The following is a 142,820-nucleotide window of genomic DNA, read 5'->3' as shown; positions in this document are numbered from 1 at the left end:
AATTTTGGTAAAATTACAGAATATGTCAAGTAAATGGTATTGTCAATTGTTCAAAAGAAATATGTGTACGAAAAGCCATATAAACAAATACACACTATAGATGAGCCATAAGAATTTCTATATAACTTTGTTCTGGTATGATTTTGTGACAGAGGCCTAAACTGTGTGATTAATTCATTACGGTTTTGTTTTGACTATCAGGTCCCAGTGGTTCTAGACAGGCAGGCAGTAGGGAGGCAGTGTGCGCTGATTGGCCTCCCACTGAATAACAATACCCCGAACGTGGCGGCAGAGCAGGCTGCAGCCACAGGTGACCAGCTGTCCAGCTTTCTTACCCTTGCCTTAGGGACAGCTGGAGCCATCAATCTGGCGTGAGTGTGTGTCTCTTTCCCTGTCTCTCTCTCTCTCTCTCTCTCTCTCACACACACACACACACACACACACTGCACTTTGCACTTCACCCTGACTGACTGGCACCCCAGTCCAGACTGTGTGAGGGTATCATAATGTGAAGACACATTTTTTGGGGGGGACAGAATAACTTTGAATGTCTTACCATGGTATATATTCACAATATGCATATTTTGTACTATCAGTCATACATGTATGTGTGTATGGAAGCATTTATGCCTACATTTGTTTATATATTGCGTGTGTACAAATAGATACATTGTGTGTTTGTATTTCTGTATTGCATGCAGGTATACATGTTTTGTATGTATAAGTGAGAGAGATTCATTTTCACAATAGTGATGATTATAATATTGTAGGTAGCATAAATAAACCCTACAGGCATAAGAAGATGTAACACATCAAACATGTGTGAATAGATGTGTTGTTGAGGTAGTCCACACACAGCACGTGCAGCTGTGGTCTTCTTTTTTTTTTGTTCCGTCCGCAGATGGAAAGTATTGAGGGCCATCATTGTGCTCTTTGTGGGGCCATCTTCCAGTGAAGTCTCTGGCACACTTTTAAAGAGTGAGCCGGTAATGTATTCAAGGCCGATTTGTTGTCGCTGGCAACAAGGTACCCCTCCCCCCTGCTCATTGACTGAGGAGGTGGTGGTGGTGATGGTAGGGGTTCTCTTCTTGGAAGAGAAGACAAACATTTGTGAGTGTCAGTGTTTGCCAAAACTTTTCTTCTTCATTAAATGGCGCTCTCTCTCTTTCTCTTGCTCTCTCTCTCTCTCCCTCTCTTAGTTGTTCAGTTATTAAAATGGATATATATATCAGCATTTGCCAGTCATGCTCTGTCAACATTAGTGCAATTTTGGTTTTTCCATTTCAGCATGCCATCATCATTATTTCATTACATAACAAGGCCATTTAATGTAGCCCTCCAGAAGAATCAAACAGCTTGTTTGTGAACGTGCACCGGCCGATGAACAAAATCCCTGTAATGACACGTTTTAGGTGGACCGTGCTGTTTGCGCCCAGTATAAACCCCCTAAGCACTAGTCAGCCCTTTTGCGGTTTGAGGCGGTGAGGTGGATGTTGATTAGTGTTGTGGTTGTGTTAGTGCCGAGTGCAGAGTTGAGTTGAGCCAATGGGGCTGAATTCCTCATTAATGATGGGGGGGGGCAGTGTCATACGACAGGGCCACTCAGGACTCTCAGACGGGACATTATTTGTGTCTAAATGTGCCGAGGCAACAGCAGCTAATCATAGAGTTGGGGAACGTATGTAAGTCACACTCTAGGCTCTCTCTCTGACACAGGCCAACACATACAGACATACACACAATACACTCACATATACAGACACACTCACTAACATTGACCTACTAATATGATACACAGACAAACATACATACAGAACAAGCATCATAAACTCACACACACACACACACACACACACACACACACACACACACACACACACACACACGCACACACACACACACACACACACACAAAAACACACCCTTAAAAAAAGGCACACTTCAGGTGAAGCTCTACCCATTACAACACTACTTAAGCTAATTACGAGTGTGCCACATTTCCAGAGCTGTCTCTTGCTACGCCGTCAGACATCCGTCTGTTCACCAGAAAATCTAATGTGTCACACAACAATTACAGTGGAACCGGGTGTGGGACCTTATAGTGAACTGGGTGTGGGACCTTATAGTGAACTGGGTGTGTTGCTGGGAATGAAGGCAACAGTGATGGCACATTACAGTACATCTTCACGTTAATTGCTCCATCTCTTTAGCCAGCTGATGTCTACAACTGTGTTGACATGGGCAAGGCACCCTGTTCACTTTCAACTAGCCAATGGCAAAAGAGAGGAGTTTCATCACAAGAAGTGAAAGGTATAGTCTTTGTCAAGCAAATCACTGTTCCCACACAGTGTGATGTCATTATGTGTGGCCCATTCAGGTATCTGTGTGGCCAGGGGTGTAAACACCATGGCAACAGCAGCCTAGATTGTGATTCATTTGTATTAGATAATAGCCTACATAGCATAACAGGCTAAATATAGGCTTATTCCACATCTATGTGTAAAACACTCACGTTCTCATATGGGCGAAGTTTGCTCTTCTAATATAAAATAGAAAAAAATATATAGCCTAACTTTACAACCTGGAGTTTGGATCAAATAAATAACTAATCACTAAATCAAATGGTCTTGAATGCGTAGTGTTGAAACGTTGTTGTGTCGTCACAACTAAAATGGGATTCAAACACTGGCTGTTACAGTAATCTGACTCATCATTTCTAATGAAGCTGACTCAATGGCGTATTTTGACGGTAAATCGTGGTGGACAGAAGAGAACACAGTGAAAATCTTTAACAGGCAAGACTATAAACATATTAGGATATCTGCGTTAATACCATAACATTATCAGCATAATACAGAATTTCTACAGTAGCCTAACTCTGTAGGCTCAATGGGTTACAAACTGAAAGTCTACGTGAATTTCAGAGGTGACAGACCAGGGGGCGGTCACGCTATTATTGTCATTATATAGGCTACGCTACCTTTTTAAGTATTTAGACATAAAATTGCTATGACATCTAAAATGGATATGTAATAAAAGTGATTGCTATCAGGGTGCTTCTGCGGCAGGACTGCCAGTTCAGTCGGAACTGAGGCAGGAAGCAGCGTGGGCAGTCTCTCCCTCTGTCACCGCCTGCGTCAGACGCCAGGAGGGAGTTTTCCACTGACGAAAAAGGTTGCGCTGCCGAGCAGACTGGTTCAGACAAGGGAAACGCTTCAGCTGGTACGGTGTCCATACAATAGCGAGACAAAAACCGAAGGCTCTGTGCACGGATAAAGCAACATAGTGTCGCCTGGATTACTATTATTTCATCTGCTTATTTCTTCTATTGTTACTAATGGTGATCGGATACGTTAGTCCTTGGTAAGTGTCGGGATCCACTACACTTGTAATTATGTCCAATAGGCTCTGGGGTGTAGGGTAGCCAAATAGTTTGAATGCTCCTTTTCCTATGTCACTGGAACAGATACGCTGTCGTGGTAATGATTTTTTTTCTTAGGGAAGTTTGTTTGTCTGTGAGATGTGAGGCATCTGTTTGTCGATGTAACTTTATGCTGTTATTACACTTTTTATGCAATGTATAGCAGATCTGTCGGCGCTAAAAGGGCACTATGTAATTCTTAGCGAGTGGTGCTAAAATATTAAAACCTAACATGTTAATGTTCTCTCTTGTCAGATATTAGGTTAGGTTACTAGACCTATATCGATATATTTGTCATTCAATAATTATAGCCAGTCTTTGACCATGAGCCATGTAATAAGGCTTACATTTTCAACCACTGTAAGGAGCGTGTCGCTTAACATAACAAACTGATAACGTTATGTTGACTCGCAGTTGTCCGCTAGTGTAGCCTGTTACATCTGGGATGACTGTGGACTGTTTCTCGCAGGGGGTGTATTTCCCATCAAATCAGACTTTATTCGCGGTGGATGCGCTCACAATTGCGATAGCCTAGACCTTGTTATCCAATAGTTTGGATTTGGTATGATAACTGCTCCTGTTAGTTGTAGCCTACGAGAGCCAAAGTAAATTGATTCCATGTAGTTCTCTGCGGTGGCGCGTCTCTCGTAACTAGAGCGACTCCTGAAGGTACTACAAGACTTTTCAGGGAGTGAGTGTTGTAATTAGCATTAATCATTGGGATCATCGGGCTTCTATGAGCAATAGTGTGCTTGCCAGTTTGCCACCGGCAGGTTAACCAGACAGACGCGTTGTGACGTGATTGATTGCCAGTGAATTCATCCATCAGCGGTAGCCTATTAGTCGCCTTTGATGAAGACACTGATTGCGTTACAATGTGTCGCCTGTTTAATGAGCAGGTGATTCCACATTAGTTGCGTCGGCCTACCCTAGCCATGTTCATTCAGGTAAGCGTGTGTATCCTGCCTACCGAATAGGCGCTCTGTTACAATATTTATATCAGCCTACCTGTTGGGATTGTTTTGTTTTATTGACGATAGCAGAGCCTTAGGGTAGTATAACAGTGATGCTCAGGAATTCCTGGAAAGTTCAGTTTATTTTTTAATTATCACCAAAATTATTTTCTCTGAGGCTTTATCCCTTACTTATCGCTTGTTGAAAAAATTCTACTGTGCGGGCGATTTTAACACGGAACTCTGATGGTATGCTGTATTGCTGTCTCTAGCGCGACCTCACTCGCTTGTTTGTGGGAATCATGTTCTTTCAGATTATGGTCGCTTGAATGAGTCTTTGTTTAGACTCTGCTCTAATAGGCTGCTGTGTGGCTTGTTGGTTCGTCGTTTGCCTGGCTATTTTTTTTTTCCATGTGAAATGACTTCACTATCGTTCCTCTTAACAAGCCTACTGAGCATGTCCAGGGCTGCAATTAATTGTTTTGCTGTGTGTGCCTGTTAAACCACAACGTCTTTAAAAATGTAACACTAGATCTAAAGAGCTTGATATTTTAGATTTGTAGCCTAAATTTGAACTGATTTTGAGTAAGAGAAAATAAGTAGAGCAAAAAAATTGATTAATTATATGTTGGAAATGCAATGTGATGGAATCCTCTTTATTGAAATAAACCAGTGAGAATACACAGACTGTAGGGCAGACAGGTGTGGCTGCAAGGTTAGGGGATTAAGATACTGTCTCACTGATATCCTGTCCAATGCCACCTCACAGGTCTCACATATAGGCTAAGTCGACACACAGCCTCCTTCCTCAGACAGGCAAGTGGCGGCCAGAATCGCCCTGGTCCTTGAGTCGCTTGTTTTCACCCGAACAGGAAGTAGTAGTGTTTCACTGGAAACCACATGCTTTTGCTGAGCCACTCTGTCTGTTTTCTTTTCCCTTCACATCTCCTCTTGTAAAACAGAGTCGGCGGTGGGGTTAATCAGTGGTTCCTTGCCACTGTCTGCTTGTCTGCTATGCTTGTTCCACCATCCCATGTGTTTGCATGTTCACTGGCTGTGCTGGGGCTTTTGTGTCTTGGGATGGGGGGTAAGCTAGCAGAGGGGTCCCATCTGTTTTGTCATTCTCCAGCATTCCTCACAGCTTGTGAGGTACCAGCGAGTGGCCCAGACAAGGGGTGACCCCTCTAACACACACACACACACACACAGAGGGGGGAAACTTGGAGAGAGACTGACCTCCCTAGGGAGTCTCCAAGCATTAGAGACTATTGTCTGACTCATTTTCTATGAGTGAGCTAGTTAGCCAATCTCTTTGCCATGTCACAAGTCCAAAAATATAATGTCCATGCTGATCTATATGTGATTGCTTTTGTTACTTGTGTGTATAACACACATGCAACATTTTGTGTAATTTAATTTGGTTCAGTTGATGCAGTCTATGCAGGGCCAATTGGGACTTCGTTCATGCAGTTAATGACAAGCTGACAAACTCCCCAGACAGCAGTTTGCACTGGGTCTGATCTGGCCCTGATCTGGTGTGAACCGAGCGAGCCAACTCTTTATGGTGGCGTGCATGTGTGTGCTGAAGGGCTGTCACACACGGAGCTCTTATCAGAGTCTCTGGAAGCTATAAAGCCCAACTCGTGCTGCCACCACTTGAGCTGGATTTGTTATTTCAGTGCTATTCATGGATGCATTCGGGAATCTGGAGGAATTTGGTGTGTTTGGTTCCTCCTCAGTGAAAAGACATTAGCCGTGGTAGTTTTTCATGCCCACCATCAGTAGGGGGGTAGGGCAGGCGGCGTAAGCTGCTTGTGGAATTTACGAACTACGTACTGCCAGCATCACCCACATGTGCTTGTGCAGTATGTGGTGGTCAGGCAAGAATGCAACTAACAGGCCCAAAAGCAATCCTCCAGCATAAGGTCTGCATCAGGCCCTAACAGGTGTGCCCTTAAAAGGCATCTCTGGCTCTTGCGTGTGTCCCGGCAGGGACACTAGTGCACCAGAGAACGGAGGGAGCGCATCTGGGTTCAATCGAGTCCCTTCCATCCCACATTACAGAGGGGCTCGCCCTGCCAGAATGGAATGCCTGTGGCTTGGAGGCATCGAATTATTTGTTTGTTTAAAGTCCCTTGCTGCACCAGCACTACTATCTGGGAAGGATATGCACACAAGGTTTGTGTGTGTGTTTGTGTGTGAGAGAGAGAAACTGAGAGACACAGGAACAGAATGTTTCTCTGGCAAAAGTGGACTTTTTTTCAGATGGGCTCTTGATTGTGGTTGGAAGCAGCCATCTCTGGAGAGAGAGCTGGGGTGTTTGGTGCTGTTGAGCCACCAGGTGGAGTTTTTGTCTCTCTTTATATGCCCCCCAACGTCATCATGCCTGGATTTCTCTGACAGTTGTGAAATTTCATGACTTCCTCATGAGTTGTATCTGGATATTACCCACCCCACCCATTAGATTGCATTCTAAGTGCTGTTACAGTACAGCAGTGCACATAACGAGAGAGAGAGAGGGAGATAAAGTGGTAGAGAACGGGGTGTAATTGCACAAAGGGGTGCTTTGATCTGCCACAGATGACTGCAAGGCGCCCACGCCCCCCCAGGTGTAATAGCTGGCTATCAACACTTTTTGTGAATGGCATGCAAATACGACGTGCAGATCGGGTTAGCGTACGTTCAGTGCTGAAGAGCTCTCTTATCAGCTGTGGACGTGCTGCTGCGTAACCAGCTGCTGGGGCAAAGTCAACTTTCCAGCACCAATTCTGTGTGTCCGAGCGAGTGTGTGCAGAAGCATCAGCTCAGTATAGCTCAAGCAGGCTGCTTGGCTGTGTTCACTCTGGCTTGATCCACCCCGGTGCTGGACCAAAGGGTTGGTGAGTCCAGCGGTTTTAACTGCAATTTATTTCAGGATTTGTATGCGCCTCTGGAGAACTGTTTAGTAATCTGTGTTGAAGCTTATTGTAAAACGATTTCATTTTGGGATATGTAGGTGTGCAACTCCCATAATTTGACTTTCAAACTATCTGGGTTTTTTTTTTTTTTTTTTTTTTTTTTTGATGGCTTGTTTAGAAGATAAAATAAGTGATAATGCTATTAATGAAAATGAGTATCATCCGTTGATCCTTTGAAGAGAGTTAATGCTGTTCAAGAGTGCTTCAACAGAGAACTCCCACCTGTGGGTTTTGATAGGTGTGTGTGTAGGGAGAGAGAAGGGGGATATTTTTATACTCTGGATCACTGCCAAAAGGTTTTCACAGTTCCCCAGTGTTCTTTTGTTGCGCAGAACAGAGAGTTTGTGAAAGCATACCACCAGCCTCTGTTTGTAACATCTAGGCAGAGTCATCTCAACCTACCCTGCTGACCTGATCAGAGGTGTGTGTGTGTGTGTGTGTGTGTGTGTGAGCTCCTCCAGTGGACAACCCTTTTATTTTCATTGCCCCCTGCGTGAGATTTATCTTTCTCAGATGGATGACCGCTGGGAATACCTCATCTTATGGTGTGTGTCTGTGTTGCCTCTGCCTTTTTATTGCTCTGTCTTAGCAGCTTGATGGAATGACAGCGATGCATAATTTATGGAGTAGCGAAATCGCTTGCTGTTCCCCCATCTCGCCTGTCTGATCAGATCCCTCTCATCTCCAGGGCCTGGCGAAAGGTCTCGTCCTCCGCAGCCTCCACATGAGGTCCTCAGTGTCCATGTTTTCTTTTAATTTGTTCATTATGTTGCATCTCTTTCTGCATCCTTCTCAATCCACGTGGTTGTGCTGGAGGGGGTGAGGGACCCCAGACGTGACTCTCTCAGACTGTAAGATTATGTCCTCAACCCCCCTTCCCCTCCTCTCTTCACCTCTCTCTCCCTCGCTCTTTGGGATTAGCTCCTCTTCATTGTTTCTGCCCGTTGAACAAGATTAACAAATCAATGTGTCAGGTAGGCTGCAGTCAAAAGACAATGACCCAGTTCTGACACCATAGATGGCCCCCACTCTCTCCCCTCCTCCTTTCACTCTCCCTTGCCCTCCCTCTATGGCCACTGCCTTTAATTAAAACTCCTCAGCTCTCTCTCTCTCTCTCTCTCTCTCTCTCTCTCTCCCTTCTCTCCCTCCTTCCTCCCTCAGGGGCATCCATCCTTGCAGTTTTGTCTGTCCTCTTTACACAAATGTGTGTGTTGGTGTGTCAATGTTACATTGAATGGAAGGGCTTGTGTCTCTTAACTTTTTGTTTTGGGAGAGGCTTGGTGATCCATACACTCCAGGCTTTGGAGCCCTGATAAAGCTGAATGCAAATGCCTGGAGATTAGTCTGTGGTTGGAAAAAGTATACAGGTACGATTTCATAGTCAAATGAGAAGATTGTGATCAGTCTTTTTTACTTCACAGAGGAAGTCCTTGAGTCTTTGTCACTGCCTCCTTGGCAGCTCACTCAACATATCACTATATATAGTGAGTGTATATAAAGCCTTTGGTTGTCTAAACAAGGGTGCCGTAGTGCTGAATCGGTGCATGCTCAGCGTTATGAGCGAGGCCACCCCATTGGTCTCAGTCCGTGCCCTGCGCGTGTCTTGTGCTGTGGCCATGCGCTGCTGCTGGCCTTGCGTAACGCCTCACATTGACTGTGGCGGCAGATACACCGTGGCGCATGGAGAGGGGGCTTTGAAGTACCAGGCAATTATTATTTTTTTTATTGTTTGCTGTGGGGATGCTTACGTAATACAGGCAGATAAGGCCACTCAGGCGTTGAGTCCCATGCGGATTTACAGTTCCTTGAAAGACACTGGGGCGGGTGAGCAGGCGGTAGGGGGTGTAAGGAAGATTTGGCTGCTGGATGGGAACACCTTGGCCCTGGCACCTCCTGTGTGTGAGAGCTTGGCAGTGCAGCCTGGGGTACAGATGACACTGACAGTGTCTCGCCGTCTGACACATTGGTGACCTCACATGCCTCCCTCTGTGCCCTCCTGCTGTTTCTCTGCTACTTAGCTTCTACTGACTAAAACACATTTAGAAGGAGATTCAACAGAAGGGATCTCTTGTTACAAAGTGTCTGGTTTGTTTATTTATCTCCCTAAATGTTCTCTAGTCTGTACCCACTAGTGAGTCACTTGTCTGAGAATCTTTATTAGTATGCGTCATCTTCAGTAGAGTGTGTTTTCTTGTCTGGGAGGGGTTTGGCATGGAGGGGGTGAGACGTTGTGTACAGACCTTACTGATGACGATCTCATCTTGAAGTCTTGACCGTCTCATTTTTTTTTCCTGGAAGTGTGGTGGAGTAGACAGTCGGCCAGGGAACCAGTCAGTCATGCACTCACTTGACAGACTGGGTCATTTGCAAGCTTTATTTATCACCCAGATTCCAGCCTTTCAGGAACATGCGTTCTTCGGTTGTGGTCCCTGGAAACGAACATGATTTCATTGCCTTGATGGCCTAAGAACAGACGTCACATCTGTTTATGAGGCTGTTGAACACGAGAGGGCTTCAAAGACACGGGGCTGTGCAGTTAATTAGGACACTGGAGGGAGGTGTGTGTATGTGTGTGTGACTGAGAGACAGACTTACAAGCTCTAAAGAGGCAATAACAACAACTTGAGCCCAGGAGACGAGGTCAAAAGGAAACCCTGTGTGTGTCCTTGTTTTTGGACACACAATGCATAATCCTGAGATCTTGCACGTCTTAATAGTCATGATCATCCTAGTATTCTGTATCCGAGCCTCTGTACTCCTGTCTTCTTCAGAGTCCAGACACTGGCTGGGTCAGCAGGTGCAGTCGTAGGGACAAAAAAAGAGGCAGAGTTTGTAAACAAATTGATCTCTGTCTCTGTCTCTGTGTCTGTCTGTATGAAGGAGTGAGCAGACAGCAGTGTAGTGACCTCCGGTGGAAAAATCAACAGATTATTCAGCGGCAGATGCTGATTCTCTCTCTCTCTCTCGCTCACTCGTCAGGAGGCTTTGCTCAGAGAGAGGGGTGACCGCCTAGTGACCGAGCCCTTCTCGTTCCCCTCAAAGGATTGATTGTTTTTACTGCTGAACAAGCGGCTTCTCCTTCTGCAGCTGGAGAGGGGAGGGAAGGAAACTGCGTTCAGTGGAGTTGCATAACAATCATGTTTATTATGCCAGAATCTGTATGCATAGTTACTTCTGAGTGCCTCAACACACAAGCACACGCTCACTTGCTCATACCTGCAAGACTCACAGAATCTTCCAAACATGCCTGGTGTAAAACTGGTGTGTTAAGTGTGAGGTGGGGAGCTGAAGGCTACATCCTTTTGAGGGTGCTTGTGCTAGGCTGCCATCTCTGTGTGTGCACTTCTTCGCTGCTGATCAATGCTTTCGTTTGGCTGATTGGATTTGTAAGCAGGTGAAGGGTCTGGTAATTGTTGACTTGGCCTGATTGATTGCTTCCTGTTCCCCTCGAGGCCTCCAAGGGGCTACTGAGCACGCACTCGGCGGTGCCCAATCAGAAAGGCCAGTGAGCGAGAGAGAACACCCAGTTTGGCTCCTCGGAAGTGCCATTGTTGGAAATGTTTAACAGGCTTGGCGTGCGTGGAGGTCTGCTGGACATGTTTGATTTGATCAGAGGTCGCTGCTGGAGGTTGTTGGCTATATGGGTTGGGTTGGGTTTGGCTTGGCCCTGTTCCCAGCAGCTGTTGTGTTTATTAGCCTTGAAATGTGTTTAAAGTTGAGTCTTTGTGCTTCATGTCCATTTATATAACAAAGTTGATGACAAAGCATATTGGGGAGGGAGAACATGCTATGGTCATACCAATTACACACACACACACACACACACAGTGCCCCTGAGGCATGACATATTTTTGCTGATGATGTCAAATTAGCATGTTTGTATGTAATGAGAAACAAGGTAATTACTATGCTAATGACATTAGCCTCACATAAGATTGATAATTAATGTATTTTCCCCCCCTCCATCTCCATCTCTTCTCTCTGCTGCAGATCATCTACCGCCATGAGTGGGGTTCTGAAGAGGAAGTTTGACGAGGTGGATGATGACCAGTGCTACTCCTCGTCCTCCCCATCGTCCCTTACCTCCTCTGCGGGATGGGACTCGGATGGCGAGAGCTGCTTTTCTGACACGCTGGACTCCCCTAGCTCGCCGGCAACAGCTCCAACCAGTAAGTGTCCCATCCATCCTTTTTTTTCCCCATAGTTAGTTGGCACACACGGCACGCACACACGGCACACACACACACGGCACACACACACACACACGGCCCACACAGAAAGCACACGTCACAAAGCTGGTCCTTATCTCTGTGAATGGGCTCCCAGTGTCCCAACTGATAAGGCCTAGGTTAGATCGGCTGCTGATTGCCATGCAGTAGTTAAACTTACACATTGCAAATGCAACCCACTGCCTCTGTGCTTGCAGCCTAACAAAATAACACACATGTCAGTTACGTTGGTAACAAGGGATTTGAAGGACCCATACATTTTTTAGCAGTAGCATTCCTTTTGGAAAGGCTTGGCAGCAAAAAAGCCAGTGTGGCTTTGTGTAAAGACTGTTGTTCTCTGTGTAGAGTCCATGCCACTTGAGGCCTGCTTTTTCTGCCCCCACTGTGCACACATGCTCTATGGCGTCCTAAGAAATCATGGGAGGAGGGGGGCCGGGGGAGCAAGGGCAAGCAGTTGTGACGTTCCCAGGATTACGGGGCACAGAGCCAGTGAGCGTCAGTGTGGCAAAGAGCCAGTCGGTCCAGCACAGACGGGGCCTTGTCCGAGAGGCCTGTGCATACACTCGGCACAGGTGCTGCAGGAGGTCAAGAGGAGATGGCGGCAGGGGGGGGGGGGTAAGAGATGAGAGTTAATCTGGAGAGGTGTGTGTTTGTTGGTGGCTGAGCATGTGTCAGGAGTCTGATGTGGTCAAGACCCTGCAGAGCTGCTCAGCCTGAGTCATATTCACTAGTAGCGCTAGAGAGAATGTCTGTCTCTGAGAAAGAAAAGTTATTCCTGCTCAATTCTTCTGTCTGTGCGATCAGAGTCAGGTTCAGACATGTCCACCGGTCCGCGTTTATATATTCACACCAGTAGTCTCCAGCTGCAGAAGCCAGCTAATTTTACAGATTTATTACATTTAATTATCACGCTTGTCTCTGGTTGCCTTTGAAGTCGAGCCTTGTGGTCGTCTTTTGGCAGATTTTTAATTAATGTGACAGACTTTTGAGGCACACTTTTTTTCTTACTGAGCTAGACTGAGAGGAAGCCAGTGTTCTTAAGAATACAGTCAAGGATAGAGAGTATGAAGTAGAATTCCCAGTGAGAGATTTGGAGTAAAATGTCAAAAAGCTGAGCTGGAGTCGAATGGAATAATCTGATCTGTCAACAGAAAATCAGTGAGCTGGTGTTCTGGTTCTAGTTCTGCTGGTGCTAGAATTCATAGAGAGAAAGGGACCCAATTTTGCTGCTGTTGCTCAAATGTTGTGTTCCTGCTGTGCTTTGATCTCCATAGAGCTTTTATGTTGACTGTGTCTCGCATGAAAATGGCCTTCCGGTGTCTGATGGGTAAATGCGTCTGTGGGAGAAGTGGTGCTGCCTGGCTGTTGACAATGACTGGTGGTCCTGTTGTGCTGTGAGGGTGGGGGGTTGTTTGTCAGGGTTGTCGAGGCATATAAAGTTGGACAGAGTGGCCTCTTATTCCCAGCCTCTCTCTCTCCCTCTCTGTGTGTGTGCGCTTGCATTTGGCCTTCCCTGCTCTGCTGTGCTCTTACAAACGTTTACACACTGGTTTGAGATTCTGGCGGTTCTGCTTCCGATGCTCCCAACAGTTGCCGCCTGCCAAAGGGAAATTCCTGGCTGGGCTGTTTGTGTGAGGAGAAGCTTAGTGTGCTGGTTATCCCAGATCACCTTTGCGGGTGAATTCTGAGAACGTCACCCTTAAATATCTTTTCATTGTCTTTAGAGGAATGTTTTTACAAGATTTGTGGTCATCATGACCTAATAGGCTTACTAGTGCCTCAGTAGTGCTAGTACTCACTGTGGAATGGTAGTGGTGGTTCATTTTGCTTTGTGTAGTCTGCCATCTAGTGGTCCTCTGAGAAATCGCAATTTTAAACGTCTCATTAGTTGGAGGGCATTTACTTGAGAGATTTACTTGATTCTCTCTCCCCCCTCAGCACTGGTAAACTTCACATCAAATACTTGCCTGCATGATTTCTGGTTGTTAAAGCATGAATATTGTTAAAGCATTAAACATTTATCCCTTTCTCTCTCTTCCAGCAACGTCCATCCTTAAGAAGTCAAAACGGACGAGGAGAGGCAACGTGCAATTTGACCAGGTGGAGGTGTACTTCTTCCCGCGGTGCCAAGGCTTCACCAGCGTGCCCAGCCGTGGCGGCTGCTCCCTGGGCATGATGCAGAGGCACAGCGCCCAGCGCAGCTACACGCTGGCAGAGTTTGCCGTGGAACAGCGCCTCCTGCGGCGTGAGAAGATGAAGCACCGCATGATGGAGGAGAAGCTGGAGGCCCTCAGGCACAAAGTGAGTTTGGGGGCAGCTGCTTGTTCTAGGGATCAAATTCCGATTTCATGGTAGCTTTTTTTGTTTCTTCATACATGTTAAGACCATGTTTTTATTCAGGTGACTTCTAAATGAATAAAGCATCTTTTGTGTCAAACACAATAATTCTGTATCATGGTGTAGTGTTCATTGTTAGTCATTTCATTTTTTTCATTGTCTTACTTTAATAGGAAAACTGTATTAATATAACATTTCATATATTTAAAACATCAGCCTGAGGACTGTTGTAACTTCTCTTGCTGTTAAGCTTAGAGACTCTTGTTAAAGTGTTTCCTCGACTTTCCTTGCCCCCAGCTGACGAAGAACGGTACTCAGGAGTCGGAAGAGGCCGACCAGCTGACGCTGGACGACATTCCTGAAGACGAGATCGACCTGAGCGGCGTGAACGTGGACGACGGCTCTTTCCTGCAGCCATTCCCGTCCAAACGGCGACACGCACTGCTCAAGGCTGCCGGCGTCAAGAAGATCGACAAGGAGGAGAAGCGCCAGCTGCACGAGCTGAGGCTTTCGCGGGAGAACTGCGGCTGCGACTGCCAAGTGTTCTGCGAGCCCGAGACCTGCAGCTGCAGCCTGGCAGGCATCAAGTGCCAGGTGAGGAGTCCACCTGTGCCTTAAATCAGGACAGATAGCACACCTGTAGCTATGAGATCCTGAAGGATTGAACTGTAACCATTTACACTGACCCGAAACAGTACTGGATGGTGCATCAGGGTTTTTTTTCTTTCATTAGGCTATTCATGTTGCAGGTGTGTCTAGAACTCAGTACAACTGTAAAGTAGATGTTGTATATTTCTGGTATTGTAGATATTGTATTTTCTGGTGCAAACATACCGTGTAATAATATATTTAGAGACATTGTTTAATCTTTTTGATTGTTTACCCTAGAAGGGGATATTGGTAGTTAGTATTAATGATATGCACCACTGTTTACATTTCAAAGCTGCTCTCAGAGGGATGTGATGGAACTGAATTATTAAGTCTTTAATGTTTGGGTGGTTGTTGTTTTTTTTCTTTGTCTCAGATGGACCACTCGTCCTTCCCCTGTGGCTGCTCAAAGGACGGCTGTGGGAACACTGAGGGCCGCATCGAGTTCAACTCGAGCCGCGTGCAAACGCACTACATCCACACCATCATGAAGCTGGAGCTGGAGAAGCGCCTGGAGGAGCACTCGGACCAGGGCGACCGGTCCCCGCCCCCTCAGGAGCATCACGCGCAGGAGTCCCACACCCACCAGCAGACGTCAGCACCGGCCATGCCCGATGTGCCCACTTTCCACTTCAGCTCGGAGCTGACATCGGTCGGGGAGAACAGCTGCAGCAGTGACATGACGGACACGTCAAGCTCGTCGGGCCAGAGTGAGGACTCTGAGGAGAGTCCTGCGGTTGGGGAGCACTCACCGCTGGACGTGGACGAGAATGGCCTCACGCGCATCCTCAGCTTCACCGACACCGACAGTGAGGATGCCAACTGTGGAAACGGTGACATCCGACATGACTGCACCAATGATAATGACAACTGCCAGAAGAGAACCAAGTCGTCATCAACAATGACTACAACTGGCTTCAGCATCTTTGGAACATGTTCGGAGGACAATGACAACTTGTGTGCCACATTCTCAGGCAGGCACGCGGACCTAGACGACAACAGGTCCTCCTCCATGTCAGAACTCTTAGACGAGAACGCCAACCAGGGCAATTCATTATTCCACAGCTGCACGGTCCCCAACACACCTTCACCGTCGTTCGACCACTCATCCAGCTACATGGACCTGAGTCTGTCCTCGGAGTCGGACCTGGAGTTTTTCGATGGCTTCCCCTGCCTGGGCCCCAGCTCACTGTACAACTCCCTCAAGGAGTACGAACACATGGACAACTTTTTTCAGTTCCAGTTGCCTAGCTATCCCAACCTGCCCCAGGGCAATGACCCAGGGACCTGCCTCCTGGAGTCTCTGATTGGCCTATCAGAATCGGTTCCAGAGCCCCCGCCTACTTTCACAGACAATCAATTGCTGGAAGAAGCTATGAAGTTGTCTGTGATGGAATCTGTAAAAGTCTAATGTGAACCAAGATTGTGAAATAGACAGTATTGTACATATTTAAAAAAAAAAAACTTTGGGGACTGGATGTACACATGTATTTACTTTGATGTGAAACATTTTGATGGCTTTGATGTCACTTGCCCCCTCCTGGTATTGAGATTTCTCGTTTGCCTTTTGAAACTTCAGCAGAGCAGTATGTTTAAAGTCATGATCCAATCGGTAGCTAATATTTGTATTGATATGGGGGAAGCCAGCAAGGTAAAACAAAACAAAAAAATTGGCTTTTGAAAGCTCTATGCCCACGGATCAGGGCTCTGGGTATCCCAGTTGGTTTCCCCCGAAGCTTAATTGGTCAGCTACATTTAATTTATATTGTCTTCAGAGGGGGCACGGGGGAGGAAGTCTACCAATATCACAGAATGTGAACCTCAGGGAATTGTTCTAGCTTTTGAAAGAAGCGCTTGGAGACCTGTCCTTTAGATGGGAACTCTTGCTTGACTCTTCAATGGGGCTTTTCACCACGGAAACGATGCCAACATTTTCAAGGCCTAATTTTAAGGAACCTTAATTTTTTCAATCACAAAGCTAGAGGTGAACTCCAGATCCCTCATGATGGCAAACTTAAGAATCTGATATATGGTACACAGTTCCCCCAAAGGCTCCTCAATCAGCACTTTATCTTTGAAGATAGTCATGAAATAAACAAAAGTATAAGGCAGAGGAGCGTGTCTTCATCTCCTTTTGTGTCTTTGAAGTCGAGATTGTTGTAAACTGCCTCTGATGATGGGTCAACAGTTCAGAAGTTTACCAGCTAGAATTACTGAGCATTTTTTATTTATTGTCAAACCAAGAATACTACCGCTGTAAATCATTCAAAAAGGATAGTATAACTAATATCTATTATCAATATCGCTTTTTATTTATTCCTTAAGTTTTATTAGTTTTCTTTTTTTAATTTATTTCTCTAAACACCGATTCAAAGATGTGGAGCATTGTATAACCAGCAAATGCAACCATTTCTATTTTGTCCTTTAATGTTTTTTTTTTATTTTTTATCCTTGTACACCTTGTTCTTTTCTGTGAATGGGAAAGATGAGCATACAAGACGTATTTAATAGTCTATACTATTTCACATTTTTAACATTTTTATTAAATTATTCCTCACTTCAGCAGTAATTTAATTTATTACATTTTGGGGGCAATAACAGAGGGATGTGAAAAAGAAAAGTTTACTATTATGTGCCTGTTCATCAAAGGAGCCATGTTTGCCCTTTTCTTGTACACAGTGGTTGTTTTCCAGCAGTTGGATTGGACTAAACCTACCTATCTGAAGAACTGTGGGTCTGCATTATAGCTTATCATGTAGCTAGGAACTTATACTAAGATTTTCTAACTAATTTGTGTAGATGTAAAAAAAAAGAATTCTAATCTGTATCAATGATGATAAATTATTTTATTAAAAAATGAAATCTGCAATTTTCTTCAAATATTGACACATTTGTAATATATTAATATAGAAAAAAGTATATGAAGACCCTTCATTATCGGGTGAAAGGCCTTTTACAAAGCCCCTCTATGGGGGTAGATGGTCTTCTATTAAACTAAAAACTATGTAAATTTGCTAAGCCAAATTTGATTGTACTCAGAATGTTGAGATATAAACAACTGATCAACCTAACTGTGGCTGTAAATTATTTTCTCTTTTTTCTTTTTGGATCAAGCCTGCATATATTATGCAACTTGTACCATATTATGCAAAACTGTTGCCTGTGTTTGTTTTCATGATGACCTTAAGGCAGATGGAAACGCATTGCTATTCGCCCAATAAGGTGTGATTGGAAAATCACTAGACAAATACATATTCCCATTCAAATGTACATATCCCATCAGAAACATGTCCTGTTCCAACCACAAGTTCTGACTTTATTGGGAGAAGATGCATGTGGGACCCATACATATGTTCGTCTGAGTGGCATAATTTCAAAGAGCAAAATGCACAATCTGAAAAGTATTTGCCTTTTGCTTTCCTTTGCTGTTCTTGAATTCTATTTCATGTCCAAGTGGACTTTGTTTTTTTATTATTATTTTTTAAACACTTTCCCATGAAGATATGAAAACGATGGGTATTTCTTGAGCGTGAATTATTGTATGTTTTCAACAACACTGCTTTTTTTGAAGTGTTTCTTATGTTTGCCTTTTTTGTTGTACATATTTCTTCAGCTTCAGTGGTACTACAGAGCAAACAATGCTGCTTTTTATATTTTCACTCTTTAACTGTTAAAGCTGTTCATTTCAAATCATTCAACAGTAGTTTGTCCCTGCAAATAAAAAAGTTCAGCTTTTTTCTTAAATTATCTGACTTCTGACTTTTGTTATAATTTCAGTACATTTTTTAGAATGGCTTACAGTTTACTGAGCATGTTTGGACCAATTCATGTTTTGTAAAATAGTGTTTAACATATAAATTTAATGGAAGTCTACTTCTTTATACACCAGTATCAAACTATCAAACAACTATCTACTGTGGTCATACGCGTAGATTACGGTGGGGACGGGTGGGATATGTCCCCACCACTATTTATAATTTGAATTTTGTCCCCACCACTTCTAAAAATGTGCAAACCAATTGCGACCGAAAAAATCCCCACATACTGAAATCATCGAGTCTAAACCATGCGATAGGCGTGCACAATGGCATCCTCACAGCATGCACAGCTGCCTAGATATGTGTGGATCGAGTGTTGCGTGGTTAAGGTTTTTTAACATCCGCACCCACCCAACCCTCCAGTCATGTAGCCTAATGCCTGCTAGAGTTGACTGTAGCTCGGAATGCAATCGGTTGCCATAGTAGGCTATCCTAAAATCCAGCGATAAAACAAAGCATGAACTCATGGCGCCGGTCTGCCCTAGGCTATATGTATCCTCTGATTGTAATGTTTACAGATAGGCTATCTAGGCGATATTTGTAACATTTATTTTGTATTTGGCCTGTTATAAAATCATATAGGCCTATTGAACAATTTAAACACATTGTGAACCCCAAAGTTGGAGACATGCATATAGACATTGCTGCAAATTTAAAACAGGATTACTCTGGAATGGCTAACTGTACAGGGGAGTGCTTTAAACTTTAATTAAAACTTTAAACTTTAATTACACCTTTGTGTTCGGTAAGGTCTGCTGTTTATTCTGATATATGGTTTGTCATGTGTTGAGGGAAAGTTCAGCGAAGCCAAGATGAATGGTTAGGGGAGACGGGTGCAGAAAATAGGCTATGATTAAATTAAAGTTAGGCTACTTTTCTCAACCGCTTACCACAACAACTAACCACCAACATCGTTTAAAAGCTGAGAAAATAGCGTGCGGTGATACATGTGATGTCTGTGATGAATAGGCTACTTCGCAAGTAGTTCAGCAAATTTGTGTGGGACCGAAATAGGCTACCTTACAGAGCAGCAGATCAGGGCTGGCCATATCGGCTCTGATGTAGGCCTACATTGATTTAAATGCATCGCTTCACTACCCAACACGCGAACAAGAAAGAAAAGAAAAAAGAAACCAATGAGCTTATGTCGCGATTTCCGATAGGCCCAGGCCTAGAGAAAAGACAGCAATGGTAACCTAACAATTAGGATTTGCTTTGCCTACTCTGCTGTTTGGTTGTCCCAAACTTTGAGACGACCCATACTCGCATTAACTGAATCTTATCAACCCGAACTGCGATGTTCCAAACAGAGTGACAGGATGCAATGCCTAATAATCTCACTGCCTACGGCATAACTGATACAGTGCGCCTAGGCCTACTGTTAAACACCTGAAAAATATTAAGCTGCTGTTTTCTTTTCATGACGAGCACTAGGCCTACGTTTGAATGATTTATGACTGAATGGAACGTTGCGTTTTTAAGCGCCAGAACTGTTTATCACGTGACAAAGTTTACACCAACCATCATCTTCTAATGTAGGCCTATCCTTATGTTGAGATGTCCATTCTCTTTGCCCTAGGCTATCATTTGTGTGTGAAGCATGTTTCAATTAAGACAATACACAAGCTATTTTTATTGTTGTATTGAATGATTTCATGAATGAATTGTACGAAAAGTCGCGAGGGCTACAGGATTGGCTGGCGGCGCCACTGACCAAGGCCACAGTAGCCTGTGAACCTCTGATTTTCAAAGGGGAATCATGGCCAACGAGGGGCAACTCTTCTCTTCAATTTCCCTTCCAAATTACTTTTTATTGTCTGAAGACATCTATCGCAAGAATCTAACATTCAGCTACAGCAAAGCAAATGCAAGCTAACCAAAGTGCAGTCGGTTCTCCCGCCATGGTTTTGGAAATCACACACCTGCTGCATCTGAAGGCCCACGCATAATAAGGCCTACGCCTATCACTCTACACGCCCCTGTTTACACCTAACATTAACCCTTAAAGGTGTAGGTTTTGAACGTTCTAAGTTCCGCAACAATTGAAGGTTCTAAAATTCTATGTTGAATTCAATGAACCCAGATATTCTTTAGAACGTTAATTTCTCGACATTCCCGTCACATTCCGACGGTACTCCTTTAAGGGTTATTAGCTGATGCTGCCTCCCCAAAATTCCGCATCATGTGAACAGATCAGCAGGCCTGCAAATTTTTACCTCGTTTTCAGACACACGTTGCGGCAAAAAGACGTCTCATTGTTTTTTTTGTTTTGTTTTTTTTGTCGGGTTGGGTCAGGTTCCGGTAGTTAATCAGTGCATTTTGAGGGTCGAGTGGGTGCAGATTGACTCTCCTGACGGGTCGGGTGGGTGCGGATGTTAAAAAACCTTAACCGGCGCAACACTAGCCTATAGGTTACTGTTGACCATATTGTAATGCAGCGTTGAATGGATGAATAGCTTACATAAGGGTACCCCGCACTTTTCAAAACACACTCAAGCTTATGGTTATTGTCCCCACCACTTCTAAAAACAAACTGACGCCCTTGACTGTGGTATCATATAGCCATAAAAACCTTTTGCCAGATAAGCAACATCCAGCTTTAAAAATACTGGCTTTTTTGCCATTCATCCTCAAGTCTGGAGGTAACTCGGGAGTTAAGTCTGCAGTGTTTCTCAAAGTGTGGTCTGCAAGCTATCCCACGTGGTCCACGAGCAGACGTAAAATATAATATAGATAAGTTGTTTGCAATATTGAACTAACTTGTATGTCAATCCAAACAGTTTGACGGATCTTCAAATCTTGCATAGCTAATCACAAGGTTCAATGCATTATTTGAGTAATCAAGGTTATGGAGTCAAAGATCGAGGTCCTTTGCAGTGTTTGCTCAGTATCTTCCAAGTCTCTTGAAGGATTTTCATCAAACCTACCATAGTTAATAATACACTAGATTGCCTGGTTGGATACTAATGCTCACAGGGTCAAGGTGTGAGGTAGGCCTACTACTTAAAACATGTTTGGGGCATATAGGTGGGTCTTAAAAAATCTGAATATCGTGGAAAGGTTCATTTATCCCCCCTGATGTATCTCAAAAAGTGAATCTTGATGTCAAAAAGTGGATCTCCAGATGAATTAGATATAATTGAAATATTTCAATCCATTTTTTGTTTTGATTTTTTGTTTCTATGGCTTACAGCTCATGAATACAAAAATGAGTATCTCTAAATATCAGAATGATATTGCTGCAGTTCACTGGGTGCTTGACTAGTATAATCATTCTATGTTGTTTTTTTATATGTTTTAATTATTACTTTTTAAACACTTTTAAACTATTGCCATATGTGTTTTAATTATTATTTCTTAAACACTACTATTACCCTTTTATATATATATTGCCCTTTTATACTTTTATGTATTATTACCTTGTGTGTGTTTTCTTTTTTATTCTTTTATTCTTGTGTTTATTGTTTATGTAAAGCACATTGAATGTAGCCTGGCTTCGTCTGTCAAACTAATTTAAAGTAGTTCATTTAAACACTCAATACTTAGTTGGACTGATTTTGCACAAATTACTGCATCATGCAGTGTGTAGTATGGGGTGTTATGTGTTGGTAATTGTCTGGTACCAAAGTTAGCTGGAGACTCAGTCAAGATGAAGGTCAATCAAGAAACAGGTTTATTCTTGTCAATGACGCGCGTCAAGGGAGAATACAGCTTTCAGCTCGGAAGCTTTGACTACAATTCTAAAGACTACAGGAAGAAGTTGGCCTTTTATGCTCAATTTGCAAGGGTGTGGTTCACGTGGTGCGGTCATAGGTACAACGTCCTCTGATTGGCTTTCTCTTCCCGCCGTTTCAGTCAGCCACACCCAGACACACCTACACACACCTACTTGATATTAACATATTAGGCAGGCTCCTCAGGTAGAAATGTTATACAGGATGTTCTAAACATTCTTACACTTAATTCGTTGTACTCCTTGTACTGAGACTATAAAAATGATACCAAACATGAATACATGTACAGTTAATAACACAAACATATAATTCAGCTAAAGTTAACCCTAATAGTACAGCGGGTAACCATGAAAATTGTGCACTTTTTGAAAGAAACATGAAACTTCTACCATAGTTAGGTTATACCATGAGGTTTATTTTCAGATTGGGAGGGAAGTCAAATTTGACCTCTGAGGCCCGGGAGAGGTCAAATCCAAGATGGCCGCCAATAATATTCAAAAGTGCCTCACGTTGGTAAGCCTCCATCTAGTCTGGGGCAGGAAACGGTCATACAAAATTATTTGCATCATTTGGAAGCCCAGGTTGCTTTGTTAGCGACCTTACGGTCATTTGTATTGTTTGGTCTGGTGTCTCTCATACTCCTCTTGGCAATAAATCATAGATTCTCTATGGGGTTCAGGTCAGACGAGTTGTCTGGTCAATCAATCTAGGTAATATCATGGCAGGTAAACCAGCTACTAGCAGTTTTGTCACTGTGGGCAGGTGCCGAGTCCTGGAAAAGCAATTCAGCATCTCTATAAAGGTTGTTAGCAAATGGAAGCATGAAGTGCTCTAAAATCTCCTGGTAGAAGGCTGCATTGACTTTGGTGCATTCAAACACATTGGACCAACACCAGCATATGACACGGCACCCCAAATCATCGCTGACTGTGGAAACATCAAACAGGACTTCAAGCAACTTGGATTCTGTGCCTCTCCACTCTTCCTTCAGACTCTTGGGACCTTGATTGGACCCTGATATCCAAATTGAATGCAACATTTGTTTTTTATGTGAAAAGAGGGGTTTGGACCACTGAGCAATGGTCCAGTTTTGTCTCTTATTAGCCCAGGTAAGACGCTCTAACCTGGTCTCTGATTCAGGAGTGGCTTGACACTAGGAATATGCCACTTGTAGCCTATTACCAGGACACACACGTCTATGCATGATGGCTCATGATGCAGACTCCAGCCTCAGTCCACTCCTTGTGAAGTTCCCCCAAGTTTTTGAATCGGCGTTGCTTGACAATTCTCTTAAGGCTGCTGTCATCCTTGTTGCTTGCACACCTTTTCCTACCACACTTTTCCATTCCAGTCAACTTTCCATGAATGTGCTTTCATACAGCACTCAGTGAACACCCTGCCCACCTTCTGTGGCTACCCTCTTTGTGGAGGGTTTCAATGAGTGCCTTCTGGAAAACTATCAAGTCTGCAGTCTTTCCCATGATTGCGGTTGTGTTTACTGAATCAGACTAAGAGTTTAAAGGCTCAGGAAAACAACATTTCTTTATTATAACCTCTAATTTTTCTAATATTTTGAGATACTAATTTTTGGTTTTAATGACCTGTAAGCCATAACCATCAAGATTACAACAAAAATTGTCTTGAAATATTTCACTTTATATCTAATGAATCTAGAATATATGAAACCCAATTAGCGGGGAAAATGAACTTTTCTACGATATTCACATTTTTTGAAACCCAAAGACCAGGTCTGAGTTTCTATTTTATATCTATTCAAGTTCCATGTGCATACCGTAATTCACATCTCAGACTGAAGTGTGGGATGGGCCCTAGTGGGGAATAGATGACAAGTGGGCCACTTACATTTTTCCAATCATCCTCGATATTTGCAAAACAGTAAGTGCATTTCTCAAAACAATTCGTACAAATAGCAAAACACCATGGATTACCTGCAAAAGCCAGTCTCTTGCTCAACATCCTTAGTTAATTTCTCAAAAGTAAATATCTGTGTCAATGAACATGTCAGTGCTATCAGAATGACAAATCCTTGTGTCATTGTGTACGCCAAAGACAGTCAAATTGCTTAGTCATGTTGTCAATATAACAGTGTACTCTGGAGGGATGTTCTGATGTAAACTATGGCTATGGTTTTGATGATACAGTTTTTCTCAGTCGCTTTGGTGCTTTTCTCACATCACTATTAACATTTGCACAGCAGTTACTCCATTTCTCAAAACAATTTAGTGCAAACTGCAAAACCTAGTGGATAACCTGCAAAAGCATGTCACTTCCTCAAAAAAGCAAGTATTCATGTCAATGAAACTATGAGTGATGATGAGTGTCATCAAAATGAGAAGTCTTGACACCATCGCTTATGAACAAGATAGTCAAATGGCTTTGTCATGTTTTCATCATGACAGTTTAGTCTCTCAGTGTTTTCCAATGCTCACTGGAGGAATGCGACACTGGTGGAATGCGACACAACAAAATGAAGGGAAGTGCTAGTGGAGTGCTCTAGCACTTCACTTCATTTTGTCGTGTATGCGTATGTCGTGTCGTGCAAGTGGATCGGTACCGGCTCCTACACACAGCTGCTTGCATTGCATTGCTGGAGACGCATCCCATTCACTTTACATGGGCTCACGTCATCTGTTGCCGAACTGAATTGTGGGTTCGTCGCGTCGCATTTCTCCCGTAGCTCGCATTGAGAAGTTCAGCCAGAAGACATTCTCTGGTTCAGCCAAAGATCCAGGGGTTACAGTAAGTCATTGAGAGACCTCAGACCCATACAGACCAGCCTCAGACGAGTCCAGGAAGTGACGTCAATTCCGGAAATAAGTACATAATTTACTTTACTCTTTATCCGTACTATGGAAGCGCATTAGGGCCACATGAAGAGAAAATATTTTTGAAAATTCCGAGATAAAAGTCAAAATTTTCGAGATAAAAATCAAAATTTTCGAGAATCAAATTCAAAATTTTCGAATACAAAATCAGAAATAATTTCTGAGATTAAAGTCAGAATTTCTGAGTAAAAAAGTCAAAATATTCGAGATAAAAGTAAAAAATTTTGAGATAAAAGTCAAAATTTTCAAGAAACAATGTCAGAAATCATTTCTGAGATTAAATTCAAAATTTCTGACTTTAATCTCAGAAATAATTATTGAGTGGAAATGCATGGATTCATTTGCTGCTACTGGAAGAAACTGGAATCCATGCATTTCCACTGAATTATTTTGGAATCTGATTCATTATCATACCTGTTCATTCTTACTTTCGTTTAACGACTTATCGTGACTAAATTCAAGATGATGGCTGCAAAGCGTAAACTTCGATGAAGATACTGTCTGTATAAAATGCGTCTTGTAAGTAAACTACCAGTGCTTTTCAAAGTTCTCAATGTCTCGTTTAAATGTCAGGGCCCTCAGTCTACCAATGAAGTGTGGAGATACATTGAGCCTAAAGTAAATGGGTGTAAAAACAGTGATTTATTTGCATGGCTGCCCGATGCGAAAGCACCACTACTGAAAAAGCTGGTGGTAGCATCATTATCTAGCGCCAGATTTTTGGAGTGCAGGGGACAGTCGGGAATGGGCTATAAGACATCGTTCACACTTAAATTATCATGTTTCAATACACTTCGGTCAATATGAATTCTCCTTAAAAAATTTCTGACTTTAATCTCAGAAATTATTTCTGACTTTGTTTCTCGAAAATTTTGACTTTTCTTCTCAGAAATTCTGACTTTTATCTCAGAAATTATTTCTGACTTTGTTTCTCAAAGATTTTGACTTTTATCTCTAAAATTTTGACTTTTTTTCTCAGAAATTCTGACTTTAATCTCAGAAAATATTTCTGACTTTGTTTCTCGAAAATTTTGACTTTTATCTGGAAAATTTTGACTTTTTATCTCAGAATTTTCAAAAATATTTTCTCTTCATGTGGCCCTAATACGCTTCCGTATTACGGAGAATACAGCGGGATGTATGCAAATAGGGTAGCAGTAGTAGGCCTACACTAATTGATTGCGTAAAGCGACGTCGTTCACATTTTTTGTATACTTTGCAATTCTACAAAATTGAGACAATTTGATAACTAGTTCAGAAATTTTGTATGTGGAAATGACTCAAGTAATGAAAAGACTATTAGGTCTAGTTTTTGACTATTCAACATCCAAGTAGTTCATTTTGACTGACATGACATCAAATAAAATGTTGAGAATTGTATGAAATCAAATGATACATGTCAAAAAGCATTTGCAATTCATTTTAATCTCAGAAAATTGCTATGATGTGCACAAATGACTTTGTGAAGGTTGAACTAATAGTTATGAAATTTTTTCATTCTGATTGAGAAAAGCACCAAAGTGACTGAGAAAAACTGTAATTTTCAAAACCTTTTTATGTGGGAGTTTGATTGCAAGAGACTGGACAAGATTCACATTTATGCTACAGTTTGTACTGTCATTTTTGACAGACCATGTCATTGCGATACAGAAAGGAAAAGACAGCACTGCATAGCACAAAGCAAAAAACAACAAAAGTAGAAATGTGAACATACAGTCTCCTTAGGGAAAACTGTACATGCAGTGCTAGAAAGTGCTGTCTTACATCTATAGCGTTCCTGTCTGTTGGCCCACAAATTTTCATCCACATCACAAAGAACATCTTCTCTTGACATATCATGACAACTTGTTCAGCCATTTTGCATGTAAAGACCTATGCTATGAACTAATGCCTAATGTTGTGGGGGAGACTATTCAACAGACCCCTTATAATACATTTTAATCAACATGACATAAGCAATTGATAATGTAGAAAACAGCAGATAATTGTACATAATCATTTGCATGGATGTACCAAAGCATTTGCATCTTGTTCAAAGAAATGAGAAACTGATTTTTTGATGTGCACAAGTGACACAATGAGAATTTCAATTCTGATCTGAGAAATGTACCAAGCGACTGAGAAAAACTGTAATGCCATTCTTTATTGAGGATAAAGATCATACACTAATAGGCCTACATAGCCTATACATTAAACACTCCACCACAAATCTGTGGGAGAGGTTGAGGTCTATTTGCTCTATTTGCATTAATGCAGAAAATGCTATTTAGGTTAGGCTACATCATTCGTCTCATTCGGAATATTGTGTGTGTGTGGGGTAAAAAGTGCAGTAGAAGGGGTTTAGTAGATTAAGTGGCAGGGCTGCATAAGAAAGGTGGGGGAGGATTGGGATTGCGCGGGGGCACCAACAAGGAGCAAACCCATTGTTAGAATTATAAACTGGTTGATGTAACTAGAATCTGAATAAGTCACAGCATATAAAATATATTGACATTAGAAAGGCGAAGGGCCCATGTCCCATGACACTTTCCGTAGTTAACACTTCCGGTCACGAAATCAAAATGGCGGCGTCCCAGGATGGCAACGTGAGTATCAGGCAATTGCAAATTATAAACGATTTTAAGTTCTCTTTCGTTGGTTTGGTATATAACTGTTACCAGAGTAGTAGTATAGGCCTACAATACATTTAATCCTGTAGTCTAAAAGAATAGCGTAACACAATTCCATGATAAGAAGTGATAGGACATGAACTTTAGCGTGTTAGCCGGTGTAAGCTTATGTTTATTTACCCTCCACATATTTGCCGGTTAATGTTATGCATGTATTTAAGTAAGTATAAGTAGATATACTCTTTTGATCCCGTGAGGGAAATTTGGTCTCTGCATTTATCCCAATCCGTGAATTAGTGAAACACACACAGCACACAGTGTTCACACAGTGAGGTGAAGCACACACTAATCCCGGCGCAGTGAGCTCGGGGAGCAGTGAGGGGTTAGGCGCCTTGCTGATTACACTTCAGCCGTGCCTACTGGTTACAGGTCCGAAGTGCTAACCAGTAGTTCATGGCTGCCCTTAAATTTGGCTTGACTTGGGAAGAAACTTCATGCAACATAATTTTGTTTGTGCCAGGATTTGGTCGACGGTGATTTGCCCGCTGCTGTTAAACTATTGAACACTCTCACAGAACAAGTAAGTTTCTACAATAACATTTGTCAGTCAGAGTATAACGTTACCGGACACGTACGTAAGACATCCTACTAGAATTTGTTTTGTATGTTTGTGCATTATTTTCTTTATTTTTAATCATTTTTGAAGGTAGTGTCAGTCACAAGTCACGTCCAGAACTTGATCAAGAAAGTAAAGGATAAAGCATATCAAACGTCCAAGGTAACGACACAGTCCTTCCTAAATCGTTCATATTCGACAATACCACTTACTATTTTATGAGTTTAATATGTATTTCTGTAATAAAAAAATATTCTGTTTTAGGGATTGTCCTACCTCGATCTGAGGTACCAGTTGCTGTTGTTCTACCTCCAAGATGTAACACACCTGATCAGTGTCAAATCGGAGGGGAAGAGCTTGAAAGACAACGATGCCATCCACAGACTTGTCACTGTCAGAACTGTGTGTACTGAAGCCTGTTTGCATACAACTAAGTGTCTCCTTGCCTGTGTGTTGTACCCATTATATGTAATGTAATTTGTTCATTTCCTCTAGATTTTAGAGAAGATGCGCCCACTGGACCAGAAGTTGAAATATCAGATTGATAAATTGGTCCGCACAGCAGTAACAGGAAGTCTTGGTAAGATACTAATACAACAGGTGTGGTTGTTATGGGTATAGTGTATATAGTATTGGCACACAGTGACCTTTTTTTTTTTTTCCCTCATTGTTTTCAGCTAGAAATGATCCGCTGCATTTTCGTCCTAATCCTGACAATCTTGTCAGCAAAGTAAGTAATCTCTCCATTCCTATTGACAGTAGTGTGCATTATTCATTATTATAATATTTTATTCTTGATTATTCAGCTGGATGAGTCTGAGGGTTCTGATGAGGATGACGACATGAATGTTGGAGATTCTGAGAAGAAGGACGGCTCCTCCGCAAAGAAATATGTGCCTCCCCGAATTGCCCCAATGCATTATGGTATAGAATAACTTATACCTCTTAACCTAGCATCTTAACAAAAATGTATCAAGTGAAATGGCTGCTGGTGATGGCATTAGGTTTTTATAATGTAAAATATCTTAAATGTTTATGTATTTAGACACAAATTAATAATATACTTGTCTGTTAGATTGTTGTATCTTTACTTTTGTCTTGTGACCTTCCCTTTAGATGGCGATCTGACAGAGGCCGACAGGAAGAAGGAGCTGACCGACAAGCACAGACGCGCCGCCCTACGTAGTTCTGTGATTCAGGAGCTGCGACAGCAGTACAGTGACGCGCCAGAGGAGATCCGGGATCGGCAGGATTTCCAGACTGAACGCGAGAGTCGGGAAGAACAGCATAGGTTAGTGAGCTTGGAGCTTTAGTGACCCCAAATCCCTAATTTGAAAGACGGGCAAAGTCACAAGTGTCAAACACTGAGACCAAACATTCTCTTTGCTGGGCAAATATACTTTTTTCAAGTTGCCCAGGAATAAAGTTTGATCCATACATTTGACTTTAAGACCCAAGACTTTGGCTATCTTTCAGACTGGGATCCCTGGACTTATGAACGTTTATGTCTGCTGAATGTATATGAAAGTATTTGAAGTATATTTGCATTTATCTTAAATGAGACATAACTGAAATTCTGTTGTCGGGATCCTAGTATGAAACTCCAGTGGGTTGGAAATGGGAATAAATCCCTTAAAACCTTTTATTTGAAACGTTTAAATTCTTAAAGGTTGTATCAGCGATAGCGGGGATGCGTCACTTCGGTTGATGTTCAAACAAAACAAAGAGCTAGTTCGCTCCTCCCTCCTTAAGCAATTAAAACTCTCCTAAACGCGCATCTCGTCGGTTATTGGTTGAAACTAGGGATGTAACGGTTATAGTGACTAAAATTTTCACGGTTTTCGGTATTATCACGGTATTTCTAAAAGTGTGTTCAATAAGTTCAGAAAGCACTGATAGGCCTACACAATCTGAAATAGTTTCAAAAAGTGTCCCGTTCACTTTTTTCTTCATGTTTAATTGGCTATGTGCTTATAGCTTAACTTACCTTACCATAACTTGGAGTTTGCTATTTCTGTTATTGGGATCCAATGAGGGAGACCAAAGTAAGTGTTCAAAATAAAACTTTAGGCTACTGTATTCTCCTGATAACATGAGTGGAATGGATTTAATGTGGACGTGAACATAAAAAGAAGCAGAGTGGCTACAGTAGTGCACATTTTGCGGTGAAAAAGTTCCGCCTTTTAAAATCAGGTGTAGCCTAATCCGAAGCGTACTAAAACCATCAATTAGACAACAGAATCAGTAGGGTACCAGTTTTGTTCCATTGTACCAGGCCTACTGTATGTCAACAGCAGGCTCGGATGAAGCTTGGAGGGATTAAAACACAGTTTCCACACCGCGGTAATCAACAGTGATAATCATGATGTTTGAAATGAAAACGGTAATTATTATCGTCAACATTTTTATCACGGTTTACCATTATACCAGTAATCGTTACATCCCTAGTTGAAACACTTTATTTTGCCTTTGAGTGGGTTGCCAACCCTTGTTGGTAACAATTGTTTTTGTGTACAGATCTCGGAGCCTAGGCTGCCTACAGAGACGCGTTTTTTTGACGGCCTGCTTATGGGGCAGACAGCTAGCGGATTGTTTAGATTAGATGAATATGACCATTTATGTTTCGGCCTTTTTTGGGCCTGAAATCGCTGATAAAACCTTTTAAAGTGTGTGTGGAGTTCTCCATCCCATACTGTCATTGCACTTTGTGAGTGAAGAGATTTGTGGTCCACAGGAAGAACTATGAGGAGACCATGATGGTTCGTCTTGGTATGACCCGGGACCAGAAGGTCAGGAAGAGAGGGCTGGTAGGAATGACCTCCCAGCTGAACAACATCACACGTTTTGGTGACATCACAGGACTGATTGGTGGGGAAGGACAGGTATGTTTGCCACTTCCTCTGTACACTGCTAGTTTGTTGGTCTATTTATAACTGCTTCGTTACATTACAATTTCTAATGAAGATATTGCTGTCTGTTCTTCAATGTAGGAGATGGAAAAACCACGAACCAAAAAGAAGAAACTGATGAAGAAGAACACAAAAAGAAAGGGTATGTTTGATCATTTAAACTTGATTTAAATGGGCTTGAGCAGCTTATTTTAGTGTGTAAATTAAAATGAACAAAAACAAATGACATTAGCGCAGATCAGTTAGCTGCCTGGAAAGGGCCAGGATACTGGGAAATCCCCTGTTCTTTGCAATGAGATTTTTTGGTGTAACATCTTATTGTCTCATTAGCCACGTTTACATTAACTTTAATCTTAATGAAAGAGGTGGTGTAGTCCGTTCATATTTAAATTGAACAGCCATGTATACAGTCAATCGGACTGCCTGCTGCATCTTCTCAAGGAAAAGTAGGCAACAACGGCTATTCCACAATCAAAGATTGTAAAGCGCTTGAGGGCACCTGATCGGAATAGAACATACCCCGTGTAAACAGACAGCACACTTTTTTCAATCAGAATGAAAAAAAAAAAAAAACTGTCCATGTAAACGTGGCTAGTGTACCCATTGCTGCATTGGTATCGTTTTGTGACCAGAGAGAGGACTACCCTCTACTAGCCCACCAACTTACTCTAATTTACCCAGGTCTCCCACATAGTACTAACCAAACCCACACCTGTTATTCAGCAGACAGGATATCCATTGGTTTGGCTGCTGGCAAACATACTATACACTATTATAGACCTAGGTTTAGGTATGAATGGTATGGTATTATGAAATACTGTTTTCCAAACAGATTAAGATGTCCACACTTTTAAGTCATATTTTTGGTGTTCTTTCAACAGCTTTCAAGAAACGTCGTTAGAGCAAGCTGGTACAAGCCCAACGGCTGAAATTCCACTACATACCAGCTCACTTTCAACTTGGTGCATAAATATATTCAGCTTTTGCTGTTGTCATTTGGTTTAATAAATGTGTATGCTGCAAATTAATCTCACTTCTTGGGTTTTTTAATTTTTAAGGAAATAAACCTGTCAAAAGGGTTACTGAATTGGCCTCTTTCTTTAATCAGACATACATGTACCGTCAGATATTTTAGATTTGTGTAAAATGTATTTGCTATGAAATTAATTTTATGAGTTATGTGATTCATTTTACCCACTGTCATCCTTTGACCTAACTGGAACTCAGGGTTCCTACTCAAATGAACTAAATGATTTCAGAGTAGCTGCGTAGCGTTCAAGAATCTTGTGTCAAATAAATGGGCACTGAAATAAACAAGGTTAGGCTAACCACAACCACTTAAGCAAGCAGTAAAGCTAATAATGAGCTATATACATGAATTCTGCATGAAAATATGTATTTTGGCAAGTAGAACTTTAAACTGCTACAACAAAATTCCCTGATATTTCATGACTTTGCCCCAAAAATTATTTTTTTTCTTGACTTATTCCAGACACTTTCCATGTCTGGAATAACTTGGATCAAATTTCCATATTCCAGAAATTCCAGGACCTGTGGGAAGTTATTTAACTATCAGTCAAAACAATCACAAGATAAAACATTTTTATGGATAGAAAACACTGACAACCTTCATTTATTTTTACACAATGTTCTTTTTATTTTATTTTTTTTTCTAATTACAGACTCATGGGTTAAAAATAAAATAAAAAAAGCAAAACATCTTTTCTCTTTTTGTGTTCAAACCCGCTCCCCCGTCTCAAAAAAACCAAACCTTTCCACACAAACCCCACCCCGACCCACCCCAATCCCCAAGGAAATAAAAGCCCTGTCCTGCTCTCCACCATTAAATAAATTGATGCCTACAGCCCCAAACCCCCTCACTAAGATCTCCTGCCATGCCATGGACTGCCCTGCGCACTGAAAGAGAAAAGTGAGAGAGATAGACAGAAACAGAGAGAGACAGGGGCCCGGGCCCTGGAACCCTCCCCAACTCTCCGCTCCCCTTGCTGGGTCTTCCTCACTCATCCAAACTCCGCCTCTGCCGCTAGTGGGGCTTAGCTCTCTTAGCCTGGCTCATCCTCTCTCTCTAGATTTATATATATTAATATATGTGGTGGGATGTATGCCGTGCTGTTGGCCTAGTGTTTGTGTACGTATGTGTGTGTGCGCATGTACCTGTGTGTTTGTGTGCACGTGTAATATGTCTGGGTTTTTTTTCGTGTGTGTTTGCTTGCTTGTTTGTTTTGTGTGAGAGCTCAACGCTTGTTGTTGTAGTAAATACCAGCAGCAGTGGGCCTGTGGTCGCCCTGCCCCCACCCCCCCCCCACACGGACAGAATGGGGTGAGTGTGCATAGCAGGAGCGGAGAGAGAGAGAGACGCCGCCGAGACAGTGGGGGGCGCCGCCGCCACTTGAGGAGGAGTGGTCAGCCTCCACTGGTCCTGAAACCTGAAACGACAAGAAGTGGTCTAATATACAGAGAAAGATAGAGATAAAGGATAGAATGAGAGTGAAGGATAGAGAGGTTGAGAAGACAGGGTTTTGGGTGACAGTAAGAGATTCATGGGGAGAGTGGTTTAGACACAGGAAGCGGGACTCCATGAGGGGAAGATAAAAAAGGGAGGGTTACTATGCAGGGCAGGAAAAAAGAAAAAAAAAAAAGAAAAATCCAAAACAGTGAAGATGGCAAACATGTTTCTGGCCATGCTTTTCTGCAGAAAGAATGATGAACACTACGCAGGCGCTGCCCGAGAGAGAGACGAACAACAGATGAGTGTGGAAATAACCAAACAAGCATGATCCACTGAACACTGAAAGGGCCACCATGTGACCACTGGGGGGGGGGGACTGAACGCAGGCAAGCGAGGGATGAACCAGTGGGAAGAAAGGAACGCAAACCAAAAACAGCGATGGGAGGGAAAGGGAGACAGAGGATGAGCGGTAACTGCTTCTTAGAGTACAAAAAAGGAAGGAGGAAGGGAGGAGAAAGAAAAGCAAAAGAAAGTAATATATGATACTCCAATATCATAACTTAAAAAATTAAACAACATTCTTTGCTATTCGTTCGAAGTTCACATATTCAATACAGTAATCTTTTTCTTAAGGTTTTCTTTCAACTTTGCATTTTTTGATGTACTGAACACAAAACAGGAGAAAGCCTGTACTTGGTGTGAAAGAAAGAAAGAAGTGGGGGTGAGGGAGGTTCACAACCAGACCAAGGAGACATCTGCAGCCTGAGATAACAGCTTTTTTTTTCTTTCTTTTTTTTTTTTCCAAAAAACAAAAACAAAAAACAAAAAAATAAATCAACAGATCAAGAAAGAAAATGCCACCCAAGCTCCCCCAAAACGGCCACTTGATACCTTACCAGGATGACCGCACCACGTCCGCACACGCACGCGCACACACAATCGCACACTGCATCCAGCCAGCCAGTCAGTCTGTCTGTCCAGGAGAGGGTCTTTTTTTTTCTCCTCTTTTTTTTGTCTTTTTTTTCTTCTGAGATTTTTTTTCTTCCTTTATTGGGGGTACTTTTTTTTTTTTTTTTTTTTTTTTTTTGTTAAGGGAATAGGGGGAGATGATAGTAAAGAAGAGTGTGGGGGTTATTAGTAAGGGGAATACCACGATGTTGATCGCCCTCGGCCCCTGGAAAAGAGAGAGAAAAAGAGGGTGAGTTTTTTTCTTAATTATTTCTTTAAAATATTTGGTTTGTTTGATTTGAGAGTTATAAAAAAAAAAAAAAAAAAAAACACCAATTTTCATGTATGGTGCAGTTGTGCGTGGTAGTGTTTGGGTAATGTCTATGGTTCAGAGAGGTTGGTCATCAATACTTGAAAAAAAAAGGGGGGAAAGGATCAAATACAGTATAAATAGTGCATAATTTCATCTGTAAATTTCTCATCTGTAATATGTATACCATTGTTGTGATTAAGGCCCCTACAGGCATAAACAATAATCACAATGATCAACTGTGTGCAAAGTAATTCAAGTGGCTGGAGACACTGAAAGAGTTTCTCCCAACATTAAATCACTATGTGATGTGTGTGTGTGTGTATGTGCGCGCAGCTACAACTGATTAGTGTGCGCCTGTGTTAGGGGACAGGGAGGGGGGTGGGGCAGTGAAGGCACTCTCTCTCCCTCTTTCTCTCTCTCTCTGTGTAAGGGCGGCTCCTGTGGTCTCTGTAGGGAGAAATCCCTGGAACAGACATCAACTGCCCCACAAGTACAGACACACACGCAAGCGCGCATGCACACCCACACAGTCGCACGCAACACATCCAAGACTTTTGGGCAAAAACTGCAAACACAAACTACACGAGAAGCCTTAACAAACCTTAACATAAAGCACTCATGTTCCACATGTCCATACACAAATGCTACTTAATGCAAATCACATCACTGCCCAATTTGTAAACACACACACACGCACGCACAGACACACGGCATGGGCCAGACTCTTGACAGATCAATACAGCTAAGACCCAAGCACATCTCGTTTTTTAACATACACACATATCTGCATGCATTCAACTAGTCTGAAATCTTCAAACAACTTGCTGGCTCCACAAACACACAGATACACACATATAATACAACACTACATGGACATCCATTCCAACAGCCATACATAACACAAAACCAACACAGCTTGCTTGGCATTCACAACCCCCCCCCTCAACTGTTCAAGTATAATACTCCAGCACTCCCTAAAATGTCAGGGCTCAAAGCTGGAGCTGACACCAGAGGTCAGATAGGCCAAATAGATCAGTGTCAGAGGTCAACATCAGGCTGCAGGAATGAACCCTCCATTCTGTTTGTGATTGGTCAGGAGAAAGTCACATGGACTTTAGTGGACTTCGCGTGCCCTCTGGTGAGCCCCTGCGTGCCCAAGGCTGCAGCTTGCAGCATAAACTCTGGGCACTGAATTGCATGTTCAGTGTGTGTCTTTATGGCTATAACTCAAATTAAGAAATAAAATAATAAATTAACTAAAAAAGCAGGGTTGTGTGAGCGGTCGTTGTGGGCCGATGAATGCTGGTCACCATCCAGAGTGCTTTGTTTCAAAAGGTCTAAGAATTGATCGTTCCAGACTTTTGATGCCAACAGTGCAACCAGGCACTGATATGTGACTGACACTGAGCTTGAATCAATTTGTGATGACAAGGGGTTTTTTTTCCCTTCCATTCATTAAATGCAGTTAATGAACACTGGATCTTTAACCACCCAGTATAATCAATAACAGCTGGGCGAAAACAACATTTTAGCTCAGCAAAGCTTACTTGATGTCCAAGCTTAGAGTTTTTCTGTTAAAAGGCCAGATTGCTGTGGGTTTTTCAAGAAATGTTCCCACTCACTCCAGGCAAAAACAGACTCGACGGCCTGCTCGGTACCTCTCACACCCGTGCCAGGGTTCAGAACATATGAGGCGATGACTAGGAGATGATCTGTATGGTGATGGTGTTTGCAACGTATGCTGTGTATGTGTGTTGCATGCATGCAAACACCTACGTTGAAGTATTTCTCTCAACCAAACTAAATGAATTGATAAACAAACAAAAGCAGCAATAAATAAAAACAAGAGAGCACGCATGGGTGGGGGTAGGGGAAGGCAGGAGGTTACAGATCGTGTGTATATATACGTACACGTTTGTTTTGTGTATCTGTATTGTGAGCATGTCTTCCTCACTTAGCACTAACAGTTAGGGGGCGGTTAAGTGATTAAGTCTCAGCCACATTTTTGTCCAAACAACCTCTGTAAGAAGAACACTTTTGTACAGACTGATACATGATCATAACAGCACAGGGTCTGATCTTTCTCTTACTTAGGCGAAACAACTACCACAGACCGACACAGAATTTACAAAATCTCCAACTCCATTTTCATCAAATGATGTTTTAACTCAGTTAAACGTTAAAAGGCAACCAGAGAAGACCAACAAACAAGGCATGCACTCAGCTCCTTTTGCCAATCCCATCAATGGCCCAGTCAATCACACAAGGACTCAACAGGGCCAGGACAACCAATAAGCATCAGCAAGAGTGAAGGGCCTCGCCCCCCCCATCACTAGGGATGCACCGATTGTGAAATTCTGGGCCGATGTCAATAACAGATACTGATTTTTTTTTTTTTTAACATTCATTAAAAAAAGCTGAACCATTTTCAAATCGTTCAGGCCTTCATAGCACAAGATTTTCCAAATGCAGCATTGATGCAACCTAACAGATAAACACGGCCATCAGTAAATCTTATAAATTTGTAATGCCAATATCAGTCAACAAGGCCGATATATCGGTGCATTCCTTCTCATGACCAGTCAATGCTTCAGGTGAAACAGGCTGCAGAACTAAACAGTATACACCACTGCACTACTGTGGATCCCAACCTGGCCGAGTGGATTCAACGGCAGTAATGACCTGGGCATTCAGCTTAGCCAATATAGTGATTGTTCTCCAGCCATGTCTAAGCTTCCATTTTCGCAATGCTTTGTTTGCCCCTGATATTTCAGTTGGAGAAAACACTTGCACAAGAATGAGGGCACTCTACAGATTTACATGCAAGCGACTGACTTCACTACTGTGCACAAACATAACTATTGAAGGTCGCCCACCCCCCTGCAGGCTCCTCTCTCAACTACCTGACTACAGCTGCCACTAGTATCATTCACAGGCCCACACCAGCTCAGAGAACAAGGGCAGCTCAAATCACAGCAGAGTACAATATCCTAGAACTACATCAACGTTAACAACTCATTTACCAGCAATAACAATGAGACAACAAGACCTGCCGTGTACAGCCAAACACATCCATCATATCACCATTACAGGCCATCCTTTGCAGTCTCCAATGCCATTCGACTTCAGCCTATTGGTTTGACCAAAGAGTAGCAGACTTACTGTTCAGCAAAAACAGTCCTTCATAACATTTTGTTTGGAGAGTGCAATTGGTCAGCAGTTAGCTGGAAGAGAATAGAACTGCCCTGCTCTATAATAGTCCTGAATGACCAGACTTTAACACAGCCATCACATGCAAGCCCCTATATAAAGCAAGCACCTGCCAGGCTGGAGTAAAAATCTAGAGCAGGTCCTGCTGTGTGTACACTACACTCTACCCTAGTTACAGAGTTTAACACACGTCTTCAAAATTACTACCAGCCAAGAGAGTTTAGCCAAAACCACAACCAGACACAGTTGCTTCTACCTTCCCTGGAGAAGTCGTGAACTCTGGTTTAAACCCATCTTATCTGTCTGGAGTCTGACTGAAGATCAGGACCTGCTGCAGTAACAATGCCTACTCCAGACACACCATCCCCTTAAAATACTCTCTTCCTGGTGTGTCATTAATGCTTCTCTCACTCAAAGACCCAATCGCCATCCTTAGGGTTCATCCGACCTGAATCATCTTTTACTCTTTTCTTAAGCAATGCTCAGACTTAATTCAATCTTCATCTCACTACACCTCCTCTCTTTCCTTGTGTGTGTGTGTGTGTGTGTGTGTGTGTGTGTGTGTGTGTGACAGAGAGAAAGTGGAACTGGCCGTCCGCTCTCACCTGAAGGCCCGTCCTCTGCCTCTGGGTGGCGTGTAGCCGCTGTAGTAGCGTGACCTGGATGAGAAGTTGACCCGCGAGCGGAACCGAGCACGGGGGAACCCGCGGTCTGTGGTGCTGATTCCTGGTCGGTTTGTTCTCTTGGCGCCGACCTGCCCAAAGGAAGAAAAACTGTGAGCTACTCTTAAAATAAGCTCTTCAAAGGAAGTACCTAAAAATATTCTTGACACTACCATGTATACAGCAAGATGGGAGCAGAACTAGACTCATTGGGACACAATATGCATTCTGTACATTGAGCAAGGTATTGCCATTGGGGCCGACTGAATGCAAATGGAGCCGACTGAAATTAATTTAGTTTTTGCGTTACATCTCAAGAATGATTGATTGCAAATTCAATAGCGGAGGATTTATAATGGCCCAAACAAATTCCACAACTGGCTTTAATGTGCAGGCCTGTTTTTTATTTCCATAAGAATTTCAATGAAACCAACCTTGTATCCAAAGTAGTCATAATGATCCTGGGCAGTGTACATACAAGCATGGGGTCATTGAAAAGGTAGTCATCCTTCAGGCAGTCCGATAATATGATTGCGTACGAAGATAATCTACTTGATGTTTGAGTAGGAGAAATCACTTCCAAGAGGGAGACAGAGCGCTCAACACTCACCTTAATCTGTCGTCCTCTGAAGAGGGATTCGTCTAGTGCCATGGCTGTCCTCACAGACTCCTTATCTGCAAACTCGATGTACGCAAACCTGTAACCAGACCGCACGCACAAAAATCAATACTCATTGAAAGACTCTTTTTAAAGTCAATATCTCAGGTAATGAAATGGATGCCTAATGTATGATCATATCAACAGTTTTTCCACCACATTTATTGGAAGGATGGAAGAGCACAATTGACTACTTCATTGTTGCTGGGGTATTGTTCTTTAAACCTACAGTTGCATATTACTGTTGTACTCCCCATACTAAATGCAATCCTTTTAAAAGTATATTTTGTCCCCCCCCCCCCTTTATTCAGATAGGACAGCGAAGACTGACAAGGAAGCAAGCGGAAGAGAGATGGGACAAGAGCAGGAAACGACCATGGGTCAGACCCGAACCTTGTCCCCCACAGGACCCAAATAGGGTCCTCCTGTGCCACAGCTTCCTCATCTCATGTGCATTTCTGCCACCGTCAGATAGGCTCCCCAAACTCACTGAACTGTAATAAAGAGAGATGTCCAAAGGCCATTAGGCCCAGTGCTGACCTACATAGCTACTCCTCCTGCTTTTTAGGACAACTCCAGGGGACAACTAGCCTTCCTGACACCGTCTGTCTGCTTTAGACAAAAACTGTTACAATTAGATGCCAAACTAGCCCAAAGGAGGAAGCTTTGCATTATTCAAGTAGGACAAGAGAACAGCTATACCACATGACTAACTACCACACAACCTTATTGAAGAAAGGTCAGCCCACTCAGCGGTCTTAAACCAGTCATTTGTGAAATGTAAATCTACATAAATAGATTTATATTAATCCACTGTAAAGCTACATGCTGGGACGAACCTGCTAAACTAGATTTAAAAAAAAAATGCTGTGTGGCAAAGTCAATCAATATGATGTCCTTGCATGTCCACATGTGATTATAGCTCAAATAGATTTTAGATTATCATTTTTTAATTAAATGCATGCGTCTGATTAGCCACTCCCTTCCTGATGTAGGACCAGTCACATTCTCTTGCAGCTGACAACATTGATATCTACATAAAGACAGGCTTTACACATAACAAATGTAGCAAACATGTAGCAAGTTCCTTTGTAACTTTGTGAACATATAGGGCTTGGTGAATAACATTCTGATTTACACTTGGATCTCAAACATTCCTACATCCTTAGTGAGAAAATAGCAGAGAAACCACAACAGTGGCGTAATACCCTTTGGGGTGGCCTGTGTACTTGTCACACAGGATAGTGACTCTGTTTACGGAGCCGCAGCCATGGAAGTGAGCCTCAAGCTCCTCTGCAGTGGCACCATAGTCCACCTGGTGGACAGAGGGAGGAAGTGAGGTCACTCAAACCAAAACCGCACAGGAAGTAGAATAATTTTAATGCATTTTTTTAGTCATTTCATATTTGACTGTACTGGTACATAAAAGACAACAAAGAATACACACTGTCTTTCAAATGCAATGAATGACTATTTACTTATATTAATGGACCCAAACAAATCAGTTGGCATCACCTGCGTGGGTTGGTAATTCATTTATTAGTTATTGGTTATTAATACCCTGCATAAACTGAAGATGGAGAACCAATCAAACGATTCCCATGTGTCCTGAACAGTACTGAAAGCACAAAATACACACTTACGTTTCCGACGTAGATTGACCTCCCATCTGCCTCCATCTTCTCTTCAATGGACATGATGACAGGACCAGCTGGAGAAAGGACCACATCGTTATTTAGCCGTTGGGACCACATCGTTATTTAGAGATGTATGCTCATACACAGCATACATCTTCTTTTAACACATGGCATCTGAACACAAGCTGGAGAATACTTGTGTGAGAATTCTACAATAGATGCAATTCAAGACAAACACCATCCACAAGATACGATACACTAATTTGGGCTCGACCGTGATTGCAAAGGTACTAGGACAATAAAATTATGTTCAGCATCGAACAACATACTGTAAAAAAGGTAAGCGCCCGACAGCCAATTACTTGTAAAGTTGAGGAGGTACTCATATTTCAGATTTGTGGAACATAAGGAGAGCTGAAAAATGCAAAGGTTCATATTTTAAACACAAATACCTGGTAAGTGACTACAAGCCTGTTTGACATAAGAGCTTATAAGGCTGAACGGATGCCTCATCTGAACAGATACCCGGGATGCCAAACAGGACCATAGTGGTTTCTGTCTCCCTCTGCTAGATGCAACTGGTACATGATACCGTCTTTGATGCAAGTGCAGTGAATTGACTGCAGTGCTCTCCTTGAGCTGCACGACACTTGCTGTTCTCCTGCTCGTTTCTTGTCATCTCACCCCCCCCCCCCCCCACACACACACTCACTGGGTGGAGGGCTCAGGTTCATCTGTTTCTCCACCTCGTTCTGTAGCTCCTTCAACTTCTCCGCTTCCTCCTCCATCTCTCGCACCCGGGCTTTGATCGCCTCCAGTTCCTACAGTCCATAGTGGGGTAGACAGAAAAGAAGATGGGACAGAAGCAAAAACAAATTAACACACACACACACACACACACACACACACACACAGAATACACTACACACCAATGTTAACCACTGATGAATTCCTCAATTTCCTCTTAATCAACACCCTATCCAAATTACATAAATTCAAATTGTATTTTGTGTATAATTTCTAAATCATAAAAGTGCATAAAACTAACACATCACATCGACAAATAAGCTAGACGATTCTCCATAGTGGAGATGGGAAGACTAGCTGGATGCTGGCACATTCATCTCAGTAACGTCGGGGCATTACGCCACAAGCGGCTGCAGCCCCGTTTGACCCCGTTCCAGCAGCTACCACGGGCAAACTGAAGGCATGCACGTACAGACACGATGGGCCGAGGTCTTTCAGAGGCATGTCCATTAACCATTCAACTTCAGACTGTCCACTCAGCAAAGACGCCCCCGTCGCTGCTGCAGTGCCACTGTCGTGGACACTACCGACATGCCTGTCTGCATGCACGGTGGCATCCTCTCACACGAACACATACAGTTTCTCTCTCTCGCACACACGCACACGCCCGCGCGCGCACACACACACACACACACACACACACACACACACACGAGCCTGCCCTCCCATCTCTGCTGCATTGCAGGGCAACGAGAGCCGCTCCAGCTCCATCCTAAATCGACTCGCATGTGATGCCCTCTCTTATCACAATTGAATCCAGTCCAGGTCTTCACGATGCCACATAAAGGAGTTACTAATTCAATTCACAGCTGATTTTTAAGGGACATAGCATAACACCTATATCACTAAAATGAATGTAAATCGTCTGCCTTTGTCAGCACCTGAAACACGACGAAATCATACTAAATTTGTTTAACAAACACCTTCCGAAGAAAGACAACGTTCTGCAAGGGAAAGAGATGCATCCTCTGGAGTACCGCACCCCATGTCTTGTGAGCACAGATCTTGAGCTAGCTACACCATACACACGCCAAACACATTCGTGGATTAAAACAAATCTTCAAATGATATTACCTTGCAGGCTAAGTAAATGCATGTTAAGATGCATCAAAAGCATTCTATAAAAATAAGAAACACATATATATACACACACACATACATATATATATATATATATATATATATATATATATATATATATATATATATATATATATATATATATATATATATATATATATATATATATATATATATATATACACACACACACATACACATTTAATTGCATTATCTAGTGGTCTAACGTCAGGGTAATAAGAGTTTCTATGACTTACCCGTTGCTGGAAACAACTAACGTTACATTAAGTAGCAGCTTGTCTCGCTATCCAGCATCACAATTATTTAATAGGTTTAAATCTGCCATTCCACCTCCGAGATTAAGCCACTTTATCCAACTTGCCGGCCATCTCACAATGTCCCTTAGCAGCTAACAAGAAGGCCATTTGTGGCTAACGTTAACGTTACCAGTGATAGTCGCATCACCATAACTATTAACCCGCTTGCAAAGCTCAACATTAACTCTATTCACTGATGTCAGTGCCGCATACCGTTTACATTCGCTTTGCGAAACATGTTAGCTACCTTGCTAACGACTGACAATGGCCATATCTTTCCAAAAAGTTGACAATGTAAGAACAAGTCTTTCCTAGCACCACACTGAAAAGCTGCTGAAAACAGACCCAATTCGAATAAGAAAGGAGGCGTGTTTACCGTCAACTCTTTCCTTCTCGGCGGATAGACTCACACTGCTGCTAATGGCGGCCTGTCCTATCCTCGCCCCTGTCTCTTACATCTCCGTCTCGCATTTTTGCGACGAAGATTTTTTTCCCCACTAGGTCGACAGCTCTGGCGCAGGGAACCACAACCAACGCTGCGCCAACATGGCCGCCAACACCACGCATGTCACCATCCGATTCTGCTGCACTGCGTGAGCCACAATGGCGGATAACGCAACCCGGCGGTAGCAGTTACATGGTGTGTAGCACGAGTTTAATTGTGTGTAGGCTTTAGCATTTAGTCACCTTGGGAAAAATCCAAATGTTGTGTTCAATTATGATACACTGACTTCCAACAACACGCACGCCATACAGCTAGCAGCTAGGCGTATTTAACGTTAACGTTATGTGCCCTTCACTCACCGGGTCCTCAATAGCGGCCTCTCCCTCTTCTAATCCTGGCTCTTCGTCGCCGACACCTGGGTCTTCAAGTTCTGGGTGTCCTGGATCTGAGTCCAGCAGAGATTCCTCCGCCAATCCGTTACCAAACTCCGCCATCGCCCGATTCCCGCTGGTCCAACACGCCTCGTGGCTACACTACAGGCCCCTACTCACACGGAGGGGATAGTGAGTGGGGCTAGCGAAAAAAAAACGGCGGAAAACGCCGCTCAGGAAAGTTAAAATGGGGAATAAAGGCCCGCCTCGATTGAAAAGCCTGTACGATTTCTCAGACAGAAAAATGTGACGACTCAGACCGGCTGGTTTTTCTTAATAATGTTCGTAAGACAGAGTCCAGATTGTAGGAGAATTACATTAAAATAAAATTTAAAAGCAACGATTTTCTTCGCGAGCACCGTGTCTTCCAGAACAGAAATGGATGCCGGGGGTGGGGTTTCAGATCACTGCGGGCGACACATTGATTGCTTATTCGTCACTTGCACATTGAAGACACGCCTCCACCATGATTTGAGGGTAGCGATTGGTTCTATGGCAGGGCATTTCTGTCCTCTGGCTAATGTGGTTTTACAATTCAAACTACAATTCGACGACGGTAGCGTCATTCAGATGAGGGCAGAGTGGAAGCCTGTCTACGTGTATGTCGTAAATTTGGCCTAATGTGGATGGGAGAGTGTCAGCACTTCATCTCTACTCCCAGACACTACAGTTAAAAACTGGTATCGATTCGAATATATAAGCTGATTAATTCTTAAAGATTAATAGACCAGACACAAACATATATATATTTATATGTGACTAGTATAGTGAAGTGATGTGAAACTGAAATGTTAATCTGAATGCTGTTGAATAGCCTCAAAAACAGCCTCTACATGAGTAGAAAATATATAATAGGACATTTTTTAATTATTTGGGAAAAAAACAAACTGGACACACCATGACTAAGACCCACTCACATTTTTATTTGCTGTAATTTTAAAAAAGCACTCGTTTAAACATTGTTGATACATTGAGAAGTGTAACCTACATGTACATCTTTAGGTGTTCTGGGGATGGATTTCAATGGCTTGAACTTCATAGGCTGTAAAACCTGACATTCCCTATTGAAGCCAGTATTATACACTAATATTGCCATGTTGGGAAGAAGGCTGCCATGAAGACATTTAGTCTGTTGTGAGGTTAAAACAGGGGTGTCAAAGCTTTATGTCTTGTTTGCTCTTAAGTAGGCGTAGTAAACAAGTATATCACCAGACAACAATCTGATACCCATGCAGGAAAATGGAACGAAAGACTAACCAATATAGCATATAGGTTTCAGCATTTCATGCATAATGGCGCAATGTGCTATATAGTAAGCATCTTATGTTTCTGGGCATGCAGTGAAAAAAAGCCCCATCAGTTCTTTGCATGGTTGCTGGGTTGCAGAGCATCTGTATCCATGGAGTAATGTGGTAAGCATGTGTTAAAACTCATATTATATGGTAGAAAATTATAATAATGTCCTTAATGTCACTGAGCACATTCTTTATAGTAATTTGAAGATTGTCATAACTTCCACCAGAAACTACTACTAGCCCCCCAACATGTCAGACAAGTGAGGTTCCCCATATCCTTAAATGTCCCCTCTATGGGCAGGAAGGGAAAATAAAAAACAATGTCCTTAAATGTAACCCTCTATAAAGATACACAAAAAAATAACCATTTAATGTGCATCTCCTTACATACCCAAGGAACACATGTTTGCTATGCGATATCCTCCTACAACATAGCACCAGACCCTGCTGCTGAAATGGGGCAGGGCAGGTCACTGAGACGCTACTGTATCAGGTGTCCGAGGTGACGCCGGCATAGACAGACTGTGCCAGACAGACAGATGGGCAGGCATCAGCAGAGACGATGTCAGAGACAGCAGGACCCCGGGATCATGATATCAGTGCATACTTTGGTTGCAGTAGAGCCAGCACATGCATGGGGACATCAGCTGACAGATCATTTTTAGACAAGAAGGTGCACAAACATGTGGTAAAACTAAATTACCAGTACTGTGGTTTATGCATCACCAGTGGTAAACTACTGCATAGTAACTACTGCTCTATTGTAATAGGAGGTAAGGGCAATGGAGTGGTCAGAAGAATTGCTCAATTGTGGTGGTAGAGAGGCCCCAGTGTGATATTGGTGGTTCAGATGAGCAGGCATCTTAAACACATTTTGGGTTCGGGCTTAATCATCTCAAACAGCTCTAATGATAAAAGTCAAGTACATGTTACACATTTTTCTGAAGTGAAAACCATTACTGGTATAACTAACTTAAACTAAGTGATCAAACATTTATTTATGACAAATGAGAAAATGTAAATATGTGGACATTACTGTAAATTAACATTAGTCATTTTTTTTTTATCTAAAGTAACACAAAGTTACTCTCAGTTTCTGTCTGTACCCATTTCTGTCAATTTTTCAATGTACTGTCTACAACTGTTATGTAGTGCAATACCAGGCATTCCAGGAACACATTGGCGTTGTCAGAAATTCCAGTATCAGCGTAGCAAAATGAGTTTGAAGCCATTTTTTAAAGGTAAAAGAGCTACACTGTGTTACTTTAACCCTAAGTATTTGTGTAACTTGGGTAATTCTGGAAGAAGAAATGTGGTTACTTAACAAAATGGAAAATTCTACAAAAAAGGTCCACCTGTCAATTTAACAGATACCAAACATTAAGTTCAATTGTTTTTTTTTTTATTTCACTTCTGTGTAAGAAAACAGAATGGGAATCAACACAAAATGAAGGTACAAGAGTGAGGAAAGAAAAGAAAACAAGCTTAATCAAAAAATCTAATAAGTTTAAACAACACTGCCACCATTATTGTTCAATATTCATACCAATGCCATCTCACAGGTTAAGAGATGCAATTAAAACCGTCATGAATCAATAGTAATCAAAACAGTGATGAATAAATGGCAATAGTAGTACAGTTAACAAGTGATAATCAAGTGATGAAAAATGATTAGAATAAAAAAGAAACAAACCACCTATCTACTTTGAACAGTGCAACACTGCGTGTTCCCATTTCTGTAGCGTATAGCACTGCAACCCAGTCCATGTTTTGTGTGCATGAGCTACAGCTCAACACAACGTGTTACAAAAGTATAAGCAATTAACAAGAGTATATTAAAAGCATCTAGTCGTTGAATACACAATCAAGTGCCCCATGTTGTGTTGGCTGAAATGCATTCATCATCTGTAGCTCATGCGTAAAATCTTGGACTAGCTCAAAGTGTCAAGGTTTTGAGAGTTCCTGTACAGTTTGCATTAAGAGTGTCTCTTCCGCTCTCTGTCAACCTCAAGATTGCTTTTTGGTTTTTTAATGACAGACAGCAAAGGAAGAATAACTTTGGAATATCTTTTTTTTTTTCATAATAGAATTCTTTAAAAAAGTTTTAATTTTTTAACTTTGCATTTTGTTAAACTATTAATAGCATTATTAATAATAACAATATACAACTTAAAAAGAAAAAAACATCTTTAGTATTTTATGTCCTTCAAACGGCACTTCCTTTTTGCTCCATCCATCCAAATAACAATATACTGATTTGTGAAAGTCCATAACAGTAAAGGGACACCTTAACATTAACACCATACCCTCTTCTTGCTGGTTATCCAGAACTGCATGACTGCAGAAAACAGAAAACTTTGCAAGAGCATACAATGCATCAAGACAATGAATGAAAAATATATACCTACGCAAATGACAGACCCTGTACTTTCTTGTCAATACCAACTGATTTCTGAGAGTGATCTCATTTGGGATACATTATTGTACATCAACTCAATTTCTGTATATTAACTTAATTAAAAACATTTTTTTACTTATCTTAAGAGCAAATAAAAAACTGGATGACTGTTATACCGTATATAGTCTTTTTAGCTGATCTTAAAAATGTGTTCCTGTTTATTACTGGTGATTTAGGTCAGTAGGAGGACCACAAAGCAGGTATAGTATCTGATTACAGTAAAATATTTGTTATGCAACATGTATTTTGCGCAGCAATTTCATTTTAAAAGCTTAGTCTCTCTCACTTAAACAACCAAAGTGCTATATGAAAAGTATCTGATTTTATTAGTCTATATCTATTCTCTCTCTCTCTCTCTCAGATTGTCATTGTGACTCCGATTCAAAATGTCTGCTTCCTGATGGAAGCCATTGTAACAGCACTTCCAGATTTCCAAGCAGTCTCTCTAATTTCTCCTGAAATTCCAAATGAACCTTCATATCAGTCAACCAGTGTTTCATCCATTCTGGCCAAAGGCTTTCCTTCCCCACCCTACCACTAAAATGGAAACACCTGTCCAACACATACCTCATCACAGGTTTCTGATCATTTGACTGGGGGGAAAAATCCTCATCTAACCACCTACTTATGGGAAAACCACTGTAGACATTGACAGGAAAACATACATACGAAGGGACATATGGAGGCATACTTTGACAAAAGTAAAAGTTGTAATAAGTTTTGAGGATGCCATCTCAAAAGATGATAGTACCAAGTTCATATTTCAACTCTTTGAAATGAGAACATATCCCATTAAGAGGCACACCTGCCTAAATATATGGTCCATGAACACACGTTACAACTGTGAAATTCAGAATCAACACATCTCTAAACACGATGGGTAATGACCACAACCACAAAATCCTGAGCTAAGGTCAAGATGATGTGGTCATGTAATTACTTTAGGTAAAGTCATGTGGGGTAAAACGTAACCGAATGAGCCCTGTTGGATTAAAATCATCTTGAGTTCACACCCAGCAGAAGACCAGAAAGAGAGAGGGAAAAGGATGGTGAGCAATTTGGGGGCCCCTTCGGTATTGGAGACACAAAGAAGGTTTGCTTGAAAGACCAGCACCCATTTCAAGTCTATTAAAAGCTCAAGGTCTTAATGCGTCCAATGTCTTTTTGCTTAGACTAGGTCTAGACCTTAGCTGGTGGTGCTGCTGGCTGGCGATGGGGTCGAAGACACGGCTGCAACACTCGCATTAGAACCCGCTCCCCCGGTGCTAGAGCCATTGTTGAGAAGCGCTGCTGGTTGGCCAAAGTTAGTGGTTCTAAGTGTGGCGAGATGGCGTGGGGAGAAAACGTGTGCGCGTGCAGCCGCTCTGGACTCGAACGTCGCGTTGCAGGCTTCGCAGCGGCCCCGAAGGGTCTCACGGCCTGCTGGCTGTCCCACGCCTGGCGGCTGTGAGGGCTCCACGACTGTCAGCTGAACCGGTTTGGGGAGGATGGGACGGTTGGCTCTTAGAGCATTATACTGCAGGTAGCTGGCTGCGCTGATTTCGACCTTCTTAGAGGGGTCTGAACTTGGAGACTAGAAGTAGTAGGATACATAAAACAATTTAGGTGATTATAAACAATGTGGTTATATTTTTTTTACAGTTATACACAGTAAGCAACTTTATAAACAACTATACAGTGACAGTTACACATATGAATCAGAGATCACATCTGCAAATTGTGCCCACAGGACTTACCAGCTTTTCCTGCTGAAGCCTCCATCTCTTTTCCTTGGCCCGCGTATTTTGGAACCAGATTTGCACAACTTTGAGGGGCAACCCCAGCTCAGTTCCGACAGCCTCACATTCGAGTGCGTTGGGATGAGCGCACGTCTCGTAGCACGACTGCAGAATGGACAGCTGGAGACAAGTAAGGTGTGTGCGTGGTCGCCTTGGTGTGGAGTGTGTCAGAAATCCAACATCCCTTTGGCTGGACTTTGCAACGGTGGGCGTGGAGGTGGAAGTGACAATTGCTGTGGTAGACGGGGGAATCCGCGCTGGGGTAGAGGGGGGGTTTCGTTGTGGTGTGGTAGTGGTGGGGTTCCGTGGTGCTGGGGTGGGTGTGGGGTTCCGTGACGTGGTGGGGTTAAGATTGCGAGTACAAAATGTAGAGAGTCCCAACTGCTCGCGTGACAAAGTGTTGATCTTGAAGGGGCTTTTGGGGGTCCAATAATTGAGCCCATTGTGTTGCTGGGACTCACCTATGGCTTTCTCAGACCCAGTGCTGGCAGGTGCTGTGGATGACTTGGGTGCTGCCGCGCGGTTAGCGGCTCCTGGCCTGGGTCCGGGGCTGTCCCGATCTGTTTCCGCCCCCTGTTCTGGATTGTCATGTTCCTCTTCAGGGTTAGGTTTCTGAGATGGAGAGGATGAAGTAGGAGTGCTATCCTTGGCTGACATTTGGATTGCAGGATGAATGGCTTTGGGGGCAATTTTGACCATTGTAACAGGCGTTTGTGGGTCAGTTTTAGTCTTGGGCACTACTAATGTTCCTCCGCCACTAGTAACGGCTGAAGCAGATGCACCTTCTTTTGGTCTGTTAGCCCCCTGGTTCACAGACACCTTATCCTCTTTACCTGGTATTGCTTTAGGGTGAATATTTACAGATGTGGCTCCAGCAGTGGAGTTGGAGTTGGTGCTATTTTTAGGGGAGCTCGAGAAGATGGGCTGCGTCAGGGGCCATGTGAACTTAATGAGTGGCTTGCCCACGGCTGCCAGAGTGCCATCGCTAATGAAACGCACCTCCCCTTTCCTTTCTCTGGCTCGCATGTTCTGAAACCAGATCTGTACCACTTTCTTTGGAAGATGTACCCACTCGGAGATTTGTTCAAATTCGTGCTTTCCTGGGTTTGGGTCTTTGAAGTAACAGCCGTAAAGCACATCGAGCTGTTCGCCTGAATAATGGTTCTGGATCTCCTCATGTCTTTGAACCGTCTCGCCTTGGGCCTCCTCTGCTCTTTCTCCTTCTCTCTTTCTTTGTCTTTCTCTCGGTCAATTGTGGACGTCGGCTCTCTCTGGGCAGCCCTCATTAGCACAGTGTTGGTCTTCGCCAAGTTATTGTGGTTGATGAAGTTGCTGTTGTTGGCAGCCGGAATAGCGATAGCAGAGTCTGGCTTCACTTGGAGAACAATAAGACCGCCTTCGCTTGGAACCCCAACCGCTGCCGGCCTGAGCCCGAGTCCGTCCAACAAGCGTCCTTTTTGTGCCGCGGTCTTATCAGCCACACTGACAGATGTGGAAGCCTTTGTGGAGCTATGGTTCTTTCCCATGCTGAGGTCCAATGCGGTCTCACAGTCCCCGCCATTAGACATATACTGAGCATGCTGTGAGTGGGAGGACAAAGAATGTGAATTGAGAGCTTCTGAGAATGCAGCTGAGCAGTGAGCGATGGTCTGGGCATTTGGAAAGGCCGCCACCTTGCCACCGTCGCCCTCTGCCACTCCAACCCCGACCACGGACGAGGGCAGCGAGAGAACATATGGACTGAACAACTGCGTGGAGAATGGGGCGAGAGAGAGGGAGAGAGGCAGCGAATGGAGAATACTACTGGGGAGGCCTCTCTGGTCAATGGAAACCGAGAGGGGAGTGGGGGGATCAGCCTGAGCTTCCAACTCCAGATCCAGGTCGGGATCCAGTCGATCCCTCTTGGCCTCCACGTCCTCTCCATCAGGATCTCTTTTCCTCCTTTTCCTTTTCCCCACGTGGCTCCCACCCTCTTCCTCCTCGTCGTCATCTTCAGCATCAGAAAGGAAAACCGTAGTGGACCGGAGTACCTTTCCCCCACCTGAGCTCTTCTCCCCAACTTGCTCTCTCTGTGGTGCTTCTTTAGCGGGACTGCTTGGCTCCTCTCTCATGGAGCTAGCCTGGCTTTCCTCGTCTGTCACAATGACAGAGGTGTAAACCTCCTCGTTCTCAGAATCAGAGGTCAAGCAGGAGTCACCCTGACTTTCCCGCTCCTTCTCCCTCCGTCTGTCTCCCCCACTGGACAAGTCGATGGCGTGGGCTGCAGACCTGACTGGACTCTCATCAATTGTAAGTGCGCTTTCTTCATCATCGTCCTGGTCATAATCTCTCCCATCCGTTCTCCTAAGTTCTCCAGCTTTCTGCCTCTCTTTGGCTTGATGGGCGTCTTCTAACCATTTGCGGACCTCCTCTTCTGTGAGCCCGACCTCCCTCCCAAGTGCTTCACAGTCCTCTCGTGGGGGGCTTGCAGCATCTGCCTCGCTTCTAGACTCCAGAAAGGCCAACAAAACCTGGTACTGGAACTCAGAAAGCACAGGGGCTCCTGGAGAAAAGGGAGGCCTAGACTTGGAGCAACCGAGGCCTGACCGGCCTAAGGCAAGGGAGGCATTTAAGGGGCGTGACTTGATCCCAGTGCTGTTTACTGTCTGTCTGTGTTTAGGAGTATAGCACTGGGCCTGCTCAAGGTCAGACAATGTGCCATCACTAAGGAGAGACTGGCTGGGAGCTGCCAGAGAATTTGTTACATTTGTGCAAGGCAACTTCTTTGTATCAGACTCTGCACTCTCCCGTTCCATTGTGCTCTCTTCATCAGTGTCACTCTCCTGACCTTTCTCCATGTGCTCCACACCATCCTCGACCCTGTTGTCCTCGGTTTTTAAGGCGCTGCTCAGTTCAGTGGCGCTCACTTTACCCTGCTCCTCCTCTTTACACTCTTTTTTCAGACCCTCACTTTCCACTACCCTTTCTGACTTAACCTCACATTTAATGTCCAGCTTTAGTGGCAACGACTCCTCTTTTGGCTCGATTTTTATCTGCTCACAGGGTCTTTGTAAGCCACTTGTTTTCTCTGCTCCCTCTGAATCCTCTGCATCAGGCTGTACGGAGGCCTGAAGTCCAACAGATGACCACTGACTTTGTAAACCACTGAGTCTTTGGGCAAGAAGAGCTTGCTGTGCGGCCGAGAGACCCAGCACAGGGAGAGACTGGGACAGTTCGGGGCTTGGACTCTGCGGGTTCTGGGTCTGCAGCCCATTCAGAATCAGCGGCATAAGCACCTGTGCCTGGGGGACGAGCTGGGGGCCTGCCGCCGTCCCGGGTGTGGCGCCCGCTCCGGTGGCAAACAGAGAGGGGAGGATGGAATGCGGGATGGAGTTGGGACTGGAGGTCAGGAGAGTGAGGAAGGCAGAGACTGCCTGAGCCGAGGCCACGGGAGAGGTGAGGAGCGAAGGTGCTGGCTGAATTTGCTCTCCATCTTTGGTTGTGGCTGCAGATGCAGTCAGGCTGGGCTGGGTGATGCAATTGCTGGTGGTAGTGTTTACTAACTGTGTGGCATTGCCCGTGGTGGCAACAACTAAATTGGGCACTATGCTGCTGCTGCTGTTGTTGCTGCTGCTGCTGCTTGAACTGCTAGCAGTCTTGTTGGCTGAATTGTTAGCATTTCTGCTTCGCGTTTGGTGCAACACAGATTTCAAATGACTCTCAAGCGTGATGGCGTGATTGTATGAGACTCGACACACAGCACACTGGTAGGGCTTGTTGGAGACGTAAGGGCGGGAGGGATATGGTCCTGAAGCATCATTTTCCCCAGCCTGCTTAGAAGACCCAGTTCTCATCCTCTGAATGTGGGTGGTGGAGTTGTAATGTACACTAAGTGCTGTTTTAGTGGCAAACGACTCCAAACATGCGTTGCACTTGAATGGACGGTTGCTGTTGCTTTCAGTTCCAGCTTCGTTTTTACCCGTGGACTTGTCGTTGCTGACAGCACCTCCAGAGACTTTTGAGGACTGAGCAGCACTCTCCTGATCCGACTCCAAACCACCCACGTCTGCCTCTGGGTCTTGCATCCCCTCCACTTCATCATCCATGTCCTTTTCCAGGGTGGCAGCGTCTTTGTCTCCTGCGCTCATTTGAGAACCGTCAGCAATTTTTTTGGAATACTCTTCATCCAGGGTGGGTTCCAAACAGGCATCTAAAAACAGAGATATAAACAATTACTTTCAGTGTTCCATCACTGTGTATTTTCTGTGTTTAACAGCTATATGCAGGGTGTTGGAAGTTCCATGGCAGAGAAAGGGTTAAAGTCACCTGCAGCTCCTGTCTGGACTGTGGCTTTAGCATCCTCACCCGAGGAATGCGTCTGGACAGCCTTATCAAAGGTTGCAGAAAGGGGACACATGTTAGTCTGACTTAACAAACTTACTCCACAAACACAGTAGACAAGTAGAGAGTAGTCTGATAAGAACAAACTCGAGCTGAAGGATTTACATTAAACTGCTCGGAAATACAAACCGAATTACATTCTGTGCTATAATAAGATTATAGAAAAAAGATTGTGTTCCAAATAGGCCTATTTATAGATAGCATTCATTTATTTATACTTTATTTATTCACTCTTTTTGTTATACAATCTTGTTACACAAGACAAAAATATGAAACATTTCATGATGTGACTCACAATATCCAGTAATTTGTCCAGGCAGGCAGGAAGTACACTGTGTTTGCCTGTCAGATGGAGAGAAAGTCTGTCTCTGTCGGGCTGCCCTTGCTGACAAAGTGGACACAACCACATTGACACCCCGTTACTGTCACTGCTTACAGTCTCACCTGCCTCCTCCTGCAATAAGAAAGTGCAGTTACTGAAATGACATATGCATCATACATTTTATATTGTTGGTAATAACCACAAAGTTACCATAAACCCCACATTTATTAGAACTTTGGAATATAATGATAAATCATGTATCGTCATGGATATCATGTAATTAACTAATCTCACACAGATCATTGTTACTGCTTATCTAAATGCATGCATGCATGTATAGATCACACATTTAATTTAGATCAACCTAAACCTCAATAAATTACTATACAAGTAATTTATACATGTCAACTAAATATTTCAGTGGGTTATATTTTTGTAAAATCATGTTATGTTAGAACAACCGCCTTTACTTCATGTATGAATGTAGTGGACACTTTTATTATGATGATAAATGCAACACATCCCAAACATCCCGTACAGCAAAGGGGGGAATTCAATGTAGGCTACAGTGATTACAAAGACATTATAAACCCATAGAATATCTGAACAAAATGCAAATAAATATATTTCTCAAATAGATCAACTCAATTAATACGGTTTAAAGTGGTTACCCAGTTGTTAGTGTAGTTTCTATGTTTAGCTTGCAGCAGTTACTAATTAACATATTAAACGTTAGAACATGGTTCCTTCAATTAATGAGTTATCAGACAAAACTTAAAATTGCACAATAACAAGTGGAAAACATATGGCCTAAATATTGACCTTGAAGGATTTTTTTCAAAGTGTGCTGACTTCAGTTGGATCATGCAATAGATAATGCTGATCTTTAAATATAGAAATGCATGCTTCTTGTCAAAGAAAGGGGAAAAAAATGGCCAACACGTTGCAACCCCCCACGAGAAATCTCATTGCAGTGTTGACGATTTACAATAATAAATAAATAAGTCGTCGACTGCACTGTAATTTAGGGCACGTATAATAAACAGCATAATTGACCAATGCTATTGACATAACACAATCACAACTTCATACAAAGTATATATGATAACAGACGAATGTTGACTTTTATCATGTAACTGTCCACGAACATTCCAACACCAAATACCAACACTGTCCACTTATCTGCTAACGTTAGCTGCGTTGGCGAGTCAATTAGCTTGACTGCTACAAATATCGTCTAAATTCTAGCTTGTTAATATGGTAACATATGCCGTTTATGTAGAGGGCATATAATCATTGTAGAAATCCATCATACATAATTATCCGAGAGAAAACGATCGTGTGCCCTACCAACAGTCTTGATTATTCAGCTAATTAACGTCAGTCTAATTAGCAAAACCCACCGGTGGTGGATCAATTAGCAGGCTAGCTTGCTAACCTCAATAGCGACGTCTTTAATAGTTGTGTGTGGTTCGCATAACAAAAAGCATTTGCTATGTTAAAACACAGCTGGCAAAGTACTTCACTAGGCAAGTCTAGAGAAATAACAGCCCATTTATAACTCACATCGACGACAATCCGAAATGGCTTGCTGTTCATTGACGTTATACCATTAAACAAAAGATCCAAATAACATTCGTGGCACTTAACTTAGCTAACGTTACACTTGGAGCGCTAACAACACTGAACAGATTGGCTAGCTAACATTGAGTGATCATACATCACGTTTTAATCTTCATTCGGCTGTCAATCTAAACTGCAGCGGGCGTGCTAGTTGCTTCCCAGACACTGCACCCGGATAACGTTTCAATACGAATGTACTGTGCAATAAAATTGTTCCTGAAATAGGTTTAGTAATCTACCACAAAACCTCGGCCTTGAGTACGTCCCTTATCCCAAAGCTTGCGTACTGTTGAACGGGTATCCAGTTTTACGCCGATCGCTGCCTGCATAGTAGCGGAAATTGAGGCCTACAACGACTAAGCTATTTAATTAATGAATTTGGATGCCTTTTACAGATGTGTAAAAAACACGTCCACCCCTCCTCCCGGGTTACTTAACAGACCTAATTAATGTATTTTACCGTCAAACTTCATACCAACAACCAGTTGTAATCTATTAATGGCACTCTTAACAATCATTTTACATAGCATCGCATAACAATTAACGACAGTATTAATAGCTAGGCTACTTGAAATGCGCTACGTGCACAATACTGGTAAAGGGGTGGTGGGGTGAAGAGAAAGGGAGACGGAGGCAGAAAAGTTTGGAATTTAAGATCAGAATTCGAACTAAAACGAACATTCCAATTAAGTTCACTTCGAAAACAATCGTCTGGATCAATCTATCAACTCCGCATCGTAATTACGATCACAACAAGAAGACAAGAACAGCACCGAAATCGTTTAATTAAGATCAGTGCAATTAGCTAATGCGTTTACCTGCATGGTCGCCACTCCAGCGCACGCTTCCTCTCGCTCTTTAAAACTGAAAAGTTTTCTCTCTCTCCCCTGCTCGCCCTCTCCCTCCCTCCCTCGTTCGTTCGTTCTCTTCCCTCTAGTAAACACACGACGGCTCCCCCGTAAGCTGACTGCTGACACGCTGCAGAATCCACTCGTTAACAGTCAATTAAGCCACCAAACCGTATCTAAAAAAATATGAAGAAAAATACTAATAATGTATGCCATACATCTTGGCCTACTCCGTTCTTCATGGGTTTACTCAAAACAAATAGTTTTGTGTAGTGTATTCACTCGGATTGGGCTGTATTAGGAGCCATTCAGAATATTAAAAAGGACACATGGGCCATCATAAAGCTAGAGTAGATAAGGAAACAAGAGCAATTCACAACGTGTCATTTCGATGCTTATATCATGATCTAAAAATATTTTCCTATAGCTAACTAATCTTGATTGCAATGTAATTCGTTTCGCTACCCTTTAACGGCACACATACAGTGGTAATTGTTATCACCAATCGCGTGACATAGCGACTTTAATTAATTGTATAGGCTAACAGAGTATTTATATCCGCCCTTAGAAAAGCACATGCGAACAAGGTCGGACATTAACTATCAAATATAATAGGGAACTCATACCCTATCAAGCTACAAGTTTTAACCGTGTTCATGCTGGGTAAAACAAATGCAGAATTACAATAGGCTACTGATTTCATCAGAACGTTGTAACAGTGTTCTAAGTACAAAGACATCCGCACTGACACAAGCCATTAATGGGCTAACGTTTTCGCGAAGAGCTTAATTACAATCTGCGCAATTTGCTGCGCATACAGTAAGCGTAAAATACAGACACTAAGCTGTCTAGAGCTGTGCCTGAGTAAAACAGACTGCAGAGTTGGGAAAACGGTTTGTGTTTACATTCCACTATCATTCTAGTTTCTATCGCGTGCTAAATGTCAGTCTCACCCAGTCCTTTTCCAGAGGCAAGTACATCTCAGAAATTATACTTTGATTGAGGAGACAGAGCGCATGTCATGTCATGGATTCCTCTTGTGGCTATCACCCACATCGATGGATATTGAATACATTGTAGCTATCGCTGGCATAGAACCAAGTCCAGCTGGCATATAACTTTTTCCTCTCGATATTCTGTTGAAGTAGAACCGATCCTATTGTTCAACAAGCCTGTTGGGTAGGCAATATGCAGCCTAACTTCTCCTTTCAAAGCTTATGTATTTCATGCTATTAAATGTCTCATTGTGCTGACTGTCTCACTGTAAACATTAACCTTAAATTCCAGGTAACTATGAACGTGGAAGTGGAACGGAAATTTGTGTGTGATCCAGACATTCAGAAAAAGCTAAAGGATATTGGAGGTGTGGTGACGTTATTGAACTTATAATTCTTTACCACTAAATAAAAGTGACATACTTTCATATATTAATGAATGAACTAGGCCTACTGAGTATAGTGGCTATAGCCTATACTTTTGCAATCAGAATTCAAGATGCTTAGAGCATGCATTAGATCAATTTCTGAAACCTGACATGTCAAGCACTTCCTCCTTAAACCTAATTTATTGTCTTACAGCTGTGTGCATTGGCCAACGGCAATTTCAAGACCAATATTTTGATACTGCAGACTTTGACCTCACCTTAAAAGACTTTTGGTTGCGAAGCAGGGAAGGTTGCTGGGAACTCAAATGTCCTGTGCCCAAGAAAACCACAAACATTCAGAAAGACACTAAGGCAGAAGGACTGTGTTCTCGCTATAGGGAGATAACTAGTTTACCTCAAATAAAGGCTGAACTGATAAAGGTTATGACAGAGAGACTGGCCCAAGCCAATGAAAACACAGAGAATGATACAGGAATGGCTGTGTGTGACCCATGGGAGGATTGGCTGAAGGGGATGAGTTTGGGTTGCTTTGCCAAGTACACCACTGAGAGATGTTCATTTTCGCTGGAGGAGGAGGGAGAGGAGGGGGCAGTATGCATTGATCTCGACCAGGCTGACTTTGGATACTGTGTAGGCGAGATTGAGATACTAGTGCCAGACGGAGTTGATATCCAGGCTGCTCTACAGAGAATCGAAAGAACTGTTGACAAACTTGGTGAGGATTCTCTTGAGTTATATGAGTTATTGTTATGGGGGAATATAGTGTGTGGTCTCAGTATTTATAACTTTGCTTGATTTACATGTTTGACATGGTTCTTTATGTATATAATGTGTTGTCTGTAACCATAATGTGTTTTGTGTTTGTGTTTGTATTGTGTCTCTCTGCAGGACTCAGTGGTGACCAGAGAGTTCAAGGGAAAATGGATGTCTTTCTCCAGAGATACAGCCCCGATCATTACACTAAACTACTTGCTGCCCATATATTGTAGAACTGGGAATTTTCAAGGATTACATTGTGACTGTTCTGCCACTGACTGTCAAACCATTTGGTTTGTAGAGATGTAAAACATGCAGACACATTGTTTGAACATTTATTTACAACTCTGTTGAACTGTACAACTTTGCAAGTCATTGCTATGAACACAATACTGTGAGTACACTATTAGAAGTCCTGGTGAGCACTTTCTCCAGATATAGAAAAACTGTTTTAAATCAATAAGGTAGGCCTACCAATTTAGTCCAGAAAGGGATAGGCTATAAATTGCACTTGTGAGAAATGTAAATGAAACTGTAATATATGACATCCAACATCAAATGGATAGGGTTTAATACGTCACAGATTTTACTTTACAATTTTCATTTGTGCTATTGTGCTAATAAAGCAAAATCTGAGTCGAAAATCTTGAATTTACAGTTTACAAAGCTGTGTCCCTTTGATGCAGGCCTGGTCTAGAGTGGGCTCTCTCGAGGTATTACACTGAAGTAACTTTGTACAAGTTATTTGCCAGTTAGTATAATCGGAACACTGTAGGCTACATCATTCATAGAATATGATAAAAACAAGTCGAGTCTACTGCAAAACAACAACTAGGCCTAGGCTATTAATTACATGACCAGGCACTACCCAACTCTGCCCCCAAATATCGACCGTTCTCGCGGGAATGGATCATGTGATAACGAAAGAGGGGTCCAGAATAGTAAACAACATGGCGCACTACCATCACAGAACGGACTAGGGGCATATCGAAAATACAGCTGTGACAAGCACCCTAAACACATAGTAAATATTTTCATAGTTTTCGCTGTAGTGATAACGTACCAGGGTAGAGCATTTACTTGGAGACGAGAAAGACTGTCACAACGAACAAGCTGTCAACAACTCTATCCACTGGAACAGGATAGGTACGTTGACGCTAGCTCTCCTGCTAGCTATATGAATTGTTATTAGTACAGTAATCTTGCTTGCTTACACCTGATTAATCTATCCTAGCACAATAACGTGCACACTTGCCAAGCATATGGCATCCATGAAATGTTCCATTGTGGCAGTGGTAGATAAACAAGCGCCGTTTCATTATTCTAAACAACCCGAATGTTGAAATAGTCGACTCGTCGACAGATCTCCATGCCACATGAAACTAGGATTTACCACTGAGATGTTCATTCTGCCACTGTCCATTAACATTGTCATATTATTACCATTGCTTGAAAGCGTTGTATTTCACCATTAGTTAATGAAATTGCATCTGTCTGATTTGTCTGAAATCATGCACTTATGAAACGACACGCGGAGGCGTGGTTGTAGTTGACTTTCACACGCAACACACCTCACTAGTACTTGCAAAAGTCATGTTATATGCTCAGTTTATCCATCAAACTGTCACCTATGATAATTATGAAGGCGGTTACTTTTTACAAAACAAGACATTGCATTGTCTTGCGTCAAAACATTGTAACCTATTCATGTTTCATACCATTTCTCAGGCTATCGGCCTATGGGCTCGCAGTCCAGTTCTGGGATGTCCGGTCGGGGTTCAAGCGGAAACCCAGACCAGTCTGAACCAGAACCAGAATCCAACCAGAACTCTAATCAAAGGAATCGCAGACCAGCTGAGAGGCAGACAGAAAGACAGTCAGCCGCTGAGGAGGACGTCGACTTAGCTCAAGTGCTGGCTTACTTACTGAGAAGGTATAGCCTGCACAAATGCACAAACTCAGGTTTTACATGCAAAGACGCAAGCATATGTATAGAGAGACCCTTGTAATGTTTAACATTTAAGGAAATACATACTAAATGTTTGCTTGAATTTACTATCTACTGATTTACTTTGTAATCTTAAAAAAAAAATAGCCTATTGTATCAAAAACAAAAATCAATGTATTTTCCTTAAGGATGTAATTAACACTTTGTCACCTGAGACTGATGTTGACCACCGTTTTCACTCATCAGGGGCCAGGTCAGACTGGTCCATGGAAGTGGAGCAACAGGCCTGCAGCTTGTCCAGTCCTATTCTGACTCGGATGAGGACAGCGACGGGGCCTGGGAAGGTCGCCTCGGAGACCGCTACAATCCCCCTGGTAATAAGCTACTAACGTCAATACTGCATAGTAGTGACAGAGAAGGGGTTTTGAAGGGTATTTTATACAGTGATACTCTTTATTTATTGCATAATGTTTCTTTCTTCTTTTTTTACAAAGAAATTCTGGGTCTGATAAATTGTGGATACATTTTTTGTTAACCCGATTTAGAACATTTTAGTTGATTTATAACTAGTCACTGGTTCGGTTATAACTGATCTTTGTTGGTTGAGTGGAATCCAAACATAGTAGAGCAACTGTGTTCAACCAACAAACAAATACATGACCTGCTGTGCTCTGATGTCCCACACATATTTTATATATACCAGTATATACTGTATGACTGCTAATTTGCCAACTGAACAAAACTTCTCTTCCTGATCAGTGGACTCCCAACCTGACACTCAGGATGTGGATCGAAGTGAGATTCGCACTCAGATTCTGCTGGCCACTGCCTCGTCCGGCCTTAAAGGGAGACACAGCTTCACTCACATGCTGACACAGGTGAGAACCAAGGAGTGCCCAAACATGATGGACAGTATGACTTCAATTATTTTACAGTAAGATTTTTAAATGTAATTTTAAAATGTAATGTTTCTTCGGGTGTACATTCAAACTCAGTCTAATGTTGACAAATTGACAATGGTGTTTAAAGTTGTATATGTTTGAGGGCCCCTATGCATCCTGGAAACCACCTGGAATTTGGAGAACTCAAAAGTGCCAGGACCACAAAATTGAAACTCGGATGACAATGATGCTTAAAGTTGTATATGTTGGTCACATATAGTTGTTATAATGGGCATGCTTCAAAGGCCAGACTAATGAAAAGATCTGGTCCACTGGAGTCCACTTAAAGTCAACAAGCAGTCTTTGATTGGGTCCAAGTCCGCATTAAAGGAAATTCATTAACAGAAAAGCCACCACTTGGGGACTCGCCGTTTTTAGAAACCTATTCTGGGTGCCAATTTCTCATTATGTATGTGCATAAGGGCACATTCTGGAACTCCACCGTTTTTAGAAAGGTCTTGACTTGTTATTTTGTTTTTTTGTATTATTGTGGTGGTTTCTAAACATGACTCAAAGCTGACAGGTTGGCCACTGCATTTCTTGGCGATGGCATTTCCTAGAGCTCAACAGTGAGGAACGGTTTCAGTATGAACTGCCCTTTTACAGTAAACTATACCATTGCCTGCTTATTCTATTTACTGGTTGTGAACTTTCTCGTTGGTCTTCGACTGCTCTCCCGTCTGACTGTGTGTTGTCTGGTTACAGAGGGAACAGGGCAGGTGTCGAGGTTCCAGTTTCTCTCACGGGGAGTGCAGTCACATTCGATCACAGTGAGTGTACCAATTACCGGCCTGCAACTGACCTGCTTTATCTGTTAAATAATTATTAGGTCCTTCACCGATAAGGAAATTATCTGATCAGTCATTTCTATTGAAGCTAGATAATGCAGTTCATAGAAGCCATTAATAAACAATATGTCAATACACTGTCAGAGAGTAATCACTGAAAAGTCAGTAAAGTTGCTAAAGTGCACTGTATGGCGAGGGCCAGACATAACATTGTCTGTTTTATTTTCCAGTTTCCTGCCGAATCATGTTGCCTTCAAGGACACATATCAGCAGAAAGCCTTCTGTGGGCTATACAGCAACGATGGACACATGTTTCTCTCTGCTTGTCAAGGTAATATGTCCATTTGCAACAAAAACTGGATTTATCAGGGAGCCAGGGCTCTCAACAACCACACCTGTATATGCTTCACTGACCGTCACTCATTTCCGGGAATTAATTATGAAACAGAAACAATTTCTTTGACTTCCTGTTGGACTTGTGTTAGCAGCATAGCTGATAGCAATATCATTTGAACCTGTTTGTCAACACAAACCCCACCTTTTATGACTGGGTGTATTGTTAATCTTAATCAAGCCATTAGGCCCTTACACACTGCCAAAATTATGTACCAAATTCTCGGAACGCCTGTCCTTTTCACATATACCGAGAATACCACAATAGGCTATCCTAAAATCCAGTCATAAAACAAAGCATGGACTCATGAGCGTCTGTCTGCCCTATATGTATATCCTCTGATTGTAATGTTTACAGATATCTAGGCGATATTTGTAACATTTATTTTGTATTTGGCCTGTTATAAAATCATTTAGGCCTATTAAACAATTTAAACACATTGTGAACCCCAAAGTTGGAGACATGCATATAGACATTGCTGCAAAATTAAAACCGGATTACTCTGGAATGGCTAACTGTACAGGGGAATGCTTTACATCTTTATGTTTGGTAAGGTCTGCTGTTTATTCTAATATATGGTTTGTCATGTGTTGAGGGAAAGTTTGTGAAGTATTCCACCAAGATGAATGGGTAGGGAGACGGGCGCAGAAAATATGATTAAATAAAATTTACTTTTCTCGGGAACCGTTTACCACAACAACTAACCACTAACATCGTTTAAAAGCTGAGAAAAAGCTCTTTCGTGTGATACATGTGATGTCTGTGATGAATAGGCTACTTAGCAAGTAGTTCAGCAAATTTGGGTGGGACAGAAATACCCTGAGCAGCAGCTCTACCCAACACGCGAACAAGAAAGAAATGAAAAAAGAAACCAATGAGCTTATGTCGCGATTTCCGATAGGCCCAGGCCTAGAGAAAAGACAGCTATGGTAACCTTACAATTAGGATTTGCTTTGCCCACACTGCTGTTTGGTTGTCCCAAACTTTGAGACGATCCATACTCGCATTAACTGAATATTATCAACCCGAACTGCAATGTTCCAACCAGGGTGACAGGATGCAATGCCTAATAATCTCACTGCCTTCGGCATAACTGCTAACAGTGCACCTAGGCCTAGGCCTACTGTTAAACACCTGAAAAAATATTAAGCTGCTGTTTTCTTTTCATGACGAAAGCACTAGGCCTACGCTTGAATGATTTATGACTGAATGGAACGCTATGCTTTTAAGCGCCAGAACTGCTTATCACATCGCGGTGACAAAGTTTACACCAATCATCATCTTCTAATGTATCCTTATGTTGAGATGTCCATTCTCTTGGCCCTAGGCTATCATTTTGTCTTGTGAAGCATGTTTCAATTAAGACAGTACACAAGCTATTTTATTATTTGTAATATTGAATGATTTCATGAATAAATTGTATGCACAGTGCGCATACAGGATTACGGGCTGGCGGCCACTGACCAAGGCCACAGTAGCCTGTGAACCTCTGATTTTCAAAGGGGAATCACGGCCAACGCAGGGGGCAACTCTTCTCTTCAATTTCTCTTCCAAATTACTTTTTATTGTCTGAAGACATCTATCGCAAAAATCTAACATTCTAAGCAACAGCAAAGCAAATGCAAGCTAACCAAAGTGCAGTCGGTTCTCCCGCCATGGTTTTGGAAATCACACACCTGCTGCATCTGAAGGCCCACGCATAATAAGGCCTACGACTATCACTCTACACGCCCCCTGTTGCACGTCACATTTTAATTTGCTAGCTGATCCTGCCTCCTGGCTCCCCAAAATGCATCATGTGAACAGATCAGCAGGCCGGCAAATTTTCACCTAGTTTTCAGACACAAAAAGACGTCTCCTCTTCCCGCAAATTTAGCGTGATCATTGTGTGAAAAGGCCTATTATCTCCCCTCCTTTTGATAAATGAAATGAATCAGCTGCTGGACGTCCTCGTGTTTATGACCTCTGACCTCTCTGACCTTTGCCCCCTGCTGCCACAGATCAGAACATCCGTCTGTACGACACCAGCAGGGGACGTTTTTCTCTGAAGAGGACGGTCAAGGCGCGGGACGTGGGTTGGAGCGTGCTGGACGTCTGCTTCACCCCCGACTCCCGCAGCGTGCTCTACTCCAGCTGGTCTGACTACAGTAAGAAAGGGCGCGTGCGTGTGTGTGTGTGTGCGTGCGTGCGTGTGTGTGTGTATGCGTATGTGTGCATGTGTATCTGTGAATTTGTGTGTGTGCACTGCGCTCTACTCCAGTGGTCTGACTTCAGTATGGAAGGGCATTACTACAGTGTGTAGGTGAATGTGTATGCCTGTGTATGTCTGTGTCTGCGTGTGTTCGTGTAGTCTACTGGTCTGACTACAGTAAGACAGGTGCTCTGTGTGTGTGTGTGTGTGTGTGTGAGTGTGTGTACAAGTGCATGCCTCAACTTCATATGTTTGGGTTTGAGCCTCACCTCAATACCATGTGTACGCAGGTGTGGAAATTTTCAGGCGTCAAGGTTGCATTGAGACACAACCAGAATCCCAACCCATATGTTGTGTGTGTGTGTGTGTGTGTGTGTGTTTTATTCTATCACTGCTGTTTCGACTACATTGCAGCAACCCCAGATTAACCACAAACAGCTGACTGGTGTCTCTACCAACTGTTCAACTCCAGTCCATCTGTCTTGAATCTACAGTTCTACTGGCTACCATTTGATGCGCTTCCTGTGGTTTCACAGTGCTGCCAACAAAAAAAAACTATCTCTGACTGTGCATGCTGAACCTGACTGAAATGCCTTGTGTTTCTCTCGTCTCTATCTCCTTCAGTCCATGTGTGCAGAATAGATGGCGACAGCGAATCTCACACCGCCCTGGACCTCAAGTTAGTGTTACCCCCCTCATAGTACATTTTAGCATTGCGGATCAGGTAAAGACCCCCAACACTGCCAACTCAGCTGCCTTTCTGGTTTCCACTGTGCGTGTGGTTCTGTGATAGCTTAGAGCCGTCTCCATACCCATCATAACCTCCATCTGTATCCATAAGTGGTATGTCTGATTGACACACGCGCATGTTTTAGTGATGACAAGCCTTTCAAAGCCATTTATTGTATCTGTAGCTGTCAGTTTTCTTGGCACCTCATGCATTCTATGCTCTTGAATATCAAGACACTATCTGTGTGCCGTTGTTTAAGCACAGCAGACAGACAGGCTTTGTGTGTGTACTGTGTAGTGCTAGTCCTCTGTGTCGGCAGTCATGGAAGGATTTTATTTTACCCTCCAAAGTCTCTGTTTTTAATTTGGCAGTTGGATCAATTCCATGCCGACCACACCCCTGCTGAGGCGCCAAGAAAAGAATCTGAGTCGCAGATCATTTGTGTGTTTGTTTTTTCTGCACCAGTTCCAGAGGAAACTGTTGTAGGTGGAGAAGATATCAATCTGAGTTGGCTTAATGCTCTTATTTCTCTCTCTTTCTTTCTTTCTTTCTTTCTTTCTTTCTCTTTCTCTCTCTCTCTCTCTCTCTCTTTTTGTCCCCTCAGTCCAGACGAAAGGAGGTTCTGTGTCTTTTCTCTCACCGCATCTGTAGATGGGAAGGAGATTCTCGGAGGGTGAGCAGATAAACCTCAGCTCCTGCTGATCTCTGTTGAAATGTGAATGACTGCTCCGCACAAATGCGAACCTAGAAAAGCCCCACCCCAGCCCAAGTATAATGTTTGCCGCCACAAATAGATTTATGTGGCTTTAATAGTCGCCAGTCCCTGTCCTCTTTGGGTAGATATTGCATAATGACTCCTTGCCCCACCAAGAATACCCTGGGGTGTAAAAAAGTGCAGACAAACCAGGGTTTAGTCCTCCAGGCAAGAATTACAGGAGTTAAATGAAAACTGTAGGGTGAAAAGGCTAAAAGCATTATCAAATCATGCAGATGCTATCTATTCGAATTACTGTTTTAAAAGACTCATGGAGCTATGTCAATGATCTATATTCATATGTCTATCTTTCTTTCTCTCTCTTTCTCTATCTATCTATCTCTTTCTCTCTCTCTCTCCCCCTTGTCCCCCCTTCTCTGTGGGTATTCCTCTTCTTCTTCAGGGCAAATGATGGGTGCTTGTATGTTTTTGACCGTGAACAGAACAAACGGACGCTGAAGGTCAGTGTGTGCATGCATTTGTTTGTTGTGTTATGTGTATATATCGGCTGTTTCCACAGGGCACAGACACTTCGGATTGTGTGTGTGTGTGTTCATTGTCACTTCCACACTACTCTACTGTGTCCCATTTCCTCTTTCCCATGACAGTGTAATGTAGGGGAAGGGGACCTTTTTAGCTGGGAGAGCCATAAATACCAAATAGTTATAGATTGTTTTCATGAAGAGGCATATAATAGTTAATTTGATTGGCAAGACAGCAATCTCGATGTGTCACCTATAGCAGTGTTTCACAAACTGTGGTCCGCAAGCTATCCCAAATGGTCCGCGAGCAGACGTGGTAAAATATAATATAGATGAGTTGTTTGCAATATTTAACCAACTTGTATGTAAATCCAAACAGTTCTGCAACACTGCCTATGTAAGTTACGCCACTTTAAATGAATCCTCTGACACAGTAAAAAGACAATAAGCAAGGTGGTTCAGGGAGTAGGCCTATTGTGTAATACTGTTAGAGTAGGACTACTGTTTTTTTTTAGCTAGGTGGTCCGTGTTTTTTTTTTTATTGGTTAAGTGGTCCTTGGTCTGAAAAAGTTTGAGAAACACTGACCTATAGCATACCAAGTGACTTAATTGACTAGTTGTACAAAAGGCTCTCGGTGAGCTCATTTACCATTCTCTCCCCACCTACTTGTCATAGATCGACGCTCACGAGGACGATGTGAACGCAGTAGCATTTGCCGACAGCTCGTCGCAACTGCTCTTCTCGGGGAGTGACGACGCACTCTGCAAGGTGTGGGACAGGCGCACGCTCCGCGAGGACCGTCCTCAGCCCGTGGGTCACCTGGCTGGACACCGCGACGGGATCACCTTCATCCATAGCAAGGTGAAGCCACATGCACGCAAACAGGGCTTAAAGTTCTCAGGCACTGTGCTGGAATTCAGGCGTGGGCCAGGCCATTTAAGATTTAGAAACCAATAATGACTGTATTTGATCATATTTTCTCAAGTATAAAGAAACTTGTCAGATAAGCTAATCAAGATCCACAATGCCCAAGAATGTAAGGAAACGTTATCTTTTCACTTTCCCAATATCATTCATACAGCCCTTAACATTTCTCCACACAACATCTAATGCGATTTTCTCTTTTACCATATAGATTAGAGCTAATCACACAATGAGGAATGAGCTGTATAGACATTCCCAGCTTTGACCCCCTCACAGTTTGAGTATACTCACTTGTTCAATACAGCTCATGTACTCAGTATTAAGGTCTCTGTGGCCCGTGATAAATCATTGACTGACTAACCGACCCCCACTGATTCAATCTCAGTGTGCCCAGCCGGCTGGTCACAGACCTCCAATCACTCTTGCATGCAGCACAGGTGACTCAGCATGAAAGCAGGGTATGCTGGGATTACCCAGACTGAAGAGTGGGACTGTGTGGGAGCTGTTGTGGGGGGGCACAACATGCCATATCTGAACTCCTATTGTCCAGATATTAAGACCTATTATTAAGACCTTCACCCAAAGCAAATTCCATGACAAATGATAAAAGCTAAGGTGTAATTTATAATAAATAATAATAATAACACTTATAGCACTGTTCAAGCACAGAGCACAAAGTGCTTTACAGACAAACTAGAAACCTAATAATAATAATAATAATAATAATAATAATAATAATAAATAATAATAAAATAGTAATAAATAAAAGGACAAACTACCAAACACAAACTTAACTCAATATAAGAAACAAAAGGAAAACTCAGGTTCAGTCTAAAAAACTCAGGAAAACTCAGGTCAGCCTGTAGTTATTAAATTGATGTAGTCAGTGCTCAGCCCTCTGTTAAATCTCTCTTCAAACACTAAAAGCTATTGACTGGCTCATAGCCTGGTGCTCCGATTCCCACATGGGACAGGGACAGCCCTTCAGGGTCCTTTTTTCCCATGTAGGGTCAGATCCTCCCTGTGTTCAAAACATCCACTCATTCACTATGTAGTGCACTATATCATCCGAATGTTATTACTATTATTTTTAACTAATAATGTAGTGTGTAAATATTTGAAGGCACTACTATATAGTGCACTTTGTAGTTAATGAGTGGATATATAATAGTCACTCCCAGATTGAGCTGACTAGAGAGGCTGTGTGCCCAGATAAAAAGGCACACACACAAAGACAAAATGAGGTGTAAAGTCCACACCTATTAGCGTCGGGCTAATGAGCAACCCTTGTCATCATCATATCACTCGTATTGAATTTCAAAACCCTAACGAGTCGGCAAAGTGGCTTTATGTAACCGACACCCTGCCCTCAACTCCAGGCACTTACATTACATAACATTGCACTTAATTAAATGAATGTGTGAAATTAAGGGATCGTGTGTGTACGGCCTCTGGCTAGCTTGCTGCGACTTGCCGTGGCATTTCTCAATGAGTGTGTGTGTGTGTGTGTGTGTGTGTGTGTGTGTGTGTGTGTGTGTGTGTGTGTGTGTAGCTACAGGCAGATCCCATATTATCCATTCAGCTGAGTTAATGTATGCCATTAATAAAGTACAACTAATTAGCCTGTTATGACATTGTGTCCTTTTGACAAGCATGCTGTCTGGTATGTCAGTTAAATTAATGGTCCGTTTCCTCCTGGGGGCTGATCAAGTGTCTAGCAGCGTTTTCTATTCATTCCCTATCTCTGCTAAATTAACAGAGGCTCTTGTGTTTTCAGTGGATGTGTTCATAAATGTGATCAGTCACTCTAGGGACCAGCCTGACCTTACAAGGCTATTAATGTTGACCTTTTTGGAGTGTTATGATGGTGTATTATCTTGAGTAAATGGTAGGTGATATGCATGACCCTAGATCAGTTTATGACATGACAGTGTTCTTATGTGTGTTTATAGGTGGGCTGCATATTACATAATCAGTAACTCTAAGGACAAGTCTTTCATATCTACATGTGTCAGTCTCTGTCTGTCTGTCTGTCTTCATTAGTCTAATCTGTGAAATGATAATGTTCTCGGATGTGTTAGCGGGGCGATGTTATCCGACACAATATGGCTATTTCCATGTATCAATCTTGCTAATGAAATGTACATATCCTTGTGTGTGTGTGTGTTCAGGGCGATGCACGCTACCTGATCAGTAACTCTAAAGACCAATCCATCAAGCTGTGGGACGTGAGGAAGTTCTCCCCTAAAGAGGGTCTGGCTGCTTCTCGGCTGGCCGTCACACAGCAGAACTGGGACTACCGCTGGCAGCAGGTCCCCCAAAAAGGTAACATCTACGGGAGTGTGTGTGTGTGTGTGCGTGTGCGCGCGTGTGTGTGTGTGTGTGTGTGTGTGTGTGTGTGTGTGTGTGTGTGTTTTTGTGTGTGTGTAGAACATGTAAGCAGCTAGCAGCTCTGAGGATGTAATTATGTTGGTTTAAAACAAGGGTCTGTGTGTGACAATTGAGCATTGTGGCACAATCAAAGGAGAGAATACGGCACAGTTCAGGGCCAAGTGGGAACTTAAGTCACTGCACAGAATCCTATTAAAGATTAAACAAAACACCTCGGCTTGCCAGTTTGAAGCACACATAAACAACCCCCTAGCACCATAGCAGAGGCCGGTTCCAGATCCGTTCTCTCACACACACACTCTCTTTCTTACCCTGTCTCTGTTCCGAATTGAAAATCCCCCAGGAATTGAAATTATCCTCACCTGGGCCTCAATAGGTTGCCAAGGAAACATAATTACTTTGGAGGCCCAGGTGCATCTTGTTTTTGGTTAACTGACTGTGGCTTACCACCCCCCTTTTTAATAATGTACTATCCACGATATTCCTTACCCAACAATGGGCGTCGCCATGACACCTCAGTATTCAGAAATCTGTTTTTCTATTTCCGGCAGAAGCTGCGTTGTATTAATTTTAATGTGCCGTTAGACAGTATCCTAAGCCATGTAAAAGCAAACTTTTTTCTATTTTTTTCTGTCAGTCATATATTATATAGAATATCCATATTGAGTGCAGAATTTACAACATTTCGAAAAAATATAAGTTGAAGCATATTCTAGTTAGCCTGCTGAGCCTGCATTAAGTTATAATGTAAACAGAATGGACGGAAGATGAAAACCGGACGGATTTCCGGTTTAATGAATAAGGAGGATATAATACATTTATTTTGTGTGTCTGTCCATATGGTATGATCATAGGTAATTACCTGTATTTATGTGTTGCTCATATGAAATTGTTCAGTGTTTGGGTGTAGGAGTATTCAACATGTCAAATGAATCCAACAGTGCTTTTGTATGACTGACTTGATGTTCCTCTCTCTTTCCTTTGTCTCCTCCTCTTCTCTCTTCACCCTCCTCTCTATTCTTTCTTTTCTTCTTTTTTCACTTCACTTTTCTTCTTTATTCCCTCTCTCCTCCCCTCTTCCTCTCGCTCTGCCTGCCTGCCTGGCTCCTGCCGCAGCCCTGAAGAGGCACAAGCTGACGGGCGATACATCGGTGATGACGTACCGGGGCCACGGCGTGCTGCACACACTCATCCGGTGCCGCTTCTCGCCCGAGTTCAGCACCGGACAGAAGTACATCTACACCGGCTGCTCCACCGGCAAGATCATCAGTGAGTGTCTCTTTCTCTCTTTCTCTCTCTCTCTCTCTCTTGCACATGCTCTCTCTCTCTCTCTCTCAATTCAATTCAATAAGCCCATTTCACAGAGTCCAGGTGTCCGGCCTCGTTGATGTTAATGATGCCTTAATTGGCAGGGTAAAACATCTTCCTGTTCCTGTCCTTCCTGTGGACTGTGCTGTTATATGAGTTTACATCTTCTAACCTAAACCTCAGTGAACTTGACAAAGACTTTTTGACGAAGCGCTGCATTTTTAATTAGTCTGTTTGTTGACAGCAGACAGCTGGCAAGTAGAAATAGCTTTGAAATTCCAGTGGAAGTTGGTTTACACGATGGCAATATCTTGTGAAATGGGCTAATTCAATTCAATAGAGCTTTATTTGCACAACATAAATACACTTTGTATTGTCAAAGCATTTCTAATTATACAGGTAGGTAGTGTTTTATAAGGGAAAGACTATATGCATGTCTGTGTGTGTAAGTGTGTTTTGTGGGTATGTGTGCATGTAAGCATGTGTGTGAGTATCACTCTGTGTCCTGTGTCAGTGTTCGTCTGTATGTTCTTGTGAGTGTGGTTTATATACAGCTGCTTTACTGGCAATATTTTGTGTGTGTGTGTGTGTGTGTGTGTGTGTATAAATGTAAATCAGGTTTCTAGGCCAAGTATACTTGCGTATACAAGGAATTTGGTCTCTGCATTTATCCCATCTGTGAATTAGTGAACACACAGAGCACACAGTGAACACACAGTGAGGTGAAGCACACACTATCCCGGAACAGTGAGCTGTCTTGCTACAGTGACGCTCAGGGAGCAGTGAGGGGTTAGGTGCCTTGCTCAAGGGCACTTCAGCCGTTCCCACTGGTCGGGCAACCCTTCGGTTACAAGCCCGAAGCCCTAACCACTAGGCCACGACTGCCCAGTAGGCCACTGTGTGTGTGTGTGTGTCTGTGTATGTGAGTGTGTTGGTAGGTATATCTTTGTACTTGTATGTGTGTGGGTTTGTATATATTTGTACTTGTGTGTGTGTGTAAAGGGGGTTGTTTATACGTTGGTATATCTGTGTGTGTGTGTGTGTGTGTGTGTACAGCTGCTCCACAAGCAAGGTCATCTGCTTGTACAAATCCATCAAAGAGTGTGTGTGTGCTCTGTACAAGATGGTCTGTGATCAAATGCAGCTGTGTTAAGACATTAATTCAGTGGTCCCCAAACTACGGATACCCGGATACGGCCCGCCACCTCATTTTGGGTGGCCCCTCAAAACATGTCCGTAGTATATATCATCCGGCCCGCACGGGAGTACAACATCGTCAAACTAAAACCTCCGCAATTTCCCCTATTCATTCTCTATGGGGAGTCTTAACAGTGCACATGTAATACTCTTTTTGTCCACTGGTGGTTGTTTTGGCGCTGTTTTGCGTTTGCCATCGAAAACAGAATGAAATGTAGGCCTACCTGCAAACAATGTAAGAGGCCTATGCTGACTGCATCAGTGCTCAAAGTATTTTAAAAGTTTATCAATTAATTGTTAATAACTAGCTAACTTCTATTCAAGTCATATTTCTGGGACTTTCTTGGATAATTATTTCTATTTTTTATTCACTCGTTCAAATATTCATACAAAGATTTCATAAAGTTCTCATCAGGTGACTGAAAGTTAGAATGGTGGTCATTTCAGACCACTTAAGCACTTCATAAAATTCTCATAGTTTGAGAACTTTAAATTACTTGTAGGATATTCATAACTTGAGCTGTGTATGCAAAGACACAGAATTCAGAGTTCACACATTTTTAATAAAATATACTCTTGGGACTCCCTGCTAATACTTTTGGGAATGCAAACGTTTTTTTTATTAGTATTTTTTAATTTTACACTGATATGGCATGATGACAATATACACAGCTAACAATGGTATTAAATTGCAATAGCCTATGATTAAATGTAATAGAATATTCAACTAAGGTAGACTGCTGTTGTTCACAGCACCAAGCTATTTATGGTTACTGATATAGAACTACTCCGAGTCTCTGGCCCTCTCTTGTAGCCAGGCATAGTGAGCTGGCCCTCGGAAGAAAAATTTTGGGGACCACTGCATTAATTCATTCAGCAGTTTACTTCTACATGCTTGCTTGATGGCCCTTGGTTAAATAAAGCTTGACTCATTGACTAAGCTTGAGCATTGGTAGAAATAGCATTGACCAAAATACAATATCTTATACTTTCAACTTTTTAAATAAGTATTTATCTTTTCAACTGCTATGTTTTAAATGTAGAGGCCATGGGCAACACAAAAATGGTGTGTTTGTTTCTGGTTATTCCAAGCCTTAGAACATAGCGTGTGCAGCTTCAGGGGCCAAAGACAGCCAGGGGGAATTTAACGACTAACCCAACAGAAAGCAGAAACACACACTAATGCCCTAACCGCACGGACGCACGCACATGCACACACACAACGCGCACACACACAACGTGCACGCATGCACGCAGATATACTCACACACACAGATACACACACACATATACACACACGGATACACACATACTCACACGCAGACTTGCACACACACACACACACACACATAGCTGCTGGTGATTATGCTATTAGGCAGTGCTCCTGATTCGTCCTAAAGATTAATGAGGCCCAGGTGCAGCTAATTAGGGGGCCTCCGTCCTTCTCTCATCACATTGTTCATGACAGAACACCAGGGGCAGTGCACTCCAGTAGCTAGTATTGCAAAGGCCTTTGTAAGGGTCCCTATACGATTAAAATGAATAAATGAACAGCATGAACGTGTGAATGAATGGCTGAAGAAAGCAATACATGAATGAATGAAGAGATAAACTTAAGCATGAACGCTGATGCCACTTCACAATCCTCTGTTGTCCCTGTGTCCTTTTCCCCAGTCTATGATGTCCTGACCGGCACCATCGTGTCCAAACTCTCAGGCCATGACGCATGTGTGAGAGATGTGAGCTGGCATCCCTACCAGGAGAACATCGTCAGCAGCTCAGTAAGTCTCCGTTTCTCCCAACCTCCACCTGTCTGTAGGAATGTCTCTGTCTGGTTTTATGCGGTTTGTGTGCCTTTATTCATATGTCTGTTTGTTATTTTCTTTCTTTACAGTTGTTTTGTCTCTGTTGATCTTTGTATTGTTTATTTGTCTGTACCTCTATATCTCTTTCTAGCTGTATAAAGGACCATTCACACTAAGAATGATAACTATAAGTATAACGAGAATGGCAACAGCAAAAAATATATCGCTCTAACTAATAGGAATGACAATGTCCACACATAAACTATAATAACGACATGAAGAACGATATTGTCAGGGACAGCCAATCAGAATCCAACAAATTTTAGACATCATGTATGGCCACTCATATCGTTACAGACACATAGTTATCTTTATAGTGAATGTTCCTGGTGTGAACGGCCCTTAATTGATTTTTGTTTGTCATGCTAGTATTACCTCTTTGTATGTCTTTTTCATTTAACCTTGTTTGTGTTTTTATGACTCTTTCCCCTCAATCTCTCCCTCTCTCTTTTCCTTTACCCCCCTACCTCTCTCGCTTTCTTCCTCTGCAGTGGGACGGAGCAGTTCGGTTGTGGGAACACAGGCAGACACACCCTCTGGACGAGGAGAGAGAAAGGGAGCGGGAACGAGAGTGAGAGAGAGAAAGGAAAAAAAAGAGGGGAGGTGCAGAGGAGTTTTAGGACAAAGCTTTTGTTTGCGTCTGAGCTGATAAGCTCCAACACATTACAGGATGCTACTTGTTGCTGTTTGTTTCTGGCAAGTGTTAGATCCATAAGTTCAACTCTTCAATGTTATTTCTTACAAGAACATCACTTCAAAATCAATAACAGCCATGCTGTGGACGGACCACAGAGTAGTTTATCAGGAGGAGATGAGGAGTGATGTGTTTTCAGTTGTCTTTTAGTAGATCTTCTCAGTCAGTGCGACTGAGTGTTTAGTTAATGCAATGGTTGTTTTTTAATGGCCGAAGTCTGTTGGCTGTTCAGGTTTCCTTTTCCTTTGAGAAGGGTGTGGTCATAGGGTGGGCTCTAGAGTTCCAACAAGGTGTTTTTTAAAGAAAGGCATTAACAGCTAAAAAACAGAGTAAGGTGTTTTTTAAAAGGTAGAAAAAAACATGATCACATGGCAGGGGGTTGGGGTGGGAGGGTCAATTCTATGATCATGTAAAATATTTTATTGGAATTAATGTCGAAATGTTGATAAATTTGTAATCTAGTGTTCACATTCTCAGCCAAAAGATTTGATTGTCTTTTTTTTTTTGTGTGAGGAGATAAGCTGGTCACAGGGAAAAGTGTGTGTGTGTGTGTGTGTGTGTGTGTTGTTTGTTTGTGAGAGAGAGAACATATGTATGTGCATATACAATAATTAGTGTATATGGTGAGCCTGTCTGTCTGTCTATGTGTTTTGAGTCATTTTCACTAAATTCTTCTTTTTTTTCCCAGTAATTATTAAAATCCCACATAAACTCGTTGTCTATTCTATTTTATTAAAATGTTTGTTAACAGCCATCAGTTAATTTGTTTAATGGCATTACTTCAGTGTAACTAGTTCAAATGCATGCTCCATGGTTCTGATGACTGTAAAGGGCCGTTCACACCAGGAATGATAACTATAACCATAACCATAACGATAAAAGTGTCCACACTGACCAACTAAGCAAATAAAGTCTCTTTGTGTCACAACTAATGTGATGGCTAAAATGTGATGAGTTGTGATTGGCTGTTAGCTTTTTATAGTTTAAAATCACTATGAAAGTGATCCCAAATGATATTGTTCTTCATGTCGTTATCGTTAGTTTATGTGTGAATGTAGTCATTCATATTAACATGAAAAATATATATATTTGTATAGTTATTGTTATAGTTATCATTCTTGGTGTGAGGGGCCCTTAATACTGATATATTCTGAAGCTGATATTTATCAGAATTCTCCTTTACACTTTCCTTTAATGGTCAATTTCCCAAACATGGATTACTCTTAGTCCTAGACTATAAATTGTTTTCAATGGAGATTTTCATTTAAGTTTGTTTGTAGTCTAGGACCAGGTTCAGACCTTTCTTTTACTGTCTATGGCAGCGTTTCTGTGGGTCGCGGAGACATGCCAGGTGGGGCGCGAACTGACGTGAAAAACAGGAGTTTTTTTTTATTTATTTTTTTATCTGTAGCCTGGGCCCAGGTAGCACCCGATGCGCAATGGACGCACTGTGTTATTCACAGGGAAGCGCTCGTGTCAAGGCAGCTTTAGTCCCGACCTACATGAGGTTTTGAACGCTGTTGTGAGAGTGGTGAATTTCACCAAAACCCGGCCCTTAAAAGCGCGTCTATTCTCCGCACTTTGCCAAAGAGATGGTAGCTGACCAAAAGGCTGTACTGTTTCACAGCAAGGCAAGGTGGCTTCCCGAGGTAAAGTGCTGTGTTTGAGCTCCGAGTCGCCTCTTCTTGGAGGAAGAGCGCATGTTTGAATATGCAAGCACGTTCACTAATGAACATTTCTTGACGAAGCTGGCCTATCTTAGCGATATATTTGATATATCTTAGCGATACATTTGAGTTAAATGTCCAGTTACAAGGCAAAGACAAGCACCTACCTCACCTAGCAAATAAGATTACTGCATTCACCAAAAAAACTTGAGTATGGGACAGGCGCCTCGATCGCGACAGTATGCCTTTGAGATTTCTGAGCGAAATCGCTGAAACGTCTGATTGGGAGGCACTCTTGTGATCCCATGTATTAAACAGTAGGCCTCACATCCCTACAAAGTTTATTTCAAAAATATTTCCCAACCAGCAGTGCTCAGTATGACTGGATTATGGATCCATTTAATGCAGCATGTTGGTATTTAATTTGAATATATTGTACAATGCTGTAAAATGGCCTATGCTTCCTAATATGTTGCTGGAAAACAAAAATATGTGTGTTATGTATTTATTTATTACTATATCTGCAGCACCAGCTGATTTTAACTCTGTTGAAGAGGATATATTTAGAACTTGTCATTATTTCAATAAATTTGACCATTTTAAGCTTGACCTACCACTTTCTTAGAGCGATGAGGGACAGTTGGGGCTCGAGAATGCCCCCTTGATCAAAGTGGGGAATGAAAGAAAAAGTTTGAGAACCACTGATCTAGTTTGCTAACTACCACAGTCACGAGTTGGGTCGCGATAGTCTGTCCTTTTTAAAAAGTGGGTCCCCAGAAAAAAAGTTTGAGAAACACTGGTCTATGGTAACTATAGACCTGGGGTTTAATCCATCCATATCCATTGAAACTGGCAAAGGAAGGTAGACATATTCTCCTAGCACTCCTTGGCCATTGTATTAGGCCTACCTGTGCAATCCGGGGCCTGTACTACGAAGGGAGCTTAACCTACCCACATGTAACCCAGGGTTACTTTGTTAAACCAGGGTTGACAAAACCTGGTTATCTTAAGTGGTGTTAATCGGTACTACGATGCTGATTATGAAGTTGATTTGTTGAGCCGGGGTTAACCTGTGCGCGTTCACATAAAAGGGGCGGGTTGCAGCGCAAGTCACCACTTTCAATGATGACGCGATCACCTTATTTTACGGATGACGAATGCACAATTATTATGACAAGTTATGAGGAATTAAAACCCACTCTACGACAAAAATCAAATACGTCGGCAGTGAGCAAAGCAAGGCTGTTTGCAACGTATTACAGATCGGGTAGCCTAAATGCCTAAAAGTAAAGTTTTATTCCCACATGTTCTTCAAATATGTGTTACGGAGGATTAGTAGCTTGCGGAATGTCTGAAATGAGTTGAAATAATTAAATAGCCTAATTTGAGTTCATAGAAAGGCCTATAGATGCAACCCAATTCAGAAGTGGGCATATAGATTACAGTAATAAGGATAATTGAATGTTTAAGTAGCCCCCATTGACTGATTTAGTGTATGTCTAATCCTGTGAACATTTCAGATGCAACACCATTGCCAAACGCACATGGCAGCAGGTGAAAATGAAACACAAAAACATTATTCAGAATAGTAGGTTTATATAGTTATAGCTTGCATTAATATTTCTTAATTATGAAAACATGTAGGCCTAGCTTATAGCCTTCACTTGGCCTCTGTTTTACAGCTAACAAGAAACAGGTGTACTGTTGGATGTAGGATGAAAGGCACTACTGTAGGATGAAAGGCACCAGCGTGTTTTACAGTAGCAGAGGAGTTGGCCATTGCAAATAATAGTGGAAGGCCGATTATGGAGGGGGTTGAGGGAGGCATTCGGTCGGATTCTGGTGCTGTGGAAATGTGTGGCCTTTATGTGCAGGGTACAGTAATATGACATTCAATTCCACAAGTTTGTTAAAATGGTGATTTTTATTTATTAGGCCTACTGTAGGCTTTGTCCGATTTATTTTAGGCTATTCTTGCTCAGATGTTCAGCATACTGTAGGCCTATGTCCGATTTATTTTCGGACATACAGTATTCTTGCATCACCGATTGAATACATGAATGTCCACGTACGGGCATTGAGACGTCTTCCTAGATCATCTGACAAAGATAACGAATTCCCTCGGCTGACAATCTATAACTTCATAGAGAATATCGTCCGGGTAGGCTATATATATTTTCTGGCGGTCTCTAAAACCCCTCGCCCTGCGAAGAGAGTCCCTCACGATTTGCGCTCCAATGTCGTATGGATCATCCAGGTACGCCGACATGTCTCGGGAGAAATTGTTAGTGGAGGGGTGGTACTTATAAAGGGTGTGGTTAACGGAAACCTCGGGTTAACCAAGAACATAACCAGAGGGGTATTCCAGAAAGGAGGTTTAACCAACACCGGTTACCAGTTAGTTTAATCAACCCTGTGTTAGATAACCTAGAGTTGTGCGCGTTCACGGCGAACTTATAAAGACATCATCTATTGAGAGTCGAAACCATGAGTGAAACCGGCGAAAGGAAGAGCACCGTATTTTTCAGAGGTGTAGTCGAGGCTTACGAGGAGGAGAGAACTGTAATAACAAAAAAGAGCAATACTTAAGCGCCTGCGTCCGAGACCTTGCTTGGCAGAGAATAGCCTAACTGACCGTGTAAATGCGTATGTTTAAGATAGCCTATTTAATGTCAAAAGCACAATTAAATAATTCACTGGACATCACGTATTGTATTGACTGCTTTCAATGATGCTTTCTTAAACTAGCCTACCTTGTCACAGATTGAGTGGGCCATATAATTCTTTGAGAATCCCAAATGCCATTTTCTATTTTAACGCGGGTTCTGCAGCTGTGGGCCAAGTTAAACTTTTGCGCTCCATCATCGGAAGGATGAATGTCGGAAGGCATGGGTAGCCTATTGGACACATTTCGGTGCACATTTGGAAAATTTAATAAATGATGCTGACCTGCCTGTTGGTGAAACTAGACTTTAATGATCATCGTGGGTTTGTGTCCAGGAAAACGAATGAAGTTGCGCAGGAACTGCTTTAGCGCAAGGCAAACTTTACGCACCAACCTGGCTTGCCGATATGCTCTGCGTCTCCAACACTACAAAAACTCCCAGTCGGAGAGCGTGTGTAGCCTATTAAAAAAATGTTTTATCCCAAATGCCATCAGCATTCTTAACCAAACTTAGTGACAACATGCATACCCGGCTGAGCTGTACAGCTATTTAAACTTATTTATTAATTTTCTATAGGCTATGTTTCCCCTTTTTTGTACTGTACTTGTTTTAATTATATCTTCAATGTGTCTGCGATGTTGTTTGTCCATCTGTCTGGTGAGCCAAACACAAATGTTCACTATGGTGTAGCTTAGGCTAGCTAGCCTACATTAAAGATTTATTTTATTCTATTCTAATCCACCATGCTTAATGTAGGGATGGAGAATGCTTTTCAAGTAGGATATATTTAGGATTCAGCAGGAAAAGAATGGATAGGCTAGTCCTATCATGTGATGTCGTGGTCTTATCGCCCTCACACGGTGAATTGCACGGATGAATATTACATGATTTTGTGCTTCTTTGTCAAATGAAACGCCATTGTAACGCCAAGTGTAAAAATAGCGGCCTGATTGAACATGCACTGAAATAACCGAACATAATTGAACATAACCTGAACAAAACCTACCCCCTACCAGGTTAAGTTCAGAGCCTATGTTACCATAGTTACTTACATAGCCTGATAATTTTTGAGCTTTCTGGAACTGAAATCCCAGGTTTACCGCTAACTCTGGGTTAACATACCCAGTTAAGCCAGTAAACCTGATTTCTGGAATACCCTCCTGGTCGGAGCAGGTTTGAGATGCAGCGTAAATTGCCATGGCAGCATACCTCGGTTAAAACCTATCCACCTTTTGTAGTACGGGTTAATCGGGAAGTTACGCCACACGTGATGAAGTTACTCTCGAAGTTACCCAGATAAGCCAGAAAGCCCGCTTCGTAGTACAGGCCCCAGGTCAGGGAAATATATCCATAACAGCAGTAGCAGCAGTTGCTCCCTTTCTAAGATGCAGGGCGGATCATGTTGTGGTGTTGTTCGTGGGCAAAGCTGAGGGATTGGAGGCGGGATGGGACAGAACTTTTAGGCCAAGTTAAAAATCACCTCAAAAATAAATAATATGACCTCATCACACACTTTCCATGATAGGTTGTGATACTCTGATGGTACAAGTCTCAAACGAATATGAGAGTAACTTCCTGATTGGTTGCCATCTGCTCAGGCATGGACTCTAGCCAATCATTTCATTAGGCAGGACAGTGCTACCCTGCCTCTGCCCCCAACACCCCATCCGCCCCTGAACAGCCAGGCTGAGAGTGACCACATGAGGACAAAAGGGCAAGGCGGTGAGAGGAATGTGGTTAGCGCTCTAAAATTAGCCACTGATAGTGCCGCCTGCCTGCCGCTGCTCAGGGTAGGGAGAGACCACCAGGGACAAAGCTGGAGGATTAGGGGGTGAGGCCAACCTCTCTCTGACTCATTGTCATTTGACTGGATCCTGCAGAGTTCGAGCAACCAGTCCTCTTTTGAAGCGGCTGAATAGAGATGTGCTGCTTTTGTTTATTTGTTTGTTTGTGTGGCCTCTGGGTGTTTTACTTGGCTCCCTAGTGAGTAAAATATGAATTACAGGATTTTTTACTGGCAGAAATGTCTGGCCTGTTGTGTGTCTGGCACAATTTGAACAAGTAAATTCCCCTGACACAAAACATTAGGTGAACTAAACAGTGTTGATAGTTACGGCACTCTAACTCCAGTGGGAAAGATAAGATGCTATTCTAATTTAAGATGCCACTGTGTTTATTTAAGAGTGCTTGGAGTAACAGCTCTCAACCAACTGTAACAACAGAACTGTAGCCATAAAAATGTTGCAAAAGAGTGCCAAATCAACCCTCAGCACTTTTTGACTCCAATCAACTAAAAACTAGATGTGTGAGCACCAAAAACATCCCAGAGACCAGACTTAAAAAGGACATTGGAGTGTTAATTCAGTATTCTGTCACCCCCTATTCATTTCATTGAAGTGCTGACTGCAGAGGCATTCACAAAGCTCTCAAAACATGACATCATGTAAACTGCTGTGTAGAGCGGTTAACCTAGTTTGTTAACTGACATCCACAGAAAACCTCAAAACTGGTTTGGGATGTTTTTCCTGAAGCCTGCATTCCGGTCAACTGAGAGCTGGAACAATGCAGTGCTTGTTGCCTGTGGACATCACTCTTATGCAAGAATAAAATTATCTTTTAATGCATAAGACGTTCGGCCTGCCTTGATTGTTGATGTTGAGAAACTGGCATAGCTGATCAGTATCACATATCATCAGTAAAGTTGCTTACCTTAAAATAAAACTAAAGAAAATATTCTAAAAAAGGGACGTGGGGTAATCTGAGTTATATAAAACAGCATGTTTTGTCTTTGACCTAGTTTTGCTCAGTGACTGTGATGAAATACACATCTGCTGGTACCCTAATTGAAAAAAAAAAAAAAAAAACATACCAATCCAGATTAGAATGTTTTCAGAAATGGGAGACTTAACAGTGAGTACGAGATGTTAAAAAAAAATCTGATATGCTATTGAAACAAAATTCGAAGCATCTTCATAGACAGGTGGAAGAAAACAAAAACAGTGCAACAGTTTCCCGTGAGGTTTCATGCCTGAGGCACAGTGAAGGGTGTGGCTTTGGTGGCTTTGCAAAAACGTGGGGATGGGTGTCACTACATGAGACCACACTCACTCACTGCTGACTGTTGAAGTTGAACAGAGAAGAGGGGAAGCGCGAGAGAGAACAGAGCAGGAAAAACAGGGAGCACAGCAGTACCAGCCAGTCGCTTTGGAACAAGCCATTTGATTTCACACCTCACAGCTTTACTATTAAGACCCTGTAGAGGAGTTATTTTGAGAGGACCTCTAGATGGACCACATCAACCCAAACTGTTTGTGACTTGGGGAGTGTGGATTCTCTCATTGGACACTGGCTCTGGATCATTGACCTCTGAGAAGAGAGGACCTGAGGGGGAACATCGGCAAGATGTCTCTCAGTTGGCTCAGGAAGGCTGCGGATGTCCTCCAGAACCACCCAGCCATCTTGTTCGCCCTCTCCACCCTGGTGGTGGTGAGCGACCTCACAGCCGCATTCCTTAGCCACAGCTCCTTCAGACACCACTTCCACCTGGTACTCTCCTTCCTGCTGCTGTCTGGGCCTGCCCTGAAAATGTGGGTCTCCAAGTACAGTGTGTTCGCTAACAAGAACCACTACCTCTACAGGTGAGATGTGGATGTTGAGTGTGTGTGTTAGGAGGACGGTGATGTGTAAAGATTGTTTTATAGGTGTGATCTTTTTTTAACGAAAAGAGATGCTTTTTTTAATTCCACATGATTGCAATTATCTGTGTCCCTGTCTGTCTATTCTTTTCACCATGTTAATACCTCATATTTTGTGAGTGAGAGCGAGTCCCTTATCTTCACTTGACTCCTTGTTGCTTCCAATTAGAATGTTCCTGAGTTCTGGTTGGGGCTGGACCTGCGTGCTCGCTGGATCCTTCATGTTCCTGCTCTCCTTCTCCATCCGCCGCTCCCTGTTTCTCTCCCTCCGTCACCTCAGTCGGCTGGCTGCAGCCAGTGCTGTGTGGCTGGGCCTCCGCTGGCTCTTAACCTCCCTGGAAGACGCCTCTGGCAGCTGTTTCGAGCCTCTCAGCACCGCTCTGAAAGCCTGCATGGAGGCCACATCTCCTGGGGAAGGCTCAAGATTGCTGCTCCGGGACGGGGAGAGTAAGATGAGCTGCCTGCGCGCCGGGTTCCAGTGGCGCGGCTGCGAGGTATCCCAGGAGGCTCTCCTGCTGTGCCTGTGCAGCCTGTTGCTATTGGAAGAGGTGTCTGTGTTTGGCCGGTGCGTGCACACCCCGGGAGCCCCCCTCCGACTGCTCTTCCTGCTCTGCGTCTCCCTGCTTGGACTGTGGGTCTTTCAGCTCCTCTGCCTACTGGCTCACTTCTCGCAGTTCCACTCCCAGCTAATTGGGGGCGCTCTAGGTTGCCTGGCCTGGAGAGTGCTCTACCGGGGTTGGTTTAGATTGGACCCAAGCTGGTGCAGTCCGGGAAGGCCCACCAGTGGACTAGTAGCTCCCACAGAACGGAAAGGAGAGGTGAAGAATGGACATGGAGAGATGTTTTTCTAATGCGAGTTGTTTAAGTCAGGTTTTTAAAATGGTTACTACAGCTGACAGACTTTTAGAATTGCAGGGAGACTGAGAAAAATCTCCAGAATGTACATGGGTGGGAAACATCAGTCTTTACAGGGAACATTGTGGAGATTCCAAACAGTAATAAAACTGAACTGAGTAATATAAAGAGTAATATAAAGAGTAATATAATAATTGTTTTATTTTGTAAATGGCATTAAAGCATTCTAATACAGCACAGTGGTTTCTGAAACTGAAAATGACTATGAGCACTTTCTCACTGCTAAAGGGATCAAATGGCATCTCAAAACGACACATAAGAAGGTATGTTTCACTTCCAATGTAAAAAGGTGTGTGTGTGGTTTGTTCTCCTGTCCTCAGTAGATGAGAGCCTTGCAGTCTCCCCTGGGTTTCTTGATTTTGTCGTAGTTCTTGTTGATAATGTCATACAACACAGCCTGAGTTCAGAAAACAACTCAATCAGAACCAGCACTCATTACAGAACCAATCCAAATATATAGGAATCTAATCTTAGGCTACAAAAACAGCCATCCCATCTGAACTCACGTATGTGTTGCGGATCTCCAGAACAACAATGCGAAGCTCGCCATACTGATACTGGTCCAGGTCATGAACAAGCTGCCTGTAATCTCCCTGTCAGGGCAGATGCAACAAAAAGAGGTTGAGTTATGCAACAACACTCATTGGCACGGCTATGGCATTCAACAGTGCTGGTTATGTGGTTTCAGTAGGCTCCTTTACATGCACACATTTTGTCGGATCGAAGTTCTTCTGATTATGGCATGAATCAGGTTCTAATCAGGTTAAATGTGTCCATGTAAACCCACCTAGTTGCTTTCTATCCTCTATTCTCCAGCAGTGATAGCATTACAACTCATTACTTATACTATACTTATTAACTTAGCCACTGTGCTTGTTTATAAGCCCTCATGTGTGGCGTCCATGTAACTAACATGGTGTTGACATACCGTGAACAATTCCAAGATTTCCTTATTGGTTACCTGAGCCAGAATTTCTGGGAAAATTTATTCACTGATTTGAGACCATTGGGGAATCCCACAGATACTTTCATATGTTTATGGTTATGTTTATAATATTTAGCAGACGCTTTTGTGCAAAGTGACTTAGAATAACATCGAGGAACATTACATTAACATTTAAATGAACCGTTTATTGTAAAATCAAACAAGCTGAACAATATTACTAATAGACTAAATATAATTGAACCATAAACATATACAAACCAAGACGAAAAAATAATTAGTTAGAAACAAGAATTTCTCAGGCCATACATTTTTTGTAATGGAACAACTCACCACATGTGCTTGTTTGGAGGCTTTGGCCACCGCATCACCCCTCTCACTGTAGTACCTATAGGGAACAAAACATTATATTACATACATTCAAACATGATGTCCATATATGCTGTCTATGGTGGCCGAGTTGTTTTTAGATTTAGATCAATTTCAGATGTCAGATTCAGATTGATATCAGATTTCAGACTTTTCTACATTAGGGGTAATGGGTGGCTTTGTCAGACTTACTTTGAAATTTGTGTCTGGAATCCCTCAATCTTGGTTCGAGTGTTGGTCAGCAGCTCAAACACTTTCTCCTGAAATCATCACACATATGAAACATTCTATGAAATAGACCTCATAAAAAGGGAGAATACAGTAGATATTTGAAGTGAAAATGATTAACTATAATGTATCTGTGCCACTTATCATATATGTGTCTTTATACAAAAGAACATTTAGACACCGGTTAGGGATGACAAGAACCATAAGTTAATGCAATTTTAATTTCATTTCCAACTATGAAAGTTTCAGTTTCCTTCAAGCAAAACTAAATTGAATTGAAACACAATAAATGTATCATGTTTGCCTCTACACACAGACTATGATCAAAGCAATGTTCTGTATCAGTTCTATATCTGAATTATTCTGCCATCTGCTAACCTGAACTGCCACGCCAAAGTTATTCCCATCCTCAATTCTGGGGATCTGAAGTTGCACCCACATCGACACCTACAAGAGAAAAAGAGAAGAATGCTGGCATGATCACTGAGGTAAAATGTTCAGCCACAAACATTATGTGCATAGTAAGTGGGAATGACAGAATTGTGTGAATATGAGGCTGTGAGTGTGTGTGTGTGTGTGCGTGTGTGTGTTCATTGCATCCCTCTAATACTGATAAGAGCACTTGAGGCAGAGCCATGTTGTGACGTTACCGTGTTCAATTTCTCCTTCAGGGTCTGGATGTGAGGCTTAATCTCCTTCAGCAGAGCTTCCAGCCTCTCATTGCAGCCAATGGGACCACAGGGAGGACCAGCTTAACCACAGATAGGTCAGAGGTCATGTACAGTGCCATGAGGGTCAAAGAAACATTTGCTAATGATATCAATGATAATGATGAACAATACTTGAAATCAGATGTTGTTTCTATTACATGACAACCATCTTCAAGTCACTTTAAGGATTAGTTATAAAAAGCAAATCTAGGAATTATTCATTTATGCCAGCTAAAATCTGTATCTGTATGGGCCCATCAGTATTTCACTATTTTAAATACCATCTTCATCTTCTTTATCACTGTCCTTGTCTTTCTTTCCTTCCTTGGCCTCTTTCTGTTGAAAAAGAGATAACAAATAAACATGTTAATAAATAACCTATGCAATAGAACCTGTTGAATGGAGTTTGTGACAAATAGAGACTGGGAAACATGCTAAAGCAAGCTTATACTGTATATGTTTAGAAAGTCTGGACTTGGGATCTGAATGAGATTGAGTTTCAGTGACCTCCTCTTTCTTCTTCCTCTTGAGTTCTTCCTTGGCTGGGTCTGGGATTGGGATGTCAAGGGGAGCCTTCAGTGCAGTCATGTCTTCCAGACTGAGAGAAGACTGAAGAGAACCAACAGTTGAAATCATTGGGAGATGTGCTTTGACTCCACTCTTTATTTAATCAGTTGGGGTTATTAATCCCTTAATGTTCCCAGCACTTTACCTCCAGAGAGGATTCACAAAAATGTGTCATCAGATAGTTCAAGTATTAGTGTACAAATACATGTATGCTACTTTTGAAAAAATACTGCTCAGTGGCATGGGTCTTTCATTTTACCTTCAACAGGGCATCCATCTCTGCAATTTTTTGAGGGAAGAATGTTGAGATCAGCTGTTCTGCCTAGAATAGATATATAATACAAATTAATACAGCAGACTGACGTCAACATGGAGCCAGAACATTTGGGCAACTAGCTACACAGGCTGATAGATTGACTTACCTCTGAGGTGAGCTTCTTGCAAAAGCCATCAACCTGATATGAGACAGAATGTTTAGCATTTCCTTTTGATGCCACAATGCTTTGATACTAGGTCTATCAGTCAAGTTCAGAGTCAGTCAGGGTCAGGTTTCTGCATGCAAACACGCTATCCCCACTCAGTTTATACAAAGTTCTCTATAGCTTGTTACATTATATCATAGATCTGTTAAAATATAGACCCATGTTCCTCAAAATGTCTTCGCTTACCTGTTTCTTTGACGCGGGGCTCATGTCCATGGACGTCATTGTAACAATGCGAAAGTATAGGCAATTTGGTTACACAAGAAATATTTTGTAGATAAATTATGTAAACCGTTGATCATTAATAGACGTGCAATATGCAATGGACCTTTCTTGCCACTTATATCACAACGTTATTCGTATAGCCTACGAAATACGCAGCCGTTACTCAGCAAAAGAAGTGAAAATGAAAGTAAACTAAACGATTATGGGACTTCCCGATTGTCTGTCTTTGTTTTAATTCCGGCTGTTGCACACTGGGAATTGTAGGATAGCCTACTGTTTATCATTTCAAATATCATTCGACAGTAAAACCCTGCTTGTCAAAATACTTCGCATCCGACTTACTTTCAGTCATCATTAAAACATATAGGCTACGATTTTGCCCACTGGTCTGATGTTCAGACGTGTTTAGGTTCTGAAAACAAACGCACTATAGGCTATAAAAAAAGAAAAGAGCAACCTTAAGCATTTCGCACCAGAGGAATTTTTGCAGTTCCTAGAACATAACGTGGAACCCCCTTTTTTTGCATTCACAACAGACTAATTTCGGGATCTAGCTCCTCTGCCAGCAGCTCCTGTAACTCTTTCAGCTCCTACCACAGGGCAGGGTATTTTCCCTTCACATAGGAACCCTAGGTCTACGTTGATTGGTCCAACTCATAAGCCAAACCCACTGTCAAATCTGTATTCAGAGCCGCACCATCTTTAAAATTTGTGCTACCTGCATAAGCAAAGTATATGGAAATAATGTTTTTCTCAAAGTCAAGGATTCGTGTTTGGTAGAACGAGTCCTGTCGAGTCGAATCCTTCAAAGACGAGGCAAGACTTCTTCTTATAGCCTACGGAAACAATGGAACAGACTAGCTAGTGTGCAGGAAGCTGCAGGTGCATTATTAAAAATCATGTGCGCTCAGAATTGTGGGTGTTCCAAGCATCTCAGAATGAAGGACTCAGTAGGCTATAGAATTTTAAAGCACCCTTGACATTGGAACAGTGCTTGGCGAGATTCGATGACGTAACATCCTTGAAAGAGCGGCTTTGAAGGACCCATCCTTGACTTTGAGAGGTCTATATAGCCTACTGTCAGAGACTTTATTGACTCTGCTCCGTAGCGGACCCAAATGGATGGTGACCAGACTTGTGCAATGGCATAACGTCTGCTACACAAACAATAGGCCTACATCACACAATTAAAACCTTATATTTAGGCTGGGTATTGAAATGGTCCTTTTGACTAAATGGCGCCCTCTTTGGTAACCACAATTGAATTATAATTGCTTTGTGATATTTGACATCACATGTAGGTTTTTTTCTAATTCGTTTTGTTGTTTTGTTTTAGTGGCTATTTTTAAGTTCAAGATTTTCATATGAAGGACACAACCATGCCTCATGTTCATGATGGCTCTTTGGTTATGCACAACCTCTAAAATTCATCAAAACCAGGGCAAAAGTGGTTTCCATTCTATGTCTCCTTTAAAGTCAGCAAACCAGTTTCCTGTTCGTTGACACTGCTGTTAACAAGCTGAAGGGGAGTGCTGCAGTTGTACCAAAATGTGAGCTCACCGAAAATCCAAATGAGCAATTCCGACTGAATATGCTTCCTCATAGGATGCTCTTGTGCTTCCTCGTTCTCACCTCCATGGTTGCAATTAGATGAATGAGACATCCTCAATGACTTTAAGCTTTGAGCGATTTTTGGGGGACAAGCTGAAGGACCAAGGACTGAGGAGAGAGGCCGCATGCAAATGGAGCTTTGGGATGCACCTCTTGTCTTCTGTTCTTGTCACTTCCTGTTGTACTTTGGTTACTTCCTGTCCCCTGTATGTGCTCATTTGTTTACCCCTGTCATGTGCTTTTGTTCCTTGTCTCTGCCCCTCATCTAAACAGTGTTCCCTGATATTTGCCTTGATTGCTTTCCATCTGTGCCTTGTTAATCTTGTTAAGTGTTAATTATTATTATTATTAATAATAATAGCGCCTTCATGCCACTTCAGATATTCGGAAATGCTGACCCCCGACAGAAGAAAAATGACTTGAACACAAAGTCGGGTCAGAGTTTTTGCTCTGTGACTCGTGCAGAAGTCTTGTGTCCCAAGGTACCAGACTTGATGCCACTATCATATTCTCCAACCATGGTGGCCTTCCTTGCAACAACACAAGAGAGGAATCTCACTCTCAAATAGGCAAGGTAAAGTATCACTATATTAACACTACAGATAGAAACACTCGCCGGAGCCATTTTCCTTCTTGCTCAACCATTAATTATTAAGTCTCCACAATTTCAGTTCTAAAACTGATCCTGCTTCGGTCGGCAGGTATGATACACTGAACTTGCAAGTGGGATATTCTTCCTACAGGCAGTAGGGGCGGGCGAGAGAGTCTTCATTCGCCCTGTAATGAGTCATTTAACTTAACTTGCAAAGATGAGTAATTAACACGAAAACATTGCCTGGTGTCCCTTTAAAGACAAACATGCAGGGCATTACCCAATCCATATACCACATACTACCTGCATGAAAACATTTACTGGTATGGGACCTGCACATCACCATGGATTATCCATGAATAAACCTGCCTATCAGATTTTGTGTTGGTTTTTCTCAGAAATGCCAACACCCAAGGCCACCTGTAAGTGTGTGTGTGTGTGTGTGTGTGTGTGTGTGTGTGTCTGTTAGTTATGCCAGAAACAATGTCATCCCATTCATGCCACAGAGTTCTTGGACAGAACAAAATCTGTTTTACCACACTTTCTACAACCTTGTGTGTGCCCATACTCACAAAGCTTGTTATGTTACTGAGCACTCCTAGTCACACTTAAAGTTTTTACTAAACATTTTCTCTTAAAAGCTTTTCAAAAATCTGCTAAGACTAACTTTTAGAAAGGAAAAATTGACAGCTCAAATGATAAGAGAAAGACTCCATTCCTATGGTCAACATTGATTTTCAAAGCACAAATTTGCTTGCAGTGACCGCCGTGATTGGCTGATGAGCAACATGTCTGTGCTGATGAATAGGCATGCTGCGCTAAATGACGCAAAGGACAAGAGACAAACACATAAATAAAGTAGACAGGCTACAAACAAATGCCTTACCTAATGACAAAGTATGTTTGCAAAAAAACTAAATGCATCTTTATGATGACACCTTAGCATTGACAGGAAAGTTAATTTACAATAAAATGTTGCATAGCAGTTAACATTGATTAAATTTTGCTTGTTGGTGTTATTGTATCCCTTTCAAGCTACACAATTATTGCCTTGCATATGTATGTGTGTGTGTGTGTGTGTGTGTGGATGTTATTTTGGTGTGTTTAATTGTGTCTGTATCTCCTTGGTAACTAGGAGAGTTTCTAGAGTATGATTGACTCATGAACATGACAGAGATGATGAGTCAGCAAGTTTGAGAATCAATTATTGTGTTTTTATTTCTTCAGAAATGGACCTACCTAAAGCTAACTGTAAGTGTGTGTGTATGAGAGGGTAGTTATAACCCTTTACAGAACAAAACCTGTTTTTACTAGTTTTGTAACCATGGATGTTGTTCTTATATTCAACCACGTCCTTGCCAAACATGGCTCTCAAGTCTCATGCATTGGCTGTGAGAAATGTGCAATTGACAGACCTCACATGACACTACTCTTTTGTTTTCTCAAATGTAATGTTATAATTTGATTATGAAATAAGAGATTAACTGACAATGGAATATATTCAGTTTGTACATTTAGTTTGCATAGACCATAAGCATTAGTGTTGGTATGGTGTTACAACTAGGGCTGTCAAAATAACTGATTAAGTCAGTAACCATTAGACTGTAAAATGAAGGAGAGAGAAGAAAATGTGCTGCCTAGATCATTGATTGGAACATTTACTTTTAAAAACAGCCTGATGTTGATAAAAATAAAGTGTTGATTAAAATAAAGCCCTCTGTAATGTCTGCAGCAAGGAATTTGCATATCACCGGAGTTCGTCAACTCTAAAGTCGCACATCAATGCAAAGAAATAATGTTGACATTCAGGGGAGTGTTAATTTATTTTCATTGTGTCCCCTAGGTTATATCTGTGGCCTGAAATGCCTTGTATGTGAAAAAAAAACTTCTTCCACTTTTGAATTGATTTCCTCAGCATATTACAGTAGGTCATATCATAGATTATTATGGCCATTATTTGAACAGTGAAAATAATAATAAAAGAGTTTTTGAACTTTAATGTCACTAATGCTGATTATTCAATGATTCATTTGAATTTAAATATTTAAAATACTTTCACAGCAAAAAATATATATGCGATTAATTTAGATTATGTAGTATGTAGAGTAATTAGAGTATGTAATTAATTTGATTATTTTTTTTTAATCGATTGACAGCCCTAGTTACAACATTAAATGTCCCATTTAAGTGTAGTTACGTAGGCCTATAGAATTTATTCTAGTTAACAATTTGTGATAGGCTACAGCAGCAAGTGACTATTTTGGACAGCATGAGTGACAGGCTATTATTTACATATCCCCCTCAAAGGTATATTCTGATTACGGGGGCAAAATGATCCAATTCTCTTTCTCAGACCACACCACCATCGTTCAAGTGCAATGTCCAATGTAACCAGTGGGTGGTAGAAGAGCTTTCGTTGGGTAAAATAAACATTTCCATTGAGAGATAACATGACAAGCTTCATCTTCATCTTCATCTTCATCTTCTCCTTAGTTGTTGTTGCTGTGCTGCCATGAGTTTTGCAAGCAGTTCAAAGCTGCAGACAGATATCATTGAACTTTCAATCAACCCATTGGGTACAAGTTCCACCAAAGGCAAACAGGGACACAAAGAACAATACCAAGCAAAGGAACCTCCTAAAGCTGTCAACAAACAAAAGACAGCATATCAGTAGATTAGATCAGCAGTATCGGCAAAGCAGCAATGAAAGAACTTTCCATGCATTGCTTCAGACTAAACATCCAGATGGGGCTTTTATTGTCACTGGGGACTTCAACCATTGCAACCTTAAAACTGTTCAACCTAAATTTCACCAAAATGTCTCATGCTCCACAAGAGCCAGTATAACATTGGTCCCTTTCCCACCGTAACGTTCATATAACCAATTTGGGGATTATTAAGTTCCTCTGACCACAGTTCCTGTAATTCTTTCAGCTCCTACTTCAGGGCAGGGTCTTTTTCCTTTTCTGCATAGGAACCCTTAGGGACCTAGGTCTATGTTGATTGGTCCAACTTATAAGTCACATCCACTGTCAACCCAAATTGAATGGGCAATGGGGCAGTAGGCCACGACTGGGGCAGTAGGCCCCAGGGCCTACTGGTTAGGGCTTCGGGCTTGGAACCGAAGGATTGCCGGTTTGATCCCCGACCAGTAGGAACGGCTGAAGTGCCCTTGAGCAAGGCACCTAACCTCACTGCTTCCCGAGCGCCGCTGTAGCAAGGCAGCTCACTGTTGCGGGTTAGTGTGTGCTTCACCTCACTGTGTGTTCACTGTGTGCTCTGTGTGTTCACTAATTCACAGATGGGATAAATGCAGAGACCAAATTCCTTGTATGCAAGTATACTTGGCCTTGAAACCTGATTTACATTGACATTTTACAACCAGTTTCTATGGCCACTTGGCCAGTGCGAATCCAAATGGCAATGGCAGTTAGTAGAACTGTCACAGTCCTCCCCCACCTTGGTCATTCTGACCACCTCTCTTTTGTTTCTCATGCTTAAGTACACCTAGCCTGGCTCCGCCCTCCTACGTACTTCCGCTTAATTTTCATTTTTTTTCAGTACGTCGCCTGGGATTTCGGTATATTCGCGGGTTTTCTCAGGCCAAATGTTACCTGTCCAATCAGCGAACAGAGGGGGTGGCTGAGAACGATGATGTTGAGGTTGTGCGTTAGTTTGAGCATGACATACGTCACAACCAAATGTTAGCGATTGGTTAAGGCAGATCCAGAGTGGCTCTGGGCAGATCCAATAGTTTTAAACTTCAACAGAGTACTCGCCTTCAAGGACATTAATGCTAGGCAATGGAAAGTGGCCAGACTCTCTGTACATTATGAAATGTACGAGAGTCTGGTAAAGTACACCCCGGTCATCAAATGTGTAAAACCAACAACAAAAGCTGTTAAGATCTGGATGGAGGACTCTACTCTACAACACCAGTTCCAGCACACTGACTGGAATGTGTTTGCTGCTAACACCACCACAGACTCCCAAACCAACATTGACACATACACCAACTCTGTCCTGGATTATATCTACAAGTGTGTAGAGGGAGTGACTACACATAAAACAGTGAAATTATTGCCTAACCAAAAACCCTGGATGAACAAAGAAGTTCACCTCCTCCTCAAGGCTTGGGATGCAGCCTTCAGGTCGGGAGACCAGGAGGCCTACAGCTCAGCCAGATTCAACCTGAGGAAAGGAATATCCAGACACTTTAAGAAAAGGATTGAAGAGCACTTGAAAAGCATGTTTCCAAAACAAGCTATATCTCCATTTTTAAAAACATTAAAAAGTCATGTTATTTAATTGTGTATTTCAGGTAATATCAAATTGCTGTTTTGTTGTTTTGATTGAGTAAAGATAAATTAAATAACAATACCCAATTACAGTTCCACTGAAATTACTTGCAAAACAAAATGTAAAAAAATGATTGATGAAAATTCATTAAAATGGTGGATATAGCATTTTGGAACCAAACTCTTCATGCTCCTCCAACCCCTGGTGTATGTGGTAAGGCCTACATACAATCACCAACAAATTCCCATGCAACTCTTCCCTACCCTCTTCTATTTTCCTCCCAGATGAGCTGAACCAATGTTTGATTTGACCTGGAGAACAAGGAGGCAGCCTTCAAATCAGCTGTTTCCCCAGACGAGGGTACACTACAATTTTCCACCTCAGGTGACATCCTGGGCAGGGTGAATGCCCAGAAAGCTGCTGGCCCTGATTAAGGGTCCTGGGCGTGTATTGCAAGCCTGCGCAGAGCAGTTGGCTGGCATCTTCACCAACATCTTCAACATGTCTCTTGCTAATGTCATCATTGCGAAATGTTTTGAGGCGGGTCCTCTCACAACTGAAAACATGTCTGCTCGCTGCACTGGACCCGTACCAATTTGCCGCAACAGATCAACAGAGGATGCCATCTCCATAGCACTCCATCAGGCACTCACCCACCTGAACAGTCCCAATACATATGTTAGAATGCCGTTCATTGACTTCAGTTCAGCATTCAACACTGTGATCCCCTCTGATCACAGTGACCCAGTCAGAGCCCCAGTCAGACCAATAGTATGAAAAATCAGGAACAGAGTTTATTTACAATGATGCGCATCAAGGAAGAGACAGCATGACTTCACCTAAAGATCCATCAGCTGCACTAACTAGACAAGGAAATAGTTAGGGTTTAAGTATCCTTCCAGGCTGACGGGAGATGACGTTGGTCATCCCATCTCATGTGGACTACACTGAATCAGACTCTGATTAGTGGCAACCTGGCAATCCGGAGCAGATAGCTACTGACGCAGCCATGCAGAACAGTGAAACATTGCAAAGTCATAATATTCCTGCTTATCTCTAAATACAGGCACACACAGATATACACAGGGACAGTACAGATATCATACTGTCATTACATAGAATCATACTTTTAGTATCAAAGTGACCCACTAATGAGAAATGCAGAACATTAAACCACATATTGGAATATTGGACATAATGCAGAACATTAAACCACATATTGGAATATTGGACATAATGTTCTATTACACTTTCTCTCACCTCCAAGCTCGGCCAGCTTGGCATCAGCAACTCATTCTGCAACTGGATTATGGACTTCCTTACTAACAGACCCCAGACTGTTAAATTAGGGAGTCTCTCCTCCTCCGCTATCACCCTGAACACTGGCGTGCTGCAGGGCTGTGTGTTGAACCCCCTGCTCTATACTCCCTCTTCACCCACGACTGCGACCCTGTTTATGGCTCCAATGCCATAATCAAGTTGACACCACAGTGGTGGGCCCGATCAGAGAGGAGGATGAAACAGCATAATAGGGATGAAGTTCAGCACCTAGCTATGTGGTGTAAAAACAATAAACTGGCACTCAACAACCAGAAGACCAATGAGATCATTGTGGACTTCAGGAAAACTAAAAGCAAGGCACAAAACTACCCTCCATATCAGCGATGCTGAGGTGGAACGTGTGTCTAGCTTCAAGTTCCTTGGGATCCGCATCACAGAAAATCTTTCTTGGTCTCAACTCAAGTCTGGTGAAGAACTACGGACCCTTAAGAGGGCACACCTATGCCCTAAGATTCTATCAGACTTCTACCGTTGTACCATTAAGAGCATACTCATAAACTGCATCTCTGTATGGTACGGCAACTGCAACGCTGCTGATCACAAGGCACTACAAAGAGTAGTGAAATGGAAAAGGACCATATAGGCCCAAAGGACCATTGGCTCCCAACTCCCCTCCATCTACAACACATATCATAAACACTGTACAAACAGCGCAAATCCATTGTCAAGGATGCCATGGTCTTTTCAGCCTACTCCCATCTGGCAGGCAATACAGGTGCCTGCCCTCCCACACCAGCAGGCTCAGGTACAGCTTCTTTCCAGAGGCTATAACACGGATGAACAAAACTACACCTCCTGTCTAGCATTTGCACTTTAGGTGTTTACTTGTTTACCTGTTTACTTTTTACTTCTGCACAGTTTACCTGTTTAGATTGACTGCACTGCACTATTTACCTGTTTACATTTACTCCTGTACTGTTTCATCAATGCCTTTGTACTGCTAACACCCAAAACTACACAATATATTTATTTTTTTATATTCCATAACCTGACCATAAACCTGTGCAGTTTACACATATATATTATTCATATAGAATGTACATGTATGCTCTCTGTACATAACCCTCTATACTCCTTATCTGTCACTGTAGACATGTCATTTGGAAATCTAACTATACTGTTGTACATAATTAATATCCATCATACACAGAATACTATACTCCACCTGCACTTTGGTATTTAATGCTTCTTTGTACATCTGGTTGGATGTGAACTGCATTTCATTGGCTCTGTATCTATACTCTGCTAAATGACAATAACATTGAATCTAATCTAATCTAATCTAAAGATTTATTTATCTGCTATTTGGACATTAGTGATGTAGCCTATAAATGCATCACCCTGTTGACTGGACCATTGTGTTTTCTGATCAAGTCAGTCAAGTGGAAAAGACAAGCCATGTCCCACTAAAGTGGCATCATCTTATCACACAGCAGATTCAGCTTATTTTAGTGCAATGACTTTATTCACCAGTTAATACTTCCAGCATTGTTTAGACTGTCAACTGAAAGGGCTTGACATACTTGCTCCTAAGTTTGAATGTATGCAGGGTCCTTCACTCTCTGTGTGTCAGACACAGAAATAATCTTTATTGCACGTCTGTATATTAAAGCCTATCATTTGGCTGACAATTTAGGGGTTAGACTAATTGTCTCAAAGTATTGCAGAGCCATAACATTGGGAACATGAGCTGAAATAGGATCATATTTCTTACTTGAACACTTTGCAAGACAGAAGGAGGTTGAGGTGTAGGCCAATTAGACAGTTGGACAAGCTCTTTGATAAGAAGTGACATTTTGCACTGCTCAGAGGAATTCACTGACACGTTCTGAACCTCCTAAGTGGAGAGCGTGGACAATTACCCATGTAGCTCTAACACTGACTGGAATATTTGGATGAAAAACAGTCTGCCAATCTGTGCTTGTGCACTACTTGTTTATCACTGGGGTGCTTTTACAGTATTGCTTTTCTTTGTACCGAAAGTTCAAAAGTCAACCTGAAGTTCTTGGACCATCAGTTATTTATTGATTTGATAATGTATTCCTGGCGATTACATTGTGACTCTGATACTAGAGCTTTAGTCTCCCAACAAAGTCCATGGGGCAAAGGCTGCTCTGCAAAAGTAAAGCTGTGCAGAATGAAAAACAAGTGAGGGGATGCAAGGGGGTTCTAACAAATATCAAAATATGAAACATTTCTTTGTACAGAAAACCTTAAAATTACACATGCAAAAGTAATTGAATGTGTTTTTTTTTAAACATGCAATTTTGAACAATAGGTCTGAACACTGAACCATAGGTCTGAACACTGTGCAAATATTCAACAATATACACAAGTCGCCAAACAAGGAAGTGGCAAAGTGATGGGACATTTTATTTCAACCTAAATGCACCAATGTCTAGTGAAGAATATAATCAGAGCCAAGTATTACTTGGAATACTTCATGCAGCCAGCCCCAATTAAGGGCTGTTTTATACGGCCTACAGTAGATCTATTATGGCCATTTCTGCAGAACGTCATAAAAACAGAAATGTATACAGTATTTTTTATATACAGAAAAGAGATGTTTGCCAGCATAACACACATAAAGGAGTATTTAAAATGTTTTCAGATCTGGAATCAAGTAACTATGTAAACTATACAGCTTGTTTTTAGAAAAAGTTTGTGCCAACACGTGGCTGGATTACATGCTTTCAGGCCATGGTTTATCATCTTCAACAGGCTGAAGTTTAACCATGTGTGATGTACTTTAGTCTTATCTTTCAATGTCCTTGTTTATTTGTGTCCCCCCCACACACACACACAGAGAGCATACATGGTCCTCCTACACAAACAGTCTTTGTTATGGAAGTAAGTTTACAATAAAAATATTGAATGGTCCCAAACCCTTGCAGGTCCCATTGAATGGTCCCAATAGGCATAGGCCTATTGGTTTTACTGTTGAAAATACAGTTGTTCCAAACTCCAAATAAATATGACTAGCTGGTAAATATTGTATGGATTACCCACCACTGCCTTGAAATGACACGTGAAGCATTTAGTTGTGTAAGACAATGAAACATGTATGTTAACCGTAAAAAAACATTAAATAAGATGTTAGATAGGCTTTACGTTCGTTAAAAGTAACGACGTAGGCTACATCGTTTAATTTAGGCTATAGCCTACGTAAGTACATAGCAACATGTAATTTGGCTCAGCGGTATTGAGGAGTGCCCCCATGGTCATAACGTCACTGGGAGCTTCCTTGACTTCCTGGCAAAACTTCTAGCTTTTCACCACAACATCTGCTGACTTGGCACTGCGTCGTCGTCATACTCCATACAACTTAGGGGATGCCATCCTAACCTTTAAACCATCCTATCTTGGACTTTATCAGGACCTCATTTATTTCTGAAGCAGGACCATCAGCTGCAACTGCAACCAATGTAGCGACAATGTTACAGAGTATTCTACCGTGAACAGGACTTGCATCATCAGCCGGTGGCAAGCCAATATTGTTAGTTGCAGGAGAGCGAAAGTGTAAGATGTTGAACTGATCGAAATTTAGAATGTTGCCCGCATAAGGTTAATGTTTGTTCTCATTCGTCGACTTGGATGTATTCGTGAGGTTGTCTTAGCTTTGTTTTTGGATAGGTTTCTGCAGACCTGTTGAGCCTAAACGGATGTTCCGACTGTGACTGTGTGAATGTAACCATAGACAGCAATCCATCAATGAGCAAATCTCGTTAAAATTAACAAATAGTGGAATTATTTATTTTGCGTAAATATCAATATAGCTGGCACTGTTGGTTTGGAATCTTAATTTGTGCTGACGGAAGAGGGAAGAGGGTCGCTTATTGTTGTCTAGAAATTAAGCTAAGACACGAGGTGTGTGTAGTCCTACACTAGATAAGTTACACGTGTTGCTGCTACGAAAGTGCAAGGTTCTCTTTACGCGTACATCAGTTACCTCAACTTAAGGCCTCCGTCCACGAGACCAATCAGATGTGAGAAGTGATTGGCTCTGGACGCACTCCATAATATATTGCAGCATCCGTTTTTTATAACCACTGAATACTTTTGGATTTTTTGGGATCTACTACCACGTCGTCGAAGATGTCGTGCCTTCTGTTTGGAGTACTGAGAAGGTATGTATTAAAATAAAAATGTGCTACTTAATTTTTCCCCCAGATCTTTTCCGGATTGTAGGCTGTGGAACGAGATGTACAGGCAGAGCGTGGAATAAATTGTACATCGCCTAATGCACATGGCGTACCCAGGTGCCTCAGTAATGTTAAGGATGTAAACTTATAACTCTTATGAGAGGTTTGCAGTGTAGACACTATCTTTCAGATATTGCACTTGGCATCTGGCCTAGTAAAACATCCTTCTCCCTGTTTACTTTTTGAATGACATATTGTGGGTCTATGTGTTCATTGGCGCTATAACATTATTTTGTACACTTTGCGCAGGTTGACCAGCTATGGGTTCATGTCATATGCTTTTATCACGTTATTATTCCATGTGAATCTGATTGTGTTTCTTCAAAACCGGTCTTATTGGTAACCAATCCAATTGTGTTGGGTGCTAACAGCAGTGTGTCGCTATACTGACTGAATACCTACCTCAGGGTTGAACATTGCTCCTTTGAATGTTTGCATTGGAGAGGGTGGGAAGAAGCCTGGAAACCAATAGTGGAATCTGAGTTAGTTTTCCACACACTGTATACTGTATTTACCATAAACTCTAGTATGACATTGGTATTAAAGATGGCTCTATAACGGGTGATAAATTCCTGACAGTAAGACACAGATGCAGCACAAACAACCATGAAATGAATACTGTGTTGTATAGCATATCATTTTGCAACCTGATACCTTGTGGTAATCCAATAGCGAAAATATAGCAAGTTGTCAGTAGATCTAGATCTAGTATCACTCTATCTAACTGAGGCATCCATAAGACTCGGAATAAAGTCTGAATAATTTAATCTATGCACTTACATTCCCTTGTCAGGCTGTGTAGCAAAACAACCTATGGGTTAATGTTATCAAAGTCTATCTGTAAAGTAAAGTAAATCTGACTATGTTCTGACTGCGTTCTGCTATTATTTTTGTTGTATGATTTGTGTGTGTGTGCGCGCGATAGTGAGTCTGTTTGCATATGGGTGACGTCTGTGGGGTGAGCACAGAAACTCTATACTCTATAATGTGGATGTAATGTCCCGTATAATAGGGAAGAACATAGAAGAAATCAAAATCAAATTTGAAGTACAAAAGCATAAGATATGTACATTATGTGAAATGAAAAGCAAGTTCAAATTCCTCCTCTTTTTACTTGACTTTTGCACACAACCTCCACGTGTGTGCATTTTTGTTTTTGTGTTTGTATTTGTTTTTTTGTGCATTCTTGCGAAATGATTGTCTAACCGCTCTCATTACACACTGGTTAAACTGCGGTACACACATAATTTGTGAAGGCCTTGTCAAGACCTGTGTGCGTTAAAGTGTTGCACACATCTGTGCAATATGCCCACAGAGACTGTGAACTTTTGCAATTTTGGGAACAACAAAAAGTGGGTGTGCTTGTGCTTCGTACCTCGCGATTGGTCAGCCTATCTGGAGGTGTGTTTAGACACTGAAGAGAAATGAGAGAGAGAGAGAAAGAAAGAATGATACATTTACAGACTTATCTCTGCTCTCACACTTTGTGCTTCTGTCTGCCACATTCTGTTACTGCATCTCCATACTGTTTCCCAAAATCCCATGTAGCCACAAGAAGATTGCAAACTATATAGGGCTATAGGCACAGATCTCCTGAAATGTGAGCATGCATGTGCAAGTAGATACCGATTTGTGCTATCAGTTTTTTGGCCAAGGTGCTTGGATCAGAGGGTATTTTAGTGATATGCAGGGGAAAAAACATTCTTCAGGGTATGGAGTTGTTCAACAGATTGCATACAAGTCCATGCTTAGGGGAGGGGATGGACGAGACAAGAATGATGAGATAGAAGGATGGTAAAAGAGAACAGGTCAAAGGTCAGGGATTAAAGCAGTGAGACACCATAACCAATAGCAGAGTTAAAAAAAAAACCATCTCTCCACGTAATTTTACTCACAAGCCACTGTGGATACGAGTCACATTTTGTGCAATTGAAGACATTCTTGGTCAAGTCAAATGACTGACCACCTAACCAATAATGCTGTGCTGTGCTGGGCTATTTAGCAGAGATTCAGAGACCAATTTATGACCCTGTCTGCACTTTTGGAGCTCTGGACTGATTGTTCAGTACCCAAACAAAAAGGACAAGCTACTCTTTAGTGTGAACTTTGTCCTGTTTTATTTTGTAGGATACTTTCAGGAAAGTTGGTCACAGTATAGAGCCAACCTATGGTCACAGTATAGAGCCAACCTTTCTTTCCCAACCATTTAATGAACATCTTGCTGCCTTATATTACTGGAGTAGGCATACTGGTGGTCACACATTTGACACTACCAGCTGAACAGGAAAGCAGGAAAACGTGATTTCAATTTTTTACTTTATTTTTCTTTGTGGAATTTTTATATGAATAAACCCTTTGATTTAGAATGCAGCCATCACACTGACACCGATCAAACCAGTTTTCTAAATGCAGCCGTTGATAGTGTTAGTGTTAGGTTGTGTTGGACATGTTTGTTATAGTTGGCAAGTCAAATCCTGGTAGCTTGTATTGGCTGCAGGACAAAACAAACAGGATATAATTTATAGCTGCTATAGGATATCAGGCCACACTGGACAACTTTGGACAATAGACAATAGAGGCAACTTACATGTGAGTGTCTTTCAATGTAATTTTTAAAAGATCAAATACTGCCCTGATCCTTTTGGCCCTCATGCTTTAGTGTTGGCACTCTGGGCTGATTGCTTGTTAATGTTTAACATAATAACATAAAATCAATTATCTTAAGTGGAGCTTAACTGATTTCTTCTTCCAAAGTTCTTAACATCTTAAGTCTTTTGTAGCCTTAAGAAAACCATGTCAATTCAAGGGGCAGCATCCTATTGCAACGAATCCTGGAATGACTTGTTGATTCAATGCCTGGTTAAGCCCTCCAGAGTATAGCTCAGGGTCCAGAGTGTAGAATGTAGTTCACCGAGTTCAAAGTCCCAGGTGTGCCATTAGTATAATACATATACAACATTTCAACAGGAACCAGTTTAGCCTATTTGGCTAGCTTTGCTTTAGGCCTTTTAGGGGCCAATTTAGGACAGTGGTCTCAGGAAAATGGTATATTATGACTCCAGACCTCTCCTGTTCTGTCACAGTGAGAGCTTCAAGTCATTGTCTGAATAACACCTGTCCTCAAATGATGTTTCCTTTGAAAAGCCTCATTTTGGAGACTGGACATTATAAATTCAAAGCATTGCTTATGAGTCTTCATTCAAGAGATTTTCAAAAATATGGATACATTTTTCTGGTCTGTATCACACAAACCTTCCCATAGGATGTATTTTACACTCCTATTAAATCATCCTTTCTCACTGATTACTGACTATATTTGCTCGACATTTCAAATATTCTCTAATATCCTCTTCAGCAGTGATACACACACTGTCTTTGTTATTTACTGTAGGTATAGGCTTAAGTTTAAGGTTAGTAACACTGTTGTTACTTGAGAAAAGACATTATGTTAAAGTGGGTAATCATTCAATGCATTCAATAATAACAATGGCATTGTTATGATATTATTCACTCATTCATTCCTTCCTTCATTCACTCACTCATTAATTCATTTGTTTGTTTGTCAGACCGGGGACAGCCATGGGGCTGCGTTCCCTGGCCTCTATCCCTTCCCTCCCACCTGCGGTGGCTGAGTTTGTGAAGGGGGCAGTGGATGAGTGCAAGCCCTCCAAGGTCCATGTGGTGACTGGGTCGCCTGAGGAGCTTCAGGACATTTACGCAGACATGCAAAAAGAGGGCATGGTCAAGAAACTGCCTAAGTATGAGAACTGGTGAGTAATGACATGATCCGTATTTCAACACAAGGGGGTGCTCCATGTCAGCTGCACTTTTGTATATGGCATTCCATTTTGATCAAATAATGGTCATCCATGTAAATACTGTGTGTGTGTGTGTGTGTGTGTGTGTCTGTGTGTGTGTCTGTGTGTAGCTGGCTGGCACGCACAGACCCCCGCGACGTGGCTCGTGTGGAGAGTAAGACGGTGATCGTAACAAAGCAGGAGCGCGACACCATCCCCATCCCCAGTGGCGGGGCCAAGAGCCAGCTGGGCAGCTGGATGAGCGAGAGCGACTTCCAGAAGGCCAGAAAGGACCGCTTCCCTGGCTGCATGGCTGGTGGGTGCGAATGAGATGCTCACACGCGCACACACACACACACACACACAGACATACACTCTACAGTCAGCCTCACACACATTCATTCAGGTAGGTGTAAGTAACACTCTCTCACACAAGCACACAAAAGCATACACACATACACAGTACAGTCAGACTCATTGCATGCGTGCACGCACACACACACACACACACACACACACACACACACACACACACAAACACACAATGCTACAGTTAAATACACATACACAGATCCTAACCTTCCTCTGATACTTCTCTGCCTTGCTGTGGTTCTAACCTGTCTTTTTTACTTTCTTGCTTTGTTTTTTGTCTGTCTGTGTGCAGGGAGGACCATGTACGTGATCCCCTTCAGCATGGGTCCAGTGAACTCCTCGCTGTCCAAGTTTGGCGTCCAGGTCACAGATTCCCCATATGTGGTAGCTAGCATGGGTGTCATGACCCGCATGGGCAGTCCTGTCATGCAGAAGCTGGCACAGGGGGCAGAGTTTGTGCGGTGCCAACACTCGCTGGGCAGACCCCTCCCTCTGAAAGGTACTGAAGTCAGTGTGGTTTGTTTTTGTGTCTTCTGGGAATTAGATGCCAGTCAGTAGGTTGCAACATGCTGTTACAACATTCTTGCTCTGCACTGAAAAAAAAGCCAATACTTTATAATGGCCATAATTTACACAATGATTTTTAGGTCTACCTATTATAATTATATAATTATAATTTATAACTATTATAATTTTAGCTACAGTGCTAGAATCATATAATATGCAAGCAGAAGAGTATGGGATGTGAATGACTGTGATTGAGTGTTTTCATTTCATATGCATATATAAACAATCTCTGTCTCTCTCTCTCTCTCTCTCTCTCTCTCTCTCTCTCTCTCTCTCTCTTATTCTCTCTGTCTGTCTCAGCTCCGTTGGTGAACTCGTGGCCTTGTAACCCAGAGAAGGTGCTGATCTCCCACCTCCCAGACACCAGGCAGATCCTGTCCTTTGGAAGTGGCTACGGAGGAAATTCACTGCTGGGGAAGAAGTGCTTCGATTGCGCCCGCCAAAGACGAGGGGCTGGCTTGCCCGAACACATTGCCTCACACACACACACAAAGACACGCAGGGCTGGCTTGCACACAACACATGCTGGTGAATACACACACACACACACGTACACGTACACACACACAAAAATGGCAAAAAAAACGTTGGCTCAAAGAACACATATTTTGCATTTTACTCATACACAGCCATAGAGCAAAGAGCAGTTGAGCACATGCCAGTGAGAACACACGCTTAAACACGTACGCACTCACACAGACACACACACTTTGTTCTCTACATCATCTCTCTCGTCATGAAAGACATCAAAGATAAGGGATTGCTTGCTGAAGATATGCTGGTCATACATACACCTCCCTCTTCATGTTGCCTTTTGAAAGCTGAAAACAAAGGTTGAATTGCAGTTCTGTCAATAAACCACTAGAGGGAGAGCATGCTTGGAAAATGCCGTTGCAGTTGAATGTTGGGCAAGATCAATGAGGACATTCAATTAAGGTTACTGGAAATGCAAGATTGTGAAGTTGCCTATTCCTGTTACATCAGTATCCAGAATTGCCATGTCTTACATACCTTACAGTATTATGCTCTTGATGTTTTATGTTGTGTCCTTATATTTGGTTAGAAACTTGTTCTGATGATTAGATCAGCAGTTTGGTATCTCTAAGAGAATGTGTACATAGACTTTGCACATTAGACTTGAATGTTGTGCACAGAGTGACAGTTAACACAGGAGACTTGTTTCTGTCTGTGGAAGTGAAAATGCCTTGCACTCTGTCTTGAGAAACGCCTTTGGAAACAGAATAGATGAAACACTATTGTTTCTATTTCACTTCGTGGAAATATACCAGCTGTCCAAAGGGATCCAGTTCATATCTGTTTTGTGCCAAGTATACTGAGCTTGCTAAATAGCACAGACAAAAACACAAGCTAAAATAGCACATCCTCCCAGACATTTACAGAGATTTTAGTGCAAGCAATTGAGACTAACAAAAACAAGAGACATGAATGCCTCCGTGCAGCTAGTCAACAATCATGGCTTCCCAAAAAAAATAGCTTAGCCGATTTCAACTTTCTCCTCCAAAAACTAGCTCACTAGTCAAGGCCTTATTTAATAAACCTGATGACATCTAATCAGATACGTTCACTGTTGTTTACAAAGCTTTGCTAAGGACAGTTAAAATGCCCTTGTTGCCCAAATGTTACATTGAAGTGCTGCTGATGAGGTCTCATTTAGCCATCCCCTCTGACACAAATTACAGGACAGAGTCTAGGTCATGACATTTTGAACTGTTTGCTTGTCCTACTCTTAGAAAAACTTTCCAGTGCCCCATGACTCATTGGGACTTTGACTGTGACCTTGTGATTGGGAGCTCATGTCCCCGTCTTCTCTCTGCTGTTCCCCTGCGTGTTCCCCTGTGTGTCCCTGTAGATCCTGGGCATCACCAGCCCTCAGGGAGTGAAGCGCTACGTGGCGGCGGCATTCCCGAGCGCTTGTGGGAAGACCAATCTGGCCATGATGAAGCCGGCGCTGCCAGGTTGGACCGTGGAATGTGTTGGGGACGACATCGCCTGGATGAAGTTCGACAGCCAAGGTGAGCAGAAGAACGAGAAACCTATAGATCTTGATATTTGACCTTTGAACTATGAACTGCTCTAGCCAGCCCAATGTCAGAAATAGAAGCACTGCCAGCCTGCTTTCTTTACTTTTTAGTTAATGCAAACAATTAAATATACTGACTATCCAGTAAATAATCATTTTCAGTTTTTCTATTTAGTATTTTTTTTGGGGGTGGGGGTGGGGGGGTTACAATAGGCTAAAAAAGACAGGACATTGGGGTTATCAGACATATTGATTTACTTTTATATTTCCGTTTATAATTTCTATTTACATTTCTCTCTCTCCCCCATGCACTTTTATTTTTCCCTCTATCTCACGCAGGAAAACTCAGAGCCATTAACCCAGAGAACGGTTTCTTTGGAGTAGCTCCAGGCACCTCCATGAAGACTAACCCCCACGCCATGGCAACCATTGCCAAAAACACGGTCTTCACCAACGTGGGTGAGACCAGTGACGGAGGGGTCTGGTGGGAAGGCCTGGAAGCCCCTGCCCCTGGTGTCGGCCTTACTGACTGGCACAGGAAGTCGTGGAAGATCGGTAAGACATCGCCACCATTAACCAGCAATCAGTGCCCAAGAGATAGGGGACCAACATTTTGCATTTATACTTTTGTTTGGTGAAGTTTGCATACCAAAAAACTTCCCTGTCTGTCACCCTTCTCTGCCTCTAAAGCTTTCTATGGCTTCTTCCTTCCTTTGCTTGGGTTCTGTGGCTTCTTATTAGCCTTTAGCCTTCTAAAGAATCTATTCTAAAAGAATCTACATTGAATTTGAGTGCTAGATTTGACCTTTTTTTTACATAGATTACATTTACATGAGTTACACAGATTGGCTTTAAACTTCAATATGTGGGCTATCCATAGTGGTAATCATCAATATGTGTCTTAATTCACATATAGTCACATCACATACAGTAAATGCATACATAAACCGGGTATTGAAACTCTCCAAAAAATCCAGTGTGATGTCATAACATTAATCTGTTTGTTCATGTCTCCAAAGAAAAGAATATATAGCTTTTGCAGAAGTGAGACAATGGACTGTTATGTTATGAAATCATTGCACCACAGAACGCTTGCTGTGATCAGAACTGTAACTTCAGTATTTTAAATTGTAGAACATTTAGTTATTTTTCATTCAGTTTATTTAAAACGTGTCAGCCATGTTTGATTCTACACATCTATGTGTCCCAGCCCTGTAGTACTCGTTACTCTCTGTGTAGTTCTCCTTTCCTCTGATCACCCTACCATCTCTCACGCGTCCACAGGAGATGGCACTCCCTGCGCTCACCCCAACTCACGGTTCTGTGCCCCCGCTGGCCAGTGCCCCATCATCGACCCCCTGTGGGAGAGCGCCGAGGGTGTGCCCATCGATGCCATCATCTTTGGAGGCCGCAGACCAGAAGGTGAGCATTAGGGACCATGGAAGCGCTGAATAAAATAAATGTGAAAAGGGATGGCAGGTTGGAAATTCGTGTCAAAATCCTTTCCCTTTAATAGACAGTAAAAAAACATATAATTGCATTTCTTTTGCATTCACTGTTTGGGTCAGAGGATGAAAAAGTGGATTGACTGGGGGGTGGCTGGTGTCATATGACTAGACTTTATCCCGCATAGTGGACAGTCTTGGTGTTTTCTGTTCTCTGCTGTATTCACTCACTTTCTCCAGGTGCCAATATTGTTCCTTTCATTTTGTGCACCTTACTAGTACCATGTTGTAGCTAAACACACCTGTTTTATACTGCCAAAAGCATAGTAATTATGCTGATGGAAATCATTTTATTTAGAGCAAGTATACATAATTAGTGGTAGTCAGTAAGCAAACTTGCTACAGAGTAGAAAACCTGTTATCCATCGTACCTACCAAATGTAGGGGAATGACAGGCGTCACATACTGTATATGAAGACAGGAAGCACCAAGCAGGGATGGGAAAACCCTAACACTTAATATGGAGGTGTTTGGTGTTAAATAGAAAGAAAATGTCATGGGAAGGTATATAAATATATCTATTGTTTAACCATGGTCCAAGGTTTAACCATGGACTCAACAGAGACACCCAAAATATAACTTGAAAGTGTTTTTTTTTAATGATAAAGCAGTACCACAAATGTTATGTGACCTCTGATGGCATTAGATAGAATGGGGAAACAGACATGAGAGACATGAGATGAGAAATTTTCCCGTCATCGTCCTGAACTTCCTCTTGTGAATGAATGTTTGACTCTCTTCTATCGTATCCCTTTCAACACACACACAGACACACACACACACATGCTCCTTATGTTTTATTTATTTATTAATTGTTGCTGCCACCTCTCCCTCTCCGTAGGTGTGCCCCTGGTCTATGAGTCCTTCAACTGGCGTCATGGCGTGTTCGTAGGAGCAGCTATGAGGTCAGAGGCAACAGCTGCAGCAGAGCATAAAGGTTTGTGTACTTTTTGTTGTCATGGTAGCTTTGTGAGGGTGGTAGAATGTGCTAGAACTGTTGCTGTTTACAGTCTTTTACCATATATACTGTACAGATAGCACAGTAAGAGATAGAAATGCTAGTGTAGGTGTTTCCTATGAAATAATTCTATATATTCACCATGCCAGTATGCTTGGTTAACGGTCCTATATACAAACATAATTAAACTGAAATTAATTGCAATGTCATTTCTTACTTGTCCTGTAGGAAAGGTCATCATGCACGACCCCTTCGCCATGCGCCCCTTCTTCGGCTACAACTTCGGCGACTACCTGGCCCACTGGCTGAGCATGGAGTCACGCAAGGCCCCCACGCAGCTGCCCAAGATCTTCCACGTCAACTGGTTCCGCAAGGACCCAGCCAGCGGAGCCTTCCTGTGGCCCGGATTCGGCGAGAACGCCCGCGTGCTGGAGTGGATCTTCCGCCGCTGCGGCCGCCAGAGCGACGACGAGGCGGCCAAGCAGAGCATGGTGGGCTGGGTGCCCCAAGACGGTGCCATTAGCATGGAGGGGCTCGGCGAGAAGGTGGACATGGGCGCACTGTTCGACCTGCCTAAGCCCTTCTGGCAACGAGAGGTGCATGAGCTGCGGGCGTACTTCACCCAGCAGGTCGGCGCCGACCTGCCCGCACAGGTGGGCGAGGAGCTCAACGCACTGGAGGAGAGGGTGAGGGATTGAGCAGAGGAGAGAGGGATAGATAAAGTAGATAGATAGATAGACATGGACAGGAGGAGGAGAAGGAGGGATGAGATGGTTTAACTGGGTGGGGGGTGGGCTAATGCCAACACAATGGACACTAAAGTTAATGAAAAAGCTACTGCATGATCATTTTTTGGGGTCGGGGGGAGGAGTTAACGGGAAGACAATGGATAATAAAGTTGATGAAGGGTGGGTGGGTGGGTGGGGCGGGGCCTGTTTAGAGCATTAATGTAAGCAACATGTGAGGCTGTGAATTTGACATTCCATGACCAAGGCGAAAAATGTAAATTGTGCGTGTGAGTAACGGTGTCATGGAGTGGCAGAAAAAAAATAATGTAACGTCCTGTGATCCTGACCAAAGAAGCTAAGCCACCCCTTTGTTCTGAGAGCTGAAGGGTCGTTGTTCCTTCAAAGAGGATATCATCCAACAGAGCCAATGCAATTTAGTGCCTTACTGACACCTCACAATAGCTTAACAGAGAAGAGACATCAGGTGTTTACAAACACAGCCCCACAACTGGGGGAAAGCACAGTGTTTCATGGAACTACAACCTTGCAGTCTTTTAATTAATTACTCGTGTCATTTTTCATCAGTGGATTCTCTTGAAATCCTCAAATAGGTCATAACCACAGTGTTTGTGAAGTGGTTTTTTTGGCTTTGGTAGATGAGGTAACGAGGTTGTACTGAAGCACATACGACTTGGAGGGTTTAGCTGAAGGTTATGGGCTGTTAGACTGTCTGTCCTTGTCTGCTGGGTTGCCAGCCAGCAAAGGAAACACATTGTGATAGCTCAGGGAGCAAATCAGTCACTTTATAAAGAAACACACATGGAATGAAATTATTTTTAGTTGAAGTTTTAAATGTTATTAAAAATCAAGAAACTAAAACTATTTTAAACCAAAGCTATTTTTCAATGAATTGGTAATGCATGGCAAGTTTACACATATTCTACACTGACGTGTCTGGACCAAAGAAAATGCTGAACTGTTTTTATCAAAACTGATTTAATAAAAACAAACATAAATATGTTTCTGAGTGTGTCTTTCCCAGATTGCAAATATTTCTCATATTTCTCTTGGTGAGTTTACAAGGTGCTACTTTTAGTTAAAAGTTACAATTCTTAATTGAAATCACAATTTGGACTAATGCAATTAGCTAATGGTTAATGTAACAGGTATGATTTTCTATATTCATGTCATCCTCTTTGAGTGACAGACAGTGAAGCTCACCTAACAGGAATGCTGAGCTTGTCACGCACTAGGCAAGCTCACCAATCAGAAGTGGTCCAACTTAAATTCTGTGAATTCTGACTTTCAAAAATTATATTGCAAATCAAATTGAAATATATCCAGTCAGAAAAATTGCAATTAGATATTTTCCCCAACATATGCAGCCTTAGTAGTAAGGTCTACTAACATTCCAAAAAGTGTTATCTTTTCAATCTTCTTTGAACACTTTAAGCAGCTCTACAATGGCATGAAACCCAAATTACCAGTAACATTTTATGTGGTGAAATCCTTGGTTTGGTTACCTATAGCTGTGTGGCCACACATACTGCACATAATAGGCTCTTTGTAAAGTAATTGGCAATAGCACTTGACAGCATACGAAGCAGAACTGTGAGTGCTAAAACAATGAAAGGAACACCGAGTCCATTCTAGCCATGGTCCCACGCAGGTCTGTTCTCTTGCGCCAGTGAGACTGTGGGGTGCCACAGCATGCTCACAGTAGGATGCATTTCATGTTCTGTTCACTGAAGAATGGACAGCCACCTCTTCATTTCACTATGAGTCGTATACGTGTGGACTCGTGTGCAAGTGTTCATGGTGGTATCTCTTTCAGGGTTTTATTTGTTCCTTTGCCTAAAAGCATTATGCCTTGAGCTGTGTGACTGGTTGTTTGATCAGGAGGCTGAAAGCTGTTCCATGGTAACACATGTTTTGGGGTGGATTATCTGAATCCTGCTGGATATTTGTACTTGTGTGTGTATGTGGATTGGAGAAATATATACAGTACATATACACAATTTTCACACAGCTACTAATACATATAAATATCAAATTCATGGTATTATTTTATAAAATATATTTTTAATATATTTATCTTACATAACAGAGATAGAAAAGGTGCATAATTTAAAACATAAATATAGTCTGTCTGGAGTCTGATGGCAGAGGACAAAAGGCTGCACACATGGCATTTTCTCAAAATAGTTTCAGTTTAAATTGAATTTGAAAATACAGTTACTTCTGTACAGTGGCATAAAGCTCTTCTTTGTCTGGACCTGTCTGATCACTAGCCGGGACGTCTCTGCCTGACAAACGGACCTCTGCGTACTCCGTCTCCTGCCCTGGTGCCTGCTCCTGCCCCTCGTGGGTGTCTCTGAGAGGCACTTTGGAGAAGTCAATCTCCCCATAGTGGAGCTCCACTTGTTCTTCTGAGGGTTTGAGTCCACTAGTGGGTGCAGGCTCTTCCTTTTCGCATGTAGCTGAGGTCTAAGAGAGACCAATAATCACGTTATGTAGCACCATTTAGTGACCATTTCTCATTGTAATACTGACGCTGCTCATTTGAGTTTCATTTGTATTTGTACACAAACTAAAGGACAATGACAAAAGAAAGTCCTTTAGGGAGGCAAAGTAATGTTCTCATATCAAATTGTAACCATATTAACAACTACTTGACCATTGTTATTCATTTATATGGGAAATATAAACATAGCCAACTGTACCTCACTCTCAGAAGTCTGCTCTTTAGTTGATGTGGATTTGTTATGTCTGAAAACATACACAAGCACAATGTTTTATTTGATTATCATCAGTAATAATGAAGTTATCAGTTAAATTAAAAGTGCATCTTAGTCATTGTAACTGTGACCAGGGGTGGGCAGTATTTATGATGATACAATATCTAAAATATGTATTTCAAATACAAAATATTTTGTCATTTGTATTTTATTGGGCTGAAGAAAATGGCTTCATATTTTGTATCAAAATACTTTATAGGTGTAGTTGACAAATACATTTGGTAAAACCAATACTTTTGGTGATGTGATGACATCATAAAAGTACAAAACAATGAATGTAGTCTCTGACTGGTGCTGACTTAGTCATTTGCATAGACATGTGATCAGAATATTGAGTTTCAGGAAGATGATCCAGTGCAGGATGAGTAACGTGTAGGTTGCTTGACTCACACACAATACACTCCCTCACACCAACATCAAATTTCTTGAGAACTTTAATCATCAGTTTCTTGAGAACTTAATCAATCGGAACGCAAGGAACTAATTATGTGATAGCCCGGCAATAATGCTCAAAAAGTTGGCTCATGTCTCGCCTGCCCTAAAGCAACATGATGAAAAGTTCATAGTTATCCCCCTTGGCTTCAATAAAACACTATTTAGCACTTACACACCCAACTAAGAGGGTTCTGATCCTTTCTGATCAAAAGCGTTACACAGTGCAATATCAAACAATCTGGTTGCATGCATTGACAATGTCAGGGACTTGTCTCCACTTTGTACCAAGTGACAAGTTCAATTGTGACTTTTTGAGTGCATCTCTGATACAGTATACAGTATAAAGCTGTTGCTCTCAAACACTGTCAACAGTCAGTGTCCTGATAAACAATACATTAAATAGATACAGTATGAAGGGTGGCAAAGTGATTTTAAGCTCCCTTTAAATAATATTTTTAGTATTTTCTAAATACAAAAATACATTATTTTGATGGCGTGGCTACTGTATGCTGTAGTTTATTTTGATACACTTAAAATCAGTGTATTTGATATTTTATTTTAAAATACATTTTGCTGTATTTTTGCCCATCCTTGACAGTGACCTGAATGTGAACAGAATTCCCCAATCACAAAAACAACAATAAAGATCTGTACTATATTAATTATTGTGTCCCATAAACACACATGCAACACAATAACAATATACTTTGACAAAGGGAGGTTAACATCTTACTGCATGGAGGCACTTTGAACAAGAGCAACAGAAATGTGATGGAAAAGATCTACCTCTTAGCACAAATGATCAGTACAGCCATCAGGACTACTATTGCCAGAGATCCTCCAGATACCCCGATGGTTAGGAAAAATTCCTTTTATCCTCTAAAATGAAGAGAATTTATTGGTTCTGAGCATAGACTAATAATGGTTTGAACATACAGTTTGTTTACATTGTCCATATCAATACACGCACTGGGCATTTGAGAGTGGGCTAATGGTTGTTTTTGCTGCTTCAAACTTTGTTATATTTTCATGTAAAACACTCTCCGGTTTCCGGGATGATTCTTAATAGTTTTTTTGTTTGGTTTGTGTGTTTTTAGAATACCTGTAATCATCAGATTAACTGCAGCAGACTCCTTTCCCCCCTGTGGATGTTCTGCCCTGCAGTAGTACTGTCCTTCATCACTGGAGCTGAGATTGAAGGTGAGGGTTTGTCCAGATCCTATAGGTGTGTGCTGGCCCCTTCTAAACCAGGTGTAGTTCTGCACTGGAGGGTTGGCCACACTGCTACTACAGGTCAGAGTCACACTACAGCCCTCTGCTGCTGGACCTGAAGTGCTCACAGAGGCCACCACATTCACAGGAGAGACTGGGGGAGAGATCATAAAATATATTAGAAATTAGAAACACTTGAAGGGTCTGTATGAAAGAGAGGTAACTTTTAACATCCGAACATTCGAGACATCTTACTGAACCATTAACCATACTGAGCCAGTGACAAAACAAATTCTTACACAAGACTCTGAGTATCTGCACAGTGCTGTTGGCTTCCACAGAGCTGCCGTTCTGTCTGGGGTAAGAAGCCGTACAGTAGATTTTTCTCCCATGGTGACTATGGGAAGCAGTGAAGGTCAAAAAAGACACAAGGGATCTGTTGCCATCCTTCTCATCCTGTATGTGAGTGTGTGTGTTCCCAGTGGGAGGAGACCAGGTGATGGTAGGAGACTGAGAGGGACAGGGAGCAGCAGCAGTGCAGGTCAGATTCACTGATGTCCCCTCTGACACCTCAGACATCTCTGATACCCGTGGACTCAATGGAGAATCTGTTGGGGAGGGGGGCTTTAAATCTAGATTTCATTTTGGCATTAAAACTAGTCAGATTGCACAACTGGCTCAACACAAGAGGTTTCTTACATTGAACACTATTCTTATCAACAAGGAATGTTACTCTAAAGTTATGATAGTGCAGCAATAATTCAGAAAACCCAAGAGGTGAACCTCCTACCTTCAACAATCAGACAAAATGACTCCTTGAACGTATATAGTTCATTGGTCATCTCAGTTCTGAAGTGGTATTTATCTGCATGGCTTTGATTCACGTTGTAGAAGATAGTTGTGCAATCTCTCTGATGTAGATTTCCAGTGATCTCTATTCTCTCAAACAACTTGGTTATGTTAGTAGTGCCATTGAAAACCACTGGGAGATTATCAAATTTTTTTCCGCCTTTAATCCACAATCCATTAATTGACTTAGAGATGTTCAGTTTGGTTTCAAAATCAGGGATATCAAATGAACAGGGAATCACCACACAGAATCCCCCTAAGGCATAGAGTCTCTCTGGCAGTGATACCGAGTATGACCGTTCCCCTGAAAAACACATCAAGTACAATAATTTTACTATAATGTTAAGTCTCTGTTCACCTTCTTTACAAATAGTAGGCCTATATATTTAAGTGTGCTACAAAAAAGAATTTCCATGGACTTCTGTAGGTATAAGACATTCATAGCTGTACATGGCCTCTTATAGAAATTACTTAATATTTCCCCCAAAGTGATCCATGATGACCACTTGCATATTGCCATAGATTTTTAAAACAATTTAACTATTCAAAGATCAATCACAAACATTTGAGGAAAATGTAAAAAATAAACTGACCTATTGCGAAGAACAGGAGATGAAAGAAAAAGAAGGTGTTGAGGAAGATCATCACTTCGTCTTTAAATTCAGCACACTAACAGGAAACCCATGTAAAAATGTATACAGTAGTATCACAGACAAAGACAAAATGCTAAAAGTCATGAATATATTATTACTGTAAGAGCATGAAGCTTATGTACATAGTCCTTTTATTCTAACACACTAAAGTAATTTTGTTAACTATGCACAACTTGCAGAACAATGGGGCAAAAACAGACCGTTGTCTGAACATTTCAGCATCTCCTCAGACAAGCAGATTGGTTTCAACACTGATCTACCACTTCCTGCTTCAAACATGGCATGTACTCTGTACCGCACAAGATGTATACAAGTGGGGGAAAATGGAACACAAATCCATTGAAAAGTCCCCTGAAAAAAGTACTGAATCGAAAAAAAAAAGGGAAGCAATGTCTTCAACACTTTGGAATATTCTTAAGAATCCAAATGAAAAAGTATATAGTAGATTTCTGCTCATCATGTTTCACATCCCCTTTCTAAGTTCATTTGCCTTTATTGCATGATTAGAGTTACAGTGGCAAGAAAAAGTATAAAATAAAAGTATGAGCTCAATGCAAATCAAACCAGCTAATAGGCTAACTGAAATAACATTTATTTATTTATGATACATTATTCATTCACTAAGAAAATTGGTGTCCTTAAAGGTTAGATATTTCCTCATTTTTCACTTAAGGCATTAAGATCAATTTCCAAAAGATGATTTTATATTCCTCTTTTCAGTCAACTTTAGCATGGGTGCCAATACTTTTGGCCATCACTGTACTTATGCCCCCTGTATTTTAAGGAAGAACATTTAGTTATTTATGATACATTATTCGTTCACAAAGAAAATTGGTGTCCTTAAAGGTTGGATTTTTCCTCATATTTTAATTAAGACGTTAAGATCAATTTCCAAAATATGATTTTTTATTCCTCTTTTTAGTCAACTTTAGCATAGGTTCACTTTTTCTTGCCCCTGTATATTTAAATAATTTTAATTTAAATAATCTGTTCCTAAAAGACAATTGAATAGACTTCATTGTGGAAGTACAGACAGATTTTAAAAGATGGTTGAGCAAAGTAGCCTTGTTCTGTTGCTTGAGAGTATCAATGTGCAAAATTTGAGCTCTTACCTTCCTAGAGTCCAAAAAGAGGAAGCTGCTCCTAGCTAGGCTGGAATGTAAATGAGCTCTCTTGTTTTCACGCCTTGCACTTATTTATATTGAAAAAAAAGAAGTTAGAAGAACTCTTTCCCTACTAGTGGTATATTCTGTTGTGCGTGTGAATGTAGAATATGACAGGGCACTAAAGCCGCCAGTGATGTGTGGCCCAAGCCCTGATCAGACATGGGAGGACAAGCAGATATGAGATTATAAAAGTGTGAAAACTTTGAGAAGTGCTGAATCTGATGGTGAGTGCGGTGGTGAACAGGAGGAGTACAGCTCTGCAGCACAACCCAAGGGTTTGGTTGAGTTAGCTGATCCCCCCTCTACCTACATATGAGGAATGCATGTGTTGGGTAATATATACAGCATGACCAACAAAGGATTTTAACACAAATGTTTAGCAACCTTTAGTCTTTAATTTGTATATAAAATACATAATTTCTAACATATTACAGAACATTTCTCACATGCTACAGAGCAACAAATAGAAAAGATTTCTGATTTCCTTATACCTACTAAATCTGAGTGTTGCCTGATATAGCACCTGCACAGCAGCAGGAGATTAATGACTAAAGATATTAATCAATAAAAGCCCAGTTGTCTCAGTCTACCTTCCACCTATGGCATCGTTTCCCGACCTTGGGGTCAGGACCCCATGTGGGGTTGCCTGAAATCCAAATGGGGTCGGCTGAGATATTGGGTATCTTACAATTGCACTGTAAAAAAAATATCTGCCTAGTTTACTCAAAAAAGTAATGCAACCTATTACAAGGGCTTTTTTGAGTAAACACAACTAGAAATAAGGCAACTTATTGTAAATGTTTTTGTGAGTATACTCAAAGAGAGGGCATAACTTACATAATCAATTTGAAATAAAAACATCTTTCAACTATAAAAAGCTTTTTCTACCAACTATTCGGAGGACTTCAAAACACAAGTTTAAGTTACTAGTTGGTACAACTTAAGATAAAAAGTAAGGAAAACCCAAAGCAACAATTAATGCAAGTGATTTATTGCAGAAATCAGTGTAAAAGCACTGCACACACAAGTAGCCTCAAAATGATCTTTTACACAGCCTAAATGCAGCATAGAATACACAGATATTTTTCAAAAATGTTTTGAAACTACAGGTTCACCTCTAATCAGTGAACTTTGAGCTGCACACAATCAAAAAATAAATAAATAAAAATAATAAAAAAAATGTTTTGAAACCACAGGTTCTCACCTGTAATCAGTGAACTTTCATCTGCACACAATAAAAGAATATATCAGAAATGTTTTGAAACAATGGGGTTTCAACTATATTCAGTGATCTTTGAGCTGCACACAATCAAAAAATAATAATAATAATAATAATAATAATAAAAAAAGTCACTTACAATCACAATAGGTACTGTAGTGTTAAGATCCTGAGTGCTATGGGCCTCATAATACAAACTGTAATGAGGGAACTCTGTAATGAGGATAAAACATGGCTTTGAAAAGAAAATGCCATTGTTTTCAAAATTGAATAATAAAATGCACTTTGTTGTACCTTTAGTCGCAAAGCAACAAAATTGTATAAAATGCATGGTAACATTTTACATGATGGGTAAGTACATATCACATTCATAGCAGCTGTGAAATTATCAAACTAAGTATTTATAATTTATTCATAAAACATGACAACATTCATTCACATCCAAGTTTAACACTGGGAAGTAAACTACATAGAGATGACCCGGGAACTTTGGACATTTTCCCTTGAGTGTGGGCAAAGCGGCAAAATATTATAATTACCTCAAGGTGTCAACAAATCAGGGTCAACAAATACTGGTCAGCTATATGTAGTTTACCTCTCAGTCTTAAACTCGGATAAGTGATTATGAATACTTAACAACCTGTATAGCAATAATATAAGCTATTCATAAAAATATTTAGATATGATATGATCAGATGACAAGCATAAATGGCAATAAATATCGCCATTCTGACTGCCACATTTTTGAAGGGTTGGGTATGAATGTTGTCATGTCTTCTGAAACGGTCACTACAGCTACTATGAATATGTTATGTACTCACCCGTCAAGTAAAGTGTTACCAAATGCATAAAATTAAACTTAAAAGGTCTCACAGTCCTAACAATCAGTAAAACTTACAATAATGTGCCATTACATCAATCAAACTATCGCAGATGTCCCTGCATTTTATTTCCGAAAAGACAGGGTTCTCTTGAGAACAGCTGGTAGTTCCTAGGTTGAGAAAAACCTTTTTTGTATCACCTCAAAGGTATACTTGAGGTTTTTGGGGTATTGCATATTGATTGCATAAACAAGGCCCATCAAATACGCAAATGCAGATGGTACATCCTTAATATCCTGGAGAACAACAGTCTCTTCCAAAATGATGGCTGTGTTGATTACATTAGGGAAGAGACTTCGACTGCTGCAACGTCATCTTCTTTCACTGTGAGGATCCCAATTTTCACACCTTTGGTGTAGTCTTCCTCAGCATCTGTATCCTGAGAGTGTGCAAACACAGAAGACACCACTGATTGAGTCAAACATAATTAAAAGAAAAGCTGTATAGATTAATCAATTTGTTAACACAATCAAAATACTTTAGAAAGTCATCATAAATACACTACTTGGCTTGTGTACTATGATATAGTGTGTATCCAACTGTTTTATAATAAATAAAAACACAGTTTACATATTACAATACAATGTGTCATTCAATATCAAGGGACAGGGAAGAGGAAGACGGCAAAAGGGATGCCAGAGAGACGGACAGAAGACAGGGACGAGTTGGTAAAAGGACACAAGGAGATTGGGATAGGAAAAAGGAGGAGAGGCAGGATAAAAGAAAGGAGCCAAAGAAGTAGAGGAAGAAACACAGGTGGTGAGATAAGACAACATGCACAGAGAATAAGATTGATTATTACCAGACATTTCTTGAAAAGACTTGTTGGGTCCTCCCTGAGGTAGAGGGGCAATCCTTCCAAGGCTATTCTTTTACGGTGTTCTGCAATCGCCATCACCTGGGCACACAGACAGAGATACAAAGATTATTTAATTCCCAAATTTTCATAATTCAGAATGAATCTGTAGTCATTAAAGTGCATGCGTTTTCCTAGTCTGGCAACCCCAATTTTAGCTTTGTCTTTGCTACCGCGGCCACGCATGACGTTTGTTCGCACAATCAGTGAGAAAGCAAAAAAAAAAAAAAAAATCAACACATTACATGGGTTGAGGCAAGCTAAAGCTGGCAATCATGGAAATAACTTCATGTCACAAACTATTGTTGTGAAAAGGTTGTGTCTATTTTCCTGCTCCCCTGATATAATGTTAAGGCTAATGTTGTTTATAAATTTAAATGTGAATTTGTGACGTAAAGCGTTTTTGCTCTGAGCAAAAGTAGCAAAACAGCAGTGAAACTTGCCAGCATTGAGCAGAGCGGAAAGCAAAGGGGCATAGCAGCTACTGCTGGCGATGTGAAAACCCCTTTACAGGAGAAACATTTACATATCACTTTGTATTGTTATTAAGCAAAGTTTGGCTAACGTTAAATTAAGTCAAAAGGACTGGTCCAACGTTTATAAAAAGTAGTCTTATTTAGATTGTAGCGAAGCATCTTACAAGTTAGCAAACACAACTTTGCATGACAAGCTATGGCATTTGGCGTTTTCAGCTACAACACAAACTGTTCCCCAACAATTTGGCTATGGACACAACTGGACAATAATAAGTTGGATTACGTGGAAGCAAGGGAAACGTTCGTTGTTCAGAATGTAATGCGATAACTTTATAGTCATTATCATTGGCCAAAGTCTCACCAAAGATGTTGGTTTATGTTAGCTTCCATTAACTAGTTAACATTAGCTTCGCCAGCTGAGTAGACTAACGCTAGCTAGCCATTGCAATGTTCAACAAACTATACAAGACTTGAGTTTAAAGCGATAAAATGACTGTGTAGATTGATCTTGTACTTTACCTTTACTCGATGTTCCTGGTCGCTGTAGAGAGAAACCACAAACTTTCTGGCGATCTTCCCAGCAAGCACCAATCCACCACATGGAGTAGTTCTTCTTGGCTTTGCCTTGAGCTCCTTCTGGCTCAGTGGGGAATCCCGTAGTGATTCAAAGTACGCATGTGCCAACATGAGATTTTTTTTCAGGTGACTTCACAGACACAGGCAATTAAATATTGAAGTTGAGTCAACTGGGTTACAAAAGTATGTGAGATGAAGTCACAAAACTTGATAAGATAAATTCATTATATGAGTTTAGTATATTTTTCTGGTCTTTCCAGTTCTGTTTACTCCTTTACATATTCTGGCTGAAAAAATGCAAGTTCTAATTTTTACAGTGTGACAGTACATTACATTAAAATATATATACATTAAATGAAAAATATATGACATGATATCCAAGTTAAGTAACTAATCGGATCTTTCATTACAATGTAAAAATAAAAGTAGACATCCCGCATGAGATCATCATGGGCAATAATGCTTGATCAACGTTCAAATTAAAGTAGCAAAATAATCAGGCAAGTTAGTCAAACAAAAAAATGAGCTTGCAAGGACATTTGGGGAAAATGCTGCTCTCAACTGGATGTTACAGCAAAGATGAGATGCGGTCTCTCTCACAACATGTTGTGAATGATTGGGGTCGCCAACGTTTTGTGACTTTAAAATAGGGTCACCTGCCAAAAAAGGTTAGGAAACCCTGGTCTATTTGTGTACATTTTTGTTAGGGACCAAAATGACATCAATCTGTAGACCAGAATAGTTTTGAAGACCAAAGTTTTGAAGACCAGAATATGCATTTACAACTTTTTTTCTTTCGTATTTTTTGCCTTTATTGTAGGACAGTGCAAAGACAGACAGGAAGCGATTGGGAAAGACGTGGTGTGGGACTGGGAAATTACATCTACGCTATTATGGAGAGGGTGTCATCCAAAAATAGACTAGGTTGTTATACCGGAACCTGTGATCATTTCCGATACTACTCCTATCTCTCCCACCCATTTCCAGTCACTGTCCTATTTTAATTAAAAAGGCACCCCCAAAAAACAACCAACAACCCAACCAACAAACAAACAAGAAAACAGGAAATATATAAATAGTGGCACGGTTTACAATTCTTGTTAAAGGTTGTTGATACCTGAGCTCAACATTATCTGAAGCAATTGGTTGAGAGGAATGTTTGGCTTGGTCCAGGCTGTTTAAGCACAGAATGGACAGCTACTGTAGAAGTCCACGAAGAGCAGGTTGCAAATTTGTTAAAACCTATTCCACCTAGAAGGTACCGTCACAGGTGTGATGTTGTAAAATGAATGTTGTAAAGAATATCTGAGGTCACCAAATTCAACATGGAATAGAATGTTCATAGAATGTTCAAAACTCCCCTGCTGAAGGGTTAAATCTTTGCCATTGATATTAACAAGATTTAATTTTCAGAAGGTTTTGAGTGATTGCAGTTATTTCTGTACTTTGGCGTAAAGCTCTTCTTTGTCTAGACCTGTCTGATCACTAGCCGGGACGTCTCTGCCTGACAAACGGACCTCTGCGTACTCTGTCTCCTGCCCTGGTCCCTGCTCCTGCTCCTGCCCCTCGCGGGTGTCTCTGAGAGGCAGTTTGGAGAGGTTGATCTCCCCATAGTGGAGCTCCACTTGCTGGTCCTCTGTAGGTTTGGGTCCATAAGTATGGGCAGGCCCTTCCTCATCACATGTAGCTGAGGTCTAAGTGCCAGAGAAGCCAATATACCATGTCATGATCATTTATCACACAAAATGATCTTCAAATTGATCTAATTATTCATTATATCATTATTCACTTGCATTCAAAATCATACATTAGATAAAACATACCTCACACTCGGAATTATGCTCATCCTCTTGATGTAGTGTAGGCTTGTTCCATCTGAAAATTACATTCAACACAACAACTGTCAATCTGAGGGGTATTTCAGACATCCAAGATAAGTGATAAAGCGAGGCTTGACCTAGAGTTGTCTGGTAATCATAGCTCAACACATATCATTAACACCAATCCAGGATGAGTATTATATATCCTATAGGAGCGATTAGTCAAGCCAAGTGTAAGTAGTTGAGAATACAACTACTTCTACTACTACAACTGTTTTCTTTTTTCCTCCAAAGAAACCACAATTAGAATAAAAAAGACGCGGAAAATTAGCCTGGAAATCCAGACTCAAATCTAGAAAGATTTAGGGTCTGGCTATGAGTAATGAAAATAGCCCAACTTGAGGGGCAGCACCAAGCGTGCATTTGAAAATATCACTGCATGCAATTGGATAACACTACGACCAATGTTTACTGACTGATTCCAGACTTCGACGTTGCAGCGCTGTCATCATCTGGTTAGCTCCCCTCTGGTCTGCCTATATTTGATACACCGATGTGATTGGTGTAGCTAGGCTCCAAGGGCATGGGTAATGAGCATCATTACTGATTGCCAGAGTGACTCACTGAGCAAATTCAAATTGTGCTCTCTCAAGAATTCTGTATTTTCCAAGGTAGCGGAAAATAGCGTCATACACACAAAGTGAACAACCGCTTTAGATATAGTAGGGTTAGTATATATTATCTTTATAACCGAATTCGTTGAAAACATCCTTGAAATCCTTTGAAAAATTGCCCTCCATTTCCAATCAACTACTACAGTAGTCTATTCATCAAACGTCTAACAGCAAAACAACAAGTATTTGTTCACAGGTTAATTTTAAGGCTATTAAATTATTAGAAATAACTAAGCCTGGGCACAGAATAAATCCCCATGGTAGCCTAAGTGCCATCTCTTTTGTGCAACCAAGTCAAGGCTAAATGTATAGAGGATAACCAAAAATCCCTGATTAATCCCTTACAGTCCCTAGGTTTTGTGAAATACCCCTATGGTCTGTAGTTTTGTTTACTACATGTAAATAACAACTGCTTGTGGTCCTGTCAACCATAGCTGAGAGCAATAGTAGAAAATTGTATGTATGTTCACCATCATTTTTTAGCATATTTGATCACACATTTTCTTCACTGACAATGATTACAACCCCAGCTATTCAATTCCACCGCAGTATATTCTCATAAAAGAGTATTTGATATTGGAATAGTATACAGACTTAAAATATTCACCTCATAACACAAATCACAACAAATAACAGGAGTACTACCAGGGATCCACCTGTTGTTGCTCCAATGATTAGGATAAAAGGTGTCTTCCCTTCCTCTGAAACACAGAGCATGTCATGTCAGTAGAAGTGCAGCATCCCAAGGGTGGTGCATGGGCATGATCATATCATTGTTCACACCTGTCAAGTTAAGGATATTAGGCCATATGTGCCATTTGGCACCCATGTGAGTCCTTCGTACAGAAATAAAAGCGACATTGTAGTCAGTTTTCATTTAATGCTACAGCCCACAATCCAGGTCATAACAACTAGAACATACTGTACATTTGGCTTATGCAGTATCCACTTAATAGGCTCTGTGCACTAGCGTAGTGACAAACCTTCGTTTTTGACAAACAAGTTTTGACAAGTCGACAAACCAGTTTCGCTGTCAACAAGCATCTGATGATGAGCATTGAGCATCTAAGAGTATTTTTTAAAATTGCTTTAAATTCTGTCATATTTTTCCTTACAAGGACTTCTTTGGGTAATACAGCTTATTATGACCGCCGCGCAGCGAAGCGGTTTAGTCAGATTTTTTTTTTTCTTTCTTTTTTTTTGCATTCCCAAATTTCCGTCAATGATTCACGGGACACTGAAAGACCGGGGTACACGAAACTTGGTGGGCATGTAACCCCACATGGATAGCATGGAACCATCGTTTTTCGTTTTGATCTGTAGCCCCCCCGCTGGACTGGACCCCCCGAAAGAAGGGTAGGGCAGACACAGTTTTCTGTGAATATCTCGAAAAACCGTAGGGTTTAGGAGGACCATTTTTTTTTTGTATGTTGATCTCAAGGGGTCATGTCAACCCATTCCATAACCACTCATTTCATGTATAGCGCCACCTACTGTAGTTAAACACAAAAAAGTAAAAATGAGGTGTTGTAATTGAAGGTGATCTGTGACCTAACATAGTCAAAACTGCACGAAATTGGAAGTGTAGGATCATTATGACACCCTCTGTAAGCACGCCAAGTTTTGTGGAATTCTGTTCATGGGGGGCCACACAATAAATTAATTTATGTTACTATACACCAACTGGCCTGTAGGTGGCCGGAGACAGTTTTCTGTGAATATCTCGAGAACCGTAGGGGCCTAGGAGGTCCACCTTTTTATGTATGTTGGTCTTAAGGGGGCATGTCAACCCATCCCATTACCTCTTATTTCATGTATAGCCACCTAGTTAAAAAATTAAAAGCAAAAAAATTAGGTGTTTTCATCACAATATCTCTGGCTGACAAGGTCAAAACTGCACGAAATTAAAAGTGTAGGATCATTATGACACCCTCCGAATGCATGCCAAGTTTTGTGTACTTTCGTTCATGGGGGCCTTACAATAAAATAATTTATGTGTACATTTAGTGACCGTACACCAACAGGGTTCCCGGGACACTGAAAGACCGGGGTACACGAGACTTGGTGGGCATGTAACCCCACATGGATAGCATGGAACCATCATTTTTCTTTTTATCTGTAGCCCCGGCTGGACTGGACCCCGAAAAGGAGGGTAGGGCAGACACAGTTCTCTGTGAATATCTTGAGAACTGTAGGGCCTAGGATGACCATTTTTTTTTCCGTATGTTTGCCTCCAGGGGTCATGTTAACCCATTTCATGTGCACACATGTGCACAAACAGATACACACACACACACACATACATTCACAGTAATCATCATTATGACACATACTCACACAGTAGACATATGTACGCTTGCATGCACAGGCACACGCAACACACAGCAAGCAGGCACACACACACACACACACACACACACACACACACACACTCACACACCCACACACACCCACACACATAACATAAACATAACACAAACAATCAAGAATTTCTCAGAATTATGAACAGGCAAGATGGAGGTGGGGTTGTATAAAATTAATTTCACATGTGAAATCTATGAACTAATCATGTTTTGGTACTTGTTGTCTAGCAGATACCAGTGAGAATTGAGTGTGGATAATGCAATTTAGTGAGACAGTTAGAATCATATAGGCCTTTCAGCGTGATTTCTTTTTGTGGAAAAAATGTGCTGGACTGGGCGGCAGTCATATTTTGTACCGCTCTGCGGTACATCTAGTTAAGGTACAAATAGTCATTATGTATAGGTAATACAATTAGAGTTAAGGTAATATAACACACTATAAGGAATATAGCCTACTAGTTTGTATACATGCTTTATATGTCCAGCTCTCACCTGTTATCAGAAATCTTGGTGTGTTTGAACGTTGATCTCCATAATAAGTCCCTCAGAAAAGCTGCTTTCTTCCATCTCCAGCACCTGTCTTCGCCCTCTCCTGTCTAACACTGATGCACAAACTCTAGTGCATGCCTTTGTAAGGATCCTAATTACCAGGCTGATGATAATCTTTTCAGTCATATATTGACTCTTGATCAACTGCTAAGTGTGGGCCTATTGTGGGCCTACTGTCACATGTCCACAGGAGCAGTTAACTATAGGGACAGGAAATGTAATCAAATGTATAACTTGTCATGTCTTGATTGATTCACTCTCACTACAACAATGGTCTCAAGTCTCATCAAAGTACTCTCAAATCAGATGACCTCCAACCATGTGATCCCAAATCAGCTGACCTCCAATCATGTGATCCCATATCAATGTAACCAACCACAAACTAGGTAGCCTACCATTATTTAAGTGAGGTTCACAGAGCATTCTAGGAGCCATTCTGTAGTCAGAATCTCCCGCACCACTAAGGTGTGTAGTCATCATCCTCTGAGCTGGTATGTTCATTCTCTGATTGCTTCATATGGTTTCCTAAATGTTCCTTTAACCTGTTTTCGTGACTTTCACATTATTCATTTAGATGTACCTTCTATAATGTATTGGATGAATAGCTTGTGTCTGACAAATAAATTGTTATGCTTTGACCCGCATAGTTTTCTAGAGTTTCTTTAGATATCCCTCAAGTTGAAGATGGGCCAGGAGGGCGGCTAGGATTAGTCTCCAGGGCCGTGGGGCTAAATCAGTGAAAGTGTAGGCATGCTACCAGGAGAACTGGCCATCGTATTGTACTGTGGTGGGTCACTGATTTTATTAGTAGTCTGGAATTAGACAGCTAACCTTAGCACACCCTGAACCCTCTGTAGCTTCGGTAAGGTGTTCTGTCCAGATGAGCATAGTGGTCCAGGCCAGCACTATAGCCTCTGACCGACTTTCACACTAGGATCATTACTCAAGTGAAGGCCTCGAATTGTCGGGCCGAGGAGGGCCTCGCACACTATTCTTGGGGAAGATCGTCTAATTAAATAGCTAGAAGGCATTCTTGTAACAGCATTGTGGGTAGGCCCACATCGGCCTACTATGGATAGTAATATTACGTTGACCGAAACTTCTCCATATCTAGCGGGGTCAGAATCATTAGGTTAACAGGGGTTCTATAATCAATTGTTATTTTCAACAGCGCGCGGACAGCTTCACGATTTCCTTCGACCACTCCCAGTTCCCTCATTGGTCCTGACGAGTGACGTCTTACACCTTCATGTCCCGTATTGATTATTGCAATTCCCTCTTCATTGGCCTCCCTGGGAGGTCTCTCCAAAAACCGGTATACCCCAAACTCAGCGGCTAGAGTTTGCTCCCACACTAAGCACTCTGCCCACATCACCTCCATCCTCTCCAACCTCCACTACTAGTCCCGTATCAAGTTCAGAATTCTCCCTCTTACCTTCAAAGCCCTTCACAACTTAACCCCTCCAGCCCCCCCACACACACACACACACACAAGCCCACCGATACCAAAATCCCCTGATTCCCCCCCCATAAATAACAAACACACAGTATCATGCTGTAGCAACACTTCATAAACTGAACCCAAACATTTAGATTTGGACCTATAGGTTATTATATAATCAGTATCGTAATTTCTGTCAACTATGATGATCTCCATGCATGTTCAGTAGCCTATTTTTTCATTTAGTCAAGCAGTGACATGTGGTTTAATCAGTGTTGGGCAAGTTACTTCAAAATCGTAATATATTATGTATTACTTATTACTGTCATTTCAAAGTAATTCATTACATTATAATATTACTGTCTCTGAATTGTAAGGCATTACACTACTATTGTATTACTTTTAAGTTACTTTTACCAAAATATCTGGAAATATGGATTTGGAATTCTAAATGCAGTTTATTATGCTCAGTGCAGCTCACTGCACTTCTAATGGAGGGTGATGTGGTACAACATAATGACTGAGCTAGGCTTAAGGCTAACAACAGTAGAATGCAATAGGTGCAGTGATGGCTCATGATGCAATACAAGGAACAATCATAGCCAGAATTTTGTTTAAAGAAGAAAAAGGTCAAAAGTCTGGTCAATTGTGATAGAAATGCTGTAACTTTAGGCTTAGGCCTACTCATTAAAATCAACAGAGAGCCCACTACCTGTATATTGTAACCCAAAACTTAAGACATGTCAAGATAGGCTACACAGTGCAGCTACTGGCCATTTTTGTGCCCTAACTGGTGAAGTATGTCATTATATGGCCAACTATACACAAATCCGGCGAAACACGGAAGTAAAGCAGCGCCGCCATTACTGCGTTGCCTTGCTGCTAAGGAAGTAGCGAAGTAATGTGTTGGTCCTGTAGGCGGCTGTAGCAGGCGTTAGCTGTAGATCGCGAAATCTTCTTCTTTTTCTTAATTTTTATTTAATACGTATGCTGTCCAGTGATGCCAGGAAAAGCGTGTTGTGTGGTCGGCTGTTTTAACAATAGTAGGAATATACAGAACTAGAATTAAACCGTTTGTGAAATTCACAAACCTTTGTTGCACATTGAGTGCCCATGTTTACAGGCTTACGGATTACACAGAGTTCCTTGTCGAGGACTAAGATGTGCGTTAAAAGTGGATGAAATACATACGATTAATAAAATAATCCTGAATACCTGTAAGAACATGTATTTTACTGCTACAAGTGGTTGTGGCTAATAGTTATTTGCAACTTCTGAAGCTTGTGATATTAGCAACACAGCTCTTAATGATAGCATTCGGCTTATTGTTGTCATTAATTAATACACGTCTTAATACATTATGTTGTCAATAAATTACCTTCATTGGTAAGTGTTCGCCACTGCCTGACATCTACCCAATGTTCCCTTTCACCTGACATTTTTTCATGAGCAGGGTCTCCTATTTGATATTCTCTGACAGTATGCTTTCATTGAAAAGCCATTAGAAGGCACTGGCAAGTGTCACACCGTCACACTCCGCAGGCACGCAGTAATGACGGCAGGCAAGATGGCAGCGCCCATAAAGGTCGCGGCGGATTGGTGTATAAAGATGTAATCTGCCTGTTCCCAGGGATGGGTAGTATTTCTGAAACATGTAATATGTGTTTCAAATGCAAAATAGTAATTGTAATGAATAATTGGTAATTAGGCAACAATGGTTTATGTTTATCGCAATCAGCTAATGTGAGAACAGCTGTGTTCAACAACACTTACAGCTTTTCAGTGACAGCTATTGCTGAAGCATCAGCTCTGGCCTGAAGCACTGGTGTGAAGTCGTACGCAAGTAAAGATGAGCAAGTTGACCTGTGCAAGTTCACATAAGGACACTGACAAAGGCAACCATGTCCCATTGTCTCCATGCCAATCTTTAACAGAAAAACAGAGAATGTTAATTATTCATTACACCTGTGTGTAGTATCTACTTTTTTGTGTTTTTCACATTTAGTATTTGTATTTTGCAGTATTTTTAAAATACAAAAATACACACCAATAAAGTATTTTGATACAAAATACAGAGCCATTTCCTTCAACCCAATAAAATACAAATGACAAAATACTATTTTGCATTTAAAACACATATTACATGTTTCAGAAATACTACCCATCCCTGGGAACAGGCAGATTACATCTTTATAGTTGGCCATATGATGACATACTTAGGTTAATACTGTATTTCACCAGTTAGGGCACCAAAATGGCCAGTAGCTGCACTGTGTAGCCTATCTTGACATGTCTTTAAGTTTTGGGTTACAATATACAGGTAGTGGGCTCTGTTAATTTTAATGAGTAGGCCTAAGCTTAAAGTTACAGCATTTCTATCACAATTGACCAGACTTTGACCTTTTGTCTTCTTTAAACAAAATTCTGGCTATGATTGTTCCTTGTATTGCATCATGAGCCATCACTGCACCTATTGCATTCTACTGTTGTTAGCCTTAAGCCTAGCTCAGTCATTATGTTGTACCACATCACCCTCCATTAGAAGTGCAATGAGCTGCATTGAGCATAATAAACTGCATTTAGAATTCCAAATCCATATTTCTAGATATTTTGGTAAAAGTAACTTAAAAGTAATACAATAGTAGTACAATTCAGAGACAGTAATATTATAATGTAATGAATTACTTTGAAATGACAGTATTAAGTAATACATAATATATTACGATTTTGAAGTAACTTGCCCAACACTGATTAAATCACATGTCACTGCTTGACTAAATGAAAAATATAGGCTACTGAACATGCATTGAGATCGTCATAGTTGACAAAAATACGATTTGTGCCAACATGTTGTAGAAACACAACCACAGCCTTTAGGCCTATTTGGTGCAAATCTTCTACATTGGTTATAGTCAGCGATTCACATTAACTGTAGGCTATCACCACAAGTGTATACTAAACGTTTTTGCCCAAGTTTGTGTGCCGTCATCACATTTTGCAAAATTAGGCTACCTTCGTTACTAACCTACCAGTTGATACTTTTTACGTGCATCGACTCGCGATTGATTGTGCATCTAATGTAACACTCGGTGGAGAGACTTCCACTTTCCAAGTTCCACTTTCACTGTCGTTGTGAGCTAAAAGGCTACTATATGGGAAATACTTTGAAGTTCCTTTCGAGTCCAAACATGAATAGGTTTTCTTTAACCTGTGCTACACTTTTCCACCAAGTTGTGCGAAAATTGTAGGTACCCGGAGTTTTTTTATGTTGACAGACAAACCGCATACAGTAGCCTACATGGTGCAGTAAATGGAAGCTCTTCGTAGCGCGTGCAACTTACGTCTATAAAACAATATATTTATGGAATAAAATTAGACACTTCTGATTGCTGTTTACGGTTAAACTGCGATGATGTGAACACCAGCCAGCGGAGGGCACTTATATAGCCTAGGCTATCATGCATGGACTCGTAGGCTATATTTCCCCACAAACCAAGCGGCTGCTTGGACAAATCCACTTGAGGGGTGGGGCAGGGGGGCGCGATCGTAACACACACTGAACCTGTCATGAAGAGGCCAAAATGATTGACCTGTCGCCCCCCAAATGGATGCAACTGCATTTATAGGCTAAGCCTAGGTCTACATGACGGGCCGCAAATAGGCTAAATAACTTTAAAATTCCCGGAGTGGACCGGCCCACCGGGCATTTGCACGGTTGTACAGATTACCAGTCCGAGCCTGCCCCCCTCTACCTCAGTGAACTCCTGATCCTATACTCTCTCCTGATCCCCGCTCCCTTAAGTCATCTAGACCAGTGGTTCTTAAACTAGGGGTCGGGACCCCCAGGGCGGTCACCAAACATATTGGAGGGGTCGCAAAATGATTTGCAGTCTGAATTAAATACATTTTTCTAAACGTTTATCAACCAATGCCCAATTCGCAACATTTTGGAACCAAATTTTGCCGGTTGGTGATAAAGGAGTCGCGAGACTTGGCCCATGTTTTTTGGGGGGTCGCCAGACAAAAAGACCAGTGGTTCTTAAACTATGGGTCGGGACCTCCAGGGCGGTCGCCAAAAATATGGGAGGGGTTGCAAAATGATTTTTCTAAACATTTTTAGACAAACATGTTTAAGAACTGGGACATTCAGTAGTCCTATATACTGTATAGGCATACAATTCACAGTGTTTCCATAATGTTCCTCCGAAAGTGGATGCTCTGATTACGCATATCTCTACCTGCGCCTCTTACAATGATTAGCTCGAGGATACTGTGTATGAGCTTACCAGTGACAGAACACAATGCGGCCTTCTTTTGCCATGCAGGAGCACCAGTTATACATTGAGTGACTGCTAGTTATCCATTGGAAAATAATTCATCAGATTGTTAAAGGCTGCCATTGACAGTACCTTTGGTGTTGTCATAGCCTAGGTATGAGAAAACACATTTGGTTTTTGTCGTTTGGAGAGAAGGGGGTTACAGGACTTGGCCAATGTTTTTTGGGGGGTCGCCAGACAAAACGTTTAAGAACCACTGACTAGACTACCGGTCACTTACTCACTGTCCCTCGGACCTCGTAGACGGACTACCCTGGGATGCAGGGCCTTCACAGCCATGCCCCCCAAACTCTGGAATTCTCTCCCTCAATCTCCCCACGACTGCTCTGCCTCTTCCTCCACCAACTTCAAATCTATCGACATCTCAAAAGACTCTCAATCTAAAATATAAAGATTTTTTTTCAATCAGCATTCCTCTCCCTACCATTCCTCTCCCTTCCCATACTGCTCAGTGTTTTTTTTTTACTTAAATTGCATTTGAATGTCAATGTTTGCTTTGTGCGTAATGTTTCAACAGGAATACCTTGTGTAGTCACTCTCACTGCAGCAGACTCCTTGCCCCCCTGTGGATGTTCTGCCCTGCAGTAGTACTGTCCTTCATCACTTGAGCTGAGATTGAAGGTGAGGGTTTTTCCAGATCCTATAGGTGTGTGCTGGCCCCCTCTAAACCAGGTGTAGTTCTGCACTGGAGGGTTGGCCTCACTGCTGTTACAGGTCAGAGTCACACTACTGCCCTCTGCTGCTGGACCTGGAGGACTCACAGAGACCACAACATCCACAGGAGAGACTGGGGGAAAGAAAAACATACGTTCAAAACACTTTTCAAATAATAGCATAATAGTTTTTAAAAAAATTCTCATTAATGATACATTGAAAAAAGAGGAGTTGAAAAAATTCGATGTTACTTCAGGAATTCATTGCGAAAAAAAAAGAATAATTCTTACACTGGACTATAAGTAACTGCACAGTGCTGTTGGCTTCCACATTACTCTGGTTCTGTCTGGGGTAAGAAGCCGTACAGTAGATTTCTTTGTCATGGTGACTACGGGAAGCAGTGAAGGTCAAAAAAGGCACGAGGGATCTGTTGCCATCCTTCTCGTCCTGTATGTGAGTGTGTGTGTTCCCAGTGGGAGGAGACCAGGTGATGGTAGGAGGCTGAGAGGGACAGGGAGGAGCTGCAGTGCAGGTCAGATTCACTGATGTCCCCTCTGACACCTCAGACATCTCTGATACCCGTGGACTCACTGGAGAATCTGGAGGAGGATTCAAATGCATTGCAAATCTTTTATTTTGCTTTCAAGATGGCTTGATTGTTTTCTCACTTTATATATGTTAAAATGTTTCAACACACATAAATATTAATTTTATCAGTATAATATTAAAATTAAAACTTGGCAAGTGCCATGGTTGTGAATTAATTATTAGGCCTACTTTTCTTTTTTTATTATATTTTATTGCATATTACTTGCTGACTTTAACTTTCAAAGAAGTTCCTTTGCAATTACTGAACAGGCTACTTGCAGAAGCACAAAACACATTGCCAATTACAGCAGTCATTATTTTTGCAGCAGCAATTTTCAAGATTATTGGACTCCTGAACTTCCGTGAAGGTCCGTTCAAATTAAAGGGACTTTCTGCATGCATTCTCAAGAGCTGTATATAATATAATATAATATAATATAATATAATATAATATAATATAATATAATATCAGGCTGCATAATATGAAAATAACTTAAGCAACAACTTAAAATGTCTCCTACCTTCAATAATCAGATCAAATGGCTTCATAATGAATGTTGCTTTAAATGTGACCATCTCAGTTCTGAAGTAATATATGTCTGTATGATTTCGATTGACATTGTAGAAAACAGTTGTGCAGTCTTTCAGACATAGATTTCCAAGGATGAACCTGGTGGTGTTGTCAGTGCTATTGAAACCCACGGGGTAATCAGACGATTGACTTCCTCCTTTAATCCATGCTGCATAAATTGATTCAGATTTGTTCAGTTTACTTTCAAAATTAGATATGTTAAATGTACAGTACATGGAATTAGTGCACAAGATGCTGCAAAAGCGTACAATTTGTCTGGCACTGACACTGAGTATGTATTGTCTTTTCCTGAAAAAGCAGTGTCTTATTTGAAAAGCCTTCTTCCACCAGTTAAACAACTTGAATGGCTGTAGTGTAAACATTATAACCGTCACAGTAATAGTACTAAAATGACATTGATCACAAATATTATAAAATAAAGTAAATTTGTTTCTTAGCTAATAACAGGAGATAATAGACAAAGAGGATCTTGAAGAAAATCATTGTATCTGTATGCATCTGTAAAATGATAAAACACACATAGTCATGCAAGTGTGTACCGATCGCAGACAAAATTGATATGAAAAAGACAATTAAAAGATAATATAATATAATGTGCATTTCTCACCCTCACGTCCACAGCAGACGAGTTTCCCTACTCTTTGTAATGCATCCACAAAAGGCACTTTTGTTTCCGCAAAAAACACATGCAAACTTCCTAAAAGGCAACCCTAGATTGCAAGATGTGCCTTGCAAACCTCAACACCATCACCATTGGCACTAGTAAACATGATCTACTTTGTTAACTGATGCATTTCAGTGATAAAGGCCTTAAGGCCCATTTGATAATACAGTGCGGTAAAACGTGGTTTTTCATGAGGTTTACCATCAAAATGTTTGAAAAGCCTCGGCAGCGATTGGGCAATACAGGGGTATTAATTTGCCTTCATATAGTTCAAAAGAAAAAATAAACGCACAAACATTCTCAAAATTAATTTGAGGATGTTGAGAAAAAGTAGCAAGGCATAACAAAATCACCCATAAAACATATACTAAAATATGTAAAGACTGTGATCTACTTATTAGTGATCTAGATATTTCTGATAATTTTTTCCCCTATCTGGAGTTGCTTCTAGTTTATTCTGATGTCAAACTTATTTTGACATGACAGCCATGTTGATCAATTCAGTAACCCTACAGCCTCCAAATTTGTTATGCCTTTTTATTTTCTTATCAATTTAGGCGACAGTCAGTGAGGACAACCAGCTGTTTAATGTTAGAATAACCAGTCATGTCTGTATTTAGGATGTACTGCATTTCCTCATCTGACGAGAAGTGAGAAAAGACAGGGATGGATCAAAATGTCTTACAATGTTTGGCATTTATCAGCTTGAATATCAGTCTATTAATCAGTTTTAGTAATGATACTTTTGGTTGGTCCAAAATCAAAACGAGACACCATTCTTAGTAATCATGGCAACCTGGCACACCAAGTCAAATCAAAAGTAACAAGCCTACTGTAGGTGTCATCTTAGATACAAAGTTAAGCTTCAAGCCCCATATCAGTAAAGTTACCCAGACAGCCTATTTCCACCTGAGAAACATTGCCAAAGTGCAGCCTTTTAACACAACAAGCAGATGAATTATCCATGCCTTTAACATAGGTTAGACTTCTGCTACACTTTTTACTGGTCTCCCCAAAAAAAGAATACAAGAAATTGGAACTCATACAGAACTCTGCTGCTAGACTTTTAACTAAGACCAAGAAGAGGAAACACACCATCCCTGCGTTAGCTGAACTGCACTATCTCCCTGTTTCCTATATAATTGATTTTAAGGTTCTGTTAATGATGGCTTAGCACCTTCATATATCTCAGAGCTTTTAATATCCTATCAACCACGGAACCTTAAATCTTCCAATGCTAATCTTTTAATTGTGCCCAAAGTGCTTCACAAGCAAAGCATGCACCGAAGCTATGGAACATCCTGCCTCTGTACTTCAAACAGGCCAATTCTGTAAATATCTTTAAAAGAGACCTGAAAACATACCTGTATATGAGAGCTTTTAGTTAACTCACTTTTACCTTGTAACCTATTTCTTCACAACAATTCACATTTTACTGATGCTTTAATGCTGCTATTTACAGGTCTTCCTATTTTCACTGCATTAATTGTAATATATGTGTTGTTGTATCTATCTCTTGTGAAATCTCATTTTTACTTAATTTGAAATATCTGATGTTTTATTTACTGATTTGTTTGTTTGTTTGTATTATTACAACTTTTCCTTTCCTTCTCTTTCTTTTCCCTCTATTATTGTGTTAAATGCTCCACATGTAAAGCACTTGAGCGGCATTCTGTGTATGAAAGGTGCTATACAAATAAATCTCATTATTACCGGTATTATTATTATTATTATTATTACTATAACTCATTTTTTTTCTCCTGTAAAATGAGACTTATTTAGCTCTTGATACTTTCTAAACCATTTCTATTCATTTATCCTCATTTCAGCTGTTCAGTCACACTTCTCTTCTAGTTCATGTGTCTTCACTAAATCACAGAAAGCATTCTCACTGTTTTTAGTTCTTTCCAAAAAGACGAGATGAAAAGACCACTTCACAGACAGTCATCCAAATGTTTACTGAACAAAGTGGCATGTTTCTGTAATTGTTTGAAATCAATTCCTTACCTACCCAGAGCCCACAATGAGGAACCCCTCACCAGTTCTGTGGGATGTGTACTGTGTTCTTCTTTTGCTATGAATGAGTAGACTTGCCTTCACTTCCTATGATGCAGAACAGTTCAGATGGTCTTACAGCTGTCCTCTGCCTACAGTTTGCCTGAAGGGGAACTACAGGAGTAGTTTTTCATAGAAGCAAATCAGCTGGAAATTCACTGAATTAAATATGCAGAATACCAATCACTTCCACCCCACAATCACAGAGATGATTCAGAATATTCTTCTAAACATTTTGGTCTTTTTTCCTTTTGCTCTTTGACACACTTTCTGCACACTTTTATATGTTTTTCCACATCTTTTAATTTCTGATTTAATTTCTGAAATCCAAATGGGAAGATATCCCAACAATCCATTGACTAAGTGATAAAGTTCAGTCCATCTGAAAGTCTGAGGGCTGTATTTTGGGCACCAGCGCATGGCGTAATACTCGTTTTTCACCCGCGGAAAGTTTAATTTGGTATTTTGCACGTTTATTTTTTAAGCATTGCGCCCAGGGGTGTGGCAATTAACAACCTAGGGAGGTTGTGGAAAACGAACTTTACGCCATGCACTGGTACCCAAAATACAGCCCTTAGTTTCCAAACATGTCTGCATGTAAATGTTCATACCATAAATGCTATTCTAAACGCTATGCTAATGCTTCATTAACTGTAGTTTGTTTTTTCAAGTTGTCCTACTACTTCCCTGCAATCACTTATTATGACCGCCCAAGCGCCTTGGCGGTGGTCATATAGGTTTAGCCAGATTTTTTTTTTTCTTTTTAGCATGTCAAAATTTCCGTCAAGGATTCCCGGGACACTGAAAGACTGGGGTAGACGAAACTTGGTGGGCATGTAACCCCATATGGATAGCATGGAATCATCGTTTTTCGTTTTGATCTGTTGCCCCCGCTGGACTGCACCCCGAAAAAGAGGGTAGGGCAGACACAGTTTTCTGTGAATATCTCGAGAACCGTGGGTTTAGGAGGACCATTTTTTTGTATGTTGATCTCAAGGGGCCATGTCAACCCATCCATAACCACTCATTTCATGTATAGCCACCTAGTTAAACACAAAAGTAAAAGCGAGGTGTTGTAATCGCAGGTATCTGTGACCTAACATAGTTAAATCTGCACGAAATTGGAAGTGTAGGATCATTATGACACCCTCTGAATGCACGCCAAGTTTAGGTGGAATTCCGTTCATGGGGGGCCACATAATAAATTAATTTATGTTACTATACACCAACTGGCCTGTAGGTGGCGGAGACAGTTTTCTGTGAATATCTCAAGAACCGTAGGGCCTAGGAGGTCCACCTTTTTTTTTTGTATGTTGGTCTTAAGGGGACATGTCAACTCATCCCATTACCACTTATTTCATGTATAAGCCACCTAGTTAAAAATGAAAAAGCAAAAAAATTTTCAGCACAATATCTCTGGCTGACATGGTCAAAACTGCACGAAATTGAAAGTGTAGGATCATTATGACACCCTCGAATGCATGCCAAGTTTTGTGAACTTTCGTTCATGGGGGCCTTACAATAAAATAATGTATGTGTACATTTAGTGACCGATACACCAACAAGGATTCGGGACACTGAAAGACCGGGTACCACGAAACTTGGTGGGCATGTAACCCCACATGGATAGCATGGAACCATAATTTTTCGTTTTGATCTGTAGCCCCCGGCTGTACTGGACCCCGAAGGAGGGTAGGGCGAACCACAGTTTTCTGTGAATATCTTGAGAACCGTGGGGCCTAGGATGACCAATTTTTTTCGTATGTTTGCCTCAGGGTCATGTTAACCCATTCCATGTGCACACATGTGCATAAACAGATACACACGCACACACATACATTCACAGTAATCATCATTATGACACATACTCACACAGTAGACATATATGCGCATGCATGCACATGCACAAACACACATACTGTGCATGAGGCAAACACACAAGCACACACACACACACACACACACACACACCCACACACATAAACATAAGCGTGTACCGCACACATGCACACAATTCAAGAATTTCTCAGAATTATGAACAGGCAAGATGGGGGTGAGGTTGTATAAAATCAATTTTACATGTGAAATCTATGAACTAATCATGTTTTGGTACTTTGCAGATTGCAGTTGTCTAGCAGATACCAGTGAGAATTGAGTGTGGATAATGCAATTTAGTGAGACAGTTAGAATCATATAGGCCTTTCAGCGTGATTTATTTTTGTGGAAAAAATGTGCTGGACTGGGCGGCGGTCATATTTTGTACCGCGGTACATCTAGTTACAGCAATTACAGTGGCGCTACAACAGCGGGAATATGTGGTATCTCATATCTCCACCAGGTGGTGCTGCAGCAGCAGAGTTGAAGCTGAGAGCCCCACTCGCTTTCTTTTTTTCCAATCTAACAGAATCTAAACTGCCATTTTTCTTAAGGCCCTTTTCCCCCCTGACATGCACTGTGAACTTGTTTAGATCTTTTCTAAGCCTAATTTAATGACAGCAGACACTAGTACTGCTTCAGAATGCATTGTCGCGACCACAGTCCCACTGGAACAGATCATTAAGGCTATTTCAAAACCTGAACTTAGGTGAACTTGTCTAAGTGCCTTAGAACCCCAAACTAGAGTATTAAAAATCTGCAACATAGTCTCCCAGGTAGCCCGGTCTGGTGCAGCCACAGACTGGTCATGTGGCCGGATCCAGAGGGTCACTGGAACCTGGATCCGGGTTTCAGGTAAATATGCCACCCACGCCCAGACGCAGGCCAGGGCCTCCCTCTCTCCCACAGAGTACTTCTGCTCTGCTGAATTAAGAGCCTGTGAGGCAAAAGCGATGGGTCTCTCTGTGCCACTGTGGATCTGAGACAGCACAGCCCCTATAGTGCATAGTTGGAGGCGTCACAGGCGTAGAGGGGCAGTGGTTGCGGAGTACTGAGTGAGGAGCCGCAGGTAATAGGCTGTCATGCCCAGGAAGGAAGTGAGCTGGGCAGAGCTGGAGGGCATGGGCAGCTGTTGGATGGCCTCCATGTTAGAATGAAGAGGGCTAAGTCCTTCTGGCATCAGGCGAAACCCCACAAACTCCATCTCAGGTGAAAAAAAAGAAATTTCTCCCCATTCGACGTGAGGTTATGGGAGGCCAGTGTGTCGAGTACCTGTGTCAGGTGTTGGTCGTGGGTGGTACCCGTCGGTCCGTGTACTACTATGTCAACCAGAAATATCACAACACCTGGGATACCGGCAAAAATAGTGGACATTATTTTCTGGAAGCAGCTAGGAGCAGAGCATAAGCCGAAGGTACCCTGGTGTACTGGAAAACGCCCACGTGCGTGACCAATGCAGTGAGGCTGCGGCTGTACGGGTGGAGGAGAACTTGCAGGTAGCCCTGGCCGAGATCGAGTTGGGAAAATATTTTGGAGCCATAAAACTAAGAGGTCAGTTCTTGTGAAGTGGGCAGTGGATACTTATCGGGGACCGCAGCTTTGTTCACCACCCTCAGGTCCACATGCAAACAATTGACTGCATTGACTGCTAAACAGAAGACAGTCGTGGTGTTATCCAATTGCGCCAAAGTGCAGAATCAGTCAGTAAACATTGGTCAAAGTCAAAGTCAGCTTTATTGTCAATTTCTTCACATGGTCCAGACATACAAAGAGATCGAAATTACGTTTCTCACTATCCCACGGTGAAGACAAGACATATTTTACCAATTTAAGTCCACAGACAAACATAACATTCAAGTAAACAAAAAAGTAAGTAAATAAGTAAATAAGAGGGCATATAATAATGAAAAAATAAGAGCAGCAAAATTTGGTTGAAATTGTGCATAGACAGTCAATAAAATACTAGTGCAAAGTCAGGCCAATAAAAGGCTTGGGTAGTTCTGTTTGACCTAAGTAAGAAAGAAAGTGGCATAGTGGTGCAAGTTATGTAAGAGCAGCAGAAGTGTTGTGTTTTCAGGACAACAACACCAAGTTGTAAAGTGTACAAGTGTGCAAGTGTGCAAGTGGAGTAGTGCAGGCGGCCATTGTGGGTCCAATGTCCAGGATGTTATGTAGCTGAGGGTGGAGGGGGGAGAGGAGGGAGAGAGTTCAGCATCCTTACAGCTTGGTGTATGAAGCTGTTGGTGAGTCTGGTAGTCTTGAGGGAGGCGCAGACTCGTATAGTCTAATCCAATTGCATGCTGTGAGATTTTCAAATGCACGCTTGGTGCTGCCCCTCGAGTTGGGCCATTACATTATCTGTGGCCAGACCCTTAAAGGAGAATTCCGGTGTGATATTGACCTAAAGTGTGTTGAAACATGATACCGAGTGTGAGCGTATGTCTCATAGCTCATCTCGGCTTGTCCCTGCACTCAGAAATCTGGGCTGGTTAGCCCGATGCTACCAACAGCTTTTTTCAATGGGGTGCCTCGGGCATCGGCCTAGCCATGCAAATAAATCATTGTTTTACACCATTTACGAGGCTCAAAGTATCTCCACACTTCATTGGTAGACTTTCCGAGGGCCCTGACATTTAAAATGAGACATTGAGAACTTTGAAAAAGCACTGGTAGTTTATTTACAAGACAATTTATCCAGACAGTACCTTCAGGAAGTTTACCGTTTGCAGCCATCTTGAATTTAGTCACGATAAGTCGAGTGACAAGTACGAATGATCAGGTATGATAAGGGATCAGATTCCAAAAATAATTCCGTGGAAATGCATGGATGCTTCCAGCAACTGGAATCCATGCATTTCCACGGAATTATTTTTGTAGTTTTTGATTTTGATTAGAGGACCTTCTATGTTCTCTCTGTTAGTATCCTCTGGTGTGTGAGGAGTATTTTTATGCATATTATTTTAAGAGACGTTTGTCTCCGTGTGTCATAGTGGCTGTGAATATTCTTTTTCTTTCTTCTTATTCTTTGCACCGGATACTCCAAATCCCATGGTGGTGAATAAATAACAAAACACCTTTTAACATTTGGTTAAAGTGTTAGTTAGGATGAGACCTTGAGATGGGAAATGTACGGTCAAGGAAAGCGCAAGAGATGGCGGTGTGCATAAAGCTCATGGGCACGTTTCCTGAACAGGAAGGCAGAACTGGACAGTGCTGTCACGACAAGGCTGGCTCATCTGTATCACGGTCAGGGTGCAGGGTTGATGCCCTATGCACCCAGGTTATACTGTAGGCCAGGTAGGGTGACTGCTCAAGAAAACATCCCGAAACTGAAAGATTGTTGTATATGATGTCAAATACAGATGAAACAAAGTGAAATCAAACTAAGAGAGAGTTGGCACTAATGTGTTTTCATCTAGGTAAGCAGAGCAACAACTTCCTTTGTCAATATTTTTCTGTTTCAACAGCAATAAACTGCCACATGTTTGGTGATGTCCATACCTGTCCATACACTGGTTTAGCCAAATTACATTTCAACTCCAGCTTATTGGAACATAAACAGATATCGTGTATTAAAAATGTTGCTGGCCCCCACCCTCGATGAAGTTGTGCCTCAGGCTCTGACAAAAACTGGTTTTCATTGGTTTCTTGCAGCCATCGACAGTTTCCCTTTTTTATTTGTGTTGCACATTGACCTGGGCAGGGCACATCTAGCTTTCATCCGTTGTTGCTGTGTTGAAGTCAAGCGTGGACAGCTTCTCAGAAGTGAGAACACTAGAAGAGCTATTATTTGTGACTGCAATAGCCATATTGACCTTTAAACATGATAATCGCTAACTTGACAGATTGATGCATGTATATGGCATTCATATTCTCTTTAGCAAATTCAAAAAGCACTTTCGAAGCATTTGTCAATATTTATCCACAAAACTGTATAACATTCTAACTTTAACTTTTACTCATTATATTTATATATATAAATATACTTCTCCGTCACATTTGCGCGTGTCGAAGACATGCGTCATTTTTGATGCGTACATGAGGCATACTCCAATTTCTGTTGTCCTGAATGCGCGTTAGAGCATTAAGGTTAGCGCCTG

General features: G+C 41.7%; 10 protein-coding genes across 15 annotated transcripts; 6 read left to right on the top strand and 4 right to left on the bottom strand.

The window, feature by feature from the left end:
* Window positions 1–3,084: 3,084 nt before the first annotated feature.
* csrnp1b (cysteine-serine-rich nuclear protein 1b) lies at window positions 3,085–18,289 on the top strand. The gene is made up of 5 exons (XM_048266490.1): window positions 3,085–3,363; window positions 11,322–11,500; window positions 13,602–13,861; window positions 14,195–14,491; window positions 14,922–18,289. Exons 2-5 carry the CDS (start codon window positions 11,335–11,337, stop codon window positions 15,954–15,956), a joined length of 1,758 nt encoding a protein of 585 aa, XP_048122447.1. The 5' UTR covers window positions 3,085–3,363; window positions 11,322–11,334; the 3' UTR covers window positions 15,957–18,289.
* Window positions 18,290–27,467: 9,178 nt separating this feature from the next.
* ngdn (neuroguidin, EIF4E binding protein) lies at window positions 27,468–32,105 on the top strand. The gene is made up of 11 exons (XM_048266505.1): window positions 27,468–27,528; window positions 28,073–28,132; window positions 28,259–28,330; window positions 28,433–28,570; window positions 28,664–28,748; window positions 28,846–28,898; window positions 28,975–29,092; window positions 29,285–29,459; window positions 30,903–31,050; window positions 31,159–31,219; window positions 31,959–32,105. Exons 1-11 carry the CDS (start codon window positions 27,505–27,507, stop codon window positions 31,976–31,978), a joined length of 954 nt encoding a protein of 317 aa, XP_048122462.1. The 5' UTR covers window positions 27,468–27,504; the 3' UTR covers window positions 31,979–32,105.
* A 1,085-nt stretch (window positions 32,106–33,190) lies between these two features.
* pabpn1 (poly(A) binding protein, nuclear 1) lies at window positions 33,191–44,451 on the bottom strand. Its single transcript, XM_048266479.1, is given in 8 exon segments — window positions 33,191–33,385; window positions 33,388–33,524; window positions 38,624–38,772; window positions 39,291–39,378; window positions 40,547–40,653; window positions 40,982–41,049; window positions 41,688–41,796; window positions 43,984–44,451. Coding segments are annotated over 8 exon segments (846 nt in total). The 5' UTR covers window positions 44,119–44,451; the 3' UTR covers window positions 33,191–33,332.
* Window positions 44,452–50,374: 5,923 nt separating this feature from the next.
* Window positions 50,375–56,830, bottom strand: zfhx2 (zinc finger homeobox 2). Of its 5 annotated transcripts, none has more exons than XM_048265739.1 (4): window positions 56,730–56,830; window positions 54,262–54,420; window positions 53,892–53,952; window positions 50,375–53,775 (listed from the first exon to the last, which is right to left on the bottom strand). In XM_048265739.1, exons 1-4 carry the CDS (start codon window positions 56,733–56,735, stop codon window positions 50,516–50,518), a joined length of 3,486 nt encoding a protein of 1,161 aa, XP_048121696.1. In that variant the 5' UTR covers window positions 56,736–56,830; the 3' UTR covers window positions 50,375–50,515. The 5 variants fall into 5 exon arrangements, with proteins under 5 accessions (XP_048121696.1, XP_048121694.1, XP_048121698.1 ...); XM_048265737.1 differs by lacking the exon at window positions 56,730–56,830 and adding an exon at window positions 56,151–56,707; XM_048265741.1 differs by lacking the exon at window positions 56,730–56,830 and adding an exon at window positions 56,009–56,131.
* Window positions 56,831–57,357: 527 nt separating this feature from the next.
* Window positions 57,358–59,550, top strand: thtpa (thiamine triphosphatase). 2 transcript variants are annotated; one of them, XM_048265743.1, is made up of 4 exons: window positions 57,358–57,729; window positions 58,047–58,122; window positions 58,337–58,858; window positions 59,032–59,550. In XM_048265743.1, exons 1-4 carry the CDS (start codon window positions 57,700–57,702, stop codon window positions 59,130–59,132), a joined length of 729 nt encoding a protein of 242 aa, XP_048121700.1. In that variant the 5' UTR covers window positions 57,358–57,699; the 3' UTR covers window positions 59,133–59,550. The 2 variants fall into 2 exon arrangements, with proteins under 2 accessions (XP_048121700.1, XP_048121701.1); XM_048265744.1 differs by lacking the exon at window positions 57,358–57,729 and adding an exon at window positions 57,744–57,938.
* Window positions 59,551–59,826: 276 nt separating this feature from the next.
* dcaf11 (ddb1 and cul4 associated factor 11) lies at window positions 59,827–76,218 on the top strand. Its single transcript, XM_048265742.1, has 15 exons — window positions 59,827–60,045; window positions 60,628–60,832; window positions 61,094–61,221; window positions 61,607–61,725; window positions 62,494–62,558; window positions 62,807–62,907; window positions 64,971–65,117; window positions 65,786–65,840; window positions 66,496–66,564; window positions 67,049–67,106; window positions 67,804–67,989; window positions 70,224–70,377; window positions 71,560–71,712; window positions 74,623–74,729; window positions 75,305–76,218. The coding sequence occupies exons 2-15, from the start codon at window positions 60,639–60,641 to the stop codon at window positions 75,386–75,388; spliced, it is 1,620 nt and encodes a 539-aa protein (XP_048121699.1). The 5' UTR covers window positions 59,827–60,045; window positions 60,628–60,638; the 3' UTR covers window positions 75,389–76,218.
* Window positions 76,219–82,972: 6,754 nt separating this feature from the next.
* On the top strand, window positions 82,973–84,627 carry LOC125309943 (fat storage-inducing transmembrane protein 1). Its single transcript, XM_048267065.1, has 2 exons — window positions 82,973–83,478; window positions 83,705–84,627. The coding sequence occupies exons 1-2, from the start codon at window positions 83,243–83,245 to the stop codon at window positions 84,384–84,386; spliced, it is 918 nt and encodes a 305-aa protein (XP_048123022.1). The 5' UTR covers window positions 82,973–83,242; the 3' UTR covers window positions 84,387–84,627.
* On the bottom strand, window positions 84,574–88,560 carry psme1 (proteasome activator subunit 1). The gene is made up of 11 exons (XM_048267066.1): window positions 87,936–88,560; window positions 87,690–87,722; window positions 87,527–87,589; window positions 87,208–87,309; window positions 86,982–87,036; window positions 86,641–86,741; window positions 86,369–86,437; window positions 85,955–86,022; window positions 85,727–85,781; window positions 84,957–85,043; window positions 84,574–84,847 (listed from the first exon to the last, which is right to left on the bottom strand). Exons 1-11 carry the CDS (start codon window positions 87,972–87,974, stop codon window positions 84,767–84,769), a joined length of 753 nt encoding a protein of 250 aa, XP_048123023.1. The 5' UTR covers window positions 87,975–88,560; the 3' UTR covers window positions 84,574–84,766.
* Window positions 88,561–99,071: 10,511 nt separating this feature from the next.
* pck2 (phosphoenolpyruvate carboxykinase 2 (mitochondrial)) lies at window positions 99,072–110,154 on the top strand. The gene is made up of 11 exons (XM_048266771.1): window positions 99,072–99,944; window positions 103,586–103,789; window positions 103,948–104,132; window positions 104,481–104,687; window positions 105,056–105,184; window positions 105,478–105,536; window positions 106,626–106,788; window positions 107,136–107,351; window positions 108,081–108,218; window positions 109,143–109,238; window positions 109,488–110,154. Exons 1-11 carry the CDS (start codon window positions 99,913–99,915, stop codon window positions 109,955–109,957), a joined length of 1,899 nt encoding a protein of 632 aa, XP_048122728.1. The 5' UTR covers window positions 99,072–99,912; the 3' UTR covers window positions 109,958–110,154.
* A 1,986-nt stretch (window positions 110,155–112,140) lies between these two features.
* Window positions 112,141–117,072, bottom strand: si:dkeyp-28d2.4 (myelin-associated glycoprotein). Its single transcript, XM_048267037.1, has 9 exons — window positions 117,047–117,072; window positions 115,875–115,950; window positions 115,223–115,585; window positions 114,732–115,040; window positions 114,323–114,586; window positions 114,185–114,189; window positions 114,007–114,089; window positions 112,711–112,756; window positions 112,141–112,474 (listed from the first exon to the last, which is right to left on the bottom strand). The coding sequence occupies exons 2-9, from the start codon at window positions 115,924–115,926 to the stop codon at window positions 112,223–112,225; spliced, it is 1,374 nt and encodes a 457-aa protein (XP_048122994.1). The 5' UTR covers window positions 115,927–115,950; window positions 117,047–117,072; the 3' UTR covers window positions 112,141–112,222.
* Between the last annotated feature and the right edge of the window lie 25,748 nt (window positions 117,073–142,820).

Source organism: Alosa alosa, chromosome 16 (assembly GCF_017589495.1).
Source record: "Alosa alosa isolate M-15738 ecotype Scorff River chromosome 16, AALO_Geno_1.1, whole genome shotgun sequence".
In the NCBI taxonomy this organism is placed as follows: Eukaryota; Metazoa; Chordata; class Actinopteri; order Clupeiformes; family Clupeidae; genus Alosa; species Alosa alosa.
This window is presented reverse-complemented; position numbering and strand designations above follow the sequence as displayed.

Excerpts from the sequence above, each read along its gene's own strand:
- thtpa (XM_048265743.1), top strand. The coding sequence starts at position 57,700 with ATGTCAGTCTCACCCAGTCCTTTTCCAGAG. Across the intron at positions 58,123-58,336 it reads AAAGCTAAAGGATATTGGAG|CTGTGTGCATTGGCCAACGG; the intron begins GTGTGGTGACGT and ends ATTGTCTTACAG. Across the intron at positions 58,859-59,031 it reads AAGAACTGTTGACAAACTTG|GACTCAGTGGTGACCAGAGA; the intron begins GTGAGGATTCTC and ends GTCTCTCTGCAG.
- ngdn (XM_048266505.1), top strand. The coding sequence starts at position 27,505 with ATGGCGGCGTCCCAGGATGGCAAC. Across the intron at positions 28,571-28,663 it reads GACTTGTCACTGTCAGAACT|ATTTTAGAGAAGATGCGCCC; the intron begins GTGTGTACTGAA and ends CATTTCCTCTAG. Across the intron at positions 29,460-30,902 it reads AGTCGGGAAGAACAGCATAG|GAAGAACTATGAGGAGACCA; the intron begins GTTAGTGAGCTT and ends TGTGGTCCACAG.
- csrnp1b (XM_048266490.1), top strand. The coding sequence starts at position 11,335 with ATGAGTGGGGTTCTGAAGAGGAAGTTTGACGAGGTGGATGATGACCAG. Across the intron at positions 13,862-14,194 it reads TGGAGGCCCTCAGGCACAAA|CTGACGAAGAACGGTACTCA; the intron begins GTGAGTTTGGGG and ends CCTTGCCCCCAG. Across the intron at positions 14,492-14,921 it reads TGGCAGGCATCAAGTGCCAG|ATGGACCACTCGTCCTTCCC; the intron begins GTGAGGAGTCCA and ends TCTTTGTCTCAG.
- psme1 (XM_048267066.1), bottom strand. The coding sequence starts at position 87,974 with ATGACGTCCATGGACATGAGCCCCGCGTCAAAGAAACAG. Across the intron at positions 86,438-86,640 it reads TGAAGGAGAAATTGAACACG|GTGTCGATGTGGGTGCAACT; the intron begins GTAACGTCACAA and ends TTTCTCTTGTAG. Across the intron at positions 85,782-85,954 it reads TTCCAGACACAAATTTCAAA|GTACTACAGTGAGAGGGGTG; the intron begins GTAAGTCTGACA and ends TGTTCCCTATAG.
- si:dkeyp-28d2.4 (XM_048267037.1), bottom strand. The coding sequence starts at position 115,926 with ATGATCTTCCTCAACACCTTCTTTTTCTTTCATCTCCTGTTCTTCGCA. Across the intron at positions 115,041-115,222 it reads ATTTTGTCTGATTGTTGAAG|ATTCTCCATTGAGTCCACGG; the intron begins GTAGGAGGTTCA and ends CCTCCCCAACAG. Across the intron at positions 112,757-114,006 it reads CTGATCATTTGTGCTAAGAG|ACATAACAAATCCACATCAA; the intron begins GTAGATCTTTTC and ends GTATGTTTTCAG.
- zfhx2 (XM_048265737.1), bottom strand. The coding sequence starts at position 56,240 with ATGCAGGCAGCGATCGGCGTAAAACTGGATACCCGTTCAACAGTACGC. Across the intron at positions 54,421-56,150 it reads CTCAAGGCCGAGGTTTTGTG|GAGGAGGCAGGTGAGACTGT; the intron begins GTAGATTACTAA and ends TTCTTATTGCAG. Across the intron at positions 53,953-54,261 it reads TGGACAAATTACTGGATATT|GCTGTCCAGACGCATTCCTC; the intron begins GTGAGTCACATC and ends ACCTTTGATAAG.
- dcaf11 (XM_048265742.1), top strand. The coding sequence starts at position 60,639 with ATGGGCTCGCAGTCCAGTTCTGGGATGTCCGGTCGGGGTTCAAGCGGA. Across the intron at positions 67,107-67,803 it reads AGAACAAACGGACGCTGAAG|ATCGACGCTCACGAGGACGA; the intron begins GTCAGTGTGTGC and ends TACTTGTCATAG. Across the intron at positions 67,990-70,223 it reads TCACCTTCATCCATAGCAAG|GGCGATGCACGCTACCTGAT; the intron begins GTGAAGCCACAT and ends GTGTGTGTTCAG.
- LOC125309943 (XM_048267065.1), top strand. The coding sequence starts at position 83,243 with ATGTCTCTCAGTTGGCTCAGGAAGGCTGCGGATGTCCTCCAGAACCAC. Across the intron at positions 83,479-83,704 it reads AAGAACCACTACCTCTACAG|AATGTTCCTGAGTTCTGGTT; the intron begins GTGAGATGTGGA and ends GCTTCCAATTAG.
- pck2 (XM_048266771.1), top strand. The coding sequence starts at position 99,913 with ATGTCGTGCCTTCTGTTTGGAGTACTGAGAAG. Across the intron at positions 105,185-105,477 it reads GCTGGGGAAGAAGTGCTTCG|TCATCTCTCTCGTCATGAAA; the intron begins ATTGCGCCCGCC and ends TTGTTCTCTACA. Across the intron at positions 106,789-107,135 it reads GATGAAGTTCGACAGCCAAG|GAAAACTCAGAGCCATTAAC; the intron begins GTGAGCAGAAGA and ends TATCTCACGCAG.